Consider the following 104,638-nt stretch of genomic DNA (forward strand, 5'->3'; position numbering starts at 1 on the left):
GTCCAAAATGACAATGAGATACAGACTACGTTTGTCCTATAACTTTAAATGTAGTGGTCCAAAATGACAATGAGATACAGAGTACGTTTGTCCTATAACTTTAAATGTAGTGGTCCAAAATGACAATGAGGTACAGAGTACGTTTGTCCTATAACTTTAAATGTAGTGGTCCAAAATGACAATGAGATACAGAGTACGTTTGTCCTATAACTTTAAATGTAGTGGTCCAAAATGACAATGAGATACAGAGTACGTTTGTCCTATAACTTTAAATGTAGTGGTCCAAAATGACAATGAGATACAGAGTACGTTTGTCCTATAACTTTAAATGTAGTGGTCCAAAATGACAATGAGATACAGAGTACGTTTGTCCTATAACTTTAAATGTAGTGGTCCAAAATGACAATGAGATACAGAGTACGTTTGTCCTATAACTTTAAATGTAGTGGTCCAAAATGACAATGAGATACAGAGTACGTTTGTCCTATAACTTTAAATGTAGTGGTCCAAAATGACAATGAGATACAGAGTACGTTTGTCCTATAACTTTAAATGTAGTGGTCCAAAATGACAATGAGATACAGAGTACGTTTGTCCTATAACTTTAAATGTAGTGGTCCAAAATGACAATGAGATACAGAGTACGTTTGTCCTATAACTTTAAATGTAGTGGTCCAAAATGACAATGAGATACAGAGTACGTTTGTCCTATAACTTTAAATGTAGTGGTCCAAAATGACAATGAGATACAGAGTACGTTTGTCCTATAACTTTAAATGTAGTGGTCCAAAATGACAACGTTTGTCCTATAACTTTAAATGTAGTGGTCCAAAATGACAATGAGATACAGAGTACGTTTGTCCTATAACTTTAAATGTAGTGGTCCAAAATGACAATGAGATACAGAGTACGTTTGTCCTATAACTTTAAATGTAGTGGTCCAAAATGACAATGAGATACAGAGTACGTTTGTCCTATAACTTTAAATGTAGTGGTCCAAAATGACAATGAGATACAGAGTACGTTTGTCCTATAACTTTAAATGTAGTGGTCCAAAATGACAATGAGATACAGAGTACGTTTGTCCTATAACTTTAAATGTAGTGGTCCAAAATGACAATGAGGTACAGAGTACGTTTGTCCTATAACTTTAAATGTAGTGGTCCAAAATGACAATGAGATACAGAGTACGCTTGTCCTATAACTTTAAATGTAGTGGTCCAAAATGACAATGAGATACAGAGTACGTATGTCCTATAACTTTAAATGTAGTGGTCCAAAATGACAATGAGATTCAGAGTACGTTTGTCCTATAACTTTAAATGTAGTGGTCCAAAATGACAATGAGATACAGAGTACGTTTGTCCTATAACTTTAAATGTAGTGGTCCAAAATGACAATGAGATACAGAGTATGTTTGTCCTATAACTTTAAATGTAGTGGTCCAATAATACATTTGTGTATGGTTACTATGGTAATGAGTATTCCAGTTATCATTCTCAACAAGGCTTCATGCTGAAATGGCTCATTTGCTGTAGCTATAACCCCCGGTACACATCAGATGCCATCCCAATGGACAGCAGTACATTCCACTGTGCATTATCAGCCATAAGCCTATCAAATTCAAGAATCAGCCAGCATAGTGTCTCTTGCTAATCTGTGTTTTTAAACAGATGATTTAGATGTCATGTAAGCCTAGATACAATGTAATGTAATGACAAAGCGTTGTATGCTTGTAAGAATGATACACAAAATGATCAATACAAATGATTGTGCTGTTTAAGCTGACTGTCACCGTTTGTACTGATGACTGAGTAATGTTTGTACTGATGACTGAGTAATGTTTGTACTGATGACTGAGTAATGTTTGTACCGATGACTGAGTAATGTTTGTACCGATGACTGAGTAATGTTTGTACTGATGACTGAGTAATGTTTGTACCGATGACTGAGTAATGTTTGTACCGATGACTGAGTAATGTTTGTACCGATGACTGAGTAATGTTTGTACCGATGACTGAGTAATGTTTGTACCGATGACTGAGTAATGTTTGTACTGATGACTGAGTAATGTTTGTACTGATGACGGAGTAATGTTTGTAGTGATGACTGAGTAATGTTTGTACTGATGACTGAGTAATGTTTGTACTGATTACGGAGTAATGTTTGTAGTGATGACTGAGTAATGTTTGTACTGATGACTGAGTAATGTTTGTAGTGATGACTGAGTAATGTTTGTAGTGATGACTGAGTAATGTTTGTAGTGATGACTGAGTAATGTTTGTACTGATGACTGAGTAATGTTTGTACTGATGACTGAGTAATGTTTGTACTGATGACGGAGTAATGTTTGTAGTGATGACTGAGTAATGTTTGTACTGATGACTGAGTAATGTTTGTAGTGATGACTGAGTAATGTTTGTAGTGATGACTGAGTAATGTTTGTACTGATGACTGAGTAATGTTTGTAGTGATGACTGAGTAATGTTTGTAGTGATGACTGAGTAATGTTTGTAGTGATGACTGAGTAATGTTTGTAGTGATGACTGAGTAATGTTTGTAGTGATGACTGAGTAATGTTTGAATGGTTTTAGACTAATCGTTTTGGTTTGACTGCTTTACCAATGAAAATGGTTGGCTACTGGCAGCTCAATGCAGTATGAACAAAACAAGCTGAACCACAGTTTAATTGTTTTATAGGCCGATATTCTTGTCACATGTTTTTTGTTTTGTTTCTCAGACCATTTATTTTGGGGCTGTTATTATCAAGGATACTCATTTGTTAATATTTAGTTATTTTTTTAATCACTTTTTTTGATGTGTCCCAAGAAACTTGAAAATAATTTATCATCAGTCATTCTGTTCCAGTTTCTAATATTGTTCTATAGAAACGGTTATTTTATACACAATGTAGCTGATTTATTGTCCATAGTGTTTTCTGGTTTAGTTAAGTTTTAGGTGAGAATATGGAGCATACTATTGGTACCGTATTAACAAGCTTATTTCCATTGGGGGGAAGATTATGACCTGGTGTAGCAGTCCATTTTAGCGAGTGTATTCTTCATTAGAATATGGTTAATCATTGTCTGATTTCTTATCAGATAAAAGCTTTACATACAGTGTATAAAAGTTATGTTCCTCATCACATCTAATAGGATCACTTCTTATCAGCATACAGTCATAGTTACTGGTTGGATTGTAGTTCCCCTTGATTCAATTAGCTATGCTGTTTTGCCTTTTTAAAGTCCCATGAACTATTACATACCTTCTGTGACAAGAGACAATATGGGAGTGACAGATATGAGGTAAGGAAAGTGAAACTCATCCATTGTAATAATACTAGCCTCACTCAGTCCCATGACTTCTGAAACTCTTCACTAAGAAAGACATCACATCCCAGACAGAGCACACCATGGGCGTCCAGGGATTGACCAGCTTTATGGAGGAGAATGGAAACATTTTAAAAGATGTTCACATCAGAAACAGCAAGTTGATCATAGATGGTAGTAATCTGTTCAACTTGCTTTATTTTGACTCAGGTTTGGATCAGAGTCATGGAGGGGATTATGATGCTTTTGAGGACCAGGTCTGCAAGTTCTTTAAGGCTCTGAGAGACTGCGACATTGACCCCTTTGTGATTGTTGATGGGGGCTCCGACTACACCGACAAAAAGTTTGAAACAAAAAAAAAACGAGCTCAATCAAGGATCAACAGAGCGAAAAGCTTGTCCATGGGGCTTCAGGGGAGAGGTGGTATATTACCAATCCTCATCAAACATGTCTTCAAACAGGTCCTCATCAGCCTGAAGGTACCGTATGCACAGTGCATTTGTGAGGCAGACCAAGAAATAGCTTCCCTGGCTCGAAGTTGGAACTGTCCAGTGCTGTCCAATGACAGTGACTTTTATATCTTTGACATCCAGGCAGGATTTCTGCCTATCTCCCATTTTCACTGGCAGAAAGTGTCTATGCAACGCGGGAGCTCTATAAGATACATTCCCTGCAAGCAGTACACCACAACAAGCTTCTGCAGACACTTCAACATCAACAGACAGGTTCTCCCAGTCTTCGCTGCCATGTTAGGAAACGACTACGTCAAGTTGCATAACATGGGTGTTTCCCTCAGGTGGGAAGAATACTCATCAATGAAAGGAAGGTTTGCCCGCTTCGACGGCTTGCTGAATTGGCTGACCCACTTCCATGGGCAGAAGGATGCCTTGGACTCTGTGCTCAGGCTCATCAGTCATAGTAACAACAGACAGAAAACAGGTGCTGCCCTCCAGGGCCTCTCCCTGGGCATAGAAGAGTACCATCTTCCCCCTAGTTGCCTGGAGCGGTTCTTCAACGATGGAGTGGGACCAGGGCCCGGCCGTCTCCCAGAGCCTCTGAGGGTCCTTCCAGACTGGACCCTGCTGCCGTTGATGGAAGGTAGACTTCCCTCCTGCATGGTAGACGTGCTGCTGCTGGGAAGGATGATGCAGGGTGCCCAGGTGGAAGATCCCCGCTTGCCATGTGGGAACAACACCTCTCGGTCCATACGACAGGTACTCTACGGGCTGCTGCTGAGTGGGAGGAGGGCAGACCACAGCAGTCAGAGACCCCCAGTTGATGAAGTGGAAGAGTATTACAGGGAAGGCAAGAGCCTGACCAGCTGCATGGTTGAAGCCGTCCTGCCCAGTGCTGCAGAACATATACAGCTAGACACTCTGCATCAGGTATGTATACATGTGTATGATATATTATACAGTATATTCAAACATACTACTGTTGATTCTCATTCTCTTGCTGTGTTCCTTAGGCTCCAAGGTCAGTGCAGCTTAAGGTGTTTTTGGATACACTTGGTGTGTCCCTGTCCACTATGAGCGGTGTCCCGCCTCATCTGCGTCTTCCTGTGGCTGTCACCTGCTACTGGCTGAGGCACGCCCATCCCCCCCCAGAACTCCCTGTCCTGCAGGCCCTGCTACTAGGATTGGTGTACGGAGAGCTCTGCAGACAGAGGAAGAGCCAAAGAGGTATGGCCCAGAGCATTTACGAGAAAACACACCATTTAGAATTGATGAATATCGAAGTGTAGCCACTGACTCCTCCTTTTGTGTAACAGGGTTTATGGAGGGACCAGTGTTGGAGAGGCTGAGAGGGCTGATTCAGAGAGGTAGAAGGAGCCTAGACCTGGGTGTGGCCCACGCCTACAGCCAGTGGCAGTGCTGCCTGAAAGAAAGCCTTCACCTCAACCAACTGCTGTGCTTCCCTCTAGCCGAGCCTCAGTGTGCCTGGTAAGGTGTCCCTTCCTAAATCAACCCTTGCCCCTAAAGTTAGAGCAGTGGGATTCATTCACATTGTATTGTATCCCATCAGAAACAGAGCTAAATCAACCATCTTTTGTTTCCTGGGTGGCGTCTAGGCTGTACAAGGGCACTCTGGTGCACCAGCTTGTGACCAAACTGAGAGGGGGGTTAACCCCGGATTCTCTCCTGATGGGAGACCTTGGCTCTGGACAGCTGTATAGGGCCATGCTGGGAGCCATACTCAACTCCCATGATTCTCATGAGGCAGCTGTCATCCCATTTGTGTCTGGGCTGCAGAGGGCCACACCTCCATCCTTGACACAGCCACTGGACAATCTGACGGCCAGTCTACACATTTTAGCTCTGGAAGAAGATGATGATGATGATGGTGCTGGACGTGGGAGCAAGGCCAAGCCAGAGGACGATCTGGGTTGGACTTTAGTCTCAGTGCGGACCAGGCACAAGAGCAAGGACAGATTCAACCGATCTAGGAATCCAGAATTCTCCCGGAAGCAGGGGCAGATCGGCTGGGAGTAGGGAGGGACCATTATATAACTGTTTAGATAGAGACGTTCTGCTCAACCCTTTAATATTTTTATTGATCTTATGTGTACCTATTATGACTTAATTGACATTTTATTAGCATTAACTATAATAGAAGTTATGATAAGTTTGACTGTTTAATCAGTTTTTATTTATTTGCTCTCTACTGTAAAACGTATTTTGGTCTTTGAAAATAGCTCTATAAATCCCATTTATTGTTACGATTATATTACTGCTGCTCTTGAAATATTTTATCATCAAAATGAAAAATAACATTTAAACCAGCTATTCTTGAGAATGATTGGGTCTACACACTAAAGTCTATCTCTGCTTTGGCAGTATATTTTAAATTAAATTCTTAAACTGAACAAATCTTAGATAGTCATTTTTACCTCTATGAGAAAAAAATGTGTTACTTCAGTGACGCTGAAAACGTATCCCACCTAAACTAATTATACAGTACCAGTCAAAAGTTTGGACACAACTACTCATGCAATGTTTTAAGAAAAAAAAAAATGTATTTTCTACATTGTAGAATAGTAAAGACATCAAAACTATAAAATAGCACATATGGAATTATGTAGTAACCAAAAAAAGTGTTAAACAAATCAAAATATAATTTATATTTTAGATTCCTCAAAGCAGCCACCCTTTGCCTTGAAGACAGCTGCACACTCTTGAGAAAAGACTGCCTGCATCACTTCATGTTTTTATAAGAAACATTCATGTTTTGGAAATTCCAAATTGTTTGCATAGTCAACTTACACACTCATTCTCCGGACAAGCTTTTTTCCGGATGCCCCAAACAATCGGAAAGTGGATTCATCAGAGAAAATGACTTTATCCCAGTCCTCAGCAGCCCAATCCCTGTACCTTTTGCAGAATATCAGTCTGTCCCTGATGTTTTTCTTGGAGAGAAGTGGCTTCTTTGCTGCCCTTCTTGACACCAGGCCATCCTCCAAAATTCTTCGCCTCACTGTGCGTGCTGATGCACTCACACCTGCCTGCTGCCATTCCTGAGCAAGCTTTGGACTGGTGGTGCCCCGATCCCGCAGCTGAATCAACTTAAGGAGACGGTCCTGGAGCTTGCTGGACTTTCTTGGGCGCCCTGAAGCCTTCTTCACAACAATTGAACCGCTCTCCTTGAAGATCTTGATGATCCGATAAATGGTTGATTTAGGTGCAATCTTACTGGCAGCAATATCCTTGCCTGTGAAGCCCTTTTTGTGCAAAGCAATGATGACGGCACGTGTTTCCTTGCAGGTAACCATGGTTGACAGAGGAAGAATCAAAATCAAATCAAATGTATTTATATAGCCCTTCGTACATCAGCTGATATCTCAAAGTGCTGTACAGAAACCCAGCCTAAAACCCTAAACAGCAAGCAATGCAGGTGTAGAAGCATGGTGGCTAGGAAAAACTCCCTAGAAAGGCCAAAACCTAGGAAGAAACCTAGAGAGGAACCAGGCTATGTGGGGTGGCCAGTCCTCTTCTGGCTGTGCCGGGTGGAGATTATAACAGAACAGGGCCAAGATGTTCAAATGTTCAAAAATGACCAGCATGGTCAAATAATAATAATCACAGGCAGAACAGTTGAAACTGGAGCAGCAGTACGGCCAGGTGGACTGGGGACAGCAAGGAGTTATCATGTCAGGTAGTCCTGAGGCATGGTCCTAGGGCTCAGGTCCTCCGAGAGAGAGAAAGAAAGAGAGAAAGAGAGAATTAGAGAGAGCATACTTAAATTCACACAGGACACCTGATAGGACAGGAGAAGTACTCCAGATATAACAAACTGACCCTAGCCCCCCGACACATAAACTACTGCAGCATAAATTCTGGAGGCTGAGACAGGAGGGGTCAGGAGACACTGTGGCCCCATCCGATGACACCCCCGGACAGGGCCAAACAGGAAGGATATAACAATGATTCCAAGCACCACCCTCCTTTTGAAGCTTCCAGTTTATTATTCAAACTCAATCAGCCTTGTCCTCGTCAAGACTCACACCTGTGTTAACGAGAGAATCACTGACATGTCAGCTGGTCCTTTTGTGACAGGGCTGAAATGCAGTGGAAAGTTTTTTGGGGGATTCAGTTCATTTGCATGGCAAAGAGGGACTTTGCAATTCATTACAATTCATCTGATCACTCTGGAGTATATGCAAATTGCCATCAGCAGACTTTGTAAAAATTAATATTTGTGTCATTCTCAAAACTTTTGGCCACGACTGTACTATATGTAGAGGACTTCTGTTGCCTTAGCCATTAAAACTAATTTCTCAAAGCAACATCAATGAATTAGCTACCTTTCCTGGTTCATATCTAAAGGTCAACCTGGAATGGGTATGACTCAATACTCAAATAACCAATAATCAACTGAACCAGTCTTTATAATCCTGGGAATTCAGTTATATTTAATCCAAATGATTATCAAAACAAGCTTGTTAATTGATCGATTCTGCATTGTGAAATATAACCCACGTATGTCTTGTGTACCAAACCAGGCAGAAATACAGTAAGCAAAATGTGTTTTTGTGTATGAGCCTGTGTTTGTGTTGCTTCACAGTCCCCGCTGCTCATAAGATGTATTTTTATCTGGTTTATAAAAAAATAAAAAAATGTACTGCTTGCATCAGTTACTTGATGTGGACTAGAGTTCTATGTAGTCATGGCTCTATGTAGTATTGTGCGCCTCCCGTAGTCTATTCTGAACTCTCTTCTGGACTGTGAAGAGACATGGTGGCATGTCTTGTGGGGTATGGATGGGTATTGGAGCTGTGTGCCAGTAGTTCAAACAGACAGCTCGGTGCACTCAACATGTCAATACTTTTCACAAATACAAGTAGTGATGAAGTCAATCTCTCCTCCACTTTGAGCCAGGAGGGGGTGTAAAGCCATAACACATAAGTTTTTCCAGCACCAGACTATGATCGATAATTTCAAAAGCCGTACTAAAGTCAATCAATCAAATGTATTCATAAAGCCCTTCTTACATCAGCTGATGTCACAAAATGCTGTACAGAAATCCAGCCTAAAACCCCAAACAGCAAGCAATGCAGGTGTAGAAGCACAGTGGCTAGGAAAAACTCCCTAGAAGGGCCAGAACCTAGGAAGAAACTTAGAGAGGAACCAGGCTATGAGGGGTGGCCAGTCCTCTTCTGGCTGTGCCGGGTGGAGATTATAACAGAACATGGCCAAGATGTTCAAATGTTCATAGATGACCAGCATGGTCAAATAATAATAATCACAGTGGTTGTCAAGGGTGCAACAGGTCAGCACCTCAGGAGTAAATGTCAGTTGGCTTTTCGTAGCCGATCATTCAGAGTATCTCTACCGCTCCTGCTGTCTCTAGAGAGTTGAAAACAGCAGGTCTGGGACAGGTAGCACGTCCGGTGAACAGGTCAGGGTTCCATAGCCGCAGGCAGAACAGTTGAAACTGGATCAGCAGCAGGCCAGGTGGATTGGGGACAGCAAGGAGTCATCAGGCCAGGTAGTCCTGAGGCATGGTCCTAGGGCTCAGGTCCTCCGAGAGAGAGAAAGAAAGAATTAGAGAGAGCATACTTAAATTCACACAGGACACCGGATAAGACAGGAGAAATACTCCAGATATAACAGACTGACCCTAGCCCCCGACACATAAACTACTGCAGCATAAATATTGGAGGCTGAGACAGGAGGGGTCGGGAGACACTGTGGCCCCGTCCGACATTACCCCCGGACAGGGCCAAACAGGTAGGATATAACCCCACCCACTTTGCCAAAGCACAGCCCCCACACCACTAGAGGGATATCTTCAACCACTAACTTACCATCCTGAGACAAGGCCAAGCATAGCCCACAAAGATCTCCACCACGGCACAACAAAACAGCCCCCACAATCATCAATTTCTCTCAGACAATCATCAGTCATGTGTGGGGCTAGGGTCAAGTGCTGTGCTTGTTGACTCTCCTTTATAAGTGTGCTGAAGGTCTGTTGTCAATTTGTTTACTGTAAAATAGCATTGTATCTGGTCTACTAAGCGTATCTATATCGCTGGAAGTTTCCTTACTAAATAAGATCAAACGAAAACTGTCATAAGTGGTCACATGCCAGACACTCCTCCACTAGAACATTACTGGTATATTTGTTTTCATTTTCATACGGTCCATCACATTGGTAGGTGTTTTTTTTGTTGCCTTGTAGTACGCCAGGTACTCTACAGGCTGCTGCTGGCTGGGAGGAGGGCAGACCACAGCAGTCAGAGACCCCCAGTGGATGACGTGGAGGAGTATTATAGGGAAGGCAAGAGCCTGACCAGCTGCATGGTTGAAGCCATCCTGCCAGGTGCTGCAGAACATATACAGCTAGACACTCTGCATCAGGTACGTATACATGTGTATGATATAGTATACAGTGTATTGAAACATACTGCTGTTGATTCTCAAATTGAATCTCTTGCTCTGTTCCTTAGGCTTCAAGGTCAGTGCAGCTTGAGGTGTTTTTGGAGACCCTTGGTATGTCAGTCTACGTTGCCACTGGTTGAGGCGTGCCCATCCCCCACCAGACCTGCCTCTTATTTGTGTACATTTTATGGCTGTCATTAACATATTTTAGTTAATGCTAAAAACAAGTTTATAAAATATAGATGTAGATTATAAAATGATAAAGACAGAAACGTTTATATATAAAAAGCTCATGATAAGTTTGACTTGGTTAAATTTGCTTTTATTTCGTAGCTGGTTGCTGTAGTGTATTTGGGCTTTGAAAATAGCTCTATAAATCCCATGTATTGTTACTATTATATTACAGCTGCACTGGAAATATTTTATCATCTAAATGAAAAATAACATTTAAACCAGCTGTTGTTGAGAATTATTGGGTATACACACTAAAGCCTCTCTCTGCTTTGGCAGTATATTTTATATTGAAATCTTAAACTGAAAAAAAAACAAAAAAAAACAGATATTGTAATTTTTAGCTCAATCTGAGCAAAAATGAGATTATCAGAATCGGTGTCAGTGACACTGAAAACATGACACAAACCCTCCACCCAGTTAAAACACACTTCAAATATACATACATACACACACATTCATTAATGTACAGATTTATTCTCATACCATCACAACAGAGTACTGTCTTCAGCTGTGCAACACACACAACAAATCATAAATAAAAAATTAAAATAATTGTAGCTGATTTGGCCTGTCAAATGGACCAAAGCAGAGTATAACCTCTTGTAAAATAAAGAACATGTCTAATAGAAAGAGCTGGCGATGTTAGCCTGTACCCGCTAGGTGCTGCGGTAGGTAGAGGACTTCTGTTGCCATCCATAGCACAGACAAAAACTCATTTGGAAAGCAACATCAATGAATTAGCTCCCAGTCCTAAAAATGCTGAAACAACTCCATCTCCTGGTTCATAAAGAAATAAACCTGGAATGGGTATGACTCAAATAACCCATTATCAACTGAACCGGTCTTTATAAACCTGGGAATTTGATTATATTTAATGTAAATGATTATCAAAACAAGCTTGTTAATTGAGTGATTCTGCATTGTGAAATAAAACCCAGGTATGTCTAGCTGTACCAAAACAAGGCCTCGGATGCTTCTGGAAAGAGCATGAAGAGAAAAATGTGCTTAAAATGGCCACTTTTGACCCAAGATACAAGCAAAATGAATATGAACAGTGCATGTACAGTAAATGGTTGTCATGGAGATAAATATTTGCACTTAATTTACAGTGTGTAAAATAGAGGCAAAATATTAAAAGGCCCATTGCGGCTGTTTTTTTTTCTCAATATCAAATCATTTCTGGGTAACAAATAAGTACCTTAAAGTGACCTTCTTCAATCAAAAAGCAGTCAAAAACAAACTAAAATAGCTTCTTAGCAAGAGGAATTTCCTCAAGCTAAAATGTTGCTATGACTGTCTAGGAGTGGCTGAGTGGGGAGGGGAAAACTGAAAACCAGCTATTATTGGCATGTCATCATGCAGGCCAAAACTCCATTCCACCAAAACAGGCTGCCATTTTTCAAACAGCTCTTACAGGAAAAGGGCATAATCATCATTTCACAGCACTATTCCAACCTCAGTGTGAAAATACATATAAAACACAGGAAAAATAACATTTGACAGCACTGGACCACATACCTCTGTGCCTTTCATTCAAGGCAAACTGTTCATTCCCTAAATGGGAAAAATAATGTAAGTTTGATACAGGGCAAGTGAAAGATTTTGGGGAGGCAGACCGTGGCTGGGAGGGTGTGGACTGGGATAGAATTAACTGTATAGTACCGCTTGATCACTGGGAAAATAAACTGCTGAGTGATGGTCCAAAACACAGAATGTCTCCAGGGGCAACTAAATAGATAGCCGGAGTGGTATTAAATGAACCGCCAAATGAAGGCCATCAGCCCTAATATGTGAGAAAAACCAAACCAAACTTATCTTCTGAAGAAAATGTATTATATTCATCCACCAAAATAACAGGGTTTAGTGGTCAACTCTTCCTAAAGTCTATACCAAAACAAAACAAAAGTATGCTCACAATTATCAATCCTAAATTGGTTCGAAGTTGATGGTGAGATTGCTACTAGCATGAAAAGCGGGAATGCATGAAAGTAACATCTCTAGACTTCTACAAAAGGTATGGTTAGCTACCTGCACTCGAAGCAAGGTGATGACGAATAAGAACAGTTACAAAATTCCATTTATGTTCATGAACCCCAAGACATGAATAGTTGCTCTACAAACAATTATGCTGTCCTTAATTGGTCTTAAAACCTAGACGTGAGTAATTGATCTACGAGCAGTAACATTGTCCTCTCAGATCACAACACCATAGACATGAATAGTTGCCACATGAACAACAGTTACAATGTCTCATAAATAAATCCCCTCCTGAGTTCCTGGAGGATGGTACAGTATGAAAGCAGCACGCCAATGCTTCTCGCAGGGGAGAGGTGGAGGGCAGGGGGGCACTGTAAGGTTGAGATCCTCCTCGCCCACTTCCAATCCATGACTGAACAGTGAATACCAGCGAGGGACAGCAATTGTGAGTTCTCTCTCCAGTCCCTGTGTTCAGACCAAATAACCATTGCATCCCATCTACATGTACCCCCCACCCACAAACAACCCAGCCCCGCCCCCTCCTCTCCCCTATCTACTCTGTCACACAGAACGCAATGTGCGTCATACATCGTGGAAGGAGTCTTCTTCAGCCACTGTGGTTCTCCTCTCCCTCACCGCTCTCCACCTCTCCACCCACTTTATGGCCTCAGAGACCATGCAGACAGAGGATGTGAGGCCCACCAGGAACAGCAGGTCTGGAAGGGAAGAAGAGATGGACTGTTACTATAGCACATATAAACCATCACCTCCATCAGTAACAGACCAGGGTCCATCTCAGAACAGGAGAGCTGATGTAGGGATCAGCCCCCCCCCCCCCCCCCCGTCCATTCATTACGGCGGCAGGAAGCCGAGGTTAGAGCGTTGGGCCAGTAACCGAAAGGTCGCTGGTTTGAATACCATGAAAAGTATGTCGCTGTGCCCTTGAGCAAGGCACTTAACTAATTTGCTCCCAGGGGCGCTGTACAATGGTTTCCATTTCACACTCGTGTGTAACAGGACAAATATAAGCACCCTCGAAATGATTGTGATCTAAAAAGGCTAAACTGATCCTAGACCAGAACTCCTATTCTGAGATGCTTTATGAATACAGGCCCTGAAAGCTTAGGTTTAATCTTTAGCTCAGTGGGCTAACATGTATTTCTTACCAAAGATGCTGAGGCTCTCTGTCTGGAAGACACTCTGCAGTGGAGGGAAGTAGATGACCGCCAGCTGGCCCATGATGGAACCCAGCACCGCGTAGCAGAACATCTTGTTACTGCACAGGCCCATCTCATGGACCATACGAGTCTGACAGAGAGATAGCGAGAGAGACAGAGAAACAGAGACCATCACCATGAATCAACAATAGATCCTAGGTGACATGTTTCTGCCCACTAATCTCTCAGATCCTTCATCCTGTACAGGGCACAGCAGTGCACCCACCTGTGAGCGTGAGCTGAGGGCGTTGAACATGTCGAAGAACACAAAACAGGTGAAGGTCATGGTGGTGTCTCTGGGAGTGATCAGATTGTCCTGCAGCTGAGAGGAGGAGAAACAAACACATTGATGGAAATAGAAGTCAACTGATACAGGAAATAGGTGGGGATTGGCTTCGATTCACTATTAAATGTGATCAGTGTGTTTTATTTTTTGGGTTCACACATTTATTAATCTGAAAACACACGTTCCACATCAAAAGTAAATCAGCAGACGGCGTCATTACAGTACACAGCAGACGGCGTCATTACAGTACACAGCAGAAGGCGTCATTACAGTTCATTACATCATAATACTACTGATTGTAACAGGCCAGTCATAATACTACTGATTGTAACAGGCCAGTCATAATACTACTGATTGTAACAGGCCAGTCATAATACTACTGATTGTAACAGGCCAGTCATAATACTACTGATTGTAACAGGCCAGTCATAATACTACTGATTGTAACAGGCCAGTCATAATACTACTGATTGTAACAGGCCAGTCATAATACTACTGATTGTAACAGGCCAGTCATAATACTACTGATTGTAACAGGCCAGTCATAATACTACTGATTGTAACAGGCCAGTCATAATACTACTGATTGTAACAGGCCAGTCATAATACTACTGATTGTAACAGGCCAGTCATAATACTACTGATTGTAACAGGTCAGTCATAATACTACTGATTGTAACAGGTCAGTCATAATACTACTGATTGTAACAGGCCAGTCATAATACTGATTTGATAGAAGTTTGATCATGCTTCCCTGAATGATGAAGAACACTACTATGATTATAGCTACTTGCCTCTCTCCAGAAGACGAACAGGGTGCCGCATACGATGACGAGTGCCGACACCAGCACCTTGACTAACAGACTGCGTGTGAGGATGCTGTCCCGTACATTCCTCGGAGGCTTCCGTATGACATCCTTATCCACTGGCTCCACTCCCAGACTAAGGATGACAGAGGATTACATGGATTTCCATCTATGGTAATTACCACAAACTATTTTAACACAAAGGATCAGTAATTGTGACTTTAAATCTGGTAGATTTAAAAATGAAAGCAGCACGTAGCCTAGCGTTTCGAGATTTGGGCCAGTAAGCGAAAGCTCGCTAGTTTGAGTTCCCGAGCTGACAAGGTGAAGAAAAAATAATCTGTTGATGTGCCCTAATTGCTCCAGGGTTACCGTTGATAATGGCTGACCCTGGCCGTGACCCCACTCTCCGAGGGTTGGGATATGCAAAAAATACATTTCCATTTCACACAAATGCGTATAATACACACTTGTACATGTGTGAAACAGGACAGATATAAATCACCCACCAAATTCTTAAATTATTATTATTATATAAAATCTTGTGAAACTGAGAGCAGACCATTTTCATGACAAAAGAATACAGTTCCCATAATGCTTTGTGTAGTCTCACCTCTGAGCGGGAGGTCCGTCCATGATGATGTTGATCCACAGGATCTGCATGGCGTTCAGAGGGTTGGGGAAGTTCATCAGCGTTGCCAGGGAGATGAGGGTGAGCGCTGCAATGCTCCTAGGAAACACAATAATGCCAATTGAATAATATTTACAAGAAAGTGGCCCATATAGCATTGTTTCAAGGAATCTCTTTATCAAAAAGGTAGCTCTCCATCACTCACGTGCTTAGCTGGAAGCGGACAAAGTTTCTAATGTTGTTGTAAATGCCTTTCCCTTCCTCGATGGCAGACCTAGGACGAAACAGAATGACAGAAATATTAACTCATTTTGCTAAAGACACGTTTCTAGAAATCATGATGGCTTTGAAGCCCAAAATAATTAGCAAACTGGGTAACAGTATAAAGTGTTACTGCAAAGTGTTTCCTCACAAGATGGTCTGGAAGTCATCGTCCACTAGGATCATGTCTGCTGCCTCTTTACAAACGTCAGTGCCAGTCTGGCCCATGGCAACGCCGATGTCTGCTGCTTTCAGCGCTACGGCATCATTCACACCATCACCCGTCATCGCCACCACAGCACCGATGTTCTGGAGAGACTGGAATGAGAGGGAGCGAGCAGATAGAACAGTCAACCCTTGTAATAAATCCACATTATAGTCATGAATTAAACTCCTGAAAGAACACAACAGTTTTTAGTTAATGAATCGAGTTCCCCGATCTTGGTTGAACTCATTCCTTTAGATTAAAGGGATCTGAAATGGAGTGTATTTTCTAATAATTGTGTGATTTTCATTTTCTTCACTAGCACTCGCAACACTAGCGACTGGAAAACCACCAGGTATACCGGAGACACTTCCCCATGGCTGAATGTCACAAATTGAGGTGGGAGTTTCTAGAGACTTCCCAGGGCTTTGGAGCCACATGCTGCCAGGCCAGGCTCTGCCTACGCAGACCAGGCATTCACACATCATCTCATGCCAGCTGGCTGACACTTGGCTGGGTTCTCACCTTGACTATCTTCAGCTTGTGTCTGGGGCTGGCCCGGTAGAACACCACGATCTGGAGGAGGCAGAGACATCACCCTGTTAACCCAGCCCTGTTAGACATCACCCTGTTCACCCAGCCCTGTTAGACATCACCCTGTTCACCCAGCCCTGTTAGACATCACCCTGTTCACCCAGCCCTGTTAGACATCACCCTGTTCACCCAGCCCTGTTAGACATCACCCTGTTCACCCAGCCCTGTTAGACATCACCCAGCCCTGTTAGACATCACCCAGCCCTGTTAGACATCACCCTGTTCACCCCGCCCTGTGTTTGAGTGTTTTACAGCTTGATAAGGATGATGTTCACATTTAATAAAAGCTCTGACGAAGGCCAAGAGGGCGACATGTAAGCTTTAACACAAATAAGTGATATCAGCAAGAGCAGCGTGTGGGTTTCTCTATTCCTTGATGCGAACATAATGATGAAGGTATTCAATTCAAATCCAACAACTTAATTTGTCCACTTAGGACAATTACTATGTGAAGACGGTACACTCTGTACTATTTAAAGAATAAGGATTGTGAGCCTGCATGTGTTGATATGTTCCTACCCTGGGCACCATCTGAGACAGCTGTTGGAGGTCCATCTGGTCCACCTCCTCTCCAGACAGAGACTGGGAGCCCTTGGTGTAGATTCCCAGACGGCCCGCTGAGGACACACAAGGACACACACGCACGGTCAGATATTGCATCCCCATTTCATCATACGTTTTTGCAAAAAATGTATCTCGGAGGTTGCAAGAGGGAGATTACAAGTGGGGGGGGAAATTACTAAAGGGAGATTACAAGTTACAAGAGGGACAGAGAGATGAAGATAGAGAGGAAAAAAGTGCACCTCACCTATGGACACAGCGGTCTCCTGGGAGTCTCCAGTGATCATCTTGATGGCCACTCCTGAGCTGATGAGCGTGCCCACAGCCTCTTTGACCCCTAACCTGGGCGGATCGATGATGCCCACCAGGCCCAGGAACGACAGGTTGCCCATTTCCGAACCCGACGCAAAAGCCAGAACTGTACCGGAAAACAAGACAGAAGATTACATTGTTGTTACTTTAGCGACCCCGAAGGAGATAAAAGGCAGGGCTTTACTTGGAATCGGGCCAATGACACCAACCCCCCTTTACCTCTGAGGCCTGAGGATCCCATGTAACTCTTCTGCTGCTGGTAGAGCTCCCTCTGCTGGTGGTTGAGAGGTAGTGTTGCACCTTTGCTGTGGTAGTAGCTACAGAATCGGATGACCTGCTCGTAAGCCCCCTTCATGTAATACACACCTGGCTGGTCCTGAGGTAACACATCATCAAGGACAGAAAACACCATGACACATTCATCACACTGAACCGCGTCGGACAACACTACTACAGATAGAATGGCTCTTCGCTGTGTCCATGTTACGTAGAAGAGACATTGATGTGGAAAGGAGTAAGGGTGTTGGCGCTCTGGACTGACTGACCTGCTGAGTGCGGTGGACACAGCGGACGGCCATCCACTTCTGTTCTGAACTGAAAGGGTTTTCCTCCAGACGTACATACTCCTGCTGCTGCCCTTCTAGACCCATCTGCAGGGAACATACGTTGGTGACCGGCTTCTGTTCATCGTTGTGTGTGTGTGTGTGTGTGTGTGTGTGTGTGCCAGAAAGAGTGAGCATGTGGTAGTTTCTCCCTCTGGGGACTGGTTAGTTTTCTAGTCACACCTGTAGGAGTGTGCATTCCCGTTGGTGACACACAGTCATCGAACCGAGTCTGGAAGTGTCTCACCCACATACACACACGTTTCCATCTCCAATTGTAATTATGACGGCGTTGTCAAGTCCCACACTGTTACCAAGGCAGTCGCTCCCACAGGGCATGAGACTTGGTCCTGCTAGTCTAATGCTTTTGTCTGTGATACTGTAATAATAATCTGAAGGGGTCTCACAGACACACATATTTATTTAACCTTTATTTAACTAGGCAAGTCAGTTAAGAACAAATTCTTATTTACAATGACGGCCTACCAGAAGGCAAAAGGCCACCTGCGGGGACGGGGGCTGGGATTAAAAAATATATATATAGGACAAAACACACATCACGACAAGAGACAACACAGCATATAACCCCTGTGCGTTAATAATCTGAAGGGCTCTCACAGACACACATATAACCCCTGTGTGTTAATAATCTGAAGGGCTCTCACAGACACACATATAACCCCTGTGTGTTAATAATCTGAAGGGCTCTCACAGACACACATATAACCCCTGTGTGTTAATAATCTGAAGGGCTCTCACAGACACACATATAACTCCCGTGTGTTAATAATCCGAAGGGGTCACAGACACGGATATAACCCATGTGTTAATAATCTGAAGGGCTCACAGACACACATATACCCCCTGTGTGTTAATAATCTGAAGGGCTCTCACAGACACACATAACGCTTGTGTGTGCTTACTGTTTTGTGGCCAGGGTGCTAACGGCGTCAGCTAGCAATGCAATGTGTATATACATGTATGTATGTATGTATGTATGTATGTGTACCTTCATGGCCAGGGCGATGAGGGCCCCCTCAGTGGGGCGTCCCATCAGGGTGTTGTTCCTGATGACAGCGTCATTGCATATGCAACCAGCCTATCAGAGAGCAGAAGGACAGGTGGTTATGACATCAGATGCTAGCCCAGATCCTTTACCCATGCCGTCGTAGAGAGACAGTTCACCACATGTTCTGTGTCTCTCCAGCGGTATTAAATGAGTGCAGACCAAGTCGTCACTTCAGAGTATTGAGATTTACCCCAATGACCACGTATCTGTCCCAGTTTCTCACCTCTACAATCTTGCTGACGGAGGTGTTTGAGAAGCCGTGGATCTCCTCCCCGTGCAGTAACACCTCCCCGGCTCCGTTGTAACCCACGCCTGTCACCTGGCAGAGGGGACAACATGGAGGACACAGCAAATCAATGAAGATCAACAAACATCCCCCTAAACCCTCATTTCACAAGATAAATTGCCTGTGAACACATTCTGATTTACGGTAAGGTTGCCAGATGACTAAATAACAGTCCTAAACTAGGCAGGAGGAACTAGCCTCACACACAGTGTACCTCAACATGAAGTGCATCGGCGGTGAACAGGTGAGTGACGGTCATCTCGTTCTTGGTCAGAGTCCCCGTCTTGTCTGAGCAGATGACGTTGCAGCAGCCTGGATGATGGAGGAAGTGATGGGGTCAAATTAAACTACACACACACACACACCAAACTGAGTGTTAAAGGCAGAGCTCGGCTCATTTCACCTCCGCCAGACCCTACCAAGTGTCTCCACGATGGGCAGCTTCTTGATAATTGCCCTCTTCTTGACCATCCTCATCACTCCGAGGGCCAAGGTGACCGTCACCACGATGGGTAGACCCTCGGGGATGGCTGCCACCGCCAGGCTGGGGTAAGAGGGGAGGAAGAGGGGGAGACGAGAGCAGAAAACAGCTAAGTCTTTACTTGAAGAGAGTGCACAGTGTGTACATTGGCATTCCTACCAACTTTATTCACAACACCTCACTTCACCTTCCAGGTGTGAGAAAAGAACACTTTCACTGTAATGTAAATACAGGTTAACAAGGTTAGCTGCTCACCCTGAGGTACTGACGGTGCAAAGAAGAGATATGGAACGATAAAATCTCTGATCTCTTGATAAAATCACTGTCTTGCTAAAATCACCACAATGACGTGACCCCAATTGTGTGGCTGTATTACATTGTTTTCTTTACTTAAAAAAAAAAAATGCACTGACATGACAGGAAGTGTAATCTTAACCCTTACACTACTGCGCTCACCTCCATAACCAGGCACATGACAACAACCATCAAATCCCCCATTACTCTCTGCTAACCTACTCAGATGTCACACTGAATTAGTGTTATCAAAAGATCTTTCACATGGCATTCTGCCCTGGGGAACACTAAACATACTGTGTTGTTGGATTAGACATCTATGGTAGAGAATATGCCCATATATTGGGATATGTTGACAATGACAGAAACAACGGCAACACATCTTTTATACAAAGCACTGTACTATTTGCATATATGGAATATACAAATTGGGGCTCACCTGACACCGATGGTGAACATGTCTAATAAGCGTTTCCCCTGGAGCCAACCAACCAGCATGATCACCCCTGAAACCCACGGCAACACTCATTAGTGGTGGTTAGCCATGTACTGGCTGGGAGCATTAACACTATATAGACGGCATTAACGCTATATAGACGGCATTAACGCTATATAGACGGCATTAACGCTATATAGACGGCATTAACGCTATATAGACGGCATTAACGCTATATAGACGGCATTAACGCTATATAGACGGCATTAACACTATATAGACGGCATTAACACTATATAGACGGCATTAACACTATATAGACTATATATGGCTTGGAGCAGAATATATACACACAGTATAAACTGGCTTGGAGCAGTATATATATATATACACACAGTATAAACTGGCTTGGAGCAGTATATAGACACAGTATAAACTGGCTTGGAGCAGTATATATATACACAGTATAAACTGGCTTGGAGCAGAATATATACACACAGTATAAACTGGCTTGGAGCAGTATATATATATACACACAGTATAAACTGGCTTGGAGCAGTATATAGACACAGTATAAACTGGCTTGGAGCAGTATATATAGACACAGTATAAACTGGCTTGCAGCAGTATATAGACAGTATAAACTGGCTTGGAGCAGTATATATAGACACAGTATAAACTGGCTTGGAGCAGTATATATAGACACAGTATAAACTGGCTTGGAGCAGTATATATAGACACAGTATAAACTGGCTTGGAGCAGTATATATAGACACAGTATAAACTGGCTTGGAGCAGTATATATAGACACAGTATAAACTGGCTTGGAGCAGTATATATAGACACAGTATAAACTGGCTTGGAGCAGTATATATAGACACAGTATAAACTGGCTTGGAGCAGTATATATACACACAGTATAAACTGGCTTGGAGCAGTATATATACACACAGTATAAACTGGCTTGGAGCAGTATATATACACACAGTATAAACTGGCTTGGAGCAGTATATATAGACACAGTATAAACTGGCTTGGAGCAGTATATATAGACACAGTATAAACTGGCTTGGAGCAGTATATAGACACAGTATAAACTGGCTTGGAGCAGTATATATAGACACAGTATAAACTGGCTTGGAGCAGTATATATAGACACAGTATAAACTGGCTTGGAGCAGTATATATAGACACAGTATAAACTGGCTTGGAGCAGTATATAGACACAGTATAAACTGGCTTGGAGCAGTATATAGACACAGTATAAACTGGCTTGGAGCAGTATATATAGACACAGTATAAACTGGCTTGGAGCAGTATATATACACACAGTATAAACTGGCTTGGAGCAGTATATATAGACACAGTATAAACTGGCTTGGAGCAGTATATATAGACACAGTATAAACTGGCTTGGAGCAGTATATATAGACACAGTATAAACTGGCTTGGAGCAGTATATATAGACACAGTATAAACTGGCTTGGAGCAGTATATATAGACACAGTATAAACTGGCTTGGAGCAGTATATATACACACAGTATAAACTGGCTTGGAGCAGTATATAGACACAGTATAAACTGGCTTGGAGCAGTATATATAGACACAGTATAAACTGGCATGGAGCAGTATATATAGACACAGTATAAACTGGCTTGGAGCAGTATATAGACAGTATAAACTGGCTTGGAGCAGTATATATAGACACAGTATAAACTGGCTTGGAGCAGTATATAGACAGTATAAACTGGCTTGGAGCAGTATATACACACAGTATAAACTGGCTTGGAGCAGTATATATACACACAGTATAAACTGGCTTGGAGCAGTATATATAGACACAGTATAAACTGGCATGGAGCAGTATATATAGACACAGTATAAACTGGCTTGGAGCAGTATATAGACAGTATAAACTGGCTTGGAGCAGTATATATAGACACAGTATAAACTGGCTTGGAGCAGTATATAGACAGTATAAACTGGCTTGGAGCAGTATATAGACACAGTATAAACTGGCTTGGAGCAGTATATATACACACAGTATAAACTGGCTTGGAGCAGTATATACAGTTGAAGTCAGAAGTTTACATACACTTAGGTTGGACTCATTCAAACTCATTTTTCAACCACTCCACAAATTTCTTGCTAACACACTATAGTTTTTGCAAGTCGGTTAGGACATCTACTTTGTGCATGACACAAGTCACTTTTCTAACAATTGTTTACAGACAGATTATTTCACTTATAATTCACTGTATCACAATTCCAGTGGGTCAGAATTCTAGATACAATACGTTGACTGTTTGGAACAGCTTGGAACATTACCGAAAATTATGTAATGGTTTTAGAAGATTCTGATAGGCTAATTGACATAATTTGAGTCAATTGGAGGTGTACCTGTAGATGTATTTCAAGGCCTACCTTCAAACTCAATGGCTCTTTGTTTGACATCATGGGAAAATCAAAAGAAATCAGCAAAGACCCCAGAAAAAAATTATAGATCTCCACAAGTCTGGTTCATCCTTGGGAGCAATTTCCAAATGCCTGAAGGTACCACGTTCATCTGTACAAACAATAGTACGCAAGTATAAACACCATGGGACCACGCAGCCATCATACCGCTCAGGAAGGAGATGCGTTCTGTCCCCTAGAGGTGAATGTGCTTCTACACCTGCATTGCTTGCTGTTTGGGGTTTTAGGCTGGGTTTCTGTACAGCACTTTGAGATATCAGCTGATGTACGAAGGGCTATATAAATACATTTGATTTGATTTGAATGTACTTTGGTGCCAAAAAGTGAAAATCAATCCCAGAACAACAGCAAAGGACCTTGTGAAGATCCTGGAGGAAACGCGTACAAAAGTATCTATATCCACAGTAAAACAAGTCCTATATCGACTTAACATGAAAGGCCACTCAGCAAGGAAGAAGCCACTGCTCCAAAACCACCATAAAAAAGCCAGACTACGGTTTGCAACAGCACATGGGGACAAAGATCGTACTTTTTGTAGAAATGTCCACTGGCCTGATGAAACAAAAAAAGAACTGTTTGGCCATAATGACCATCGTTATGTTTGGAGGAAAAAAGGGGAGGCTTGTAAGCCGAAGAACACCATCCCAACCGTGAAACCGGGGGGGCAGCATCATGTTGTGGGGGTGCTTTGCTGCAGGAGGGATTGGTGCACTTCACAAAATAGATGGCATACTGAGGAAGGAAAAGTACGTGGATATGTTGAAGCAACATCTCAAGACATCAGTCAGGAAGTTAAATCTTGTTTGCAAATGGGTCTTCCAAATGGACAATGACCCCAAGCATACTTCCAAAGTTGTGGCAAAATGACTTAAGGACAACAAAGTCAAGGTATTGGAGTGGCCATCACAAAGCCCTGATCTTAATCCCATAGAAAACTTGTGGGCAGAACTGAAAAAGCGTGTGCGAGCAAGGAGGCCTACAAACCGGACTCAGTTACAGCAGCTCTGTCAGGAGGAATGGGCCAAAATTCACCCAACTTATTGTGGGAAGCTTGTGGAAGCCTACCCAAAACATCTGACCCAAGTAAAAAATGTTTAAAGGCAATGCTACCAAATACTAATTGAGTGTATGTAAACTTCTGACCCACTGGGAATGTGATGAAAGAAATAGAAGCTGAAATAAAATCATGCTCTACTTTTATTTTGAGATTTCACATTCTTAAAATAAAGTGGTGATCCTAACGGACCTTAAACAGGGAATTTTTACTCAGATTAATCGTCAGGAATTGTGAAAAACTGAGTTTAAATGCATTTGGCTAAGGTGTATATAAACTTCCAACTGGCTTGGAGCCGTATATATAGACACAGTATAAACTGGCTTGGAGCCGTATATATAGACACAGTATAAACTGGCTTGGAGCAGTATATATAGACACAGTATAAACTGGCTTGGAGCAGTATATAGACAGTATAAACTGGCTTGGAGCAGTATATATAGACACAGTATAAACTGGCTTGGAGCAGTATATAGACAGTATAAACTGGCTTGGAGCCGTATATATAGACACAGTATAAACTGGCTTGGAGCAGTATATATAGACACAGTATAAACTGGCTTGGAGCAGTATATAGACAGTATAAACTGGCTTGGAGCAGTATATATACACACAGTATAAACTGGCTTGGAGCAGTATATAGACAGTATAAACTGGCTTGGAGCATACAGTATGTCTATAGAAGATACCTCTTGGTGAGGCAGACAAGAACATGCAATACCCTTTGGTAACGTGTGTGTGTATGTGTATATATATATATATATATATATATATATACACACACACACACACACACGTTACCAATGTTCTTGAATGTTCTTGTCTGCCTCTCCAAGAGGTATATAAATATTTGCAAATAAATTCATTTAAAATCCTACAATGTGAACCTATCATGAAAATTACAGACCTCTCTCATATTTTTAAGTGGGAGAACTTGCACAATTGGTGGCCGACTAAATACTTTTTTGCCCCACTGTATATGTGTGTGTGTGTGTATATATATATATATATATAGCGACTTACAGTCATGCGTGGATACATTTTACATATGGGTGTTCCCTGGGAGTCTAATCCACCAATCCTGGTGTTGCAAGCGCCATGCTCTACCTACTGAGCCATTCAGGACCATGAGAACATGTGCACATTTGAGAACAACAAAAAATATGTAGTACCTATGATTCCAAAGGAATAAAGCGATAGCTGTTTTCCAAGAAGGTCCATGCTTTTCTGTAAAGGTGTTTTAGGGGCCTCCTCTGCTTGCATCATCTTAAAAACCTCTCCAAATTCGGAATTTTCTCCTGTTCCTATGACGATACCCTATAAGACAAAAACAAAAAAGTTACACAATGATATAAGACGTTATTAATCACAATCTGTAACTTTAATTTCCAGACAGAAGTGCTGCTCCATAACTTATTGGTAAACTGTTGGGATGGGTTATGTGACATTGTGGTCAACCATGACCTTCAACAGACATCCTAGGTACCTTGGCTTTGCCACATCGCACCAGGGTTCCCATGAAGGCCACATTGCTGCGGGAGGTGATGTCATTGTTGGTGGGCTGGTGGGACGTGGACTTGGAGCAGGGCGTGGTCTCTCCCGTCAGACTGGACTCATCCACTGATAGGTCAGTTGCCTGGGAGAGAGAGAGGGGTGAAAGGGTTGCCAGTCACTTCAGCAATTATTTTGCTGCCAGCTTTTTGTTGTTGAGTAGAGCCAGTGAAGTCTCACCCTTTGCAGATCTATGTTTATGTGTAACAGTGAGGACGACAGTATCTTTTACAGCTTCTGAACAGGTGTGAGTGTATAACATACCTCAAAGAGTCGTAGATCAGCCGGGACTCTCTCCCCAACAGAGAGACAGACCGTGTCTCCAGGGACCAACTCCCGAGCCAGCATGCGCTCCAGATGTCCTTCCCTCACACTAGAGGGGGGAGAGATGGAGAGAGACAGAAATGGGGAGAACAAGACAGAGAGCGAGACAGAGAGCGAGACAGAGAGCGCACGAGAAGAGAGAGAGAGACAAACGGGGAGAACGAGATAGAGGACGAGATAAAGAAAGAGCGAGACAGAGCGAGACGAGAGATAGAAAGCGAGACCGAGAGAGGAGAGGGAATTGAACTGTAATCAGCAATGACCATGCTAATGCTACAGTATGCAAGCTATCCTGCACTATGCTAGTTCCACCACAAGCATCCAAGGGCAACAGCTTGTAGCAGCCTGGGGATATGGAAGAGAGTGTGTGTGTGTGTGAGTATTTTGAGGGGAGGGCGGGGGATCTTGTGTTTGAAGTGCAAATCTGGCCCTCTGGATCCTGTTTGAAGTGGAAATTACATCCATATCTCCTTTACACTTATTTCAGGAGGCACCAGTGCTTTCTTTATCCCAGGATGTGTGCACCAAGTCTATGGGAGTGACGATGGTCCTAAGCTGCTTCCACTGTCATGTTTGACTGTCATTCCATATGTAGATACAATTAGTGATGGGTGAGTAAGAAAAACATAGCAGAGCGCATTGGGGCTGAGAGAGGCAGTGCTCACCAGTGGCATTCTGGAGGCACAAGTTTTCCCAGCTCTTCAAGGGACTTCTCGGAGCGGTATTCCTTCAGAGAAACAGAGCGAGCATAGCTGAAACAACTCTCTACGATTGTCTTTGATCAGTTCTCATGCCCCTCATAAATGATGGAACAGCAATGCATTTCCAATGTTCTCTCTACGGAGACGAGCCCCACACACACCCGTCTGTTCTGTTCCACTGTGATCTATTTGGCATCTGGCTTTGTGCTCTGAGAATACACCATGACATCTGCAGAGAAACACACTGACCGACTCCCTGTCACAACTAACACAGTTCACAGAGTGAAGGCAAATAAAGAAGTCTCACCTGGACAAAGGCAACTGTAACCACTATTATAATGGCCTGTCAAGGAGAAAAAGAGGGATGGGGGAGAGAGAGAGATATAATAGGTTAGCACTGAACTCTCCATTCTCTGTAGTTCCCAGTCTAATCCGTTGTCAGACACATTTCTGGAGCACCATGGAATTACTCACATTACTAAATGGTATACTATAAATAACCTGTGTGGTGTTGGGGTTCCTTACCACTGTGATGCTGATGGCATCATCAAACTGGTGCATGAGCACACTGATGACAGCAGAGGCCAGTAGCAACATGATGAGAGGATCCTTAAACTGGGGGAGAGAGAGAATGCCATCATTGAGCTGCTGCACTGCACGATCAATGCCAATGTTCCACATCTGATGTGATCCGTAGTGACTTGTGTGAGTGTGTGTGACTGAATGAGTGAGTGTGTGACTGAATGAGTGAGTGTGTGACTATATAGAAGAGACACAGAATAAGGGTCTCTGTACAGAGAAAGTCAGAAGCCCATTCATTTGTCAAACAAGGTCCTGGAAGCTGCCGGAAGGTTGTCACACACACACATAAGGTATACTGTATCTCAATGACACAGTAATACTTTCAATGACACGGCAAACCTCCAACACAGTCAGAAACTACATCTCCTCTACATGTGAAACCTCTCTGGCAGACAGAGAGAGAGAGTAATGGCTGAATGTAGCCTGGTTCCTCTCTGGTTTCTTCCTAGGATCCTGCCTTTTTAGGGAGCGTTTCCTAGCCACCACGCTTCTACATCTGCATTGCTTGGTGTTTGGGGTTTAGGCTGACTTTAGAGGCGAGGGGAGACTGACTAATCTACAAATCACCTTGCATCATAAATAACTACTTAATATTATTTGCAGAGCAGCCAGTCGGTCACAATTGAGCCATTATACATCATGGCTTTGATGCTCTCAAATACGGCCACTGACTGCACAGTGGGAGGACAGATCCAATCAGTCATGTCTGGGCAAGACACTAATTAGCCAGCCAATGGCGCTGTCGCTCCATTTGTCAGGATATTTGAGGCGGCATGGCGAGTGGACAAAGCGCTGAGTCTACAGTAATTGTGTTCAATACTTACATAGGGGTGACAGTGTTTGATTAAAGGCCTCCAGAGCCCTGGTTTCCTGGTTACTTCTGACAGGAACAAGATCAGGTAGGAGTGACAGTGTTTGATTAAAGGCCTCCAGAGCCCTGGTTTCCTGGTTACTTCTGACAGGAACAAGATCAGGTAGGAGTGACAGTGTTTGATTAAAGGCCTCCAGAGCCCTGGTTTCCTGGTTACTTCTGACAAGAACAAGATCCCCCTATAGGCCCATTACCTTCCTAAATGTTGACATCACACTCTGGGACTTATCCTGTACACACAATTACCTCTGTAGTCAGTAGGGTTCCCTGTAGTCTAGCATCTAGAATTCAACTACCCTGCAGTTACTTGTCTGTTCTGCCTTTCACATGAATTAACACAAGGACATCACAGTCTTTGACCATGTATGTACCCACTGTTGGCCTCTCATAGGGATGGATTCAACACCACTATGTACCCACTGTTGGCCTCTCAGAGGGATGGATTCAACACCACTATGTACCCACTGTCGGCCTCTCAGAGGGATGGATTCAACACCACTATGTACCCACTGTCGGCCTCTCAGAGAGATGGATTCAACACCACTATGTACCCACTGTCGGCCTCTCAGAGAGATGGATTCAACACCACTATGTACCCACTGTCGGCCTCTCAGAGAGATGGATTCAACACCACTATGTACCCACTGTCGGCCTCTCAGAGGGATGGATTCAACACCACTATGTACCTACTGTCGGCCTCTCAGAGAGATGGATTCAACACCACTATGTACCCACTGTTGGCCTCTCAGAGAGATGGATTCAACACCACTATGTACCCACTGTCGGCCTCTCAGAGGGATGGATTCAACACCACTATGTACCCACTGTCGGCCTCTCAGAGAGATGGATTCAACACCACTATGTACCCACAGTCGGCCTCTCAGAGAGATGGATTCAACACCACTATGTACCCACTGTCGGCCTCTCAGAGAGATGGATTCAACACCACTATGTACCCACTGTCGGCCTCTCAGAGAGATGGATTCAACACCACTATGTACCCACAGTCGGCCTCTCAGAGAGATGGATTCAACACCACTATGTACCCACTGTCGGCCTCTCAGAGAGATGGATTCAACACCACTATGTACCCACTGTCGGCCTCTCAGAGAGATGGATTCAACACCAATAGGTACAGTGCTTTTTAGAGCGCAGTCTGATAACAGTGATAAATGACTCTTCACGCCACCAGTTTATCCTTTGGGATGCTAAAAATCTGTAGCGGCAACGAGGTGCAGCGACGGGGGAGATAATGATGGTGATGCCAAACTAAAGCCTTGTTCTGCTTTCTCACTTTGCTGCTAAAAATACTTGTGAGAAGATCACACACACGCAAAATTTGGATCTGAGCTGATAATGGTATCATCCAGGAGACAGGGAGAGATGGAGCTGAGCTGATGGTGGGATCCTCCAGGAGACAGGGAGAGATGGAGCTGATGGTGGGATCCTCCAGGAGACAGGGAGAGATGGAGCTGATGGTGGGATCCTCCAGGAGACAGGGAGAGATGGAGCTGATGGTGGGATCCTCCAGGAGACAGGGAGAGATGGAGCTGATGGTGGGGTCCTCCAGGAGACAGGGAGAGATGGAGCTGATGGTGGGGTCCTCCAGGAGACAGGGAGAGATGGAGCTGATGGTGGGGTCCTCCAGGAGACAGGGAGAGATGGAGCTGAGCTGATGGTGGGATCCTCCAGGAGAAAGGGAGAGATGGAGCTGAGCTGATGGTGGGATCCTCCAGGAGAAAGGGAGAGATGGAACTGAGCTGATGGTGGGATCCTCCAGGAGACAGGGAGAGATGGACCTGAGCTGATGGTGGGATCCTCCAGGAGACAGGGAGAGTACCACATTGCTGCTCTGTTCTGTACAGATAACCTGCCTGACTGGCACAGCCCAAACTAGTGACAGATTAAAGACCCGAATGCTTGTAGCTCTTCACTCAGTGTCTGTGTGTGTATGTCAATACTGCTTATGACAGATTTCACACACACACACACACACACACAAACAAATTAGCTAGCTAGACTGGACCATCTCTGGTAGTTCAGTAACTCAGTAAAGGCATGGCAGGCCTCAAGCCATAACACAGAGGAGGAATCTGATCTGACAACAGAGGAGGAATCTGATCTGACAACAGGGGAGTCAGGGGAGTGGGGGAATGGCACCCTCCCAAGTCAGACGATAGGGAGGGATGAATACAATAGTGGTGAATGAATACCCTGATTAATATTCTAGATACTTGTTCTATGTAATCTTGAGTAGTGCCCTGTACTGGGCAGTACTGCCTTTCTATGGACGCTGACCCTGTCACCTAGGGGAGTTAGGTTTGGGTCTTAAGCATTTTGGGACAAATGGTATTGAGAAAATACCATAAAATATGGAATGGAGAATAGAAAATGGTGCTACTGATAACCAGATCAGAGGCTTTTCTGGTTCAATCTGGCTAGATCTAAAGTGCCTCTGTAATTATGATCAGTACTTTAAAATAAATATATATATATATATAAAAAAAAAGGATTTCCCCCCCTGCAATTTAAACCAACCAAAGCTCCGAAGTACAGCAATGGTTCATGGCATAATTACGTATTTTTCTATATGTTTCCATGGCAACGGGAGGGTGCATCTCACGTCAACCACGTGATGAGTAAGTGGCTGATCTTTCATCTTCAGCAGGGTGTCAAAGGGGGTGAAACAAAGAAGGAACAGAGAGAGAGGGGGTGAGAGAGGGGAGCGGGAGAGAGAGAGAGAGGGGGGAGAGAGAGGGGGGGGAGAGGGGAGCGGGAGAGAGAGAGAGAGAGGGGGTGAGAGAGGGGAGCGGGAGAGAGAGCGAGAGAGAGGGGGGAGAAAGGAGAGGGGGGGAGAGAGGGGGGGGGGGGAGAGCGAGCGAGAGAGGGGGAGAGAGAGCGAGAGGGGGGGGGGCAGCATCCCTCATTCTCTCCATCTCTCAGTGTGAAGGAGAAAAACAGCCTCTCAGGTCGGCAGCTCTATATTTATCCGACCGCTCATCACTTTGCTTCTGGCCATGGAAGACAGAAACCAGGCAGAATAGAGCGGCCCAGTTTTTTCCTCCTCTTCTCTCCCTTCCTCCCTCCTACCCCAGAGGACACTGGGAGCTTTTGTCCTTGCAAAAGAAGTCAAGAGCAATCCAAGAGCGGGGCGGAGGAGGACAGCAGGTGATCTGTGATATTTCACATGTACTAAACACTACAGCATGTAGGGAGCTGCTTCTGAAACCTGAATCCCTACTGCAGCTTCGGCTTCAGCACTCGCTGGAAATGTCTTGTCAGTGGTGGGATGCTGTGCTAGAACTCCTGTATCAAAACCAGGATGTATCAGGTGTGAGGGTGTTCCCCTTTCTGCTTATTTAGGCTTCACACACATGTACTACAACGCTATAATAACGGTATGAATTTCAGCTTTTGGTAGCTTCCCTTCACTCTCCAGGGAGTTGTACTTTTTCAGCTTGACGTTGACAAGGGATTTGTAGTTCTATCCTTCACTCTCCAGGGAGTTGTACTTTTTCAGCTTGACGTTGACAAGGGATTTGTAGTTCTATCCTTCACTCTCCAGGGAGTTGTACTTTTTCAGCTTGACAAGACATTTGTAGTTCTATCCGCCACTCACCTGGGAGATGTACTTCCTCCAGAGAGGCTCCTCCTCATTGATGTCGAACTCATTCCAGCCATGGTAGGCACGGCGACGGGTGACCTCACTGTGGGTCAGGCCGTACTGCAGGTCAGCCTGAGGGAAGGAGCATGGTTACCAACAACAACGGTGTCAGGTGACTAGCGTGTGATGATGAGATGAGGGGCTCACCCTTCAGTGTGCTGGTGCCGTTTGACAGTTCAGTGATGCTGACTAGGCCTAACTTGTGTCACCTAGCCATCTTAAGATGGATGCACTAACTCATTCGTCTGGATAACAGTGTCTGCTAAACGACTCAAATGTCTATGCACTAATGGTAATGGAATAAAATGTTAGTAAATTGTACATTTTTCACTGTGCCATACGTACCTGCAGGACACACGTTACTTCGTTCACTGGTAATTCGCTGGCTTTTTTTGAAGTTAGTACTGGAACCATGGTCTCATCTTCACATTGGGGTTGTCTCTCAGAAAGCTGCAACAGACAGACAATAACATTAGGAGAAACAAGACATATCCATTATCCTTGTATATAGCCCCGGTATTTGGATTTTATTGGGTTACTATTTCCTTTAGTTTATTTAGCTCATTTTTCTTACTTTTTAAAAATTCTGTATTGTTAGTGAAAGGCTGGTAAGTAAGCATTTCACAGTAAAGTCTACATCTGTTGTATTGCACATGTGACAAACAATTTGATTTGATTTAACACAATCAAAAATGTAATCCCTTGCATATTTAGTGTAGTCCAGGCAGCATGATGCTAAAACTACACCCACAGAGACTAGATGGTAGCCCTTCTCATCACGCCATAGCCTTTGCTATATCATAGCTTGAAGATGAAGGCTGCACTTCGCTCCACTATGCTGATGTTCTGCCATTAGATCAGATGTTCTACTGACCCCCAGGTTCACCAGGCAGCCAAACAATATCACTCATACCAGGACTAAGGCACAAACATGTTTCATGACAATCAACAAATCAACAGCTTTTTTGTGATTGTTTTTTCAAAAGACAAAAAAAAGCATGCTGGGAAAAAGAGTACTTCACAACAATGTACCATGTGCCAACTGGTTGCAATGCAGAGCTAGGTTATCTAACCCATCAACTGAGGTCCAGCAAAAGACAGTCTGCTGTGCTCCCTCTGCCAACATAGACAGTCAACACCTGTGGTTACTCGTCAGCCCTCCTCGTCAAACAAACCATCTCACTCTGTTACCGTAGAGAGGATTGTAGGCAGGCGATGACACAGTAACCGTATGACAGGCAGGGGGATGAATGACCTGTTCTGTGCCTCTTCATCTCCCCCGGCCGCACCTCCTGGTCCTGCCCGTAACATCTACTGCTAAAAAGGTATCCAACCAACATCTGTCTGTGTGTCTCACAACTCCCCCAGAACAACCAAAATCCCACTCCTTCTCCTCCCTCGCCTGGTGTCTTCCCTCTCCTCTCCGCCATTCAGATGAGACAAAGTATCTTACATAAGTAAGGAGGCTGGAGAGTGTTCTGTTAGCCTGAGAGGATTCCATCTAATTAAGAGTGACAAGAGCTTAAACCTGGATCAGATTCTCTCTGTCTGTCTCCTCTCATCTTCACTCCCTCTCACTCAACTTGGTGTAGAATAATGAATGAAAAGGTCACACTTCTTTCTGTGGAACTGAAGAGCTCTAGAAGAAAAGCTGTAGAGAAGGAGAGGGCCTAGAGGCATGGAGGAGTGAATGAATAGAGAACCCTCGCTCCTCCTCTCCTCGTCCTTCCTCTCTCTTTACCATCTTCCAACCGCTCTTTACTGCTCTCTCTCTTTAGTCTTCCCCCTACTCAGGTTCTGACAAGAGGCAGAAATTCCCACTCTACAGGGTTACTCATTTCCTGGCCAGCCAGATAGGCCTACAGGTCTTCCAAACAAGTTGTGTTCTCATCTATAGATTTAGAATAATGAGGCAAGTCAAAAACCTACTGCTCAATCAATCAAAAAAGCCAACAAAACAAACGTTTATCTATTTTACACAGAAAGACACTATAGTTAGCTAAATGAAGAGATTACGTGTCCTTATACCAGGGGAACATCCCCAGAAAGGGTTTGCATTCACTTGGTGTAATATAACCTAACAGACACATACAATTGAATACACCCTAACACACACACAATCTATCAAAGCTCTCCAATAGTGCTGAGCGATGTCTTTTAAACAACTAATTGACCTGTCGTTTTTTTCTGTGAGCTCAATGCACACATTGCACAATTTCTCTAGAGATGAATCAGATCCAAGTCTGAACCGTGCGATGTAATGGGGGGTTGTCGTTTCCCACAGGCCAATAATCTACATAGTTTAGAGCATAAAACGTGGTAATTAACTACAATGACCATAATCCATTGCTCATCTTCTTGTCCGGTCTGTGTTTATTTTATGCCTGCTACAGGAGAAGAATGCACTATTGTGAGGGGATATAGAGAGCCACGGTTGCATCGCGAGGTATCATCTAAGTGATTGATAGTTGATAGTCAGCAGTCATAAAAGTATGTCTTGTTTACTTTGAATAACTACTCAAATATCTCTATAGAGATGAGATGACTTGGAATGAAATAATAAAGTCATCAAATAAAACAAGTGTAATATACACTAATATTTTATTAAAGTAAAGTGTTGTGAATAACTGATAAGCAGTAATGGACAGTCACTAAAATCACGGGACTTTTATTCATTGTTTTATTCTGTGTTGTTACAGCATTTCAACCCACATAATGCATAGTGCATTTAATATTGTTTAAAAAAAATAAAAACCCTTGATTATTATTTCTTTTAAATCGAACAGAAATCGAACAGACCTCAAAAAGCACTAATCACTCAGCACTACTCTCCAACCCTGTTCCTGGGGAGCTACCCTCCTGTAGGTTTTCACTCCAACCCTGTTCCTGGGGAGCTACCCTCCTGTAGGTTTTCACTCCAACCCTGTTCCTGGAGAGCTACCCTCCTGTAGGCAGTGGCAAGTTGATACCGTGAGAAAGGGGCTTTGAAAGAAAGATGAGGGTGGTGATAGGGCTAGGTTACTGCTGTACGCTGACTCACCTTCCCCTATGCTCACTACCAGCTTCTTAGTGTAAACACAGAGTCAAATCAAACAGAAACGGAGCTATTCGTCAGCGTTCCTACTCTCGCTTCAGAACAACTGTGATTAGGAAGACAAAGGAGGAAGGATTTTCCCTACTACAATTTGATCACAAGTTAATTCATCCACTCCATCCTGTGTCCCTGACTGTGTCAATCCATCACATTTCACTCCACATCCCCTTGTCAATCCATCTTGTTGGAGGCACCTGCCTTAAACTAACCCTACATGGACACAGTGACAGACTAACCCTACGGACACAGTGACAGACTAACCCTACGGACACAGTGACAGACTAACCCTACGGACACAGTGACAGACTAACCCTATATGGACACAGTGACAGACTAACCCTATATGGACACAGTGACAGACTAACCCTATATGGACAGACAGACTAACCCTACGGACACAGTGACAGACTAACCCTACGGACACAGTGACAGACTAACGCTACGGACACAGTGACAGACTAACGCTACGGACACAGTGACAGACTAACGCTACGGACACAGTGACAGACTAACGCTACGGACACAGTGACAGACTAACGCTACGGACACAGTGACAGACTAACCCTACGGACACAGTGACAGACTAACCCAACTGTTCTGCCTGCGGCTATGGAATCCTGACCTGTTCACCGGACGTGCTACCTGTCCCAGACCTATTATTTGACGATGCTGGTCATTTATGAACATTTGAACATCTTGGCCATGTTCTGTTATAATCTCCACCCGGCACAGCCAGAAGAGGACTGGCCACCCCTCATAGCCTGGTTCCTTTCTAGGTTTGTTCCTAAGTTTTGGCCTTTCTAGGGAGTTTTTCCTAGCCAACGTGCTTCAACACCTGCATTGCTTGCTGTTTGGGGTTTTAGGCTGGGTTTCTGTACAGCTGATGTACGAAGGGCTATATAAATACATTTGATTTGAACCCTACGGACACAGTGCAGACTAACCCTACAGACACAGTGACAGACTAACCCTACAGACACAGTGACAGACTAACCCTACAGACACAGTGACAGACTAACCCTACAGACACAGTGACAGACTAACCCTACAGACACAGTGACAGACTAACCCTACAGACACAGTGACAGACTAACCCTACAGACACAGTGACAGACTAACCCTACAGACACAGTGACAGACTAACCCTACAGACACAGTGACAGACTAACCCTACAGACACAGTGACAGACTAACCCTACAGACACAGTGACAGACTAACCCTACGGACACAGTGACAGACTAACCCTATGGACACAGTGCAACAACAGTGCTGTTAATTTGACTAAACTTTCTAACCCATTGGCAAACCGCATTTATGCTATGTTACCACCAAGCAAACAAAGAGAACTCAGTAACCTAGCCCACAGAGAACCCAGTAACCTAGCCCACAGAGAACTCAGTAACCTAGCCCACAGAGAACCCAGTAACCTAGCCCACAGAGAACCCAGTAACCTAGCCCACAGAGAACTCAGTAACCTAGCCCACAGAGAACCAAACACACAGATGCAATCTGTCACACACACACAGTGTTGGGTCCAGGTCCATTATAGGACCAAGCAGGCCAGGGTTCAAATGCATAGAGTATTTAAATATTTGTATTTAAAAATAAATATGTGTCTGTGTATTTGAGTATTTTCAAATACATGCCCAAACATCAAGTTTATTTACAAATACATTCTAATATTCAAATACTTCCAAAATGTCTATGAAATAAGGCCTTATTGAAATGGCCTAAATGGTATTTAAACCCTGGTCTGTTTACAGTAGTGCATTCATCATAAGGTAGCTAGGTGAGAGAACAACATACTACAGGTGTTGTTTCCTGGTCCAGGCCAGTCAATATCTTTGTAAATCAGGCTGCTACCTGTCAATATAAACACGTTCAGTGGCTGAATCACAGTCTGGGGAATCTGTTTCTCCCTCTTTTCTAGCAAACAAAGAGAAAATCAGTGGTGTATCACACAGAGAACCAAACACACAGCTGCAAATTGTCTCACACACACACCCTCTCTCACAAAAAGACAGGCTAGACTTGACAGACTGCACATACTATTATAGGTGTAGTTACCGGGGGGTCCGGGTCCTGGATGGCCATTATCGTTGTAGATCAGGCTGCTACCTGTCAATATCAACAGGTTGACTGGCTGAATTAGTTTGTCTCTCTCTCTCAAGCTAATAGGAGGCAATAGGTACAATCTGAGTATTGTGCTTCCACAGGGTCTGATCTGAACATGGTCAACACACGCCTACTGAGTAGCCATAGGGAGGAGGAGCACCAGGATCAAAGAGGAGCAATCAGCTCAAATATGGAAAGGAGAGATGAGATCAAACAAGACCTGTTGAGAGGTCAATGGAAAGGAGAGATGAGATCAAACAAGACCTGTTGAGAGGTCAATGGAAAGGAGAGATGAGATCAAACAAGGCCTGTTGAGAGGTCAATGGAAAGGAGAGATGAGATCAAACAAGACCTGTTGAGAGGTCAATGGAAAGGAGAGATCGGATCAAACAAGACCTGTTGAGAGGTCAATGGAAAGGAGAGATCAGATCAAATAAGACATTGTGAGAGGTCAATGGAAACACCACACGAATGCAATAGAGTTCAAGAGATGGCCAGGAGTTTTTGGAAAACTACAGGAATCGAGCTGGGCGATACGGACAAAAATCCATATCGCAATAAATTGCCCTGAATTGATGAGATAACGATAAATAGAATAATAGGTAAAAAAAAAAAATGATATACTAGTTTGATGGTTGTAGCCATCAATTGTCCCATTAACAATCACCCATATTAGTAAACTTACTTCATTTCAAACTTCAAATGTTTCTAGTATAGGCTCGTAAATGAACAATATCAGCAAAATGCCTGCGGTAAGTGATCGGTGTTGATCATTTTTGGTTTACCGTCCCAGCTCTATACTGGAATGTTTTGTACTAAAAGATACAAATATTATTATCTGACATTGTCCAGACGTTCCAGGTAGAGAGAAGGAGTGTGCAGAGAATATTTCAATAATAGCTAGCCAGGCTAAGATGCTATGATTTCATAGTGACTCAGCAAAACATAGAAGCCATGCCAATGAACAAACAAAGACTGCTCTTTGCACCGACAAGAGGGCTGCTGGGGACTGTCACTGTTACTTGTGGGTAAGTCTGCAGTCAAGACAGAAGATGAGACAGAGATTGGAAAATTCCTACAAATCGCATGACTTCCGCTGGTTTCCACCCAGAACAATGCTAGATGCTAGAGGTCGACCGATTATGATTTTTCAACGCCGATACCGATTATTGGAGGACCAAAAAAGCCGATACCGATTAAATCGACCTATTTGTTTATTTTATTTATAATAATGACAATTACAACAATACTGAATTAACACTTATTTTAACTTAATATAACACATCAATAAAATCAATTTAGCCTCAAATAAATAATGAAACATGTTCAATTTGGTTTAAATAATGCAAAAATAAAGTGTTGGAGAAGAAAGTAATATGTGCCAATATGCAATATGTGCCATGTAAAAATGTGTGCCATGTAAAAAAGCTAACGTTTAAGTTCCTTGCTCAGAACATGAGAACATATGAAAGTGGGTGGTTCCTTTTAACATGAGACTTCAATATTCCAAGGTAAAAGGTTTTGGGTTGTAGTTAATATAGTATTTCTAGGACTATTTCTCTCGATACCATTTGTATTTCATATACCTTTGACTATTGGATCTTCTTATAGGCACTATAGTATTGCCAGTGTAACAGTATAGTTTCTGTCCCTCTCCTCGCCCCTACCTGGGCTCGAACCAGGAACACATAGACAACAGCCACACTCGTAGCATCGTTACCCATCGCTCCACAAAAGCCGCGGGGGGAATAACTACTCCAAATCTAAACGCGAGTGACGTTTGAAACGGTATTAGTGCAGACCCAGCTAACTAGCTAGCCATTTCACATGGGTTACACTAGCCATCAGGCTGATAGGTTTGAAGTCATAAACAGCGCTGTGCTTGCGAAGAGCTGCTGGCAAAACGCACTAAAGTGCTGTTTGAATGAATGATTACGGGCCTGCTGCTGCTCAGTCAGACTGCTCTATCAAATCAGACTTAATTATAACATAATAACACACAGAAATACGAGCCTTTGGTCATTAATATGGTCGAATCCGGAAACTATCATTTCGAAAAACAAAACGTTTATTATTTCAGTGAAATACGGAACCGTTTGGTATTTTATCTAACGGGTGGCATCCCTAAGTCTAAATATTCTTGTTACATTGCACAACCTTCAATGTTATGTCATAATTACGTAAAATTCTGGCAAATTAGTTCACAATGAGCCAGGCAGCCCAAACTGTTGATTATACCCTGACGCCGCATGCAATGAACGCAAGAGAAATGACTAGGCAAGTCAGTTAACCCACTGTTCCTAGGCCGTCATTGAAAATAAGAATGTGTTCTTAACTGACTTGCCTAGTTAAATAAAGGTATATATTAAAAAAATATATATCGGAAATCGGAGCCCAAAAATACAGATTTCCGATTGTTATGAAAACTTGAAATCGGCCATTCCAATTAAAATCGATCGACCTCTACTAGATGCTATTGTTAAAAAAACACAATAACATGGGCGTTATAACATTTACCGTCACATCAGTGTGAATAATGCTGTGTGCCAGCTGATGGGTGTGCCTGGTAAGCAGGCAAACAATGAAGATTGTAGCCTAACTCTTCAGCCTATGAAAGAGCTCACCTTGCAGGTCATTCTTAAGGATTTGCAAAGAAAAAAACATTTCATCCAACATTTTCTACATAGCAAAACACTCCTATACACAACACAGGGGCACAAAGAGAAACTGTTGAAAATGACTAGAATCACTCACGTGCCCTTAAGAAAGGCCTTATTATGTCCTTCTACAATGTGTTCTGAGGGGCCATTGTTGAACAAGACAACAGCGAGTGAGATACGCAACCTGACAAGGGTTTCAGGAAAAAGCCCACCCATTACCTACTGTAGGAAGTCGTTGGCTTCAGCCTATCCATTACCTACCGTAGGAAGTCGCTGGCTTCAACCTACTGCAGGAAGTCGCTGGCATCAGCCTACCCATTACCTACTGTAGGAAGTCGCTGGCTTCAGCCTACCCATTACCTACTGTAGGAAGTCGCTGGCATCAGCCTACCCATTACCTACTGTAGGAAGTTGCTGGCATCAGCCCACCCATTACCTACTGTAGGAAGTCGCTGGCATCAGCCTACCCATTACCTACTGTAGGAAGTCGCTGGCTTCAGCCTACCCATTATCTACTGTAGGAAGTCGCTGGCATCAGCCTACCCATTACCTACTGTAGGAAGTTGCTGGCATCAGCCTACCCATTATCTACTGTAGGAAGTCACTGAAGTAGTTGAGCGGCCTTTCAGGTTATGTTGATATAGGCCTCGTTTTACTGTGGATATAGATACCTTTGTACCTGTTTCCTCCAGCATCTTCACAAGGTCCTTTGCTGTTGTTCTGGGATTGATTTGCACTTTTCACACCAAAGTACGTTCATCTCTAGGAGACAGAACGCATCTCCTTCCTGAGCGGTATGACAGCTACGTGGTCCCATGGTGTTAATACTTGTGTACTATTGTTTGTACACAAGTCAAACTTCTGACCCACTGGAATTGTGATACAGTGAATTATAAGTGAAATCATCTGTCTGTAAACAATTGTTGAAAAAATTACTTGTGTCATGCACAAAAACTACAGTTTGTTAACAAGAAATTTGTGGAGTGGTTGAAAAACAAGTTATAATGACTCCAGCTAAAGTGTATGTAAACTTCCGACTTCAACTGTAGGTATTCGGTATAAACATGCAATCTAACCATGTGTAGAACAGAAACAGGTGATGACAAATGTTGATCTGTGGTGCAAATGATCACCATCTGCTTGAGGGAGCATGAAAATAGTGTGCTGCTGAATCTAGTTAGGTTAATAATAGAACGTGGGCTATCTTGGACACTGGGCAGGGTCTGCTAGTCCAGTGTATAGACTCAATGCCTGGGGGCCAGATAAATTATTAGACCACAGGCTATTACCATCCTTCTCTCACCCTGGGATTTACTGGCATGGGGGGAGGGTTGGGCAGCGGGAAAAAAGAAAGGCAAATTGGGCCTCTATTACCAGAATGCTAACAAAATTTGCACAAAATAATAGCGAAATCACACACTGTTAGCTAAATGTTAACGAACGAAAACAAACAAACTACTTGCAAAGACAGGCAAATCCAGCTCATAATGCTATACAACCATAGCCAGTAGCTACCGAATGTAATTTACAAGCAAGAATGAATGAGAGAAATTGTGCAAATTAACAAAGTTGTGATGAAGGCTTTTCTGAAGGAAGAGCAGCGTGTTTTCGGGTGGCTCCAGAGTGGTGCAGCGGTACTGCATATCAGTGCAAGAGGCGACACTACAGTCCCTGGTCCGAATCCCAGCTGAATCACATCTGGCCATGATTGGGAGTCCCATAGGGAGGCGCACAATTGGCCCAGCGTCGGTCGGGTTTGGCCACCATGGTAAATAAGAAGTTGTTCTTAACTGACTTGCCTGGTTAAATAAAGTTTAAAAAACAGAGGAGAGGGGAAGAAGAACAGAGGAGGGGAAAAAAACAAGTCGGAAGCACAGGGAAAACTGGCAATGTACAGATAACTCACCCAGAACTTTTTGATTTCTGGCAGAAAGACATAAGATATCAGATGGCAAACATTTAATAGTGAATTGTAGTGTAAATTCATCTCATGTGCGCTGCAGAAGAGAGACTCTGATAGATATAGAACACATTGACCTGCTTCCTCCCGTTGTGTTATTTACAAGCAAACACATGACTGGCTCAACTGTTCTGGGGAACTACGCTTCATAATGTAAAATAATGTGACAGCTGAAATGAAGAACGCAATCGGCTTTATCTCCTAATGTACTGCACAAGTTGACTGCAGCTATTAACTTAAGTAGCTACAAACATTAAATTGTTTTGAAAACTTCACGTGGCAATTTTCAAATACCCTGGTATAAAGTACAGTGCATTCAGAAATACACAGTAGGGATGGTGCCAGGTGTCCTCCAGACATGACGCTTGGCATTCAGGTCAAATAGTTCAATCTTAAGTTTCATCATGAACTAAGAGTCCTTTAGGTGCTGCCACGTGCCTTTTACTGAGGAGTGGCTTCCGTCTGGTCACTCTACCATAAAAGCCTGATTGGTGGAATGCTGCAGAGATGGTTGTCCTTCTGGAACGTTCTCCCATCTCTACAGAAGAACTCTGGAGCTCTGTCAGAGTGACAACTGGGTTCTTGGTCACCTCCCTGGCCACTGTGTTCTTGGAGACATTCAAAACTGCAGACATTTTTGGTACCCTTCCCCAGATCTGTGCCAAGATGCTATCCTGTCTCAAAGCTCTACGGACAATTCCTTCGACCTCATGGCTTGGTTTTTGCTCTGACATACACTGTCAACTGTGGGACTCTATACAGACCGGTTTATGCCTTTACAAATCATGTCCAATCAATTTAATTGATCACAGGTGGACTCCAATCAAGGTGTAGAAACATCTCAAGGCTGATCAATGGAAACAGGTCACACCCGAGGTCAATTTCGAGTCTCATTGCAAAGGGTCTGAATACTTATGTAAATAAGGGAAGGTTTAAATGTTTTATACATTTGCAAAATGTTCTAAAAAACTGTTTTTGCTTTGTCCTTACGGGGTATTGTGTGTCCATTGATGAGGATTTTCATTTGAATTGAATCCATTTTATAATAAGGCTGTAACATAACGTGGAAAAAGTCAAGAACGCACTGTATATACGGTATCCCACCAAAGCCTAACACAAGTTCTAGGTGCTGCTGTCTGGAACAGGGGTCTGGAACAGAGGTGGGTTTATTAAAAGGCCACAGTGAGTGACAGCAGTCATGCTGGGAAAGAGAAAGACAGGACTGGTAATAGAGACATGTCAGTCCACAAGGGAGTGGCAGAAAAAGAACAGAGAGAGGAGGGAGGGGTACTGTGATTAGACAGGTGGTAAGGGGTGGATTGAAGGATTGTGAGAGTGAGGATAAAGCTGTACAATTTAAGCTCTAAAGACATGGAGTTACAGGGAGAGAAGATGGACAGAGAGAGATGTGGTGAGCGCAAGAGAGGGGAAGAGGGACAGTGAGAGCGAGAGAATATGGTGGGCCTGGGGAATAGAGCAAGGACAGACAGAGCAAAGAGAGCGAGGACAGACAGAGCAAAGAGAGCGAGGACAGACAGAGCAAAGAGAGCGAGGACAGACAGAGCAAAGAGAGCGAGGACAGACAGAGCAAAGAGAGCGAGGACAGACAGAGCAAAGAGAGCGAGGACAGACAGAGCAAAGAGAGCGAGGACAGACAGAGCAAAGAGAGCGAGGACAGACAGAGCAAAGAGAGCGAGGACAGACAGAGCAAAAACAGGGAGGGGGCTTGGGCAATGGCTGTACCAGCCCGCCTCCCGTTTCACTTTGCCACCACACCCCTCTCCCTCCCTTTGACAGGCAAACATAAAGAGCAAACACACTAACTCCACACCTATTCCCAACAACACGGATACAGCCCCCTCCCTGCCCGGCATCCTATCTGGACTGAATAACTTCACAGGGTCAAGGATGGTTGACTTTATTATAGGTGCCTAGCCGCCTACTATTTTGCTTTTGTAACCATCCAATGACGCTGTGTTAACTTATCACCACGGCAACTTGCAGAGAGCAGATTTCATAACACTGCATCGAAGAATAAACACAGGTGGTAGCCTAGCATACTCAACTGAACAACTTGAGTTACAGTGGGCATTTACACAGCCTAGTTCATTTTAAGGATACCATTCTCATCCTAAACAAGTTTTTTTTAAATCTGACGTTAAACAGAAACAATGTTTCTGTCTGAAATGCTCTGGCATTACTCACAATATTTTGCAGTGGAAATTAACTAAACCACTTTTTATGATGTCTGTGAGATGAGGGCACTTGGTCAAATTTTTCAGGACAAGTGATTATCTTAGACACCACACCCACTGTAGGCTATGGCTGTTAATACCTGTTTCATAGCTATTTAAATATATTGCGTAAACTCATCACCAAGGCAACATGCACTGAGCAGATTTCATAATACTGTCTCTCTTTACATCAGAGAACAAACACCCTGACTAACCTGGTACATGACCCTCTCAGAAACACCAGGTAGCTTAGTCTACTCAACTGAATCAACTTCAGTAACAGATGGCATGCATACTAGGGAAGGTCATTTCTGGGACATAATATTCTTATCCTCCTCCAATAAAGAAAACGAAGTTTCCCACACAAAGTAGTGCATATATGTGTGTGTGTTCGCAGTGTTTCCCCTACATGCACTTAGCGGATGGTAAAATGTTTTCAGTTTAAACTTCAAAACGACTAAAACCAGATATAAAATATGTCAAAAATATAATTTAACAATATATTTTTTAAATAAGATTGTCTTTGAGAACTAACAACACAAAAATTGTTAAACTTTTCAGGGAGAACCTAAAATGTAAAAAAATACAATAAAATGGCATGGGACTCATTGATTTTGTTATAATGTTTAAGTCACTCAGATAGCATAGGAATATGACATAAGCCATGGCAAAACGGCTTCTGTAAGATGTGGAGGAAATTAGATTTAAAACAGAAACATGTTGTCTCTGCAGCCAATAGGAGGGCTGTGGTTAAAAAACGTTGTGGGATAGGCTAATCAAAGTTCAAAAAGGTCAATATGAACTCTTGTCCATCGTTTATAGGCCCAGTTATTAACACAGGTCTAGTTTATATGACGTTATTAAATCAATGTAAATGGTGCACACACCAACACGTACATCTAGCTATTGCCAAACTGGTCATTGGAAGTGTTGCAAATGTGCAGGCCTAATTATAAACACAGTTTAGCTAAGTACACAGTCTAAATGCATCACAAAAGTATTTATATACATTGTCAAGGCAATTTTGAAGCTACAGCACTTAGCCTAGTCTGCAGTTGGCTTACTGTGCACGCCACGCTAGTTGAAATTTTTTCTGTTGTAGTAATGGGTGGTCCTCTTTGACCCCAGAGGCTCTCTCTCTGAGAAAGAATAGCATGTCTGTCGATAATGATAAACTTCAGGTTGCTCTCTCACACACACACACACACACTCTCTCTGATTGTAGGCTGTCTGACTGTGAATGACTTGATACACCCATGCAGCCCCATTCAAGTGACTATGTAAGTATGTGTGTCTGTGTAGGCTAATTGTTCGTGTTTGTTTACGTGGCTGGTTGCATTGCCTTGCTGGATTCTGAATTTAACTCAGTTAATTGGCAAACACCTGAATTAAATTCAGTCAACATCCCCTTAATTAAATGCAGTCAACTTTATGAACCCGTCAGAAACAAAAACACAATGCTCGATAACAACGACACCGTGAACACTGAATGCAACAAGGCTTAGCCAAAGCTACACCCTCGTGGTTAGTGTGTGTTGTGCTATCTAGGTCATTGCTCTACCTACGATTGCATTGACACGTTTTATTGATCAGCAAAATTCTACATGTTGTTTAGTTGCTTGCAAATAGATTAGTTTAAAATTGTAAGAAGAACAAAACTATTCGTGTATTTAAGGTAGTATCACCAGGGGGTTAGTAACATCGCCGTTCCGTGCTAGTGGAAAACGACACCAATAAAGTGGACCGGCCAGGGCAATATAACGCTAACTTTACTTTATATAACCGTCATAGATAGTTACGAGGATATGGTTGTTGGGATATGGCAAACTACAAGTTCTTGTACCTAGATAGCTATTGTTGGTTTTGTTGTTCTTTGACATGAAGCTGCATATGTATACCTGAACCAGCTCAAAGTTCGCTGTGACAACAAACGTTATCCTGTATGACAGCAATTTATACATGGCAAGTAAATAGTATTTTAGCGACACAACACCACGCTCACCTCTCGTGATCATAGAGCTCTCGACAGTAACATTATACTGTACTGTAGCTAGCTAACGTTACATTGTCTTTCCCTTGCGCCAGCTCCCCCCACTGTCCTTTTAGAACAAAACCATTGTCAACACATTGCTTTATATCTAAATACAACTCACTATTGGGTATATACTGTGTTGTAAATATATGAATATAACATTCAGAAATCAGGAAACTTACCAGCCGCTCCTGTTTCTTCAGCATCTTCCGTAAAATCCACTGTCGCTTCTCTCTGACGGACGGTCACCGGTGAGATCAGCACGCTAGTCGCGTAGAAGGGGCGGGGATAAAGGGCTGTATTTGAATCATCTAAACAGTTCCTCTCCTCGTCCCTTTTTCTCGTTCATTGACATTAGGCAACTTCTCAGACGAAAGCATCAAAAAAAACCATGTAACGTTAGGCTTCTCACATATGCTTTCGCATCTAGTTTGTGTTTTGAAAGTGAAATCTAGAACCGGAAGTGACGCTTGTTTACGTGTCTATGCATCCTGCGGAGGGATATTATATATATATTTTTTATCTTATTGGATTTTACAGGAAATGATACTTTCCTTCAACTGTCAGCTAAACCCACGGAATAAGCTAAATCTCGAGGCTCAATTTATATATTTTTTCAAATTGAGTCGTCTTAGCAAAATGCATGGGGATGACATATTAGAACCGATGAAGTTAGCTAGATGCTAACCAGATACGAAGCCAAACAGCACTACACCGCATCTCAACCATCTGGTAAACAATACCCTGCACTGTAATTTCATCAACGTCACGTGCATTCTGTGTTCCATTTGTATTGTAAGTATATCAAACAGTATGTACTATTCGGTTTTTATGCATTTTTTTTCTTTGTTTAGTAGACTGACATTCATGCGCATGTTATTGCACTGTCATCATCACAGTGTACCATCCTTACATGATGAGGCAATGCATTTGATCCCATTTTCATGGCAGAGTAAGTAGCACTTAACGAGTTTGAAAGCAGCTAACTAGATATCAATTTGTAGCCAGTACTGTAACCACAGTTATTATTTACCTAGCTGTGCTATTTACATGAATACATACCGTTGTTATACATACACATGTTTAGCAATGTTATTGCGGGCATGTGACAAATAAAATTGGATTTGATAGCCCACCTTTGTGGTTGCTCTCTGTAACTGTGTAGCAAATCCATTTTTATTGTATGGGAAGGGTTTCCGGCTAGGTGTATTGTTTATTTTGAGCCGGGTAGTTTGGATACTGGAGGCTGATTGGCTAAAACAGCATTCAGCCGTGTGTATGAGAGACCATATACCACGGATATTACAAAACATTTATTTTTACTGTTCTAATTATGTTTGTAAGTATTTTATAATAGCAATAAGACACTTTGGGTGTTTGTGGAATATGACCAACATACCACAGCTAAGGGCTGTATCCAGGCACTCTGCTTTACGTCTTGCATAAGAACAGCCCTTTGCAATGGTATATTGGCCATATACCACACTGCCTCGGGCCTTATTGCTTAATTATGCAATAGGTGGGAAATTACTTTAGGTTGTATTGGCTGATCTGAGAGCCATTCACAAACTGTTACGATCATTGAATCTGTTTTAGTTTTTCTTATTTTTGGCAAGTGTTTGATTGTTCATGTCTATGTCAATCCAGGACCCTGGTCAGAGTGAAGTAGAACCATGGGGAATCAGCTGGCAGGGATCGCTCCTGCCCAGATCCTATCTGTCGACAGCTACTTCTCTGACATCCATGATCACGAGTACGACAAGAGCCTGGGCAGCACGCGCTTCTTTAAGGTGGCCCGCGCCAAGCACAGGGAAGGCCTGGTGGTGGTGAAGGTGTTTGCCATCCAGGACCCATCTCTACCTCTCACCAGCTACAAGCAGGAGCTGGAGGAGCTAAAGATCAGATTGCACTCGTGCCAGAACTGCCTGCCCTTCCAGAAGGCCTCCCTCACTGAGAAAGCAGCCATCCTCTTCCGCCAGTATGTCCGGGACAACTTGTATGATCGCATTAGCACGCGACCCTTCCTCAACAATGTGGAGAAGCGCTGGCTAGCCTTCCAGATCCTCACCGCCGTAGACCAGGCGCACAAATCGGGCGTGCGCCACGGTGACATTAAGACAGAAAACGTGATGGTGACCAGCTGGAACTGGGTGCTGCTCACAGACTTTGCCAGCTTCAAGCCCACCTATCTGCCTGAGGACAACCCAGCTGACTTTAATTACTTCTTTGACACGTCTCGACGGAGGACATGTTACATCGCCCCCGAGAGGTTTGTGGATGGGAGTATGTTCACCACAGAGAGCGACCAGAATACCCCTCTGGTGGACCTCACCAGCAACAGCCAGAGGAGCAGGGGAGAGCTCAAACAGGCAATGGATATCTTCTCAGCAGGTAACTTTCATAGCTGAAACATATTTTCTGTTTAGGGGCAATAGAGAGAGAGATAAGTGGATGCCATGGAGTAGTTGTATGATCGACATTGAGAGTGTTTAAACATCTAATGTACATTCTCCTTCCCTGGCTGTTATTTCATGTTTTAGGTTGTGTGATCGCAGAACTCTTCACAGAGGGAGTACCACTGTTTGATCTCTCCCAACTTCTGGCGTATCGCAAAGGACACTTCCAGACAGAGCATGTTCTCATGAAAATAGAAGACCATTACATCAGAGAACTAGTAATAGTCTATATGTTTGTCTTCACGTGAAGATGTTCTTGTGAAATACTAAATTCATCCTGAGCACCAATTGTTAAGTGTACCGCTGTCTCCTGGTAACCACCAAAACCCTCTTTTCGCCTCCTAGGTGGCCCAGATGGTGCAGCGGGAGCCGGAGAAGCGTCTGACTGCGGAGGAGTACCTGAAGCAGCAGAGAGGTAACGCCTTCCCAGACATCTTCTATACCTTTCTGCAGCCCTACATGGCCCAGTTTGCCAAGGAGACCTTCCAGTCGGCAGACGAGCGTGTGCTGGTCATCCGCAAGGACCTGGATAACATCCTCCATAACCTCCGCGGGGGAGGGTCAGGTGGGTCGACGGAGAAGCCTGAGAAGGGGGACCAGGAGTCGAGTGTGGTGTCGACCAAGGAGGAGCAGGGTCTGGTGGTGCTGGTGTCTGTCATCACCTCCTGCCTCCAGACACTGCGTTCGTGCGACTCCAAGCTGGCAGCTCTGGAGCTGGTGCTGCACCTGGCGGGCCGCCTCAGGGTGGAGACGCTGCTGGACCGCATCACGCCATACCTGCTGCACTTCTGCAGCGACCTGGCGCCACGGGTTAGGGCCCAGGCCGTGCGCACCCTAGCCAAGGTGCTGGCGCTGGTGAAGGAGGTTCCCCGTAACGATGTCAACATCTACCCAGAGTACATCCTGCCAGGCATCGCCCACCTGGCGCAGGACGACGCCACCATCGTCAGGCTGGCATACGCAGGTCAGTTGGGCTGACAATGACCACTGGTCCCTCTGAATATGATTACACACTTAATTGTCCAAAGGTTGACAGTATTTATGTTGTTTGTAATGCCTATCCATTCACCTCTCTCCTTTTCTCAGAGAACATAGCCCACCTGGCTGAGACAGCTTTGCGTTTTTTAGAGCTCGTTCAGGAGAATAACCTGAATATGGAGCACGACTTGAATGGGGAGGACACAGAGGAGACCCTCCACCCCAACGAGAACTACGACTCTGGTAATTTTAAGGCCTCCTCTCTCTCAAATATCAGATCGGAGGTAGAGGTTTATCACCGAAACATTGATACTGAATGCCCCACCGAACGCTCCCTTGGGAAAATTATATTCTGTTTTGACTTCCTGTTCCTCCTGACAGAGCTGCAGGCGCTTCATGAGATGGTGCAGCAGAAGGTGGTTACGTTACTGAGCGACTCGGAGAACATCGTCAAGCAGTCTCTGATGGAGAATGGCATCACGCGGCTCTGCGTCTTCTTCGGCCGGCAGAAGGCCAACGACGTGCTCCTGTCCCACATGATCACTTTCCTGAACGACAAGAATGACTGGCACCTCCGGGGAGCCTTCTTCGACAGCATCGTGGGTAAGGGGCAGGACTGTGTCACAGACACGGTGCCCACACTTAGTCACTCAAATATGCTAATGGACAAAGCAGGATGTGTACATGCAGGAAGTCTCCGAGATATAGAGATCCTAGAATGTATTTTCTCTTCAATGACCCGTCTTTCGCTTTCCACTCTCTCCCTGCCTCCCCCTCCTCCCCACTTCCTCTTGGTCTCTGTCTTTTAATTTTCTCTTTTACTCTCCCTCTTTCCATCTCTCTCCCTCTTTCCATCTCTCTCCCTCTTTCCATCTCTCTCCCTCTTTCCATCTCTCTCCCTCTCTTTCCATCTCTCTCCCTCTCTTTCCATCTCTCTCTCTCTCCCTCTCTTTCCATCTCTCTCTCTCTCTTTCCATCTCTCTCCCTCTCTTTCCATCTCTCTCTCTCTCTTTCCATCTCTCTCCCTCTCTCTCCATCTCTCTCTCCCTCTCTTTCCATCTCTCTCTCTCTTTCCCTCTCTCCCTCTCGTTCCATCTCTTTCCCTCTCTTTCCATCTCTCTCTCCCTCGTTCCATCTCTTTCCCTCTCTTTCCATCTCTCTCTCCCTCTCTTTCCATCTCTCTCCCTCTCTTTCCATCTCTCTCTCTCCCTCTCTTTCCATCTCTCCCTCTCTTTCCCTCTCTCCCTATCGTTCCATCTCTTTCCATCTCTCTCTCTCTCCATTTCCTCCAGGTGTGGCGGCGTACGTGGGCTGGCAGAGCTCATCCATCCTGAAGCCCCTCCTGCAGCAGGGTCTGAGTGATGCGGAGGAGTTTGTCATCTACAAGGCCCTCAACTCTCTCACCTGCATGTGCCAGCTGGGCCTGCTGCAGAAACCACACATCTACGAGTTTGTCAGTGACATCGGTGAGATGGGGTAGAGAGGAGCTTAGAGACGGCAGGAGAAGGATAATGTTGTTATTATACTATGTATAAAAGGCACTTTTTGTGATGAACTTTTCCCCTTATTTTGAAAGCCCCATTCCTGTGCCACCCCAACCTGTGGATCCGCTACGGGGCGGTGGGCTTCATCACCGTGGTGGCCCAGCATCTCAACATAGCAGACGTCTACTGCAAACTGATGCCTCACCTCAACCCCTTCATCACCCAGCCCATCATACAGGTAAGACCTCCACACACGCTCATTTACCATCTTCACGTGTAACACATTGAAAGAATCTCCCAGACTCTTATTAAATTATGTTATGTGGTGCTATTCTATGGTGTGCTGTACTTTGCTATGCTTGGTTATGGTGTGCTGTATTGTGCTATGTTATGGTGTGCTGGTCTGTGCTATGCTATGTTATGGTGTACTATGCTAGGCTATGGCGTGCTGTACTTCGCTATGTTATGAGGTGCTATGTTATGGTGTGTTGTACTGTGCTATGTTATGGTGTGCTGTGCTTCGCTATGTTATGCTGTGCTATGCTAGGTTATGGTCTGCTGTGCTATGCTATGGTGTGCTATGTTATGGTATGGTATGCTATGTTAGTGTATACTATGCTATGTTATACTGTGCTATGTTATGGTCTACTGTGCTATGATATGGTGTACTGTACTATGTTATGGTGTACTATGTTATGTTATGGTGTGCTATACTATGTTAGTGTATACTATGCTATGTTGTACTGTGTTATGGTGTACTGTACTATGCTATGTTATGGTGTGCTGTACTATGCTATGTTATGGTGTGCTGTACTATGCTATGTTATGGTGTGCTATACTATGTTATGGAGTGCTATGCTATGTTGTACTGTGTTATGGTGTACTGTACTGTGTTATGTTATGGTGTGCTGTACTGTGCTATGTTATGGTGTGCTATACTATGGTGTACTGTGCTATGTTATGGTGTACTATGCTATGCTATGGTGTACTGTACTATGTTATGGTGTGCTGTGCTTTGCTTTGCTATGGTGTACTGTGCTATGATAAGGTGTACTGTGCTGTGTTATGGTGTACTGTACTATGTTATGTTATGGTATACTGTGCTATGCTATGTTATGGTGTACTGTGCTATGTTATGTTATGGTATACTGTGCTATGCTATGTTATGGTGTACTGTGCTATGTTATGTTATGGTATACTGTGCTATGCTATGTTATGGTGTGATACTGTGCTATGTTAAATGAGGCTGTGTTTCCTCTCAGATTGATAAAGAGATAGTACTTCTGAGTGTGCTGAAGGAGCCAGTGAGCCGCTCCATCTTCGACTACTCCCTGCGCTCCAAAGACATCGCCAGCCTCTTCCGCCACCTGCTGCTGCGGCAGAAGAAGCGCAGCGGCTCACTCCCAGAATGCCCCATTCCGGAGGACCCCGCCATTGCCCAGCTGCTTAAGAAACTGCTCTCTCAGGTCAGAGGGCGGGGTGATGTCTCAACGTTACATGGATGGGAAATGTAATGTCTCCATATAATGCACAACGTTTGACCATTATTGTTATGATGATGATGATCACAACGATGGTGATAATTGTTTATTCTAGGGGATGACGGAGGCTGAAGAGGATAAGCTGCTAGCACTGAAGGACTTCATGCTCAAGTCCAACAAGGCCAAGGCCAACATGGGAGACCAGAGCCACCTGGGGGAGGCAGTCCAGAGTGGGGTCATTGACCTGGCCACGCTGGGCATCATGGGACGCCAGGTGGACCTGGTCAAACCTAAACAGGAGGCCGAGGACAAGAGAGGTGGGGACGCCACTGACACCTGGTGGTCAAAGTACACCCCTGTAATAGCAGAGGGGTACACAAACCCAAAGGCTGCATTTACACAGACACCCCAATTCTGATCTTTTGCCCAAATATTGAAGAAGAAAAAAACACTTGTGTGTAGACACTGAAAAGATTGGATAGGTTGATTTATAGTTGTTATATTTTCCCCATGTTTGATATCAATGACCTGTAATTTCTGTTTGCAGACTTCATCACCACAGCATCTGGTATATTGCTGGTGTGGTTTAGCCTGTAATGATGTGCATAACAAATAATCCCATACAGACATCATTTCCCCCAGATTACCCACATCGCCTCATTACATTTAATTCACTAGATGGGTTAAACTGCATCAGGACAAGCAGAGTTTTCACATTTTCTCATTACCTCTGTGGCTGTCTACACACGACAGAGCAGGACATGTTAGTGTTCAGTTCAAACCTTTATTTGGCTATTCCTGCGGCAGCACACAAACATCTTCTTTTCCCTGTAGTCAAATAAAATGTCCGACTGGTCTTGAGTTTTGTTAACATACCAGGCAGACTCCCATAAGGGCAAATCACGTTTTGTTAAAAAGGCGTGTGTGCTCTCTGGCAGTAGTGTAAACAATGGATCTAAGGCCCTTAGTCTGTTTAAGTAATACTATACCAGTTAAATCCCATATGGGTCTAGACTCCATGGTATTCAATAGAAAGTATTTATTCAGGGACATACTGAAAGATTGTGTTATGTATCTACGCCATAGGATAACAGGTACAGTATATTAACATCTAACCTGTTTGGCGTTTTGGAGTGTTTTTTCATATGCACTGTTAGTATCTTGTCTGACACAATTTACGGTGGGCTAAAAGTAACTGTGTGTTGCAGCTGGTATGTTTCAATCGCATGGAACTGTCCTTTTGGAGTGTTGGACTGCTGCTGGTGACTAATTTAACTACTCACTATAACATGTCCTGTGATTAGCATATCCCCCAGCTCCCAACTGCTTCACGTAGTCTGGTGGTCTTAAAACCTGTTGTATCTGCATTGGCCTTCAACTCCTTTTAATGCCTGCCGTCTCCCGTTAGTATTTTCATTAGATGTTTGAAACCGTAGTGCCTTCTCCATGGCTTATTGGAAGAGCTGAAAATAGGGAGCCCCCTTCAACTTAATGGCTATTTAATCCAACAGTCCCCAAGCTTTTGACCTCCAGTGCTGAATGCTTCTTAACTAGTGTTTCTTAGCTTTTTCTGTATTTCTCTTTCTGTCTTCAGCCCGGAAACACACCAAACAGGACTCCAACATGAATGAAGAGTGGAAGAGCATGTTTGGCTCTCAGGAGTCAGCGGCTACGGCACCACAGCTCCCCACGGTACATAAGGGGTTAACCTATGATGTCTGCTAAGAATAAGCAGGGACGAGGGTTGAATGATCTATTGATTGATATACTAATTGATTTATTTTATAGCCTGGTCCACTCTGGTAGTCTACCTTCTATCTCTGTGTACTCCACCAGGTGCCTGAAGGGGCGGGGACTCAGACCAGGAAGACCACAGCCTCCCTTGGTGTCCCTGTGGGGCAGTCTGCAGGCGCAGTCTCAACCTATCAGCGTCGTCTCAACACGTGCAAGGCGGAGCTTCAACATCTGGTGCAGCAGAAAAGGGAGCAGTGCAGCGCAGAGCGCATGGCCAAGCAGATGATGGAGAGCGCTGAATGGGAGAGTCGTCCGCCTCCGCCAGGTAAAGTAGTGCCATAAAGTAGTGCCATGTCCCTGTAAAAAATAAAATAAAGTCAAACTATTGACTCCACAATGTATTATTTTTTGGTCATTATATTGTTGAATATACCACTAGAGGTGTGTTTCTTGCCAATTTGGACTAAGCACAGCAGAAATGTCAATGAGCAGTAGGGTTAGTCAGGGCCCCTCCACATCCACATTGTGTTGTTGTTTTGCTCTGCAGGGTGGCACCCTAAGGGTCTTCTAGTGGCCCACCTCCATGAGCACAAGTCTGCTGTCAACCGTATCCGTGTGTCAGACGAGCACTCCATCTTCGCCACGGCCTCCAACGACGGCACCGTCAAGGTCTGGGACAGCCAGAAGATGGAGGGCAAAACCACTACCACCAGGTACGCCAACCAAATAGTAACCAATAACCAACCAGTTAACCAAGTAATAACCAATAACCAACCAGTTAACCAAGTAGTAAACAACAACCAACCAGTTAACCTAGTAGCAACCAACCAGTTAACCGAGTAGTAAACAACAACCAACCAGTTAACCTAGTAGCAACCAACCAGTTAACCAAGTAATAACCAATAACCAACCAGTTAACCAAGTAATAACCAATAACCAACCAGTTAACCAAGTAGTAACCAATAACCAACCAGTTAACCAAGTAGTAACCAATAACCAACCAGTTAACCAAGTGGTAACCAACAATCAACCAGTTAACCAAGTAGTAAACAACAACCAACCAGTTAACCTAGTAGCAACCAACCAGTTAACCAAGTAATAACCAATAACCAACCAGTTAACCAAGTAGTAACCAATAACCAACCAGTTAACCAAGTAATAACCAATAACCAACCAGTTAACCAAGTAGTAACCAATAACCAACCAGCTCCAGTTTAGCTAAAGCTGGAATCTGTAGCGGTGAAACTGACACGTCCGCTTGCAGTATTAAAACAACAAAGACGTTACTTCAAACGTATTTTGCACATCATTGAACGTGCGACAGAACAGCAGATTATGTACTGTGATTTTTGTTCACCACGATGCAGGATGCTCCTCTGCCACATTTAAAAACAATAACAATCGCACCTGCGGCCACCAGTGGTGCTGCTTCACCTTATGCAGATCTCAGCTTTAAGGAGTGGCTCTGGGTTAGGCCATCATTGGGGTGGCTTAGACCATCATTGGGGTGGCTTAGACCATCATTGGGGTGGGTTAGACTTAGACCATCATTGGGGTGGGTTAGACTTAGACCATCATTGGGGTGGGTTAGACTTAGACCATCATTGGGGTGGGTTAGACTTAGACCATCATTGGGGTGGGTTAGACCATTATTGGGGTGGGTTAGACCATTATTGGGGTGGGTTAGACCATCATTGGGGTGGGTTAGACCATCATTGGGGTGGGTTAGACTTAGACCATCATTGGGGTGGGTTAGACTTAGACCATCATTGGGGTGGGTTAGACCATCATTGGGGTGGGTTAGACTTAGACCATCATTGAGGTAGGTTAGGGTTAGACCATCATTGGGGTGGGTTAGACTTAGACCATCATTGGGGTGGAAGCATATGGTGGAAGGGGTCGTATTTTAGAAGTGTTCTTACAAAGGATCTTGAGACTTTCTCTGCATGTGTAGAGTGATGGCAGTTCCAGATTGGTGTGTGTGTAGATGGTAGGTCCAGATTGGTTTATGTGTGTGTTTATTTATTTTTTATTTTACCAGGCAAGTCAGTTAAGAACAAAATCTTATTTTCAATGACGGCCTAGGAACAGTGGGTTAGCTGCCTGTTCGGGGGCAGAATGACAGATTTGTACCTTGTCAGCTCGGGGATTTGAACTTGCAACCTTTTGGTTACTAGTCCAACACCTACCCTGCCAGATTGGTGTGTGTGTGTAGTTGGTAGGTCCAGATTGGTGTGTGTAAATGGTAGGTCCAGATTGGTGTATGTACATTTGAAATCAGAAGTTTACATACACTTAGGTTGGAGTCATTAAAACTCGTTTTTTCAACCACTCCACCAATTTCTTGTTTTTATTTTTATTTACCCTTTATTTAACTAGGCAAGTCAGTTAAGAACAAATTCTTATTTTCAATAACGGCCTAGGAACAGTGGGTTAACTGCCTTGTTCAGGGGCAGAATGACAGATTTGTACCTTGTCAACTCGGGGATTTCAATCTTTCGGTTACTAGTCCAACGCTCAAAACACTAGGCTACGCTGAAACCAAACTATAGTTTTGCAAAGTTGCATGACGCAAGTAATTTTTCAAACAATTGTTTACAGTCAGATTATTTCACTTAAAATTCACTGTATCACAATTCTAGTGGGTCAGAAGATTTAATGTTTCAACTAATTAATCTGGTTGTTATGTTCTTAACTTTTTTTATTCTAAACCAATTAGATATTTTGTTGACAGTTATGTTTAAGTTCCCACTAGTGGACAATGTCAAGCTGCAAAAAACCTTTGGTGTTAAGGTTAGCCTCCACATAAACACATTCTTCAGATATTTTTAGTTCCTCAGATAATTTTTCATAAAATATGATCACTTAAGAGATTCATGTGCTGATATGTGCACATGATAGTATATTTCATGAGCATTCATTACTATTTCCTGCCAATTTCAAATCAAATCAAATTTTATTTGTCACATACACATGGTTAGCAGATGTTAATGTGAGTGTAGCGAAATGCTTGTGCTTCTAGTTCTGACAATGCAGTAATAACCAACGAGTAATCTAACCTAACAATTTCACAACAACTATCTTATATACACAAGTGTAAAGGGATGAGGAATATGTACATAAAAATATATTAGTGAGTGATGGTACAGAATGGCATTTCACATGACTGGGAAGGGGTGGAGCCATGAGTGGGCCTGGGAGGGCATAGGTCCACCTACTTGGGAGCCAGGCCCACCCATTGGGGAGACAGGTCCTGCCAATCGGAATTAGTTTTTCCCCACAAAAGGGATTTATTATAGACAGAAATACTCATCACTCAAGACATTTCAGCTTTTCATTCAGAATTCATTCAGGCTGTATCACAACAAAATGTGAAAAAAGTCAAGGGGTGTGAGTACTTTCTGAAGGCACTGTATATGGAAGTGTATTAAAACCTGTTGCGACTCTAAGGGCAGTATTTTCATTTTTGGAAAAATAAACGTTCCCGTTTTAAACGGGATATTTTGTGAGGACAGGATGCTAGAATATGCACATAATTGACAGCTTTGGATAGAAAACACTCTAACGTTTCCAAAACTGTAAAGATATTGTCTGTGAGTAAAACAGAACTGATGTTGCAGGCGAAAGCCTGAGAAAAATCCAATCCGGAAGTGCCCCATATTTTGAAAGCGCTGCGTTCCAATGAGTCCCTATTGAGCTGTGAATGTGCCATCAACCAGCTTACGCTTTCTACGTATTCCCCAAGGTGTCTACAGCATTGTGACGTAGTTTTACGCATTTATGTTGAAGAATAGCCGTAGGCGGCTACATTGCGTAACTGGTCACCTTATGACTCCCAGGGTGACTCTCGCGTAAAATACAGAGGTAGCCATTACTCCAATCGGTCCTACTGAAATCTAATTGTCCCGACGGATATATTATCGAATAGATATTAGAAAAACACATTGAGGATTGATTATAAACAACGTTTGCCATATTTCTGTCGATATTATGGAGCTAATTTGAAATATTTGTTGCCGTTTTCGTGACTGCAATTTCCGGGCGATTTCTCACCCAAACATGAAGAACAAACTGAGCTATTTCGCCTACAAAAATAATATTTTGGGAAAAAATGAACTTTGGCTATCTACCTGGGAGTCTCGTGAGTGAAAACATCCGAAGTTCATCAAAGGTAAACGATTGAATTTGATTGCTTTTCTGATTTCCGTGACCAAGTTACCTGCTGCTAGCTGGACAAAATGCTATGCTAGGCTATCGATAAACTTACACAAATGCTTGTCTAGCTTTTGCTGTAAAGCTTATTTTGAAAATCTGAGATGACAGGGTGATTAACAAAAGGCTAAGCTGTGTCTCAATATATTTCATTTGTGATTTTCATGAATAGCAATATTTTCTAGGGATATTTATGTCCGTTGCGTTATGCTAATTCGTTTCATGGGATGATTACGCTCCCGCATGCGGGATGGGTAGTCAGTAGAGGCTCATCGGAGGAGCTCACCTTTTCACCGATGTGCTCTACCTGTGTTGACCATCTTAGATTTCCTTGGAATGCACTTGGATAAGGGCGTCACTCTGGATAAGGGCGTCACTCTGGATAAGAGCGTCTGCTATAAATGACCAAAACGTTGATGGAAAAACTAATGAACAACAGGCCTCAATCCAACCTGTGTGAATGTTTTGATGCTGTCTTACAGGTCAGTGCTGACGTACTCCCGCATCGGGGGCCACGTGAAGACGTTGACCTTCTGTCAGGGGTCACACTACCTGGCTGCTGCCTCAGACAACGGTTCCATCCAGCTCCTGGCCATCGAGGCTAACAAGCCCCCCAAATCACCCAAAGTTAACCCCTTTCAGACCAGGTATGTACTATCCATCATGGGTTGATCAAGAATAAAGTTGGTTTTATTTACTGTAGTTGATATAATTATTATTTATTGGATTTATATAATGCTTTTCTACCGAGGTACACAAAGCACTTTGAAGCTGGAGACTTATATTTCCCTCACTAACTTTAAACATCAGCTATCTGAGCAGCTAACCGATCGCTGCAACTGTACATAGTCCATCTGTAAATAGCCCACCCAATCTACCTACCTCATCCCCATATTGTTTTTATTGACTTTTCTGCTCTTTTGCACACCAGTATCTCTACTTGCACATCATCTGCTCATTTATCACTCCAGTGTTAATCTGCTAAATTGTAATTATGTGCTCCTATGGCCTATTTATTGCCTACCTCCTCACACCATTTACACACACACTGTATATAGACTTTATTTTATTGTGTTATTGACTGTACGCTTGTTAATTCCATGTGTAACTCTGTTTTGTTGTTTGTGTCGCACTGCTATGTTTTATCTTGGCCAGGTCGTAGTTGTAAATGAGAACTTGTTCTCAACTAGCCTACCTGGTTAAATAAAGGTGAAATAAAATAATGAAAAATAAATCAACTTTTACATAGTAGGGGGAAACTCACCTCATCCACCACCAATGGACTTGCAGTATCATGTAGTTATCATTATCATGCAGTAAATACTGCAGTATCATGTAGTTATCATTATCTTGCAGTAAATACTGCAGTATCATGTAGTTATCATTATCATGCAGTAAATACTGTAGTATCATTTTGATGCCACAATGTAATAATGAGTTACTCCACATTTTACTGTTATATCGACTGTCCTCTCAGGTTCCTGGACCAGAAGGATGACGGCTGCGTGGTGGACGTCCACCATTTTAATTCTGGAGCCCAGTCTGTGCTGGCCTATGCCACGGTGAACGGCTCCCTGGTGGGCTGGGACCTGCGCTCCAACTCCAATGCCTGGACCCTCCGCCACGACCTCCGCCTGGGCCTCATCACCTCCTTCACCGTGGACATGCACCAGTGCTGGCTCTGCCTGGGTGCGTGGGTGTTGGTGTGAGCACGTGGGTGGATGTGGTGCATGTTGTGTGTATGAAAATGTTTAATGAATTTTGTCTGAAAACTGCATTGAAAACTTAAACAGAGTTGTGACTTATCTGACATGCACTTATCAGGAGTCCACTGAATCCTATTCTGATTCGTCCACACACAGGTACAAGCAACGGCACTATGGCATGCTGGGACATGCGGTTCCAGCTCCCCATCTCAAACCACTCCCACCCTACCCGAGCACGAATCAGACGGCTGCTCATGCACCCGCTCTACCAATCCTCCGTCATTGCTGGTGAGACTCGATGTCATCATATTTTTTTATCTTTATTAACAAAACCTTTCTTTGAGGGGCAAATCAAACTATTATTTGTGTGTTTTGTTGCTGTTTTGTAGCGGTCCAGGGCAACAATGAGGTATCCATGTGGGACATGGAGACTGGGGACAGGAAGTTCACGCTGTGGGCCAGCTCTGCTCCCCCTCTCTCAGAGTTGCAGCCGTCCCCCCACAGTGTCCATGGGATCTACTGCAGCCCTGCAGACGGGAACCCCCTCCTCCTCACAGCCGGCTCCGACATGAGAATCAGGTATGTTTGCAATAGTCTTGACTGGACTAACCATCCTTCTGATATATTTAACCCAGTTCTGACCATGTATGTTTGCCGGATGACATTTAAGTTTGTGTTTGACAATTTGGCTTAGCCAAGAAGTGTGTTGGATGGCGTTAGCTTGTTTGTTTTGTCAGTCAAGTCTTATTTCTATACTGTGTTCTGTGTTATTACCAGGTTCTGGGACTTGGCTTACCCAGAGAGGTCCTACATCGTGGCAGGTGGAGCCAATGAACCGCTGCACTGTCCCTCAGTCCTCTACAGCCGCAAGATCATCGAGGGCACCGAGGTTGTACAGGTATGCCCTGATAGGACAGTGGCAGTGTATTCAGTGTATTCCTCTAAGCACCTGGTCCTACAATGAGGTGTTCAATACATCATTTCTGTCCCCGGGAGAGCAAATGATGTGCAGTGTTATAAACATGTATGAATAAGAAACCACAAGACAGGTAGAGATTGACCTACATTCCCTGTCCTGTCAGGAGATCCACAGCAAACAGAAGAGTGGAGCCACAGAGGACGCACCCCGCAGGGGCCCAGAGTCCCTCCCCGTGGGCCACCATGACATCATCACTGACATCGCCACTTTCCAGACCACACAGGGCTTCATCGTCACTTCGTCCAGAGACGGCATCGTCAAAGTCTGGAAATAAACTGCCCCTTTCAGGCCCTCGCACTCTCGCTGACACACACTCACACAACCACACACAATAGTCCTCAACATCTTCACCCCAGAGTTTTGATCTATGTTGTAGACTTTTGTACATAGTATATTTTAAAGCTAATTAATATAAGAGAAGCTTCTGGAAATCCTGTCGCAAAATACGAGTAGATGTTAACCCTTTGTTTGTAATGACATTCACTGAAGTCACAATTATGCAATGCCTGATATCTGTTTATGTTAAACTGCTCAAGAAGTGTCAATAAAGTTTGGTATGATGAATGAACCCTTTATGAACTGCTATTATTAACTATAGTTTTTAGTGTTTATTTAGCACTATAGTCTTCTCTCATAGTCTCAAATTTGTAACGTTAACAAACCAGGCCATGACCAGGACTGAAACCAACCCTTTGCATTAACAGTGTCCACATTCTCAAACCATAGCTGTTATCAATGACTGTCGCAAGTTTAATTTGTATATCAAAACACAACAGCATACCCATTCAGGGCAGGATTAATGCAGGGGCTTACCGGGGCTGAAGCCCCTGGACCCAGGCCCGTAGGGGACCCAATAGGCTGCAAAAATAAGGAAATATATACAGTATTATACAGTCTTATTACAGTGGGGCAAAAAAGTATTGTGCAAGTTCTCCCACTTAAAAAGATGAGGCCTGTAATTTCCATCATAGGTACACTTCAACTATGACAGATAAAATGAGGGAAAAAAATCCAGAAAATCACATTGTAGGATTTTTTATAAATTTATTTGCAAATTATGGTGGAAAATAAGTATTTGGTGACCTACAAACAAGCAAGATTTCTGGCTCTCACAGACCTGTAACTTCTTTAAGAGGCTCCTCTGTCTTCCACTCGTTACCTGTATTAATGGCACCTGTTTGAACTTATCAGTATAAAAGACATCTGTCCACAACTTGAAACAGTCACACACCAAACTCCACTATGGCCAAGACCAAAGAGCTGTCAAAGGACACCAGAAACAAAATTGTAGACCTGCACCAGGCTGGGAAGACTGAATCTGCAATAGGTAAGCAGCTTCGTTTGAAGAAATCAACTGTGGGAGCAATTATTAGTAAATGTAAGACATACAAGACCACTGATAATCTCCCTCGATCTGGGGCTCCACGCAAGATCTCACCCCGTGGGGTCAAAATGATCACAAGAACGGTGAGCAAAAATCCCAGAACCACACAGGGGGACCTAGTGAATGACCTGCAGAGAGCTGGGACCAAAGTAAAAAACCCTACCATCAGTAACACACTACGCCGCCAGGGACTCAAATCCTGCAGTGCCAGACGTGTCCCCCTGCTTAAGCCAGTACATGTCCAGGCCCGTCTGAAGTTTGCTAGAGAGCATTTGGATGATCCAGAAGATTGGGAGAATGTCATATGGTCAGATCAAATCAAAATAGAACATTTCGGTAAAAACTCAACTCGTTGTGTTTGGAGGACAAAGAATGCTGAGTTGCATCCAAAGAACACCATACCTACTGTGAAGCATGGGGGTGGAAACATCATGCTTTGGGGCTGTTTTTCTGCAAAGGGACCAGGACTCCTGATCCGTGTAAAGGAAAGAATGAATGGGGCCATGTATCGTGAGATTTTGAGTGAAAACCTTCTTCCATCAGCAAGGGCATTGAAGATGAAACGTGGCTGGGTCTTTCAGCATGACAATGATCCCAAACACACCGCCCGGGCAACGAAGGAGTGGCTGTGTAAGAAGCATTTCAAGGTCCTGGAGTGGCCTAGCCAGATCTCAACCCCATAGAAAATCTTTGGAGGGAGTTGAAAGTCCATGTTGCCCAGCAACAGCCCCAAAACATCACTGCTCTAGAGGAGATCTGCATGGAGGAATGGGCCAAAATACCAGCAACAGTGTGTGAAAGACTTACAGAAAACGTTTGACCTCTGTCATTGCCAACAAAGGGTATATAACAAAGTATTGAGATAAACTTTTGTTATTGACCAAATACTTATTTTCCACCATAATTTGCAAATAAAGTCATTAAAACGTCCTACAATGTGATTTTCTGGAGAGAAGAAAATTCTCATTTTGTCTGTCATAGTTGAAGTGTACCTATGATGAAAATTACAGGACTCTCTCATCTTTTTAAGTGGGAGAACTTGCACAATTGGTGGCTGACTAAATACTTTTTTTGCCCCACTGTATATATTTAGTTTTTTTTTTACCAGCACCGCCAACGATGGGATGATTCAGGAGCCCAATCTCAAGGAGTGTAGACAGCATGCTGCCTCTCTGCTAATCATCAAATGAGGGGAGGGGAGGAGGTAGGGGGCCCACATGGGTAACTGGGGGGTCCTGCCTTGATTGGGTAACTGACTAATACATAATTTCTTTGTGTGAGTCGGGCTGGGCCCAAGAGGCAAAAACAAATAAAAAATGTCAATCTTTAAAAAAGAAATCCAGCACAGGAGCCCACACCAACATAGTGTTTATAGGGTGTTAGGCCACGAGCTGCCGGAACAGCTTCATTGCGACTTGGCATAGATTCTAGAGGTGGACCTAAACCATGCCAGGAAAATGCATCCCACATCATAACATATACTTTGTATCCCTCATTTACTCAAGTGTTTCCTTAATTTGGGCAGCTACTGGTATGCCTACAGCCGGGAAGGGCACAATTTGGGCAGCATATGCACCAAATATAGGTTACAGCTTGTTTCGTTGTGGCCATAGACAGATAATCCATAGAAGAGTTTTGGAATCTCTTACCCTGGCAATTTGACTGTTATACACATGGGTACTAGCAATAGCTACCAGTCCTGATTTGAATGGGAACAGCCATCTATGGATTATATTTCTATGGTAGGTTGCTGCTGTAGGTTTGCCTTTTGCAGATTAAAAAATAATATTGTGTGAAAAAACATACAGTTTGGAAAGCAAATGCATACACCTGAAAGACTAATCAGCCTGTAAAACCAATATAAATAAATAATAAACTCCCATTTCTTTTGTGAACAGCAGCACTGTTTTAAAAAGTAGCTCATCTTGAGATAGGCTATCGCCATGACGACGAGTGCATCGGCCATCACCGTGAGTAGCCCATGGCTTCATCATTAGGTGAGTCAGTGTTCCACTAGAAATTGTATTTAGTAACTTACTGAATGTATACATACGCATGTATTTCCTTCTAATATTGGACATATCTGTGTGTCTCTTCATTGGCCTGGGATATTGTTATGATTTCTTAATCCAGCCCAGTATCCATTCAGAATCAATATCAGTAGAATAAGGTCATAAGAGCATCAAAAATACACTGACCGCTAAGGAATTTGTGGAGTTTTATTTTCAACACGTAGCACCAAATCAAATCAAATGTATTTGTCACATATACATGGTTAGCAGATGTTATTGGTCCCATATACATGGTTAGCAGATGTTAATGCGAGTGTAGCGAAATGCTTTTGCTTCTAGTTCTGACAATGCAGAAATAACCAACGAGTAATCTAACTAACAATTCCAAAACTACTACCTTATACACACACACACAAGTGTAAAGGGATAAAGAATATGATGTAGATAAAGATATATGAATGAGTGATGGTACAGAACGGCATAGGCATGATGGAGTAGAGTAGTACAGTATATACATATGAGATGTAGGGTATGTAAACAAAATGGTCAAGTTAGAGGAAACAGACACACAGTGCAACAAATCCTATTTACAAACACTGAGCGGATGACATACAGCCTGACTTTACATCTACGGTTAACATCCAAGTTAACAGTGCATTGCCTGGTGCTTGAGTTGGTTTGGTAGCTGTTGATCTGTGATGATGGAAAATAGCCACAAGAGACAACACAGGTTATTTCATTGCTTTAAAGTCATTCTCACAAAAGCAGCAGTGCCCTTATGCATGTTTGTTGCATGACTGCATGAGAGTCAGATCCGTTACTTTAGGTCTGCTTGAACAGACTTGAATAAAAGAGAGAAATATTCATACTTCTGTTTCAGTCATTTCCATTTTTACCCAAAAGGAGAACAACTAAATGCTAAAGATAAGGGCTAGAGTTATTTCCTCCTCAGACAGAGGCCTTCGCAAGCCTCCTGCGTCTCGAAGCGGTTACCGTTGCCGCCACAGCCGCCATACCAGAAACGGGAGCACTCGCTCTGTATCGTGTCAAAGTACCACTTCAGAGTGTAGTTCTCACAACCTCCCTTGTCCTGTTTGATGAAACATGCATCTGGGGAAGAGGAGGGAGAGGAAAGAGAGAGGGGAGAGGAGAGGAAAGAGAAAAGAGAGAGGAGAGGAGAGAGAGGAGAGGAGAGGAAAGAGAAAAGAGAGAGAGAGGAGAGGAGAGCAGAGAGAAAAGAGAGAGAGAGGAGAGAGAAAAGAGAGGAGAGGAGAGGAAAGAGGGGAGAGGAGAGGAAAGAGGGGAGAGGAGAGGAAAGAGAAAAGAGAGAGAGAGGAGAGAGAAAGAGGGGAGAGGAGAGGAAAGAGAAAAGAGAGAGGAAAGAGAAAAGAGAGAGAAAGAGAAAAGAGAGAGAGAGGAGAGGAAAGAGAGAGAGGAGAGGAGAGGAGAGGGGAGAGGACAAAGCCAAAGGTTGAGACTCATGCCTTTTACACTATTGTACAGACCTGAGCCTGCTGTCTTTTCACATGTATTATTGCATACAAAATTAGAGAGAGATGTGGTCCTTACCCTGGTTAAGAACTGTACTTTCCTCTGTCCTCAGGAGGGTTGTGTGATCTGTGAACACATAACATTAGAAGAAAATGTCTGGCGTAGTGCTGTGAATGATGACCTCGCAGCTGACATGACAACATGACAACATGAAACAACATGACAACTGACAAAAATGGCATCACAACTTTTGTAATTTCAATCCTGTAATTGCCATACTGTTTAAACAAGGTATATTACAGTCACTAATGTTAAGGGTTCAGCTCATTAGAATTCTCTCAACTGAAAGCCTCCTGATTTGAGAATGCAAATAGAACAAATAGTGTTCTCCTCTCATGCAGCATTATGTGATTCAGCATTTGACAAACATCACAACAGTCGTTGTAATTCAGGTTGTGGCTAACAGAGCTCTACATCTATGACCTCCACATGATGTTCAGTAGAGGGCTGGGGGGACTTACTGGAAGTGCCACACGTGTCAAAGCATTCGTTTTCCGTGCTAAAACGGTTGGCGTCACAACCGCCGTACCAAAAAGGCAAGCATGCACAGAGCGTTTTGTTAAAGTGCCATCGCTGGCCATAGTCCCCGCAGTTAGTGTCACTGTCCACATCCAACTTACAGTGGGCTAAAAGCAGAACAAGCAGGTTTGTAAACGGGGAGGAAGACATGCAGTATGAGGTTGCAAACTGAGACTACTCATGCAGTGGGATACGAGGGAACGTGAGAGAGAGAGAAATAGAAGTTCTGTTATAAATGTGGGGTTACTGATTACCATTAGAGTTTGGCTGTGGCCGGGGCGGTGAAGTGGCTCCATCTCCCCTGGAGAAGGCATCTATAGTGTCAACCTGGTCAAGAGCTATCTGAGTCGGAAATACACCAGTGTGCTCCAGGAACTCCTCCTCATCTGTGTACTCCTCTTCCTCTTTCCACACATCCCACTCTGCCTGTCCTTGTCCCTGTTCCTGTCCCAGCATCTGCTCACACTTGAGTTTGAGACGGGCAGGAGGGTAGCTGTTCCCTCCCTCTGAAATAGTGAGGGAGAAGTGAGAGAGTTAGGACACACAGTAGCACTGCCTTGGCAGCAGCTAATGGGATCTCTAATAAATACAAATGCAAATGTTAAAATGTATGATTTATTCTGGCATAATTATCTCTCCCTCAAGAGACAACCAGATGAAGAAGCATGCTAGTGTTCCTTACTGCTGAGGACCCTGAGGAAGGCTCTGAAGAAGCGCAGTGCGTAGCCTCTCTCCCACTCTTTCACGTGCCACAGATGGAGCAGGTGCTGCTCTGACGGCGTGCTCGCCAACTCCTCCACCTGTGTGCTGTTGTAATGGTCGCCCACCGCGATCACAAACAGGGAAACGCCCTGACACTTGGCCTTCTGGGAAATGTAGGCCAGCTTGGCCTGGTCCCAGTGGGCTGTCTCGGTCCCCACCACAGCCAGCACCACTCTACTCTTCCTGGGCCTGGTGGCCTTGAGGAACACCTTGCTCAGAGCGTACTCCAGGGTCTGCCCCAGAGACGACACTCCTCCCTGCTGCTGCATGCTCCTCAGATGTGTCTGTAGACCAATGTGGTTGTGGTACTTCTGCAGGTCAAACTCTACCTTGACGGCCTGGGAAGTCTGGGGGAGCAGAGAACCACTGGTCTGGAGAAGGGCCACTCTGGCCCGGCCGTCAGCCACGCTGGGTTTGGGGCTCCAGGCTACCTGCTTCACCACTGAGCCCAGAAGCTCCTGGACGCCAGCGTACTGATCGGCCCGGATCTCCCTTGAACCGTCCACCACCAGGGTCAGGTCCATATCCACCACCAGGGGCCGCTGAGCGTCAGTAAAATCACACCCCTGGGCTGGTTTACAGTGGTCTGATGGACACACAGAACCAGAGCTTAGAGATAATAGTAGTAGAGTAGTAGCAGTAGTAGTAGTAGTACAGTAGCATCAGTAGTAGTAGTACAGTAGCCTCAGTAATAGTCGTACAGTAGTGTAGTAGTACAGTAGCATCAGTAGTAGTACAGTAGCAGTAGTACAGTAGCAGTAGTAGTTGTAGTACAGTAGCATCAGTAATAGTAGTACAGTAGCATCAGTAATAGTAGTACAGTAGCATCAGTAATAGTTGTACAGTAGTAGTGCAGTAGCAGTAGTAGTACAGTAGCATCAGTAGTAGTACAGTAGCAGTACAGTAGCATCAGTAGTAGTAGTACAGTAGCCTCAGTAATAGTTGTACAGTAGTAGTGCAGTAACAGTCATAGTAGTACAGTAGCAGTAGTAGTGCAGTAGCATCAGTACAGTAGCATCAGTAATAGTAGTACAGTAGCATCAGTAATAGTTGTACAGTAGTAGTGCAGTAGCATCAGTAGTAGTAGTAGTACAGTAGCCTCAGTAACAGTTGTACAGTAGTAGTGCAGTAACATCAGTCATAGTAGTAGAGTAGCAGTAGTACAGTAGCAGTAGTAGGACAGTAGTAGTGCAGTAGCATCAGTAGTAGTAGTACAGTAGTAGTACAGTAGCAGTAGTAGTAGTACAGTAGTACAGTAGCCTCAGTAATAGTCGTACAGTAGTAGTGCAGTAGCAGTAGTACAGTAGCATCAGTAGTAGTAGTACAGTAGTTGTGCAGTAGCATCAGTAGTAGTAGTACAGTAGCGTCAGTAGTAGTAGTACAGTAGTAGTACAGTAGCATCAGTAGTACTGTAGTAGTAATAGTATTAGTAGTGCAGTAGCATCAGGAGGAGTAGTACAGTACCATCAGTAGTAGTAGTAGCACAGTAGCACAGTAGCATCAGTAATAGTAGTACATAGCATCAGTAATAGTGTAGTAGTAATCGTATTAGTTGTGCAGTAGCATCAGTAGTAGTAGGAGGAGTAGTACAGTAGCATCAGTAGTAGTACAGTAGCATCAGTAGTAGTACTGTAGAAGTACAGTAGAATCAGTAGTAGTAGTACTGTAGTAGTACAGCATCAGTAATAGTATTAGTAGTAGTACAGCATCATCAGTAGTAGTTGTAGTAGTAGTACAGTAGCATCAGTAGTAGTACAGTAGAAGTGCAGTAGAATCAGTAGTAGTAGTACAGTAGCGTCAGTAGTAGTAGTACAGTAGTAGTACAGTAGCATCAGTAATAGTAGTACAGTAGCATCAGTAGTAGTAATAGTATTAGTAGTTCAGTAGCAGCAGTAGTAGTAGTAGGAGGAGTAATACAGTAGCATCAGTAGTAGTACAGTAGCATCAGTAGTAGTACAGTAGCATCAGTAGTAGTAGCACAGTAGCAGTAGTACAGTAGCATCAGAAGTACTGTAGTAGTAATAGTATTAGTAGTACAGTAGCATCAGTAGTAGTACTGTAGAAGTACAGTAGAATCAGTAGTAGTAGTACTGTAGTAGAGTAGCATCAGTAGTAGTATTAGTAGTAGTACAGCATTATCAGTAGAAGTTGTAGTAGTAGTAGTACAATAGTAGTACAGTAGTATCAGTAGTAGTAGTACAGTAGTAGTACAGTAGCATCAGTAGTAGTAGTAGTAGTAGTAGTACAGTAGCAGTACGGTAGTAGTAGTAGTAGTACAGTAGCAGTAGTACAGTAGCAGAACAGTAGCAGTAGTACAGTAGCATCAGTAATAGTTGTACAGTAGTAGTACAGTAGTAGTACAGTAATAGTACAGTAGCATCAGTAGTACAGTAGCCTCAGTAATAGTCATACAGTAGTAGTGCAGTAGAATCAGTAGTAGTAGTGCAGTAGCATCAGTAGTAGGAGTACAGTAGTAGTACAGTAGCGTCAGTAGTAGTTGTACAGTAGTACAATAGCAGTAGTACAGTAGCATCAGTAATAGTACTACAGTAGCACTGTAGTAGTAATAGTATTAGTAGTGCAGTAGCATCAGTAGTAGTAGGAGGAGAAGTACAGTAGCATCAGTAGTAGTACAGTAGCACAGTAGCATCAGTAATAGTAGTACAGTAGTAGTAATAGTATTAGTAGTACAGTAGCATCAGTAATAGTTGTACAGTATTAGTAGTACAGTAATAGTACAGTAGCATCAGTAGTACAGTAGCCTCAGTAATAGTCGTACAGTAGTAGTGCAGTAGCATCAGTAATAGTAGTAGTGCAGTAGCATCAGTAGTAGGAGTACAGTAGTAGTACAGTATCGTCAGTAGTAGTAGTACAGTAGTAGTACAATAGCAGTAGTACAGTAGCATCAGTAATAGTACTACAGTAGCACTGTAGTAGTAATAGTATTAGTAGTGCAGTAGCATCAGTAGTAGTAGGAGGAGAAGTACAGTAGCAACAGTAGTAGTACAGTAGCACAGTAGCATCAGTAATAGTAGTACAGTAGCATCAGTAGTACTGTAGTAGTAATAGTATTAGTAGTGCAGTAGCATCAGTAGTAGTAGGAGGAGTAGTACAGTAGCATCAGTAGTAGTAGGAGGAGAAGTACAGTAGCAACAGTAGTAGTACAGTAGCACAGTAGCATCAGTAATAGTAGTACAGTAGCATCAGTAGTACTGTAGTAGTAATAGTATTAGTAGTGCAGTAGCATCAGTAGTAGTAGGAGGAGTAGTACAGTAGCATCAGTAGTAGTACAGTAGTACAGTAGCATCAGTAGTAGTACAGTAGCATCAGTAGTAGTAGTAGTAGTAGTACAGTAGTAGTAGAGTAGCATCAGTAGTAGTATTAGTAGTAGTACAGTAGCATCAGTAGTAGTAGTAGGAGGAAGAGTACAGTAGCAGCATCAGTAGTAGTACAGTAGCATCAGTAGTAGTAGTAGTAGTACAGTAGCATCAGTAGTAGTGTATTGGTAGTAGTAGTACAGTAGCATCAGTAGTGGTAGTAGCAGTAATGTTGTAGTAGTAGTAGTACAGTTGTAGTACAGTAGCATCAGTAGTAGTGTATTAGTAGTAGTAGTAGTAGTAGTAGTAGTAGTGTAGTACAGTAGCATCAGTAGTAGTAGTAGTAGTAGTAGTAGTAGTAGTATAGTAGTAGTACAGTAGCATCATTAGTAGTGTAGTAGTAGTAGTAGTACAGTAGCATCAGTAGTCGTATATTAGTAGTACAGTAGCTTCAGTAATAGTGTAGTAGTAGTAGCAGTGTAGTACAGTAGCATCAGTAGTAGTAGTAATGTAGTAGTAGTAGTACAGTAGCATCATTAGTAGTGTAGTACAGTAGCATGATTAGTAGTGTAGTAGTAGTAGTACAGTAGCATCAGTAGTAGTAGTAATGTAGTAGTAGTAGTAGTACAGTAGCATCATTAGTAGTGTAGTAGTAGTGTAGTACAGTAGCATGATTAGTAGTGTAGTAGTAGTAGTACAGTAGCATCATTAGTAGTGTAGTAGTAGTGTAGTACAGTAGCATGATTAGTAGTATAGTAGTAGTAGTAGTACAGTAGCATCAGTAATAGTGTAGTAGTAGTAGAAAATGATTTATGCCCAAGGGGAATATTGGTTCTACAGCAGAATTAACCATAAAAACAAAGACATACATTGATACCAAATATTTTATTTTGGCCCTGTGTGCTTACCATAGCAGATGACGCAAGTTTTGATTCTTGTCAGCACAGCATTTTGGTCCTGTGACCTATCCACCAGCCGAACAAGGATGAAGCTGCCCGTGTCATCAGCCTGCGCCACAACAAAACAAAAACACACAAGGGCTGCATTTCAATTCACCAGCCTTTCCGCTGCCCCGTTCACTATCTGTTTGCAATTGTACCTCAAAAGCCCGTTGAACATCGGGGGAGTTCCTCATGGCGATGACAGCAGGAGCGATGTTCAGGGCCTTGAACTCCATGGCGGCCGTGACGATGGCAGCGCTGTCCACAGAGGGCCCGTTGGTGAAGAACACTGCCACCTTCCTCATCGTCAACGCTTTACGGGTTCGCTTGAAGACATGGCGCCCCACAAAGCGCATGGCCTCCCCAAGATGGCGCTGGTTGGACGTTCGTTCCAGTGCAATGTTTTGGATGGCCTCCAACAACTCCGGCTTACGTTGGTAGTCCTGGAATCGGATCAGGTACTTGGTGATGGCACTATAGGATACCACGGCAACACGTGCACCCGTCGGGCAGTTGCTCTCGGCGATGGCAACGTCATCCAATATGGAGAGGAGAGCGGAGCGCATCCTCTCAAACGTTGCAGGCTCCACATCCTGTGACATATCCAGAGCAAAGACCAGCTCTGTGGGGTAGGCTGGGCACGCTGCCTGGCCTGGGGGATAAAGTGAGAGAGGTACAAAGAGAGGTACAGAGAGAGAGAGAGAGAGAGAGGTACAGAGAGAGAGAGAGAGAGGTACAGAGAAAGGGAGAGAGGTACAGAGAGAGAGAGAGAGGTACAGAGAGAGGTACAGAGAGAGAGAGAGAGGTACAGAGAGAGGGAGAGAGGTACAGAGTGGTACAGAGAGAGGGAGAGAGGTACAGAGTGGTACAGAGAGAGGGAGAGAGGTACAGAGAGAGAGAGAGAGGTACAGAGAGAGAGAGAGAGAGGTACAGAGAGAGGTACAGAGAGAGAGAGAGAGGTACAGAGAGAGGGAGAGAGGTACAGAGAGAGGTACAGAGAGAGGTACAGAGAGAGAGAGAGAGAGAGAGAGAGGTACAGAGAGGTACAGAGAGAGGTACAGAGAGAGGTACAGAGAGAGAGAGAGAAGGGGAGAGGGAGAGAGGTACAGAGGTACAGAGAGAGGGGGTGAGGGGGGGCAATGGTATTTTTAATGACACCCATTCATAACATCATTTTGCCAAGAGTTCTGGTTTGATTACACCAGAATCTTCAGTCAAGTACATACATTTATTTGGACGATGAAGGGTTAATGGAGACATACCTTGAGAGCATGCTGTTTGGGGGAGAAAAATATCATAGTTTAGAGACAAAATTAGGAATGAATTCATCTTTGCTTATGAAAACATGACCTTACCAGCAATAAAGCAATTGACACATAGAGTAGGAAAACCAAGAGCTTACCACAGTTATCACGGATATAGGTGGTCAGCTGGCATTCCTAGGGAGACAAATAAAATAACATGTTAAATAGCTCTCAAGATTCTCTACAGAAAACGTTTTAGAGTTAAATTGGAACAAAAATCAGACAGAATACACATACAGACATGGCTCTCTCTCCTGGTCTGCCTCTAGAGCCCTAGATAGAAATAGAGAATTAGTCAGAAATCCACATGGAAACAGTGAATATCTTACCAATACTTCTACTGTAAAACCAAAACTACAACTACTACTATTATTCACTTGAAACAAATAACAATAATAAAACAACTAATACATGAGATTTGTAAAGTTCCTTTAAAAGATCCAAAAACGCAAATGAAATACTAACAATGTGTCCTGGTGGTCCAATGGATCCGGGATCTCCTGACTCACCCGATCTGCCCGAGTTCCCCTGGTTCAATTACATCGTAACATATGGCCATTTTAACAGAAGATTTTATACATGTCAACACATATTAGTACCTGTGGCACAAGCGAATATCACAAGGTTTCAAGTTTGAACTAACCCTAACCCTTACGCTAAAACTAACCCTAACCCTTACGCTAAAACTAACCCTAACCCTTACGCTAAAACTAACCCTTACGCTAAAACTAACCCTAACCCTTACGCTAAAACTAACCCTAACCCTTGCGCTAAAACTAACCCTAACCCTTACGCTAAAACTAACCCTAACCCTTACGCTAAAACTAACCCTTACGCTAAAACTAACCCTTATTCTAAAACTAACCCTTACGCTAAAACTAACCCTTACGCTAAAACTAACCCTTATTCTAAAACTAACCCTTACCCTTACGCTAAAACTAACCCTTACCCTTACGCTAAAACTAACCCTTACCCTTACGCTAAAACTAACCCTTACCCTTACGCTAAAACTAACCCTAACCCTTACTCTAAAACTAACCCTTACGCTAAAACGAACCCTAACCCTAACCCTTACGCTAAAACTAACCCTAACCCTAACCCTTATTCTAAAACTAACCCTAAATAAAAACCTAACCCTATCCCTAACTGTAACCTTAACAAGCAGTTGCTTATCAACAGATAGTTTGTTAATAGTATGACCATCTGTAGAGCATCTACACTGAGTGTACAAAACATTAAGGACAGCTTGCTACTATTGAGTTGCACCCCCTTTCTCCCTCAGAACAGCCTCCATTCGTCGGGGCATGGACACTACAAGGTCTCCAAAGCGTTCCACAGGGATGCTGGCCCATGCTGACTCCAATGCTTCCCTCAGTTGTGTCAAGTAGGCTGGATGTCCTTTGAGAAGTGGACCATTCTTGGTCCAGAAAACTGTTGAGCTTGAAAACCCCAGCAGCATTGCAGTTCTTGACACAAACCGGTGCACCTAGCACATACTACCATACCCTGTCCAAAGGCAATTACATCTTTTGTCTTGCCCATTCACCATCTGAATGGCACACATGCACAATCCATGTCTCAAGGCTTAAAAATCCTTCTTCAACCTGTCTCCTCCCCTTCATTTTCACTGATTGAAGTGGATTTAACAAGTGACATCAATATGGGATCATAGCTTTCGCCTGGATTCACCTGGTCAGTCTATGTCACGGAAAAAGCAGGTGTCAATGTTTTGTACACTGGGATTATCCAAATAAAGTGTGACTGGGCACTAAAAATGTAACGGTATTGACTTAACAGTTGCAGCAATGCATGTGCAACAGGACGCTCTGGGGTCTCCTGGCGATAGTGTGTGTGAGTCTCACCCCTCTGCCTCGGTTTCCTTTGGGGCCTGGACCTCCTTTGACTCCAAAATCACCACTTTCACCCTGAAGATGACAAACAGAAAAAGGGGATTGTTTACCTTTTGTGAGCTTCAGAATGTAATGTGCCATGATTGGATTCCAGCCTTGTTCTCTCATCCATTCTGAAAGGGGAGATTTTATATCAATAACTGACCTGTAATCCAGGGTAACCATGGAAACCAGGCTCTCCCTTTAAAGTAATCACAAAACACAAGGAATAATTTATTAGTGTCCATCAAGCATGTCTGGAATACAAATCTACTGTAAATTAAAATCCTTTCATTTGAATGAAAAGATAATAGGCAGAATCTAGCACACAACCAGATCTGATTAGTGAAGGTGCTGGAGGAATAAAACGACACTAGAGAAGTAGGAAAAAGTCTGAACACTTCCAGTCAGATGCACATTTATTTCATTTAGCTGAGCTTTCGGTCAGTCGACCATCATTTAGATGAAAAGAGACATTTTATTTTAGAATCTACTAAGTACATGAACAATATTTTCCAAAGGGGAAAACCTCATCAACTACTATGATGTCTATGGACAGCAGCTGTTGATCTGAGTACTGAGTAAGTGTACCTTACCTTCATTCCCTGGGGTCCGGGAGGCCCATGGCCGTCACTGCCATCAAGACCCTGTATTAAAGAAAACACAGCATCACGTCCCATTCTTACATGACCTTACAAACACATACAGTCTTGCAGTGTGTGTACAGCATGTGTGTGTGCATGCAGGTGAAGTGTGTAATGACAAGGCAACACCTTACCGGCATCCCTCTTGGCCCAAGTGTTCCAAGGGCTCCGTTGACTCCGAGGTCCCCAGGTTGGCCCTGTGAGGAAACCACACAGTATTGGGTTGGAAGAAGGGCAATAAAACATTATTTTACAGGCATTTTTAAATGTATACTCTTTATGTGTCTATATGTAATATGTTTCAGTTGCTCTGCAGGCCTGGTAACAAATTGTCCTACCAAGATGGCCAGTGTTTTGTCTTGTAATGTATTACATAACTGTAGGTCAAAGGTAATGGAATATGTTGAATATAAATACACAATGCAGAGAGTTTGAGGGTTTGAGAGGACGAGCGTACTAAAAGTCTTAATGGTTAATAGGGAATTATAAATAGGAGTCGGGTTTCAGTTCAACATCTGTTTAGAATCTGTCGAATGTCAATCCTGAACTCAGAGTGACGTGTGCTACGTTCTGTACATGGAGTCTGGGGCAGGATACTATTTATTTGGCCATTGGCCAAGTTGTACTGCAAGGACTTCTGATTGGTCAACCCTAAACTAGGATGGGGGTTATAAATGGCATCTTGTTCCTTTGTTCAGTGGGGAAAAGCTGAGGACAGGGGAGACTGAACATCTGAACATCTACCTCCCAGCATAACATCTTGATTTATCCTTCTCAAATAAACCTATTTTTCTCCCCCTGATTTGCTTTGTAGTTTGTGTTATTGAAGAATAACATAAATTGCTAACAAAGGCAATGCACCTTCTGTCCATTCATCCCTCGTCTTCCTGTTGATCCTTTGCCACCCATAGTTCCAGGTGTGCCCTGAGGGAAAAGCCATTCATACGCCATCATTACATGTCAACATCACATAACAGTAGGATTTATGTATCAGGCATCCTCAATGTGGTCAGATGGGATGGAAGTAGAAAGGTAAGAAAAGTGACCTGAGGTCCAGGTAAACCCTGCAGGCCCCTGGGTCCGGGCTGGCCCAAGTCTCCTCTTATACCCTGTGCACACAGGAGAGAAACATGTTCAGCAACAGTATCTGAGGTATTGGTGGACTGTTCCAAATGCAACAGAAGTACATCAGTAGTAGCATTACTGTGGATTTGTGGATGAGGGGAATGGGTATATATTACTTACCTGTGGTCCAGAAGGGCCAGGAATTCCTTGGAGGCCTACATCTCCTGGATCCCCTGGTGTTCCCTAGACACACACACGCAGGCAAACATACACACAAAACACACAAAGAACACAGTAATGGGTACATACAGTAAATATAGATAGTAATCCTAGGGACTGTTATTCATGATGTAGCTTTGTTGATAATGCTGCCTACTGTACATTTGGACCAGGGAGACCTCTTCTTCCTTGAGGACCCTACAAAGCAGGACACAGGACATAATCATCACTTGACAATTGACCAAAAAGGTGAGACAACATCAGTATAACAGGACAAGGACAGCTTAGCAGAAATGAAACTTCGCTCACTGGGTTTCCGACGATTCCACTTTCTGCTCGACTGCCCTCTTCTCCTGGGTCTCCCTGTCGGTGTGGAAAGGGAGACGAGAAAAAATGTGTTTTTGAGGGAGAGAGAGGATGAGAATAACAGCAGTGTTGTCACCCTCCAGGAAGGTAAGGGAATCCTGCTTTACTCACTAGAAAGAGCCAGTCAAAATGATCTGGTACTTGCAAATGAACTTGGTGAATAAGCGATTGTGATTCTTAGATCAGTACATTGACAGTGGCCAACTACAAGCTACATACCGGTAGTCCTGGGTTTCCCCTTCCTCCTTTGGGACCCGCGACAATGCTGTCCACTCCAGAGTCTCCCTAAAAGACCAGAGACTAACTTTTAGTAGCAGTTCGAAAATAAGATATAGAAACACAGCATTTGTTACAGTCTAAACCACAACTGTCAAACTCATTCCAAACTCGTTCCGAGTCTCTGTGGGTTTTTGCTCCTCCCTTGTACCTGATTGATGAATTAAGGTCACTAATTAGTGAGGAACTGCCCTCCTCTGGTTATCTAGATCTTAATTGAAAGGAAAACCTAAAACCAGCAGATACTGGTCCCTGAACCATCGTAAATCATTTGCACTGTTAAATGGCGTCCATAGTTTATGTGACTTACAGGGTCACCTCTAAGTCCACGCTGCCCCTTCACTCCTGGCTCTCCTATGAGGCCGCTGTTGCCCTGCAAGAGAACCCACCATCAATAGGTTAGACATTAGAGAAGAGAATCGAGTAAGAGTAGGATATTGGGGACATATGAGAACGATATTAGTGATAGAGGAGAAGTCAACTGGTGACATAGGAATAGTATATTGGTGACATAGGAGAAAGATATTAATGACATAAGAGCAGTATACTGGTGACATAGGAGTACTATACTGGTGACGTGGAAGTAGTATATTGGTGACATGGGAGTAGGATATTGGTGACATAGGAATAGTATATTGGTGACATAGGAGTACTATACTGGTGACGTGGAAGTAGTATATTAGTGCCATAGGAGTAGTATATGAGTGCCATAGGAGTAGTATATTAGTGCCATAGGAGTAGTATATTAGTGCCATAGGAGTAGTATATTAGTGCCATAGGAGTAGTATATTAGTGCCATAGGAGTAGTATATTAGTGCCATAGGAGTAGTATATTAGTGCCATAGGAGTAGTATATTGGTGACATAGGAGTAGTATATTGGTGACATAGGAGTAGTATATTAGTGCCATTGGAGTAGTATATCGGTGACATAGGAGTAGTATATCAGTGACCTAGGAGTAGTATATTGGTGACATAGGAGTAGTATATTAGTTCCATAGGAGTAGTATATTAGTGCCATAGGAGTAGTATATCAGTGACCTAGGAGTAGTATATCAGTGACCTAGGAGTAGTATATTGGCGAAATATATGTAGAATATGAGAAATTGTGTTTACTGGTCTTCCTGGGTTTCCTCTCTCTCCTGCAGCTCCAACTGTTCCAATCAGACCCTGTTCACCATCAACCCCATCAAGGCCATGGTCTCCATCATCACCCTGCCATGGTAATGTGCACACTGATTCACAACACACTAAACAACAGCAGACGTTTACATCCACACAATGAACAAAAGAAAGCACCATGGTAAACCTGGTTTTCCATCGATTAAGACAAAATACCTAGTATACTGCACATAGAAAGGTTTCTACTGTACACTACATTTAGCTGTGTGAACGTGGTATCAACAGCTTCATACACTTACCCTGTCCCCTCTGTAGGCTCTTGAGCCCTGGAAAAAAACAGATCAGATCGGATTATTTTTGACCGGTAACTCCAGCGCATCATGGTTCAGAGATCAGATGGGATTATTTTAGACAGGTAACTCCAGCGCATCATGGTTCAGAGATTAGATGGGATTATTTTAGACAGGTAACTCCAGAGCGTCATGGTTCAGAGATCAGATTAGATGGGATTATTTTGGACAGGTAACTGCCCCAGGGTCATGGTAAAAGGTGATCTAAAAGCAGATGTCGGGAAGACATCTAATGGGAAACATTCCAGACCAGACGGTCTATAAACATAGATTTTTGCTTAGTCAGTAGTCCATCTGCTCACCTTGAGGCCTCTCCTCCCAGAACAGCCCTGTAGTCCCTGTGGGCCAGTGGGACCTGGTGGACCTCTCTCGCCCTGTGGCAAATCAGAGAGCGAGGACAAGGGTCATTGGTTTTAAGGTCAAAGGTCACAGGTTATTAAACTGACTTGTAGACCTTGCCCACCATCCACGATTCATATGTTTTGATTTGTCAGATGTCTGAATACCACACTGAGAATTATTCTTCCCTCCCTGAAAACACACTTACAATTCCCCCCTCCTCGCCAGGGAAGCCAGGGTGTCCTTTCAGTCCTGGCTGACCCTGTAAGGAGAGAAACGAAAAACAAATGAGGAAACTGAAACTGGCAAAGGGAGGACTGACGAAGTACATTAACCCACATCTTCTTTACAGTATTTTAACAGTGTTAAATTACTGTGTCACGTCACATCTTAAACAGTGTATAATTTTATAAAGAAGGCTCAGAGGGCCTCACCTTTGTCCCTGGGTGTCCTCTGTTGCCACGGATACCCTCATGTCCGGTGCACTTACACATCACATTGCAGCACTCCCTCTCAGCCACTGTGTCCTGGAGAGAGAACGGGAGAGGGGGAAGAAAGAGGGGGAGAAGGAGAGAGTGGGATAGAAAGAGAGAGAATGAGACCATGTGTTATTAAATCCAATATGTAATTTGTTGACATACCCTCATAATTGGAGACACCTTTGGAGGCACTCATCTCAAAAGCCAATCTAAAAACAACCAATCACGTCACTGCTCTGTTTTTCTTGTCTCCAGTGGCTCCTGTTGCTAAGTACATTTCTAGCAAGTGACGACTCTATTTCATGGTGTACTATCTCCCATTTCCCATGACCCCAGAGTTCTAGTTTTGATGCTTCCAACCTGACTGACAATTCCTTTCTGTCATTTCTGACATCCTGACACAATGTCACGTAATCCGCTTTTTTAAACAGAAACATTTGTCATTGTACTGTATGACCCAAAATACTCAGACATATCAGAAATACTTCTCTATCCCTACAGCTGGGAATATGACTGGAAATGGAATTACTGTAGATAGAGACATAAAGGACTTACATGTCAGCCCAAAGAGTCTTAGCCAGTATAAGTGACATACAGTATTACTACAACACAGGGAGATACAACTAAAAGGGTTGTTCTGATTCTGCTGTCACAAAATGATGAACCACTTACTATTTGTGTCAACAGGGTGTTTCCCAAATTGTGCATGCCAATGTTGAGCGGCTGCTTGTAGCCAAATCCTCGCCCAAACTCCACCTTCTGAAGAAGGTTGGCATTTTGGACCCCTTCTAAGGCGACTGTAAGCAGGGCGTTGATACCTTTTCCTGAAATGTGACATGGAAGACTGAGATAAAAGTATAACCGATTTTATTGTTCATTTTTGTCTCATGAATGTTCTTAAATTTGTCAGTTTCGGTGGGTTTCCCCTGGTTCTTTAACCTTTAGTGCGGAGAAGTTCCGACTCTTGCTCCAGTTTCATCACATCATCATCGAGTCCGTCTGAGAAGATCACCAGCACCTAAAGGACAAAGTAGTTGTGACATTGTTATTACAATGTGAAATAACCAACAAAATATGTTATGAAATGAACATTTTTGGAGTCTGTGATCAACCACACAGGAGACATAATGTTTGGGCCCACCTTCACGCCAGCATTAGATTTCTGGAACTTATCACTGAAGGAGCGCAGGAGGAAGGAGTTGAAGTATGTTGTCTGGGAGGTCTGCAGGGCCATAACCTTCTCCACAATTTTCTCGTCGTACTTCTCGAAGTTGTAGTCGTAGAGAACCTTTCCGTCCTGCTCCACCACGCGGAAGCCAATGTTAGTCTCAATGGAACCATCTCCCGTCCCGCAGCACAGGCCCTTCAGGTTGGACACATAGCGGATGATCTGTGGCAGGAAGGCCTGTAGCTGGGCTTGGCCATCGAAGAGCCCCTGGGCGGTGGCCCTGCGTGTAATATCGAACCCCATAGCAATGTCTATGGTGCAGCCTATTGGACACAGACACACTCATTATTACTTATCATCCAAATGAACCCCTTTAACAAGTTCAAAAGCTTTATGTGTTAGGTTTACTCAAGGATAATATGAGACAATGTAAAATAGCCTTTTCAAACACTAACAAGCATTCTTTGACGAGGATTTTACATTGAGTCAGGAGAGACAGAGGAAATAAAACGTGCATACGGTTTACTCACCCGCTTGAGTGTCTGGTACCTTGGAGGAGCATATAGTATCCACCACCTTCTTCTTGATCTTGTCCAGGCTGGCAAAGTCCTGCACAGAGAAGACCCTTTCCGGGTTGAGAGTGATTTTCCCAAGCTCAACAGGTTTGTGGTCTTTCCCGATACCGATGGCAAACACCTCAATGTTCATGGCCTTGAGCTTCTCTGCTGCATCAACAACATCATCATCTGAACGTCCGTCAGTGATCACAACCAGGTTCTGAGAGACCTTGGCATTGATACGGCTCCCTCTAGCTGGTTGGAAGTACTCTGTACGGACGTAGTTCAGGGCCTTTCCGATGTTGGTTGTGTACCTAATCTGCATCGTATTGTTTATCTGGTTGTTCACCTCTGCTTCTGTGTAATACTCATTCAAGAAGAACTCCTTTTTAGGATCACTGCTGAACTGGGCGACTCCCACCCGGAAGGACTGCTCTGCAATGTTGAAGCTGGAAACAAGGTCTGTGGCAAACTTCTTCATGATAGTGAAGTCGGTGGTGCTGATGCTCCCTGAGCTGTCAATCAACAGGACCAGATCCCCCTGCGTTTTTTCACAGACTAAGAGGAGAAGAGAAGATGTCAGATCATGTTGAACCATCTAATTTCAAAATGCTTAAGCTACAAGGCTTTGTACTTTCAGCTTAGATGTTTTTACAGTTGGATTCTGTCTTACCTGGTTTGCTGGTTTGGCAGAATTCAAAGGCAATATTTTTCTGCAATGTATTTAGTTTATGGAAGTCATCCACAAAGAAAACCTTATTTGTGTCCCCTGCCATGAGCTCAAGCTCTTGCTTATTTGCTCCAACCACTCCGATGCTATAGACTATGATCCCATTGTCCCGTAGCTCCTTGGCTGGCCCAGCTAGGCTATTGGGGTCAGTAGCCTCACCATCTGTGATCACCATCAACCACTGGGGAACATTTAGGGCCTTTCGCCCACCGTACTGTGCACCAAAATAACCCAAGGAATACTTGAGTGCCTTTCCAGTGTAGGTGTCTCCATTGGGCCCTCTAAGCTTTGCGATGGCACTATTGACGTCTCGCTTAGATTTGTATTCGTTGAGTGTGAATTTAGACTCGGGGTTGTTTGAAAAGACAATCAGACCATAGCGTGTCTGCTTCTCCCCAACAGAGGTTTCATTGACCACGGACATCATGAAGTTTTTCATTATGTCAAAATTATCTGAGCTGATGCTGGAGGAGCGGTCCACCAAGAAAATAATGTCTGCGATCTCCGTCCTCACACACTCTGGTGGAAGAGAAGAAGAGATAGAGGAAAATATCAATGTCAAAATCTAAGAAATGTGAACTCATTGTTGCTTTTAAGTAATGTTTCATGAACCAAGTGACACTCACCTCTCTCCGGATCACAGATTGCCAATGCCAGTTGGCTATCCAAAGCCTTGAGTGCATCAAAGTCCCTCTCGGAGTAGACCCTCTCCTGTGCGCCACTGATCTCTAGTAACTGTGTATTGTTGGCATTGACCACCCCAATAGCGTAGATGATCACACCCTTGTCTTGAAGTTTCTTGGCAGGAGACATTACCTCATCCTGCGCCTCACCATCGGTTACGACAATCAGGAACTGCTTCACGTTAGTGCGCCCTCCTTTTGGTGGGTCAAAGAACTGCGAGGTGTAGGACAGGGCTTTGCCGGTGTGTGTGCCCCCGCCTATCTGTTGCATCGTTTGTAAATCCTGCAACATGCCTTCCTTATCGTTATGCTTGTTAAGAGGGAAGATCACCTGTTGGCTGGTGCTGAACTGTATGATGCCCACGTGCACTTTATCCAGGCCTATGTCAGATTTGTTGATGATGGATTGCATTAAGACCTTCATCTTCTGGAAGTCTGGGTTGTTGATGCTACCTGAGCTGTCGATCAAGAAGAGGACGTCCCCCTTCATGTCCTTGCAAACTATGAATAGAGAACAAATATTAATTTAGCTGTTGTTATAACTCAATGTGTGCTCATAATCAATCCCTGGCAAGAGACAAGGTGTTTCATATTTTTACTGAAATCAGAAATTAAATAAGATGTAACACTTAAAAACAATAGAGATGCCCTTACTATCAGGGGAGCAGATATCTGTGATGATGTCATTTTTTATTAGTTTCAGAGCGTCAAAGTTGTTGACAAAGAACTTCCTTTCTTGGCTGCCAGCAATCTCCAGCAGCTGTGTATCGTTAGCTAGCTTCACCCCAATGGCATATATGGTAATGCCCTGCGCCCTCAGCTTTGCTGCTTGATTCTTCACATTGTCTTCAGACTCTCCGTCTGTGATGACAATGAGGTACTTGCGAACTTTGTTACTACGGGTGGCCTTAGCCCGATCAAAGTGGGGACCCATAGAGTTCAGCGCTAATCCGGTCTTTGTGCCGCCTCCAAGTTGGATGATACCATCCACTGCTTTCTCCACTGAAGGTTTGTCAGGGTAGGTTGTCAAATCAAACTCAAGAGCTGGTGTATCAGAGAACTTTACCACACCCACGCGGACATGATGCGGTCCGATGTGGAATGTGTTTATGAATTTGTTAATAAATGTCTTCATGTCAGCAAAGTCTGGATATTCAATACTCCCTGAGTGGTCGATCAGGAAGAACATGTCTGCTTCATCTGTCTGCAAACAGCCTAGAATTAAAAGAGAAAAGAAAGCACTAGTGTCATCTCGGAGATCACATTATGTCTGTATCAACATTCCTCTACAAATTAAACAACAAGAAGCATTGTTACAGTCATTTTGATCTCACTTTGCTTGGCAGTGTATGTCCTTGCGTTGTCTTTAACTGCTTTTTTAAGGATGTTGTAGCACACACTCCTCTTCAGGCTCTCCTCCAGGGTCTTGAGCTTGGCATAGCTGTCCACATGCAATACGTGCTTGTTAGGGGGATCTGAAGCGATCTGTCTCAGCTCGTTCTCGTCAGCATCCTTGATCCCCACTGCATAGACAGTGACACCAGCTCTGCGCAGTGCAGCGGCATGAGAAGTTACGTTGTCCTGGGACTTTCCGGTGATGACTATCGCCACCTGCTGCACCCCCTGTTCTTTCCGGCTGCCCCTCTCCTTGATAAACATCTTCTCCCTGGCATACTCCAGGGCCTTGCCAGTGTATGTGAGACCGCGACGGTAGGGCAGGATCTTGATGAACTGAAGGATATCTGTTTTTTCTTGGAAGGAGTTGAGGTAGACCTGGGCCGAGGCATTGTTGCTATAGAGGACGATGCCCACCCTCACCCTGTTGAAATCTATATCTAGGCCGTCTACTATCTTGTGGATGAATCCACAAACCAGCTGGAAGTTTGCAGTTCTATTGCTCGAAGACTCATCAACTATAAACACAATGTCAGCCAGTGAAGCTTCACTGCAATCTGCAATAGATAGGAAATTGTTAGTCAACAGCAATCTGTTATCCTTTGTGTATAATGAGCAACTATTTCACAAGAGATCAGATATTCACGTAATTCAGCAAAAATCCACAAATGCCCTTACCGTCAGTCACAGTGACCACCTCTTCAGACTCAAAGACAGTCTTTAGCACAGAGGTGATGGATGTAGTCTGGTAAAAGAATGGCGAGGTGGCCATTAACTTTAGCTCTGGAAGTGTAGATTCACCCAACCCGATAGACACAATGGTTGTCCCTTCAGATTTGATAGTACGTGCCACCTTCATCACGTTATCCTTCGAATCCCCCCCTGTCACCGTGACTAGAAACTGCCGGTAGCCTTGTTCATTACGGCCACCAGACGCTGTAGTGAAGAAGTGTGCACGGGCGTATTCCAGGGCATCGCCCAGGTGACGAGACCTGTTGGGACGCAGCGGCAGCCTAAATTTCCTAAGAGCTGCCAAGTACTCTTCCTTGGTGTTGTGGGTGTTCAGTAAGAACTCCACCTTGGTGTCCTGGGCAAACTGGGCCAGACCCAGGCGCATCGTTTTAGTGCTCGGGTTGAGTTGGTTGACCAGTCGCATCAGAAGGGTTCTGACCAGCTGGAAGTCTGCCTGCATCATATTGCTGTCCACCAGGAAGAAGATATCAGAGAACTTTGGGATTAGAGCTGAAAAAAGAAAGAATAATTGCTATGACAACAGTGTGAATGTATGTCATATTTTATTTTCATTTTTAGAAATGGTCCTTTGAATGTTGACTTTAATGTTGGCACAAGCGGCCGTAACCAATGTCTGCCTCTCAAGGTTGCATACTTTTGCTTAGAATGGCATCCCATGGTACAACTAAGGCAAGTCACTTAGATTACATAGTTTGCAAGTTCAACATTCACAATTTGTTACAACATACCGTATGTTTCCTTATAAAAGTCCCTTACCCATCCTCTGGTTCTCCATGGAGACACAGACCGACTGCAGCAGACCCTGAGAAAGTGTTTGTAGGGCCTGGAAATGTTCTATGTTGACCACAAAATGCTCATGGGGCCTGTTAGCGATATCCTTCAGCTCGGTGACATTGGCTGCCCCAACTCCAATAGCAAACACAATGACCCCTTGCTGCCTTAGCGCCTTGGCTGGCAGCGTTACCTCGTCCTCAGACGCCCCGTCGGTGAGCACCACAGCAATCTGAGGCACCCTCTGATCAGCGCGGCCACCGTTGGCCTCGGTGAAAAACTCTTCCCGAATGACAGTAATGGCTTTGCCAGTGTCTGTGCCTCCCTCGAGCTGTACAAGCCCGTCCACTTGCTCCAGTAGGGCCCTTTGGTCCGTATGTTCCCCCAAATGGAATTGCTTCTGGATCTCATTACTGAACTGGGCCAGTCCTATGCGAACCTTGTCCGCTCCGATATCCAGCCCCTCGATGAAGCTGTGGAGAAACCTCTGAACCTCCAGGAAGTTGCCTTTGCTGATGCTGCTGGAGCCATCCACAAGGAACACAATGTCAGCCACTGTGGCGTTGAGGCACTCTGGAGATTTAGGAAAATAATAATATCATTTATTTTGTAAAGAATATTTTAAAAATGGAAACAATAAATACACTGTTATAGTACCTTGTACCACTTTGGATATTGGTCTCTTTGCCTCATCTACGGTAGTACATAGCACCTGGATGAGGCTCTGGGAGATCCCCTGCAGCGCAGCAAAGTCTGACACGCTGTACACGTGCTGGTTGTGAGGTGTAGTGGCAATCTCCTTCAGCTGATCTTCGTCTGCTTCTTTGATCCCGATGGCGTACAGCGTGACGCCCTGCTTCTTCAGCTTAAGGGCATGCAGCCCCACATTGTCCATTGATTTACCGTCAGTGATCACCATGCCGATCTGGGGCACGTTCTCATTCACCCGGCTCCCTGCGCGGTCAACAAAGAGCTCATTCAGCAGGAAGTCCAGGCCCAGGCCCGTGTTGGTTTCACCACCCATATAACGCAGGTTTGTAATGTACTGCAGGATGTCCTGTTTGTCCTGGAAGGTGTTGAGGAGGAACTCGGTGCGCGGTGTGTTGCTGTACTGGACCAGACCGATGCGCACCTGGTCGGGGGCCACGTCAAAGCTGTTAACCAGCGTGTACAAGAACTGGCGAATCTGTTCGAAGTTCTCTGAGCCGATGCTCCCTGAACCGTCCACCAGGAAGACGATGTCGGCCACGGCCTGTTCCTTGCAGACTGGGAGGGGAAGAAAATAGTTGTATGGAATTCCATTGGCTGACAAGTGTCTAAACCACAAGGTTTTTTGTGCATGGGATGAGCAATGAAAGCAATTAATCAATAAATCAATCTATTAATCAAATATTTTTATTGTGCTTTTATAAAAAATAATTTCTTATAACTGCTCAGCAGTATAAAGCCCCAAAGAGTTGGTCATAATTTTGCATTTGTGTGGCATTTCTTCAATGTTTCTATGTTTATTCCATTCTGGACTGTGGTCTGCATTCTGGAATGATTCAGATGTCAGGAGACAAACATGCTTACCTGTTTTTTGTGCTCCGTTAACCAGAAAACATGTTGCTATGGTGAAGATGGCCAGGAGGCCCTGTGTCCCCTCCATGTTGGAACGTTTCTCTAGTCTCTCTCCTTGAACACAAACATGGACAGATCAACTGTTGGAACACAGAAAGTTTCTGTTTATCAGATCAAGTTGTGTTGACAACAGATTCAACTGAAATGTGGTTAGATCTAATTTAAACATAGCATCCTGTGACATCCTAGCCTTCATTTATAAATGTTTCTTACACAATAACAGATTATTTTGTGCTAGTCATGCTCATGCTCAGGGTTGGGGAGTAGGATTACATGTACAGATACATCTGAAAAACGACACGATTACTTCAAGGATTATTTTTTAATAAGTTTTTGCGAAATAAACTAATCTAACACTTCTGTTTTTTTCAATGACATTCAAATCAGCATTGAAAAAAGGAGCAAGTTTAAGTTTGTTCTACCTGAGCGAGTCTGACCACAAATCAGAGACCAATATGATGGCACACCAAATGTGTTTGATGGATTGCGGGAAAAGAGCAGGAATGGGCTTCTGTAGTCTACAGTCAAAGCTATGTCTTCCAATGGTGTGACTGCTGTCGGCTTCAAAAGATTATCCAACTTGAATAAATGCTTGGCGGTAAGGATGACAGCAGTGGTCTAGTCTACGGCGATACGGATATCACTTATTATTGATATCTACATAGCACATTGATGTGAATCACACTGCTGCTCTCTCTTTTAGCTATTTGCGCCTTATGGATTGTTGTTGTTGTGGATGGCTGTTCACAAATCTATGTGTATTTGAACCTAATAAATGTTTGAAGTCAAGAAGTTAAGCTGCCTATCAATCATTGTTATTGAAACCAGTGGACAGCCGGTGAAAAATGTGGTCTTGCAACATCTGCAAAGTGCGGATCCCAGCCTATGGAATAAAGGTGGGGCTTTTATTGCTCAATCTAATTCATGCTAATCAAAAAAAAAATCCATAGGCCTAATGGACACATGCTCAACCTTGTACACTTTTAATAGACTTACAAGGGACAATCTGTAGTTGCTACATCCATTTTTAGACTTATAAATTGTATGTATATGTGCCTCATGAGCTTAATTCAACTGTCACACTTGTCATCACGTTGCCCTCTTTGGGTACAGCAAGCCCCATCCCCCTCTCCCTGCCTCCTACAACTCGGCTGCTGTGGTCAGAGAGGTCGTAAATTCCTGGAAGAGATTATCTCCTCATGGCCACAGTATAGTGACAGAGTGAATTTTCAGAACAAAGGAATTTCTTCCACCTCACAGAACTTGAGGTCCGAACAACATTTATGTTCCGGAGAAGGTATAAAAGATCGGTGAAGAATCCAGCTACGAACTGGTCCGTTTGGTACAAGTTTGTAAAACTCATGTGAGACGGTGCGGCCACATTACCATAACACTGTTAATATAATAGCCTCAGATATGAGGTTTACATCTAATTGTTGTATAAGATGAACGAGTGAGGATGATACTGTTTGTAAAATTGTGTAATGTGATTTTGGACTGTTTAATGAAGGAAACTCCAATTCCCTTTTGAGTTTAACTAAATCAGAGGACTGCCCATGAGCCCAGTTTGGGTCGGGCATCCTGGGACAGGCCCTTTTCTGCAACTCACGAATAAAACCAACTTTGAGAAGTTTTCAACAGACCATGTTTTCTCTCAATCACGAGAGGACAAAGGTTGCAAATGATTGCTGAATCTTTTAACCATACCACATGGTTAAACTCTTAAGACTATCGATACCGACAGAATAAGAACAAGTCTTTGATATTAATTACTAGTTTGCAGCTAGGAATTCGGTATCATTGAACGTGAAGAACGACAACCGCCGAAACATGAATGAATGTCACTCTGAACTATCCACTAACCACGACAGAGAGAAAGAGACGGACAATTCTACAAAAGAAACAAACTTTTCACCAGCGATCAAGACGACACACTGAGCGTAAATATATATATTGATTGTAATTGTTCCCGAATGAGTGAGCGTTCATGTGCAAAGGATTAGCATTTAAATTGTTAGAATTATCAACTGTGTGTTGTCTTCTCAGTCGAACCCCACTTCCCTTTTGTCTAACAAGTCGCCATGCCGGTTTAGCCCACTAGGGCACATTACCCAATCATTTCTTGTAAACATATTTACTTGTTTGTTTATGCACTTCTGTGATTGTTTAGTTAGTTAAGAAATAAATGATTTAAGACAATTGATGTATGACTCATAGTGAAGACTGGGTTCATGCAGATAGGAATGTTTGGAATGAGACTAACGTGAATGAGACTAACGTGAGGTAAAATATTTAATTAATTAATTCGAAGACTAATTGATCAGATATAAAATATTTGAAAAGTTATATTAGGAAATTATAACTTTGTAATCTGAATATTTTCCTTGGTGCCCTGACTTCCTAGTTAATTACAGTTAAATGATTAATCAGTTGATCGCGTAATACTAATTACAGATCATCTTTGATAAAAACTAAGTCTTCAATTTAATGATAGTAAAGACACGACACTCTCCATGAGAACTCAAAATATAAGAATGTTTTACTCCATTGTTTGTAAACATTGTAAATGTAAACCAACACTGTATAGCCTCATAACATGGACATCATGGATGATCAGTCATTTTGATATCAATCATTTTGATATCATGGATGACCAGTCTTTGTCTATTAATCTGAGAGTGGTTACATTTCTCCAGGCCCATTCCTTAGCTTTTTATCAAAACAGAGGCGGGGCAACCGTTTGGTTATTGTTTCATCTGTGGATTTGCCATGTAAACATCTGCATATTATCAAGATATTAAAGTGTCCCCAACAAAAAGGTAAACAATAGGCCTATAGCAAGTGCAGCATATGACATTCATTTTTCCCATATAAATTGCACTTTTCAGTAGTGCTCAAAGCATGCCATTCCATGAGCGAAGAATTCATCTTTCAACTCAAATCAATGAGCCCAATCAATCCTCCATGACAACAAAATCATAAACAACAGAGTAGAGCTGGCTAATAAGTCCTTCATTTTGGGGTCATGCTCAGATAAAACAATTTGGCTAATCTAAACTTTCCTATTTCCAAGTCCTATTCTTGAAGATCAAGGGGCATAACATTTATTGGAATGACTGGAATTCTGATAGACTTTTAATGTAAAAATAAAATTGAATCGTATTATTATATGTAGTAGAAAGTGATGGGTTAGAAGAAGCCTACAAAACCAACCCATAAAGTAAAATTTAACATCCATATATGGCCAGCTATGTAAACTTTAACATTTATTTATCCTGCAATAGATGTCGATCAATTGGTAACATAAATGTTTGGCTTCTTCTAATGCCGCTTAAGGGAAAGTAACCAAAACGTAACGAAATGTAATCAGATTACATTACCGAGTTTGAGTAATCCAAAAGTTACATTACTGATTACAATTTTGTACAGGTAACTAGTAACTAACGCATTACATTTAGAAAGTAACCTACCCAACCCTGCTCATGCATGTGTAACAGTGTTGCTTCCGTCACTCTCCTCACCCCAACCTGGGCTAGAAAATAGGGATCCTATGAACACATCAACAACTGCCTCAGACAAAGCATCGTTACCTATCGCTGCACAAAAGCCTTTACATTAGTACCTTGGACCACTGCAGAGCAAGGGAAACAACTACTTCAAGGTCTCAGAGAGTGTTGTCACCGATTGAAATGCCACTAGCGCGCACCACTAACTAGCTAGCTAGTTATTTCACACTGGTTACATATCAGTGCCTAAATTAGATCCTACATTTTTTAAATAGTTTGTGGCAATGTGGAGGAAAGGGTACTGTGACAATTTGTGTATCTTACAGTAAACTCAAGGTCAAACATTTAATGACTTCAGAGCACAGTTGGCCAAACATGAAGCATCTGGATGAAATGGATTTCTCTGGGTTGCTGCTCTGTAGATAGCCAATCAGTTCCAGATGCAGTGCATCAGACAACATCTAAGGGCCCTGATTGCTTGTGTGTGTGTGTTCGTTTGTGTTAATGTGTGCGTGTGTCTATGTGTGTTTGCACATGATTGCACATGCATGTGTGTGTGCGTGTGTCTATGTGTGTGTGCGTGTGCATGTACTTCAGAAGTGTGGGCGATGACGCTGGATTGATGGATTGACATACTCTTGACTGATAATATTTAATTCTATATTGAGTGAATTGACAGTAGAGTTGTTTCCATGTTACTTTAAATCATAAGGCACTAACATCCCAGCATCATAAGGTGCTAACATCCCAGCATCATAAGGTGCTAACATCCCAGCATCATAAGGTGCTAACATCCCAGCATCATAAGATGCTAACATCCCAGCATCATAAGATGCTAACATCCCAGCATCATAAGATGCTAACATCCCAGCATCATAAGATGCTAACATCCCAGCATCATAAGATGCTAACATCCCAGCATCATAAGATGCTAACATCCCAGCATCATAAGATGCTAACATCCCAGCATCATAAGATGCTAACACCCCAGCATCATAAGATGCTAACACCCCAGCATCATAAGATGCTAACACCCCAGCATCATAAGGTGCTAACACCCCAGCATCATAAGGTGCTAACATCCCAGCATCATAAGGTACTAACATCCCAGCATCATAAGGTACTAACACCCCAGCATCATAAGGCGTCATCCAGTGACAAACGTACTTTAACAGAGGAATGGTCTATTATGCAACTGTACAGCATGGTGATTAATGGTGGGTAGTATGATAAGCATGATCTGCAGTAGTCTGGAGTGTCTGTGAAATACTGTTACAGCATCCAGCTGGCAGGAGGCTCCACTACCAGTGAACACCATTTATCTACAACCAACACACCCATTTTGGGAACAAAGACTGTCACAGAATGTTTGAGAAAGTTATCCAAATGTTCTCAGAACATGATTTTGGCAAATGGACAAGAATTTCTAGCACACATGCACGTACGCACACATACCATTCTACTGTTTATTTTTGATCCGGTTTATCCACGGCAAAGATATATTTTCCATAATAATTTGAACCTAATTAATTTGTTCAATACACTCTTCAAACATGTTATTTTTATTTTTACAGGGACAGTGCACATTAATCAACATTTCAGTAAAAGTGCCGGTTTTAGCCAGCCGGCTAATTTTCAACCGCAGTCCCTGGGCAGGTTATTAAAAACAATTACAATATAGACAATAGCAACATAGAACAAGCAAGACATAGCATACAGACAGAGCAACATAGGACAAGCAAGACATAGCAACATAGGACAAAAAGCAGCAAGACAAAATTCATAAAAGCAACAAAGTGTTTCCACACCTCACAAGCTACAGACAACAGACAACATGGAGAGCGGCAACACACAGCTAGGGACCATGTTCACAAATCTGATTGACCTTTAGCCATGTCTTCAAGCATTTTGTGAAAGTGTGATATGTGGTGCAGTTATGTGTGTCTGATGGCAGTGTATTCCAGACATGGGAAGCTCTCACAGAGAATGCAGATTTACTAAAGGTGCTTTTCCTTAGGGGAACTATACACTTTTTTAAACTTTTTTAGATTCTCCCAGTTCTCTTAGTTAGGCTATAGACAGCATGCGCAACTTGTATGTTCAACATACCTCCTGTTCAGCCTGTACATTAATGATCTGCCTTCTGTCTGTACTGGGTCTGAAGTTCAAATGTATGCAGATGATACAGTGATATATGTGCATGCAAAGAGCAAACAACAAGCTGCACAAGAACTCACTACTGTAATGGTCCAGGTTACAAAGTGGCTCAGTGACTCGTGTTTGCATCTCAATGTGAAAAAAAATGTTTGCATGTTCTTCACAAAGAGGGCAACAGATGCTACTGAGCCAGATGTCTATGTGTCAGGGGAGAAGCTCCAGGTGGTATCCGATTTTAAGTACCTTGGCATCATACTTGATTCCAACCTCTCTTTTAAAAAGCATGTGAAAAAGGTAATTCAAATAACCAAATTCAACCTAGCTAATTTCCGATTTATACGAAATTGTTTGACTACAGAGGTAGCAAAACTGTACTTCAAATCTATGATACTCCCCCACTTAACATACTGCTTGACTAGTTGGGCCCAAGCTTGCTGTACAACATTAAAACCTATTCAGTCTGTCTACAAACAGGCTCTCAAATTGCTTGATAGGAAGCCCAATAGCCATCATCATTGTCACATCCTTAGAAAGCATGAGCTCTTGAGTTGGGAAAATCTTGTGCAATACACCGACGCATGTCTTGTATTCAAGATCCTCAATGGCCTGGCTCCCCCTCCACTCAATATTTTTGTTAAACAGAAAACCCAGACATATGGCAGCAGATCCACAAGGTCTGCCATGAGAGGTGACTGTATAGTTCCCCTAAGGAAAAGCACCTTTAGTAAATCTGCATTCTCTGTGAGAGCTTCCCATGTCTGGAATACACTGCCATCAGACACACATAACTGCACCACATATCACACTTTCACAAAATGCTTGAAGACATGGCTAAAGGTCAATCAGATTTGTGAACATGGTCCCTAGCTGTGTGTTGCCGCTCTCCATGTTGTCTGTTGTCTGTAGCTTGTGAGGTGTGGAAACACTTTGTTGCTTTTATGAATTTTGTCTTGCTGCTTTTTGTTTTATGCTGCTCTGTCTGTATGCTATGTCTTGCTTGTCCTATGTTGCTCTGTCTGTATGCTATGTCTTGCTTGTCCTATGTTGCTCTGTCTGTATGCTATGTCTTGCTTGTCCTATGTTGCTATGTCTTGCTTGTTCTATGTTGCTATTGTCTATATTGTAATTGTTTTTAATAACCTGCCCAGGGACTGCAGTTGAAAATTAGCCGGTTGGCTAAAACCGGCACTTTTACTGAAATGTTGATTAATGTGCACTGTCCCTGTAAAAATAAAAAATAAACTCAAAAAAATAAACTCAAACTATAATCAACAAGGCAGCTGTATTATCTTTGTAGCCCTAAATGTTTAACATTTCAGAGTATATTCACTTGCTGAACTTAAATGAACGCAAACTGCGACGACAGGTAGGCCAATCCAATGGACATTGTAGTGGCTTAACACTTAGTACTTATTTATATAATAAGAAAGACTCTGAAGACAAGCAACTGAACTGGAGCTTCACATTTACTCAAACGCGTTAGTACCAGAATAACATAGAACAACACTGCGCATGACCAAGGGTGCTCCATCTTAAAGGGGACATCAGTAATTAACAGAACATAACATTCCTTCTCTTATACAATCAGAGTTACTTTTACCAAACCACAGCTGAAACATTTCCCAGAACTTGTAGTTATTTTGCATCTTTTATTTGAACAGTTAGTTTTTGTTTGTTTGTTTATAAGTCTAGTCTGTCTGGTGGACGTTGTCTTCGTTCTGGGTAGCGCCTCGGATTGTCTGGAGGCTCCTGAACATCCTCAGTGTCTGTCTGGTGGACGGTGTCTTCGTTCTGGGTAGCGCCTCGGATTGTCTGGAGGCTCCTGAACATCCTCAGTGTCTGTCTGGTGGACGGTGTCTTCGTTCTGGGTAGCGCCTCGGATTGTCTGGAGGCTCCTGAACATCCTCAGTGTCTGTCTGGTGGACGGTGTCTTCGTTCTGGGTAGCGCCTCGGATTGTCTGGAGGCTCCTGAACATCCTCAGTGTCTGTCTGGTGGACGGTGTCTTCGTTCTGGGTAGCGCCTCGGATTGTCTGGAGGCTCCTGAACATCCTCAGTGTCTGTCTGGTGGACGGTGTCTTCGTTCTGGGTAGCGCCTCGGATTGTCTGGAGGCTCCTGAACATCCTCAGTGTCTGTCTGGTGGACGGTGTCTTCGTTCTGGGTAGCGCCTCGGATTGTCTGGAGGCTCCTGAACATCCTCAGTGTCTGTCTGGTGGACGGTGTCTTCGTTCTGGGTAGCGCCTCGGATTGTCTGGAGGCTCCTGAACATCCTCAGTGTCTGTCTGGTGGACGGTGTCTTCGTTCTGGGTAGCGCCTCGGATTGTCTGGAGGCTCCTGAACATCCTCAGTGTCTGTCTGGTGGACGGTGTCTTCGTTCTGGGTAGCGCCTCGGATTGTCTGGAGGCTCCTGAACATCCTCAGTGTCTGTCTGGTGGACGGTGTCTTCGTTCTGGGTAGCGCCTCGGATTGTCTGGAGGCTCCTGAACATCCTCAGTGTCTGTCTGGTGGACGGCGCCTTCGTTCTGGGTAGCGCCTCGGATTGTCTGGAGGCTCCTGAACAACCTCAGTGTCTGTCTGGTGGACGGTGCCTTCGTTCTGGGTAGCGCCTCGGATTGTCTGGAGGCTCTTGAACATCCTCAGTGTGTGCTTGTTCCATTATAGCTTCTGCTATAGCAGCACCTTCATCAACACGTTCCCTTCTTTCAGCCTGGGGTCTCTTTACTGCCCCACCGTCCTCTACAGTTCCCTGTGTGTCACTCTCAGGATCTCTCTGTGCCTGTTCTCTCTCGATTGTTGTGATGTTTTCCGTGGAATGCATTTGGTTAATGTGACGCCGCCACATTATGTCTGGGCTCACTTGAACCTGGTAAGTTCTGGGTCCCATTTGTGTGTGTACGGTCCCTCTTGTCCATTTCCCTCCTCTTCTGTAGTCTCGCACCATCACCTCCTGTCCTGTTTGGAGATGGCGCTCCCGGCCACCGGAGAGCATCTTGGCATGTTTGTTCAGCACTTCATTACGCCTGTTTGGCTTCATGATGTCCAGCTGTGTGCGGAGAGGCCTCCTGAACATCAGTGCGGCTGGGCTTTCATTTGTCGTGGCATGTGGGGTGTTTCGGTAGGAGGCCAGGAACTTGGCCAGTTTTGTTTGCAAAGTCCCTTCGTCTCGTTTTGCTGCACGGAGTCCTTGCTTTAGGGTTTGCACAAAGCGTTCTGCCAACCCATTGGTGGCAGGGTGGTACGGAGCTGAGGTTGAGTGTTTGATTCCATTTACTGACATGAATCTTGTAAACTCGTCACTTACAAACGCTTGCGCGTTGTCACTTACCAGCTGCAGCGGCAAACCGAAGCGTGCAAACGTTGTTCTGAGACACTCTATGGTCTGAGCTGAGGTGGAGGAGTCAGTGCAAAACACCTCTGGCCATTTGGAATGGGCATCAACTATAACCAGAAACATGTGCTTTTCAAAGTGACCAGCGTAGTCCACATGAATTCTCTGCCATGGCTCTGTGGGCCATTCCCATGGGTGGACTGGGACAGGAGCAGGCATGTAAAGGGTTTCCAAACACCCGCTACAGTTCTTCTCCATGTTTTCTATCTGTTGGTCCAGACCTGGCCACCAGAAGTGGCTCCTTGCGAGCAGCTTCATTTTGACAATTCCAACATGACCTTCATGTAGTTGCTGCAAGACTAGATGTTGGTATTTCTGGGGTATCATGACTCTTATTCCCTACATCAAACATCCTTGGTACGTTGTAATTTCGTTTCTCCACTGGAAATACGGAGTCAGCTCCTTTCTGCCAGTAGCTGGCCATCCTGACATGGTGTAAGTGTACACTTTTGACGGTCACATCTTTCCTTGTCTCCTGTTTGATAACTGTGCTTGTTACCGGTAGTGCCTCGAGCTGAGCGGTATGGAACATGTCCACTGCATCCACCCTCCTTTGTCTTTCTCTTGTACACGGCAGTCTGGATAATCCATCTGCATTTGTGTGGAGGGACGACGGCTTAAACTCAATGTCATACATATGACTGGCAAGGAACAGGGCATATCTCTGTAACCTGGCTGCTGTCATTGCCGGAATGCCTTTCTTTGGCCTGAAAATGGAAAGCAACGGCTGGTGATCTGTAACCAGTGTGAAACGCTTGCCATATAGGTATGGGTGGAATTTCTTGCCGCCCCACACTAGTGCCAGTGCTTCTTTGTCGATTTGTGAGTAGTTTTTCTCTGCATCATTCAATGTTCGTGACGCGAATGCAACTGGCCTCTCTGACCCATCTTTCAGTGTGTGTGAAAGGACGGCCCCTAAGCCATAAGGGGACGACGCATCACAAGCCAACTTCACTGGCATTTCAGGGTCGTAATGCATCAGGACCTGTTCAGATGTTATGAGCCGTTTTGCCTCCAGAAATGCATTTTCACACTGCTCTGTCCACCGCCATGTCCTATTATTTTCCAGGAGCTGATTTAGAGGCTGGAGTACTGCTGAAAGGTTTGGAAGGAATCTTCTGTAGTAATTGATCAGTCCCGTGAAAGATCTCACTTCTGTGATATTTTGTGGTCGTGGTGCCTGCATTGATTTTGTCCTGTGTTTTGTGCAATCCATTGCAGTCAAATTCATGTCCACAGAAGACAATCTTGTCTTTGAAGAACTCACAGTTCTGTAAGTTTGCCTGTAGACCATACTCTTTCAGTCTTTTCAGGACCTCTTCCAGGTTAGCCAGGTGCTCTTTGTCGTTGCGTCCTGTTATGATCATGTCATCCAGGATACATTGGTTCCTGGGATTCCTTGCAAAATCTGGTCAATAGTTAATTGCCAAATGGCTGGGGCCGATGCAATGCCAAAGACCAGGCGGTTATACCTGTATAGACCTTTGTGTTTATTGTCAGGTACTGTTTGGAGCTCTCTTCAACCGGTAGCTGCAGGTAAGCCTGTTTCAGATTGATTTTACTGAAGTGTTTCCCACCAGCTAGTGCAGCAAAGATGTCATCCAGACGTGGCAGGGGGATATTGGTCCACATGCAACATTGAATTCACAGTTACCTTGAAGTCCCCACACATTCTAACAGACCCGTCTTTCTTCACAATAGGAACTATGGGTGTGGCCCATTCGCTTCTGTCCACTTTCGTCAGGATCCCTGTATCCTGCAAGCGATCGATTTCCGCTTCCACCTTTGGTCTCAGGGAGTATGGAACAGATCTGGCTTTGCAGAATTTCGGGGTTGCATCATCTCGCAGTACAAGTTTGGCTGTGAAGCCTTTTACTGTTCCCATCTGATCACTGAACACTGTGTTGTATTTCTTCCGCAAGTGTTCCAGTGTTTGGTCTGTGCCATTCTCTTTGGACTGGAACTTGTGGAGCATTTTCAAGTCACACCAGGTCAGCTTTATTTTTTAAAGCCATTCCCTGCCAAATAATGGGGGGCCAGTTCCAGGCACCACATACAACTGTAACTGCTGTGTTTGCCCCCCATACCGCACTCTGACCTGCAATGCCCCCATTGGGCTCAATCTCTCTCCTGAGTAGGTCTTCAGCAACACATGTGTTCTTCAGCTTGATAGCCTTGAAGTGCTCATTGTAGACAGTAGTGGAAATTATAGACACTGCAGATCCTGTTTCCAGCTCCATTTTGAGGGGTTTGCCTTCGATATCTGGTGTCACCCATATTATGCTACTGCTGGGAGAAATCACTGTGTTTAACTCCATTGTACCAATGAATCGTTCATCTGAATCACTGCCACTGTTCTCTGCTAGTGCATTCACAGACCCTTTATTTTTTTCAGTTTTCCTGTTGTGACTGAATTTTTCTCTGCATGCTCTTTGAATGTGCCCCCTTCTACTGCATTTGTGACAAATTTCGTCTTTAAAATGGCAGTCTTCTGCTCTGTGACCATCTGTCACACCTGTTGCATTTTTCGGCGGCCACACGGGGGCGCTGTCGGCTGCGTGAACTTATGCAGAGAAGTTTGAGAAAGGTCAGTAATTATTTTACTTTGCAACTCAACTGCATCTTTAGTCGCGATTTCCATTGTCACAGCAATTTCAACAGCCTTTGCAAACGTGAGATCTGATTCTGTGAGCAAACGTTTCTGAATGTGTTCATGTTTCAGTCCACAAACAAATCTATCCATTAATGTGTCATTTAGGTTCTCTCCAAACTGGCAATGTTCCGACAGTTTCTTCAACTCAGCTACATATGTACTAACAACCCCTCATTCTGATCTCTCTTGTGGAAACGAAAACTTTCAGCGATGAGGAGTGGTTTAGGTGATAGGTGATTTTGCAATATCTCCACAATCTCTGTGAATGTTTTATTGGAGGGCTTCAGAGGGGCAGACAGATCTCTTAGCAAACTAAGTTTTTGGGCCAATTAAACTCAACAACGCTGGTACTCTCTTGTTATCAGCAATGAAGTACTGTTCCAGTCGTTCAATGTAACTTGCCCAGTTTTCTTGCGTGTCATCAAACAGATTCTAGCCATTCTCTTTAACTCCGGCTCCACGTGTCTTTGATATGCCGCCTCGTTCTCCTCAGCTCTCCCCTCGTCTTCACTGCTTGCTAGCTGTTGTGCTATTGCAGGTAATCATCCTCGTCGCCATTGTAGTGGCTTAACACTTAGTACTTATTTATATAATAAGAAAGACTCTGAAGACAAGCAATTGAACTGGAGCTTCACATTCACTCAAACGAGTTAGAACCAGAATAACATAGAACAACACTGCGCATGACCAAGGGTGCTCCATCTTAAAGGGGACATCAGTAATTAACAGAACATAACAGACACCATCAATAGAGGGATTTGTGATCAATTCACTTCAGCCTATTTATTTTATTAGCCTACACGTTTATTTTACATTTTAAAAAATGTACTTAACTTTGCACTTAGAATAACATCCTCAAAACCACCCATTGAATTCAAAAGTTTGTCTATAAAAACCTACACTATGTTTCCAAGTATGTCCCTCAAAAGGATAATTAGGCATATACACTGAGACATTGTGAGCTAATTCGTTAAATCACAACATTTTTGTATTATTTAAATGTAGACTAGGTTTGCATGCACAACAAACAAAAAAAGCGTGCGGAAAATGTATAAACTTACAATGTGGCTGAAGCACTATCTGGTGCGCGCAGGCAGGAATCCCATTCCCTTATAGAACCCAAAGCCCAATCTTCTGCAGAAATTGGTGCGGCTGGCCACTCCTCACACCCCGCCCCGAATCATCGAATGGTTAGGCAAAGAATAGCCTACAGTATTCATCCCGCTACTATTCGGTTGAGTCTACACGACCTGTGCGTCATACACACCCCTACATCCCCCTGAATTAGTTCTACCGGGAAACTTGATGTTCGGAGCCGCGGGAAGGAATTCTAAGGAAATTCTGAAGCAGATAGAAATAGGAAAGTGATGTAACAGGGGTGGTTATTTGTACCAGGAGACTAACACCATTACATATTGGTGTTATAATATTAGCCTTTACAATATAGGCCTAGTGTTGTTGGTCTTTATCGGTTATGCAAGGCTCTCTCAATTTGGATGAATTGGTGCCTCTGGGGAAATTCAAACGGATGATTGAGGACCGTATGTTTCCTACGATTGTGTTTTGCAAGAGGAACGCGAATGTGCCTCCAGTGCTATATGCTCTTCAACGTATAATGAGATTTACAAACATCACAACTGTCACGACTCCGACCGAAGGTTGCTCCCCTTCCCGTTCGGGTGGCGCTCAGCGGTCTTCGTCGACGGCCTACTACCTGCCACTGATTCTTTTCTACCCCTCCTTATGTGTTTATTGATTACACCTGTTTTGAGTTTGTTGTAATTATTTGGGCTTTATTAGTCAGCCGGCCCGCCCGTTTCTTTGTGCGGGATTGATTATTGTAACCCTGGTGTTTGATACAGGCGAACGTGTTGGTGTATAGTGCTGGACTGTTTTCGTTCCCCGTGTCTGGGGCATTTTGTTTTGAGCACCCAGTGTTTAGTGGGGTGGCCGTGGTTCACCGTGTGTGCATTAAAAGAGCACTATATTGAACTCTGTTTTCCTGCGCCTGACTTCACACTCGACACCCAGTACCTTACAACAACCTTGCCAAACCTCACAACCTTGTCTTGCTTTTCTGTAACTTTCAGTGACAATTACTAACACCTTTGGTCATTTTGCTGTTACCTATCCAGACCTAGCAGGATAGCTGAAATATAACTGCACCTCTGCTCTAGGACACCCCACTCCAAAACACACCTTCAGTGAACTCCATCCCATTTCTGACACCAGTGCAGAAGAAGTTGGGGCTCCCGAGTGGTGCAGTAGTCTAAGGCACTGCATCTCAGTGCTTGAGGCATCACTACAAACACCCTGGTTCAAATCCAGGCTGTATCACAACTGGCTGTGATTGGGAGTCCCATAGGGCAGCGCACAATTGGCTCAGCATCATCCGGGTTTGGCCGGTGTAGGCCGTCATTGTAAATAAGAATTTGTTCTTAACTGACTTGCCTAGTAAAAAATAAAAAAATGAGTTGAATCAGGTATATTTTTCTGGGCTACAACACGTGTGCTGTGGGGGTACTCGAGGACTGGAGTTGGGAACTGCTGGGCTAGGCTACAACTAGTTACATTTATGGCCTCTTAACATGCTATAAAACTCACCACAGAAGTGCAGTATACACAACCCTTTTTACATAAGTCTCTTTTATATTCAATGAATTGCCTCCCACGCCACTCTGCCTCCTGAACAATGAAATACATTAGTTTCCAGATCATTTGCTTTTTGGTCTACACTCCCTGAATGTAATAGCTGAGTGAGTTAGGAATTGAGCTCAACCCTGCATCTGTTTTAATAAACATGACAGGACTTATTTCTCAACATAAAAAATGTACTGCCAGTGTACTTGGCAACTCATGTTTACATGTCATAGATGTGACGGGATAATGGGCTGATGAATACTTTGGTGGGCTTTTCTTAGTTTGTTCAGACATGTGCGAGCATAGCCGCGGGAGGTAGGAGTACTGAGGAGTTGGGAAATCAAATTTATCAACCCATGGAGGTCTGGATTTGGAGTCACACTCAAAATTAAAGTGGAAAACCACACTACAGGCTGATCCAACTTTGATGTAATGTTCTTAAAACAAGTCAAAATGAGGCTCAGTAGTGTGTGTGGCCTCCACGTGCCTGTATGACATCCCTATAACGCCTGGGCATGCTCCTGATGAGGTGGCGGATGGTCTCCTGAGGGATCTCCTCCCAGACCTGGACTAAAGCATCCGTCAACCCCTGGACAGTTGGTGCTAAATACGGCTGCTAGAATCCTGACTAGAACCAAAAGAATTTGATCATATTACTCGTGCTAGCCTCTACACTGGCTTCCTGTCAAAGCAAGGGCTGATTAAGGTTTTACTGCTAACTGTTACGCACGCCTCTATGAAGAGGGAACGCAACACCCTGCTACAACTAAACTCTCCGTGAAGCGAAAAAGGTATGGACTGTAGGTGCAAGTAAGGATGACAACAGGCAGAATGTGGTACCGTTTACAAGGACTTTATTCCTTTACACGGTAATATGGGGAAAAGGGGCTGGACGGAACCAAAGCAAAGAAAGTAAATCTCAAAGCCCCCCCCCCTCTCCTATCTTACCTGCCTACCCACTACTTACCTAATTTAGCACCACCTGGTGCCCTAACCAAAATACAGGGGGTGGGCCGCCCAGGTCTTACCTAGTGTGCCTAGACAGTGAATATACTACGGGTATATGTATGCCTGCGGGCCTCTTGCCTAAACACTCCCAAGGTGTCTTCCCCTTTCCCCCTGGGAACAAATGAAACAGAATATTAAACAATTTCACAAACAAACTAAGAAACAAAGGACATCAAATAAGCTCTATCTGAGCAACAAACTCACAAAACATACCAAACTCACAAAACATACCAACTCTCAGCAATGAACTCCCAGCAATATCAACCTCTAGCAAAATCTCTCTGCAAAAAGATCTCCCTCCTGAACAGAACACTGGCTTTTATATAGCTTCAGAAGGAATGGGTAATTGGAGACAGCTGCGTCTTGACGAGGGGGCGGGGTCAGCTCTCCAATTAGCCCTGGAGTCGACCAATCAGCTGCTTGAGGGATTTCAGGAAGCCATTTCCTGAAATAAACACATGCAAATACACAAACTACAACACATAATCTGGGGAACGTAACACTAACCTACAAAGCATTACATGGGCTTGCTCCTACCTATCTCTCTGATTTGGTCCTGCCGTACATACCTACACGTACGCTATGGTCACAAGACGCAGGCCTCCTAATTGTCCCTAGAATTTCTAAGCAAACAGCTGGAGGCAGGGCTTTCTCCTATAGAGCTCCAGTTTTATGGAACGGTCTGCCTGTCTCAACCTTTAAGTCTTTACTGAAGACTCATCTCTTCAGTGGGTCATATGATTGAGTGTAGTCTGGCCCAGGAGTGGGAAGGTGAACGGAAAGGCTCTGGAGCAACGAACCGCCCTTGCTGTCTCTGCCTGGCCGGTTCCCCTCTTTCCACTGGGATTCTCTGCCTCTAACCCTATTACAGGGGCTGGGTCACTGGCTTTACTGGGGCTCTCTCATGTTGTCCGGTGTCCTGTTCGGTGTCCTGTGTGAATCTAAGAGTGCGTTCTCTAATTCTCTCCTTCTCTCTTTCTTTCTCTCTCTCGGAGGACCTGAGCCCTAGGACCATGCCCCAGGATTACCTGACATGATGACTCCTTGCTGTCCCAAGTCCACCTGGCCGTGCTGCTGCTCCAGTTTCAACTGTTCTGCCTTCTTATTATTCTAACATGCTGGTCATTTATGAACATTTGAACATCTTGGCCATGTTCTGTTATAATCTCCACCCGGCACAGCCAGAAGAGGACTGGCCACCCCACATATGCTCTCTCTAATTCTCTCTTTTTTTCTCTCTCTCGGAGGACCTGAGCCCTAGGACCATGCCCCAGGACTACCTGACATGATGACTCCTTGCTGTCCCCAGTCCATCTGACTGTGCTGCTGCTCCAATTTCAACTGTTCTGCCTTATTATTATACGACCATGCTGGTCATTTATGAACATTTGAACATCTTGGCCATGTTCTGTTATAATCTCCACCCGGCACAGCCAGAAGAGGACTGGCCACCCCACATAGCCTGGTTCCTCTCTAGGTTTCTTCCTAGGTTTTGGCCTTTCTAGGGAGTTTTTCCTAGCCACCGTGCTTCTACACCTGCATTGCTTGCTGTTTGGGGTTTTTGGCTGGGTTTCTGTACAGCACTTTGAGATATCAGCTGATGTATGAAGGGCTATATAAATACATTTGATTTGATTTGATTTGATTTGATTTGGACAGTCTGTGGTGCAAGGATAGAGGGAGACATGATGTCCCAGATGTGCTCAATTGGATTCAGGTCTGGGGAACGGGCGGGCCAGTCCATAGCATCAATGCCTTCCTCTTGCAGGAACTGCTGACACACTCCAGCCACATGAGGTCTAGCATTGTCTTGCATTAGGAGGAACCCAGGGCCGACCGCACCAGCATATGGTCTAACAAGGGGTCTGAGGATCTCATCTCGGTACCTAATGGCAGTCAGGCTACACCATGACTGACCCACTGCCAAACCGGTCATGCTGGAGGATGTTGCAGGCAGCAGAACGTTCTCCACAGCGTCTCCAGACTGTCACGTCTGTCAAATGTGCTCAGTGTGAACCTGCTTTCATCTGTGAAGAGCACAGGGCGCCAGTGGCGAATTTGCCAATCTTGGTGTTCTCTGGCAAATGCCAAACGTCCTGCACGGTGTTGGGCTGTAAGCCCAATCCCCACCTGTGGACGTCGGGCACTCATACCATCCTCATGGAGTCTGTTTCTGACCGTTTGAGCAGACACATGCACATTTGTGGCCTGCTGGAGGTCATTTTGCAGGGCTCTGGCAGTGCTCCTCCTGCTCCTCCTTGCACA

General features: G+C 43.7%; 4 protein-coding genes across 15 annotated transcripts; 2 read left to right on the plus strand and 2 right to left on the minus strand.

Moving 5' to 3' along the window:
* The first annotated feature begins 3,180 nt into the window (after positions 1-3,180).
* LOC109876221 (protein asteroid homolog 1-like) lies at positions 3,181-6,360 on the plus strand. Its single transcript, XM_020468683.2, has 4 exons — positions 3,181-4,714; positions 4,798-5,011; positions 5,101-5,272; positions 5,401-6,360. Exons 1-4 carry the CDS (start codon positions 3,413-3,415, stop codon positions 5,819-5,821), a joined length of 2,109 nt encoding a protein of 702 aa, XP_020324272.2. The 5' UTR covers positions 3,181-3,412; the 3' UTR covers positions 5,822-6,360.
* A 4,535-nt stretch (positions 6,361-10,895) lies between these two features.
* atp2c1 (ATPase secretory pathway Ca2+ transporting 1) lies at positions 10,896-46,223 on the minus strand. 3 transcript variants are annotated; one of them, XM_031836490.1, is made up of 26 exons: positions 45,961-46,223; positions 32,028-32,132; positions 31,638-31,754; positions 27,091-27,180; positions 26,873-26,908; positions 26,530-26,591; positions 25,805-25,913; positions 25,476-25,625; positions 25,162-25,306; positions 20,463-20,529; positions 19,668-19,792; positions 19,463-19,560; positions 19,186-19,281; positions 18,903-18,992; positions 17,837-17,941; positions 17,511-17,667; positions 17,227-17,397; positions 16,938-17,035; positions 16,350-16,400; positions 15,771-15,937; positions 15,564-15,632; positions 15,341-15,457; positions 14,716-14,863; positions 13,862-13,957; positions 13,585-13,726; positions 10,896-13,134 (listed from the first exon to the last, which is right to left on the minus strand). In XM_031836490.1, the coding sequence occupies exons 1-26, from the start codon at positions 45,982-45,984 to the stop codon at positions 13,001-13,003; spliced, it is 2,769 nt and encodes a 922-aa protein (XP_031692350.1). In that variant the 5' UTR covers positions 45,985-46,223; the 3' UTR covers positions 10,896-13,000. The 3 variants fall into 3 exon arrangements, with proteins under 3 accessions (XP_031692350.1, XP_031692347.1, XP_020324324.2); XM_031836487.1 differs by lacking the exon at positions 45,961-46,223 and adding an exon at positions 36,845-36,952; XM_020468735.2 differs by lacking the exon at positions 45,961-46,223 and adding an exon at positions 36,827-36,848.
* On the plus strand, positions 44,835-61,376 carry pik3r4 (phosphoinositide-3-kinase, regulatory subunit 4). 9 transcript variants are annotated; one of them, XM_031836427.1, is made up of 21 exons: positions 46,243-46,573; positions 46,678-46,730; positions 47,426-48,169; positions 48,319-48,452; positions 48,580-49,198; positions 49,321-49,455; positions 49,594-49,815; positions 50,505-50,678; positions 50,789-50,934; positions 51,959-52,162; positions 52,293-52,494; positions 52,725-52,745; positions 53,772-53,869; positions 54,014-54,236; positions 54,459-54,624; positions 58,606-58,770; positions 59,601-59,812; positions 59,986-60,117; positions 60,219-60,408; positions 60,607-60,727; positions 60,912-61,376. In XM_031836427.1, exons 3-21 carry the CDS (start codon positions 47,452-47,454, stop codon positions 61,080-61,082), a joined length of 4,053 nt encoding a protein of 1,350 aa, XP_031692287.1. In that variant the 5' UTR covers positions 46,243-46,573; positions 46,678-46,730; positions 47,426-47,451; the 3' UTR covers positions 61,083-61,376. The 9 variants fall into 9 exon arrangements, with proteins under 9 accessions (XP_031692322.1, XP_031692297.1, XP_031692311.1 ...); XM_031836434.1 differs by having other exon boundaries at positions 46,243-46,510; positions 46,636-46,730; XM_031836437.1 differs by lacking the exons at positions 46,243-46,573; positions 46,678-46,730 and adding an exon at positions 44,931-45,026.
* A 3,021-nt stretch (positions 61,377-64,397) lies between these two features.
* Positions 64,398-99,915, minus strand: col6a4a (collagen, type VI, alpha 4a). Of its 2 annotated transcripts, none has more exons than XM_031836497.1 (39): positions 99,787-99,915; positions 86,975-87,076; positions 86,060-86,668; positions 85,388-85,975; positions 84,557-85,120; positions 83,818-84,435; positions 83,138-83,698; positions 82,427-82,984; positions 81,744-82,319; positions 81,044-81,628; positions 80,487-80,836; positions 80,285-80,363; positions 80,018-80,169; positions 79,301-79,393; positions 79,075-79,128; positions 78,830-78,901; positions 78,477-78,503; positions 78,172-78,270; positions 77,368-77,430; positions 77,001-77,066; positions 76,725-76,778; positions 76,578-76,613; positions 76,377-76,439; positions 76,178-76,240; positions 75,993-76,055; positions 75,266-75,328; positions 75,084-75,134; positions 74,654-74,689; positions 74,461-74,523; positions 73,064-73,126; positions 72,836-72,871; positions 72,697-72,733; positions 72,557-72,568; positions 71,453-71,946; positions 71,262-71,361; positions 66,957-67,622; positions 66,529-66,780; positions 65,774-65,821; positions 64,398-65,314 (listed from the first exon to the last, which is right to left on the minus strand). In XM_031836497.1, the coding sequence occupies exons 2-39, from the start codon at positions 87,048-87,050 to the stop codon at positions 65,142-65,144; spliced, it is 8,163 nt and encodes a 2,720-aa protein (XP_031692357.1). In that variant the 5' UTR covers positions 87,051-87,076; positions 99,787-99,915; the 3' UTR covers positions 64,398-65,141. The 2 variants fall into 2 exon arrangements, with proteins under 2 accessions (XP_031692357.1, XP_031692356.1); XM_031836496.1 differs by having other exon boundaries at positions 86,975-87,102; positions 99,787-99,914.
* Positions 99,916-104,638: the final 4,723 nt, after the last annotated feature.

This window comes from Oncorhynchus kisutch, linkage group LG2 (assembly GCF_002021735.2).
Source record: "Oncorhynchus kisutch isolate 150728-3 linkage group LG2, Okis_V2, whole genome shotgun sequence".
In the NCBI taxonomy this organism is placed as follows: domain Eukaryota; kingdom Metazoa; phylum Chordata; class Actinopteri; order Salmoniformes; family Salmonidae; genus Oncorhynchus; species Oncorhynchus kisutch.

Bases quoted from the DNA above. Each gene is read 5' to 3' on its own strand.
- col6a4a (XM_031836497.1), bottom strand. From the start codon at position 87,050: ATGGAGGGGACACAGGGCCTCCTGGCCATCTTCACCATAGCAACATGT. The intron at 84,436-84,556 runs GTAAGGGCATTT...TATCTATTGCAG, and splicing joins GGTGGTCACTGTGACTGACG to ATTGCAGTGAAGCTTCACTG. The intron at 80,837-81,043 runs GTGAGTAAACCG...TGTGTCCAATAG, and splicing joins GGTACCAGACACTCAAGCGG to GCTGCACCATAGACATTGCT.
- LOC109876221 (XM_020468683.2), top strand. From the start codon at position 3,413: ATGGGCGTCCAGGGATTGACCAGCTTTATGGAGGAGAATGGAAACATT. The intron at 4,715-4,797 runs GTATGTATACAT...TGTGTTCCTTAG, and splicing joins AGCTAGACACTCTGCATCAG to GCTCCAAGGTCAGTGCAGCT. The intron at 5,012-5,100 runs GTATGGCCCAGA...TTTGTGTAACAG, and splicing joins ACAGAGGAAGAGCCAAAGAG to GGTTTATGGAGGGACCAGTG.
- pik3r4 (XM_031836437.1), top strand. From the start codon at position 47,452: ATGGGGAATCAGCTGGCAGGGATCGCTCCTGCCCAGATCCTATCTGTC. The intron at 49,456-49,593 runs GTAATTTTAAGG...TCCTCCTGACAG, and splicing joins CAACGAGAACTACGACTCTG to AGCTGCAGGCGCTTCATGAG. The intron at 58,771-59,600 runs GTATGTACTATC...CTGTCCTCTCAG, and splicing joins GTTAACCCCTTTCAGACCAG to GTTCCTGGACCAGAAGGATG.
- atp2c1 (XM_031836487.1), bottom strand. From the start codon at position 36,871: ATGGCCATCCAGGACCCGGACCCCCCG. The intron at 13,727-13,861 runs GTGGGTGCACTG...TCTCTCTGTCAG, and splicing joins CCCTCAGCTCACGCTCACAG to ACTCGTATGGTCCATGAGAT. The intron at 13,135-13,584 runs GTAAGAAATACA...CTTCCCTTCCAG, and splicing joins AGAGAGCCTCAGCATCTTTG to ACCTGCTGTTCCTGGTGGGC.